Source organism: Leptonotus elevatus, chromosome 11, assembly GCF_054856555.1.
Source record: "Leptonotus elevatus isolate MCC_2025b chromosome 11, RoL_Lele_1.0, whole genome shotgun sequence".
Taxonomy (NCBI): Eukaryota; Metazoa; Chordata; class Actinopteri; order Syngnathiformes; family Syngnathidae; genus Leptonotus; species Leptonotus elevatus.
In genome coordinates this window covers 9836805-9958700 of record NC_141249.1, presented here as the reverse complement: position 1 = coordinate 9958700, position 121896 = coordinate 9836805, and the positions used below count along the sequence as shown (strand labels likewise).

At 39.0% G+C, this 121896-nt stretch overlaps 8 protein-coding genes across 13 annotated transcripts; 4 read left to right on the top strand and 4 right to left on the bottom strand.

Annotated features, from left to right (window-relative positions):
* The first annotated feature begins 358 nt into the window (after positions 1-358).
* On the top strand, positions 359-27223 carry tsc22d2 (TSC22 domain family 2). The gene is made up of 3 exons (XM_086089928.1): positions 359-2658; positions 24422-24473; positions 25247-27223. The coding sequence occupies exons 1-3, from the start codon at positions 1151-1153 to the stop codon at positions 25550-25552; spliced, it is 1866 nt and encodes a 621-aa protein (XP_085946054.1). The 5' UTR covers positions 359-1150; the 3' UTR covers positions 25553-27223.
* Positions 27224-33608: 6385 nt separating this feature from the next.
* Positions 33609-53582, top strand: rubcn (rubicon autophagy regulator). 4 transcript variants are annotated; one of them, XM_086089609.1, is made up of 23 exons: positions 33609-33765; positions 33871-34038; positions 36988-37141; positions 37923-38006; positions 38596-38755; positions 38840-38946; positions 39048-39258; positions 39445-39870; positions 41252-41299; positions 41683-41778; positions 42111-42226; positions 42335-42533; positions 43576-43683; positions 44221-44295; positions 45227-45287; positions 45441-45573; positions 45651-45796; positions 45917-45981; positions 46072-46310; positions 46529-46590; positions 46700-46853; positions 49025-49118; positions 51577-53582. In XM_086089609.1, the coding sequence occupies exons 2-23, from the start codon at positions 34001-34003 to the stop codon at positions 51711-51713; spliced, it is 2913 nt and encodes a 970-aa protein (XP_085945735.1). In that variant the 5' UTR covers positions 33609-33765; positions 33871-34000; the 3' UTR covers positions 51714-53582. The 4 variants fall into 4 exon arrangements, with proteins under 4 accessions (XP_085945735.1, XP_085945737.1, XP_085945738.1 ...); XM_086089611.1 differs by lacking the exon at positions 41252-41299; XM_086089612.1 differs by lacking the exon at positions 44221-44295.
* Positions 53583-53916: 334 nt separating this feature from the next.
* Positions 53917-57987, bottom strand: LOC147165754 (5-hydroxytryptamine receptor 3A-like). Its single transcript, XM_086089519.1, has 8 exons — positions 57933-57987; positions 57641-57810; positions 56572-56681; positions 55973-56142; positions 55751-55911; positions 55456-55666; positions 54232-54507; positions 53917-54134 (listed from the first exon to the last, which is right to left on the bottom strand). The coding sequence occupies exons 1-8, from the start codon at positions 57985-57987 to the stop codon at positions 53917-53919; spliced, it is 1371 nt and encodes a 456-aa protein (XP_085945645.1).
* Positions 57988-59250: 1263 nt separating this feature from the next.
* Positions 59251-63928, bottom strand: LOC147165753 (5-hydroxytryptamine receptor 3A-like). Its single transcript, XM_086089518.1, has 10 exons — positions 63923-63928; positions 63772-63835; positions 62704-62867; positions 62580-62624; positions 62389-62495; positions 62100-62269; positions 61758-61921; positions 60445-60655; positions 60152-60358; positions 59251-60077 (listed from the first exon to the last, which is right to left on the bottom strand). Exons 1-10 carry the CDS (start codon positions 63926-63928, stop codon positions 59794-59796), a joined length of 1422 nt encoding a protein of 473 aa, XP_085945644.1. The 3' UTR covers positions 59251-59793.
* A 792-nt stretch (positions 63929-64720) lies between these two features.
* Positions 64721-74661, bottom strand: LOC147165752 (5-hydroxytryptamine receptor 3C-like). The gene is made up of 9 exons (XM_086089095.1): positions 74513-74661; positions 74238-74401; positions 73296-73340; positions 73093-73199; positions 70525-70694; positions 68821-68975; positions 68511-68721; positions 66069-66248; positions 64721-65916 (listed from the first exon to the last, which is right to left on the bottom strand). The coding sequence occupies exons 1-9, from the start codon at positions 74607-74609 to the stop codon at positions 65627-65629; spliced, it is 1419 nt and encodes a 472-aa protein (XP_085945221.1). The 5' UTR covers positions 74610-74661; the 3' UTR covers positions 64721-65626.
* Positions 74662-75972: 1311 nt separating this feature from the next.
* On the top strand, positions 75973-78365 carry dynlt2b (dynein light chain Tctex-type 2B). The gene is made up of 5 exons (XM_086089327.1): positions 75973-76136; positions 76813-76946; positions 77051-77120; positions 77186-77249; positions 77347-78365. Exons 1-5 carry the CDS (start codon positions 76090-76092, stop codon positions 77392-77394), a joined length of 363 nt encoding a protein of 120 aa, XP_085945453.1. The 5' UTR covers positions 75973-76089; the 3' UTR covers positions 77395-78365.
* A 4630-nt stretch (positions 78366-82995) lies between these two features.
* On the bottom strand, positions 82996-96716 carry nmur1a (neuromedin U receptor 1a). Its single transcript, XM_086089331.1, has 3 exons — positions 96600-96716; positions 87043-87902; positions 82996-84666 (listed from the first exon to the last, which is right to left on the bottom strand). The coding sequence occupies exons 2-3, from the start codon at positions 87878-87880 to the stop codon at positions 84281-84283; spliced, it is 1224 nt and encodes a 407-aa protein (XP_085945457.1). The 5' UTR covers positions 87881-87902; positions 96600-96716; the 3' UTR covers positions 82996-84280.
* Positions 96717-99941: 3225 nt separating this feature from the next.
* hykk.2 (hydroxylysine kinase, tandem duplicate 2) lies at positions 99942-106446 on the top strand. 3 transcript variants are annotated; one of them, XM_086089473.1, is made up of 5 exons: positions 99942-100025; positions 103242-103549; positions 105061-105203; positions 105383-105563; positions 105673-106446. In XM_086089473.1, exons 2-5 carry the CDS (start codon positions 103246-103248, stop codon positions 106113-106115), a joined length of 1071 nt encoding a protein of 356 aa, XP_085945599.1. In that variant the 5' UTR covers positions 99942-100025; positions 103242-103245; the 3' UTR covers positions 106116-106446. The 3 variants fall into 3 exon arrangements, with proteins under 3 accessions (XP_085945599.1, XP_085945601.1, XP_085945600.1); XM_086089475.1 differs by lacking the exon at positions 99942-100025 and adding an exon at positions 100480-100661; XM_086089474.1 differs by lacking the exon at positions 99942-100025 and adding an exon at positions 100481-100669.
* Positions 106447-121896: the final 15450 nt, after the last annotated feature.

Genomic DNA, 121896 nt, shown 5'->3' with positions numbered 1-121896 from the left:
TTAAAGTGTGTCTTTGAAACTTAGAAAATTTGCCTTGGGTGCATCTGATCTTAACAAAGTAGTTTATTACTACAGAAAAACACATTTTGTGATAATTTCAAAAGGAAACCAAATGTTTTCACAAAAAGCAATTTGTTTATTTTAAGTAAACTATTAATAGTATTTTTTCCATTGGGATGGAATAAGTACCAATTGCTAAAAATTACCCTTAGACATTTTTAAAAGCACCTTCGATTTATATAGCTTTTATTACACGTAACTCTGAATTTGAAGTTCTCTGTAGAACTCGTTTAAGAAACAAACCGGAAGTGACGACACGTCTGAAATACGTTTCCGTATTTGTAATGTATTTAGTGTTTACTATTCGGATTCGGTTCGTTGTGAAAATCGCTTTGAAAGGAAAGTATTCGGAGTAAAAGAAAAATATTATCATTTAGTTGTATTATTTTAAAAAAATCTTACGCTTGGGGTAACGTGTTGACCTGTTTACCCAGGATGCACTTGGCTCTTGCCATCTTGTCTGGTGAAAGAGAGGCAGCTGAGCAGGCAGGCAGCAGCAGCTAGCAGGCGGCCAGCAACCGTGAGCTTCCAGTTGCGGTGCTCGTGGCTATCTGTCAGCTAACAGCCACAAGTAACTTACGACACTACGAGGCAAAACTTCAACGACTTCTGAGGTCTTTTCCCTCTCTCCTCCGCTGGACTATACTTTCTACTCGAAGGGACCGAGAGGAATGTTTACATTATGATTCCACACCTGTTGGTATTGGGGCAGGCGAAACTAGCTCACTTGAGCTAACTCGGCTAGTCGGCATATAGAAGAAAAGGGAGAAGTGGGCTCACAATCCCGGGCCTGCCTCAGACTGAAGTCCCGGGGACAGCTGCTGAACAACTCGGACAAGGGCCTGCTTGTTGCGGGCTCCCTGGGACCTGACACAAGGACGGCCGACCCGGTGTCAGAGAGAGGCCGGGGAGGAATGAAGTGACCGGACACCGCGCAACGTCTCAAGAGTTTGAGAGAGTCTTGGACGGTGCTTGTGACTTTTCTCCGGTTGGATTTAGCGAGAGAGCGAGAGGTAAACGGCATGGAAAAGTCCCGTGGCGGTACGTCTCGGTTTTGTGTCCTCCTCCAGTGAATTTACCAGTAGGTTTCATGTGGGAATACACTGACTCGCCAGAGGTTGCCAACATGTCGAAAATGCCAGCGAAAAAGAAGAGTTGTTTCCAGATCACGAGTGTTACTCAGGCTCAGGTGGCGGCCAACAACACCGCGGACGACACCGAGAGTCTGGACGACCCGGACGAGTCCCGAACAGAGGATGTGTCGTCGGAAATATTCGATGTCTCACGAGCTGACCTTGCTGTGTGTGATCGGAGCTCGTCCGAGGAAACCTTAAACAACGTGGGAGACACGCAGGATGTTCAGGCGGCTTTGACAGCTCCTGTCAATGGGGGTCTCGCTAATAATAAAAGTGCAAGCGGTGGTCGTGTGACCCCGCAGCATTCGGTAACAAGTGTGCCTGTGGCAGCAACAACTCAGCCAATTGTCCCGGCCCCTGCTGCCACTGTCTCAACCACTGTTGCTCCTGCGCATACCTGCAGTTCTCGATTCAGGGTCATTAAACTAGACCATGGTACCGGAGAGCCCTTTAGAAGAGGGAGATGGACTTGCACTGAGTTCCATGACAGAGACTCTGATGCAAATGGCAATCGGACTGTGGACAGTATCAAGCCAAATGTAACCATCGATAACAGTGTAGAACGGGACAGTGGAATCGGGACCACCAGTAACACCGTGGGCTCTACCAGTGCTTCCTCCTCACAGGCTTTGGAGAATCCTGTGGACAGCGGCCACTCGGCCACACATCCCACTCATTCTTTAGAGACTGCGCAGCAAGGCTTTGGCTCGGTCCCCCTGATCGGGAGTGGAGCAAGTGCCTTCCAGCCCACAGGGTACTCAACAGCGACATCATCAAAACAAGCGCAACATGCTCAGGTCAATATGCAACCTGCTGCTCCCCAAACCTTCCTCTCAAATAACCTCATGGGTGCGCACCAAGGTTCCCTACAGCAAAAGTCTCCCATCATGCCTCCTGCTACACAAGTCCAGCACTTTCCTTATTCAAACCATCTTGCCAGCCAGCCAGATTACCGGCAGCAGCACTTTGGTTCAAGCACTCTTCCTATTACTCCTCACCCTGTAGGTCCCTCGTCTCTTATCATGACAGCTGGCTCAGTAGCCCAGGGGCTAAGTGTTGAGGCAATCTCCACCCAGGGCCTCCACGTGGCACCAGGAGGTGCTCAGCAACAGTTGGTCAACCCTACACAGCCCTCTGGAGGGTTAGGCCTTGCCCCCACATCAACTGTCGCCAGCGGTGCCCTGAATGTGCCCGTCACAGTGCCCACTTCCACCAGTACCCCTACGGGTGGGGCGAGTCAGGCGCCTGCGGCCGGAAGAATCACCCCAGGCCTCCTGGCTGGATTCAGTAACAAGGCAGAAGATGGTTGGCCCAAATCTGAAGTCCTACCTCAGCCCAGTGGCAGTGTGGTGCCAGGAAAAGACAGTATGAAGCCTTTCATCACAGAGGGTCTCGGCCTTCCCAGTCCTGCTGTCAACAGCCTCTTTGGCATCCAAATAACCATGGATGGTGATGAGGACAGGTAAGAGGGTGTTTTGTAATCTGTACTATTATAAAGAAGGATTGTTTTATTATGCAGGGAGCGTGGGCTCAGTTTCCCAAACTGGGATGGTGTGAATGGTTGTCATTTCTATGTTTACCCTGTGATTGACTGTTGATCAGTCCAGTAGGGATAGTGATATCATATTGTCACGATATGAACCTCACGATATTGTGGGGAGGTTGGTGATGGAAGAAAAAAAAAGAAGCTCATCATAACACTGTATGAAACGTCACGATATTTTATTGACAGGAATTGTCAGACATTTTAATGAAAAGGTGGTTAACATCCTTTTTAAACGTTAGTTAGCCCCATCACACAAAACTGTTTTCAGCCATGGGAGAGTAGAGTTTAGGGAGGTGTTAAACAACATGCACAGCAGCAAAGATGTAAAACTGATTTTGTATTTATTTATTCTCTACTGTGACTATGAGAGACACCATTCTGGCCTTTTAGCTCTAAAATCTTGTGAATGTTGAGTCTTTACTTGCTTACAGTACCCTTTCACATTCACACAGAAGTTATTTTTAGGGGCTGTCATTGGGCTCTAATACTGCTTGAACTAAAATGTCGCCACTGTTTGTTAATCAGAAGTGAAAACGATCTGCATAAAAAGATGTTGGTACCAAAAATGACCCAGTTGGCAAATGTGTCCTGTATATACAATGTTCTGTTGTTTAGTACGTCATCAAATGGTAGAGCCAGAGGAGGGAGGGGTGGGTTTTCAGCGGTACAGGCCTGCTCTATATTGTTCACTGTCTAGATACTGCCGAAGCTTATTATTGTTTATTAAGGAACTTTATCCCTGCAGCATCACTGTAGCTGGCTTGATAATGTGCACTAATCAGGAACTGTGTGCGCGTTGCCCCAGATAATCATGAAAGGAACAGCCTTAGCCCTTTCTTAGTCGGGAAGACAGAAAAAAGAGTGATGGAAAGTGGACTGACATCACTGCACGCCTGTGTAGCTATGACGATGTTGGCAGCAGGATAGGACATTTAATGGATGTGGAGAGGAGAAGGTCACTTTTGCATTACTCACACACACATGCGCACACCTATGAGGACCGTAGTGAGCATTTAAAGTGTGCGTGTGTCCACGCATGTGTGTGCGTAGGATGACCTGGCAGGATGATGTGTGCTCTGTGGTCTGGTGCTCAAAATCAAGTCTTCCTAGTGTCTTTGTTGACACATCAGCGTAGCTAGGTGTTGACTTGTTTCTTGACTCCGATTTTTTTTTTTCTTCATTATTGTCTCGCCATTGCAATTTGTCAGGCTTGTCTAAATTTAACTATTTCGTTTGATGTCACTTTTTATGAGTTTTAGCACCTCGTCACTGGTCTTGTCAAGGATTATCAAACAGTTCAAGTATTTCTAAGGTTGTTTGAAGAAATTACCCCTCCAATTAGGTTTTGGCATTTGACAAAACATCCTGACTGACAACAGATAAGTAATTTTAATAGAGTCTACAAGTTTCCTTATGCAAATTTCCAAGTAAATGTAAGTACTAGATATGTTTTGTATTCATTTTAGATTTCTTAACAAAATATTTAATTTCATATGAAATGTGCATTATTTTAACACCTACCTTAAATGTGTTGTAATTTGTAACTAAAGTATCAGTATCTACTAAAGTGTCTTAAGTCGCTCGATGCAGGAAATCGAATTTCGAAATTGCTACTGCCACATGTGGCTCAAAAATGAAACTACACACTTCTTCTCACGTACACAATGCACAGATGGCGGGAAATTAAAATCTGAATCTAGTCTGAAAACTATTGGCTAGAGGCTTGCAGGAGTACCTATTGTGAACGGCTAATCTGCTAATTAGAAGTTGTTTTAGTCATAAATGGTCAAATAAAAAGGCTAATGTAAAGATATTTTTGAGCAAATTTTTTCATAGGGCAGCTTTAACACCGGAATTAAGTGCTTTGGTGATGGAGTACACTTCACAGAAGTCTGGCTGGAACAGCGTTAAAGCGGAGCATATCCAAATTTTAACAGCAAAATAACAGGCAAATTAGTAAGTGTCTGGACTGTGGACTCGGTAGAGAAAACCATACTTGCTAAACTGGAAACCTGAAATGAAAGAAACTATGCACGTTTTGAATTAAATAAATAAACAGTTGATTATATAAAAAAGAAAAGCAATTGTTAATTCCATATTTGTCATATTTTTATTGTTTAATATAACCCTTGCTTGAGGAGGTCTCTTGGATTAACCTGCAATAAGTTGCTCCTCAAAATTAGAAATTTGCTCCTCAAATAAAGTCATTAACAAAACTGCTCCACAAAGAAAAAAACAAATCGAGCCTTGGACTTGGTCAACATTGTCTTTGCTGGTTGCAGCCAAAAGTGCGCTCTAATATAATAATAATTTGCTTTGAGCTATCATCAAACAATCAGTTCCACACAATCGACAAAATAACAACAATTGTTACTTGCATATACAGTATAAAAACTATTTTGCATTTTGAAATCTGGTAACTGCTACAGAGAACACATTTTTATTTCTGCATGTAACAAAACTCTGAAAATGACACGTGGTTGAATCTTTTACGTTCAAATACAATAGTCAATATCTACAGTATTTGAGTCGTCCTCATATTCATGAAGTTACAGCCAAGTTATCCACCTGCTGTGAGCCAAAAATGCAAACCAAAACTGCCGTCTACTTCTGTGTCACCGACGTCATCATTTCATCACGCGTAGTGAATGTAGTCAGCTGTGAACCGACCATATAAAGGACTCTTTCACTTAATGATGTAAAAATAGCAGTCAATTAAAATGTTTATTTCACCTGGTTAATATGACTTTTTCCTGAACAAGCTTACAACATTTGCACATCAGGACTGTTAGTCGTCGCCTACGTCTTAACACGATTTTAAGCAGTTATCTGTGAGGCTTATGTAAGTTTTTAATTTAGTTCATGTAGCACATAGCATTAAATATTCTGTTTTCTTTATTCTTTACTTACCATGGGTCAAATAGCGGAATACATTGTGGCGCCATGCAATACTGTTTGTGACATATTATTAGAGAGACCCAAAAAAAAAGTTTAATTTTAAGAGCACCAACATCTTCAAATCCAGAGTGACATTTGGAAATCCGTGTGAATTACAAAATTACAGAAGGATGAACGCTAAATGCAGCTCTGGAGCCTGTGATTGCCTACCCTTGAGCTAGACACTTTAAAAGTAATTGTTCAGGTTTTTAAAGAAGTTACATCCATCCATTCATCATCCGAACCGCTTATGCTCACGGGGGTTGCGGGCATGCTGGAGCCAATCCCAGCTGTCTTCTGAATGTCCCAGCACATGTTCAACCAGCAGTTCCCTATCAAGAGCTATCAGGGGTTTGTAAAGTGTTGGCTTTTCTGTACTGGGTAGGATAGAACTTGCCACCAGTACAATTATATTTACATGATTGCGATCAGGTTAGAAGTCTGCCACTTCTTCAAGCAAACAAGGCAATGAACTTGGGCCCAGTCATTTGCGATAACTGATGTGTGTTGCCACCACAAAACCTTGCACATGCACACATACTGAATGTCAGGGGAAGTTGCCGTCTGATAAGGAGTGCTTTGAATTGTCAAGTTGCAAAATGAGTTCCATCACAATAAAAGATGTGATCTTGTCATCATTGTGAGTTGTTTGACTACAGGTTAATTGGGATGAAGGTGAGTGGGAAAAACATTGGGATCTTAAATTATCACTGTATTTAAGGCAGCATCCACCTATAATATGGACATGAGGGTCCAATGTCATTACAGTAGTTTTCATTTGTTCTGTGGTGGACTGACTCCAAGTTACTAATAAGGTAGTGTATTTTGTTTTACCTGATCAAATATTCATCATTTTATGTTAAAAGTGTATTCTCTGTAAATCCACCTCACCGTAACTGCCATTAAAAAGTTGCGCAATGTCTTTTAAAACGATTTATCGCTTTTCACCATCCTGCACTTGTTTCATAATATTCAAATTGTATGCGCTTGTAATCAGCTTGCAAAAACCCTGTTTTTATGATGGGGATATATTTTAGATGTTTAACACAGCCACAAATACAAAAGACTCCCATAAGACTTCAGCAAAAAAATATTTTGCATATTTTATCAGACAAAAGGCTTCCACAATAGTGAGATATCAGGATGTGCACGCTATGTATTTATAGTGTTGTGCGTGCCCCTCCCTCCATTCTCCCTCTTGGCAGTTTGACAATCTGAGGGGGAGGGCGCATAGATGGTGGAGAGTCGAACTGGGGAAGGGGACGTGTTACGGGTGGTAAATGGGTTGCTGCCATGGCATGGACACAAGGGAATGGCTTATTTTCCACTGATAGTGTAGCTGGGCTGCCTTAACCTCCAAGGGACAAATTCCTGGAGCCCTGAATGGCTTGGATTGTCAGCTTGAGATCACGGTTCGCTGCCAGCTTGATTTTGGCCACTGGACCACTGGCCAAATGTGGCTAATGTGAAATATTCCTCCGCCAATCCCCATTTGATGTTCTGTAAAGTATTTATTAGGGATGTTCGATAGAACCTTTTTTCCAGACCGATAACACCAGTATGAGTACTCAACTCTTGAGTACTGTACTTACTAAAATTTCTATTAAACTAGTGACAGATAATTTACAAGAAATACGTTTTGTTTATTTTTTGACAAAAAGGAGAACAATCATACACAATTGAAGTTAAATCACACACACAAATAACTCACTCTGGTTTAGGATTGAATACATTAACAAAAGTGCAAAATAAAACAAACAACTTCATGTGTTTTAGTCTTTGTTCAAAATAATACACATTCAACTGTTAAGCATGACACTATGGAGTCAAAAAATTGGGCTTAGCACTACATCTGAAAAATATATCACAATATAAATTGTTCATATCAGCTAATATCGATAAATAATAATAGTTTTTTTTCTTCCTATTAGAAAAGGGATTAAGGCTAAAATACAACCATCCAGAAGGAGCATGCCATTCATATTCCAAAATATAGGTATAGCACATACAAGTTTAAAGAAGTATGCAACGGTCGGGTATAGCACTCTGTATAATACACACTGTATACACAATACTAGACAATGTGCAATTTCTTAAGACATTGTGTGTGAAGGCTGTGAGGCTGAATGAAAAACACGTTTTCTGGAATGATATTGAATGATGTTGAAGTATAACTATTCAAATGGACAGATATACAATGACCTGGAAATAGGTGAGCATGTTAAAGTTGAAATGGTTTGAATTCATCAAGAAATGTTCAAGTAGTCGGCAGGTAAATGCTGAACAGTGGAAAATTGGAACGGTTTGAATCGGTGAATAAATGTAGAAATTGTAGTGGAAAAAGCAGAAAGGGGTAGTAGGGTGTTAAGAAGGCCACAGCCTTCACACAATAATATGGTTAATCTCCTTATTTGAAAACCCAACTGAAAAGTATAATTTAACGAGTTCTTACACAGTAGGCATTTTGCTTACTTGAGAATTGTGACTTGGTACAAACATCCAAGTAGGCTACACTTTCTCTCAAGTTTCTGAGTTTTTTTTCTTGTTTATTTGTGATTTTCTCTCACACATATTTGCCACTTTATAATCACAAAAATCTGTGAGTTCATTTGTTGTAAATTTGGGAGTGTTTTTTTCTTTCTTCTCTCAGAAAAAACCACGACACCTCCACTCTCCCCATTGAATATGCTGCAATGCTGCATGCTGTTCCAGGAATAAGAACTATGTGTATACCATCGGTGTTTATTGGCTTTTCCAAAATGCTCTGAAGCCAGAACTGGTTTGACCCCACTTTTGAATGCTTACAGTATGTTAAGTATGCACAGCTTATTTTAAAGGGAGTCCTCAAACCAAAAAGAGAACCTGTTGACAGCTGCTTGTTACCAGCCTGTACTTGCTACCTAAGTGGAGCTATGTTGAGCCATGTGTGACGTTCCAGTCTGAGTCTCACGTCTTCTCCAAGAGATGTTCACAATCAAGTCACTTGTGATACATTTTTACATTAGGGTAACTTTGATACAGTCTTACAGCAGTTTTATCATAATCGATATACAACAATACAGGGGAGAGAGAAATAATCAATTCTTAGATATGCGGATGTTTCTAGAACAATCAATGCATATTTAAATATGTCAGTCACATGGTGCAAAACCCAAAGCAGCCGAAACCCCCCAAAAAAGTATTTCACTCTGAGTAAGGTGATCACCTCATGTCAGTGATTGCTTCATTATACTTAACTGAGTGGGTGATCCCTTTGTAAGTGCGTTTGATGGATGATTCTTGGGGTCCAATAGTTGAAAATTTGATTCAAGAAAACCTGTTTTTATTTGAGAGGTAACAATTAATAATCTGATGTTTTCCACACCTAGTTTTCATCAAACTGTTGTGACCAAGTAGATCACTAAGACGACTCAATGACATGTCTTTGATGCATGTCATCCTTCAACAACATCCAAAATGTTAAAATATGCTCATTATGAAAATTCATGTACACATTTGTAACTCGCCACTATTCTCCCTTTGGTTTTCCCTTGTGTCACGGACAGATGGCTGCTTCTGTTTTGCTTGACCTACTATATGCAGCATTGTGAGCCGTGTGGAAATGGATGTTAGAAAAGTAGATGCTAGATTTTGTGTAAAAATTACGATTTCCAGTACTCTAAGTGTACACCGGAAAATATAAGGCCGACAGTTTTGTTTACTGTTTATGTTGGTTTCAAGACTTTTAAATGATGGCCACAGATCAGATCTTGGGCGCCATCGTTATGAAGAAAGCAGTTAACCAATTTCTCTTGATGTACTTGTCAAGTTGTCATAGCCATACATTCTGTGAGAGTGGGACTCAAGACTGGAACAAGGATGTTTCAGTGCTTTGGGACCCTGGAGCCAGAGATGTCTGAGTCGTTACTAATGAGGATGTGAAGAAAGCATGGCAGCCAGCTGCACTTGAGTCATCTATTCTTCTCTCTGTGCGCTCGCTTGCTTTTAAAGGGTGTCATCGACTGATCTGAGTCACTGGTGCCTATGACTGGTTGCTTATATTGTAGAATAGTGTGGGATTTGCTGCAAAGAAGTCTTTCTAATAATTCCGCTTTTCCACTAGACCGGTTCCACACCGAGTTGGCCTTTTATTGGCCTGGGATGTTCACGTTTCCATTTAACTTTTTCAGGGCCGAGCGGTTACAATGGAATCACCTTTTAGAACCATCTCTGAGGTGGTTCTGAAGTGCTCACCGTCGGAAGCCGAGCGGGCTATATGTGAATGTTTCTGTGCATTTGATGGGCTGTACTCTGCGACGTTATCTCATCATGTAACGGCAATTCATATTAATTTGAATCCCCGCAAAAACTGAGGCTAAGACTTGCCACTCTTGAAATCTTATGGTAGAACCGTACATGCTGCATGTGTGCACACTTGGATAGTTCAAATGATCTCGCCCCCATCCCGCCGTGCCGTGCGCCTGATGTAATAGAAATGCAATGGAGGCCGTCTGGTGCTGTGCGGGTCTAGTGGAAAAGTAGCTTAAGTTACACAAAGATGTTGCCTCGTCTGCAAAGGCAAGCAGTTAAGGTCTGAAAGACACAAAACCTCTATTTCCTACTTTTTTGAAAGTAAGTATGAGTGAGTAAGTGGATGTGACTCATTGGGCTGGATGAACTGCTAGCGGTTAATTTACGTTAAAAAAACAAACAAACTCAAATAGATAGTACATTTACTTCTCAACAAATTAGACTTTATTTCTAAATTGTTAGCCACCGTCATTTTCAAATTGAGATGATGCAATGTGGTTTCCACTGAAGTTAAGTTTGTGAAAATGCATGTTGTCATTTTGCCACTAATATCAGCATATTCAACTACTGATCTCTCGCATGATGAGCTAATTTCATCAAATAATCTGAAAACAGGAAATACCATCTATTGGTGGGCATTAGTAGGCTACTACACCAAGTATCAGGTTCCATTCCAATATTATCACTCTGTTTATTTCATGGCCGTGAGATACTGTCAACGACACTACATCAGCTCTGGGGGCAGAAAGGGGAAGTGTCATATAAGCATAAATCTTATTTTGAGCAAACGTAACTTTTGGTCATTAACGCAATGTCCATAGGACACACCCGGTGTACGGTATGTCAAAAGGAGTTGGCTGTGATTTGTCACAGGAATCTGCTAGTCTTCAACCTGACCTAGAAGTATGAATGCCCAGGCAACAAGCAAAACAACAGGCCGGGAGACACTGGATCAAAGGCAGATTACAAGTTTGGAGTTATGGCTCCTTAAACGTAATCACACTATTTACGCATTAATGGCAACCAAACAGAATGAAATATAAAAAGATGACAAATGACTCAAAACAAGTGTTGCCCCCTTTGGCAGGGATATTTTCTTCCATCATGATATTTACTAAGAAATACAAAACAACAAATAAAGTGGAACAATTGGATTTGGCTTGATTCAGTGGGATTGTGACTCTGTTTGATCGGTTATCGAGGGTGTGATGCAATGAGTTTCTTGTTGAAACTAGACTGTGCAATTTCTGAAGAAATTGCGTGTTAAGGCTGTTAATCTGAAGAAAAATTGAGGAATTATCTGGAATGATATTGAATGATGTTGAACGATATTGAATCTTGTTTAAGGATAATTTTATAATGCATCAATTTTATTGGTAGTTGAAAATTATTGTGGTTGTGTTGATTAGTCCACCTGTAGCATATACATGAGGTGAAATTGTGAGCGCACTATTTGGCCGCAGCTAGCTAAGGCAGACCCAAAAATTCTTATATGACAGAGTTCAGTGGGTCATGAATGAAGTTGAACCCTGCTAAGCGAAATTGAGTGACTGGATGACTTTGATGCCTCAGGCTGATGTTACCAGCTGGCATCTTTCTGAATGACCCACCCATGATGGTCATATACTGACTCATCATACTGTAAGTCACATTAACAATTATGTGTGAGCTCAGCTGCTTTTTTAAAATAAGAATGCTCAGATTCGTGTGAAATACAAACAGTAGTTTCTCTCTACTTTACTGCAAACCTGAGCTATGATCTTATTTTATTCTACTCAGTCTTGTTAGCGCTGAACTTAAAAGGCTAAACAGTTCGCAGAAGAATCTGTAGATGGCGATGTCAAATAATTCAGCACTTGCTGTTTTTTTTTTTTTTTAAAGTTGAGGTGCTAAACAAAGACACTTTATTTCTTCATGTTGTGTTGCAGTCGAATGGGGGAGATTGAGTTTTCAGTCGTATAGCAGAGACTTAATTTAATCATGTACTGGCTGTAAGCATGGACCAATGCAAAGGGTCAAGTCCCTGTTTTTTTGTTTTGTTTTATTAAGGGTTGGGGGGCGCTTTTCTCTGTCCTGTGGCATTTACGTGTATCACAACAGGATGAGAACTCCTCCAAACATTGCAACATGTTTTGAGACTATATACTTGTCTTATTAGTAATAATAGTAAGGTTAAACACAGGCTGTTTCATTATACAGAACAACCTATTTCAAATTTTAAAATAATTTATTTACATAGGAGACAATGCATGGAAATTAAAACTGTGCCAGGATTAAACTTTTGTCATAAACTCTCGAATCACAAAGAAAAATTCTCAGCTGTCATAAGTGTAAAAAGTAGTTGACCATTGCTAATTTTAAAATGAAACATTCATGTTTTAAGGACATGAATGTATTATGAAAGGAGTTTGCATCACAGATGTGCCTCATGAATATTACTTTTTAAATATGCTATGGGCAAAAACAAGTTATCTAAGGTAAGCAACAAAATCAACCAACACTTGCAATTGTCCATGCATACAATGATGCTCGAGCCTTCAAATGTGTAATTTACCGTTACTGTAACTTCTAGTGGATATAACTTTTTCATATCTTTCCTTTTAACATCCCTTGTTGAGACTAATCTTTCCTTTGAAAGAAGTGTAACTAAAAACTATATAATAAGATAAAGTCACATGCAGGGTTAATCCTTTGATTCTCATTGAACTGTGGTCTTGTGACATGTTTTTTAAAGCTATTTTAATAAATGCTAATTGTTGTTCCATCCATCCATTTTCCAAACTGCTTATCCTCACAAGTGTCACTGGCATGCTAGAGCCTATCCCAGCTGTCAATGGGCAGGAGGCGTGTACACCCTGAACTGGTTGCCAGCCAATCGCAGGGCACAAATAGACGAACAACCATTGTTGTTTAAATAACTACATTGAAAGATGGTCCATGGGGAAGAGAAGCTGAAGTAAGAAATTTCCAAGCTGCATTTACATCCCAGTTATATGATTTATCTTCCTTTTTCTGTCCAACTCGGCGTCACCTGTCTGAATTTGCTGCTGCTTACATGATAACGAGTTGCAATACTTTTGCTTAGGAATGAGTGACTAACTTCTATTCCAGTGATAACCTGCTAAGAAGTTGTGTCGTGTGTGTGTGTGTGTGTGTGTGTGTGTGTGTGTGTGTGTGTGTGTGTGTGTGTGTATATATATATATATATATATATATATATATATATACTGTTACAACACAGTGCCGTAGGCCCTGTTAGACAACTGAACCATGTTTGAAAAGGTTTATTATCCTAACAAAGCTTTTGATTGACAGAGGTTTTGCTTTCTAAACTCCTTGTCAAGCACACATAAGACCACATATCGGCCCTTCAGATGTGACAGTTTGGTGCAACTTTGCCTTTGGCATCTCACAAGGGACCCATTCTTGGCGTCCTGTTGCAACATGCTAAATGAGCTTGTATTCATTGCATATTTTGGATTTAATCGATGTATCTCACTGTAACTCCAATGCTGATTTTTTGGTTTCCACAAATATGCTTCAGTTTGCGAACAGTCATACCATCTATCCATGTTTAATGCTCAGTTGTGCTTTCTGCTTAACAACTGTGCGTGAACATCACTCACTCTGTGCGTCACATATTTAACATACAGATAACTATCTTTTGGTTTTTGCTCTAAAGTAGCCCTCAGTGTTGCTCCTAAGAAAGGGGAACATGCAAGTAATTGTGCTAGTCTTAAGAAGCCCTGTGTTAGAGTTTGGTCCACATTGCTGTCAGTAAGTCAGATTCGTTTCCAGTGAGGGTTGCACTCCGCCAAGGCTCCCAGCTACCAATTCTGTTCCTAATTTTTATGGGCAGAATTTCTTGGCACAGCCACAGTATCTCTGCTTTTTGCAGATAATGTGGTACTATTGGCTTCATCAAGCCGTGATTTCCAACTCTCACTGGAGCGGTTCGCAGCTGAGTGTGAAGCGGTTGGGATGAGAATTGGCACCTCCAAATCTGAGACCATGGTCCTCAGTTGGAAAAGGGTGGAGTGCCCTCTGCGGGTTGGGAATGAAATCCTGCCCCAAGTGAAGAAGTTCAAATATCTTAGGATATTGTTCACAAGTGAGGGCACAAAGGGGCTGGGGTGAGAGAAGTCTATGCTTCCTTGCTAAAGCTGCTGCCCCCGTGACCTGACCCTGGATTAGTGGTAGTAAATGGATGGATGGATGGATGGAATATCTATAGTATAATATATACAGTATGTCCTTGATGTACAAAGAAGCATGCTTTTAATTACCGGTATTTATTTATTTATTTTGATAAGAGGTAATGGGAACTGGATTATGGATCATTTTGATGTAATGTATAATTACTTAACAAATTCCTTCATCCTTTCTATATCGTCTTCTATTCATTCATATTTTAATAACACATTTATTATAAACAGTTGCGAAGTTACCATAATCCTACAAAAAAGGCTGTAAAACTTAAGCAGACATTTAAAGTGTGTTCAGATTGACATGCCATCGAAGATTGGCTATTAAGCGTCAAATTTAATAGTTGGATCAGGACTTCATTTAGTACTGACTGGTGTAATTTTGTGCTTTACGTGAGAAGACACACTTTAATGCTTACCTCACTTCTATCCCTGACTGCGTTTTTGAAGCCTTTTCAGTCAGCACCTCTAATATATGGACCTGTCACTTTGCCAGCTGAACTCCATTGCACTTACAAATTTCTCTCACTGTACCTATAAAACCAGGCATTTGGCTTGTTAAGAGGCCCGAGCTCACAGGTGCTGTGTTGAAGAATGTGGTTAGTGAGATCTTAAAGCTTACAGCATTGACATACCTCACCAATGCATGAGGACAATGTTCCGGTGGGCTTGTCACGGTACAATTATCCAGACAAGAGATAAAGCTTGTATTGGCTCTGATAGAGAAAGGTAGCTGTAAATCACTCAGCACTTCAGACAGTTAACTTCTCCTTATTTACTAGTATTCCTGCTTTTTGTTTTTCGTCCCTCTTTGACACTATGTGCTTTGTGACTTTGTAGACCACACTTACCCTGGTTGAACATTCACCCCATTGACATTGTCACATTTATTGTGCAAATAATGGGTGTCTGACATGGACCTGAACTCTTCAGGAATAATACCTTACTGATATACAATTTTACAAATAGCTGCTTGGTTGTGTTAATCTATATATATTTGAACATTTGTAACTGTAGTGTGTCGGAATGAATGTAAACACATTCATAATGATTAATTAGTTCAAATGGAAAATGGATTTGGTTTTATATTATTCAACTTTTTAAACAGTCTACACTTTTTTACTATTTCCTCTGACCTGTTGTGCATCGGCGTCTTCTGGCACGCTCACTCGTGCACTTTCTCGCCTTCCCGCTCAAAGAACATCTTGCTTCCTTTACTCACGTTTCTCTTCTTCTTTTTTTTTTTTCACTTTTCTAAAAAAAAAAATGCAGGAACCCATCCACTACTTTCTACCAAGTTTTCCAACCTAGCGGATTACAAGGGCCAAAGCCTGTCAACAATAGGTACGAGCTCGGGTGTGTTTACATGTTTGTTTGTGTGGCCTGGAGTGGGTGCCTCAGTACCCATTCAATGCACCCAAACAACCTACTAAAATTAGTCCACCAGTAATATTTTATTGCTTTGACATTTATGTCATCCAAAGGTGTAATTTACTAACATGTAGTTCAGTTTATTTGATGATGTGAGAACAGATTACGATATCATGACACAAAGCTTATGTAATATGTTTGTTGGCAGTTGGCCATTGTCAAATAGGGAGTGTTGCACCATTCTGACCTGTAATACAATACAATTTTAACTGCAGAATGGTACACTCATTTTATGTATAATAGATTTGCTGGAACGACCACCAAGCGTGTTAATGGGTTCACCCACAAATGTAGTTTTGATGAATAGCAAAACATAGATTTTTGTTGTTGTTGTTGTTGTTGTTGTTGTTGTTGTTGTTGTTGTTAATAAAGTACAGAGAAATATTTTTAGAATTCACATTCATTACGTTTTAGGGCTCCTCTACTTTTAGAAATTGAGCAATAGTTTACTCCATTAATAGTCTTTGAGGTCCATTGAAGGCTTGGCAAATGTCTATGTGCAAATGACTTGTGGGTATTTCAGTCACTGAATTTTTATAATGCATAGTGATAGGTCGATAGATATCACTACACACTCATACACGTCAATGCATTTGGTGACACTCCTGGCAGTTTGTAAGCCATCGGTGATAACGTTTTGTCAGTCTCAATTTCTGTGACTATGTGCCTAGAAACAGGAGGTTTTACAGTAGCACTGCAAAGAGCAGATCATATTACAATAACACGAGCAAGGCTTTGGCAGATTAAGCATTCTTCCATAAAGTCTCATTTATTTTGTCACACGATGAGAAGGTGATTATTTCTCGTTTTGCATTCTTGGCCTGTTGAGCCAGCCATCTTGTTACCTATGCTGTGGTTCTCTTATGTCATAAGTCTTCGGGGGCAGTAAGGGTTGTTGGGGGGGAGTAGCCTGCATAAGAGTTGTATGCACTGAAGTTGTTATGAATGACAGATATGTCAAATATTTGTTGTTGGGTTGATTAGAAAAAAACAACACTCCGACCAGTTGAGTTTTGGACTGCTGCCAGTCGTTGATATTTAAAGTTATGCCATATGCCATTGCTGTGATTAACTTCCTGCCATCAGAAATAGACAAGGCACATGTTGATAAAGGACAACAATGGAGAAACACCTCTGGGGAAACTTGAAACACATTGTGGCGTCCTCTGTGGAACTGGGAGTGCTGACTAGTGCCCACTTTGGCAGACACATGACCTCCTCTGTCTATCAACTAATCTACTAAATATTCATAAAGTTTGCAGTTACAAAGCCAAACTCTGTTAAGTTGCATTGTTGAACAAACCTCAGTGATACACGGTGAGTAAGGCTCTCAATAACCTTGTTTTTCTTTTTCTTTTTTTCTTTAAGGAGCTGTTTTGGTAATCATGACATGGACAAGGTTCATCCCAGGGGTGTGAAGCAAGGGTTTTATTAAACAATAAAAATATGACCATATGTGCATTTCCTTGAAACCTATAGAAACTGTAAATATCCAAAATGTCATGTATTATTAATTTTTTTAAATCGGGGTTGACAATAAGCGTGAATTTTAAACAAAGAAGGGCAAAAACATCCCTTATGAAAATTAAACTGCACTAAAAAAATAGCCACCAGAGGGTGCTAGACCTGCACAAATTAAAATCAACCTGACTTTTTTAACAGATGTGCAGTTTTTAATATCGCGATATCACGACATTGGCGTTATCGTTACATCCCTACATATTAGTGGTTCTGTTTATGTTCCCATTCAGCTCCATGTGGCCTGATGAGCTCACTGACTAACAGTTTAACTTTTTTCAAGGCTTTCACCTAATTGCAGGCAAAGGATCTTACTTCCTTAAATCTCTCTTTGTCTGTAGACCAGTAATCTGTAAGGTTGGACTTGCAAGATTAGACATGTGATAGGTGCTGTGGGATAGTTTGCGTACAAACAGGACAGTTCCTGTAAATCTGTATTTGCAAATTTTGCTCCCAGCCTGCTCTTTCTACATATTTTTTGGAGTACTTCTATCCAGCTTGTGCTTTATGACATGAAATTAATCTGACATCTCACAAATTGAATTTGAGATTTGTAAATGTTACTTAGATTAGAAGGTTGCTTAAAGTTACGTCAAGGGATTGAAAAGGGCTTGAATGTGACTTTGCAAATGTGTATAAACGTAGCACAAAGTTTTATTTAATGAGAAAGTCACAAAATGTCCCTTTATAAGTTGAGGTAACAAATGATTAAACATACCGCATTAGGTTGCTGTAAATCAGCACTATCACTGAAAATGTGACTGGAGTAAAAAACAGAAAAAAAAGAAAAAAAAAGAACATCAAATAACCATCAATTAAATATTTCAACAGTACCAACAGTTTACGTAACATCCTATGAAGCTGTTTTTGTTGTTGTTGCAAAATACTTTCATTGGCACAGACAATTGGAATCACATTTTTGTCTAAAAATGAGAAACACGTTTACTAACAGGCTTTAGGGCATACTTAAAGTACCTTACCCAACCCAATTCAAATGAATCGTTCTTCAAAGACCTTGAGTACATAATTTTGAATGGATTACTAGGGCTGAGCTACAACACTTTGTATATTGTGCCAAACTCTGATTTTAAACTTGGCAAGACTTTATAGTTGCAGGGCGGAATTGATGCGCGGATATCTCAACCATCTCCCCAAAGTGGTCTTCTTATGTAACTAACCACAGACAGGTCTTAAAAGTCGCTACTGTTTTGGAGGTAACATTTGCATCTTGTCAATGGTATCTTTGGAAACCTGGATGACATTTGACTTGTATTTTATACCACAAGCGTTTACTGAGCACACGCCTCCCTAACAGCGTCCTATTGCTTCACACTTGGTCAGTTCATGACATTCATGCTCAGGAAATACCCATTACAAGCATAGATGTTTCTATTCAGCCTTCAGCAAACTCCCTCTCTAGATATCTAGAAATTAAGAAAGATTTCCCTAAATCCATAGATTTAAGTAATCGGACATTCAGCCACAAGCCGATTTTCATTTCAAAATATGACTTATAAGAAATATCCCAAGTAACATGTTAGTATAAGCTTTTAAGGTGCCGCGTCTAATGCTATTAGGTGGACACATAACATCTTCTTCAGATAGGATAGCCAAAGAGAGCGTCCTTGATCTTGTGATGGATACACTGCTGAATACAGATGCTCTTATTACCATGAACCCTGGATTTTCCCAATATAACCTATGATTTATCAGCTAATGCATTCCAGTTGGGCCTTAATCACATTAGGACAAGTAAGTGGGGCATATCCAAATCCCGCAAATGTTCTAAAGAGCAGGGCTTGGTTTTAGTCAAAGACCATTTTGACACTGATTACTTTAGACTGAACAACCATAAACATGGACCCCTGCTGTGTTTGCAAATTGAGCTTGGTCACACAACACCTCACAAATGCCGTCAGGAGCCAAGTGGTGGAGTGCTAACTGCAAACTTTTCTGTTCCTATGCAAGGGGTTTAAAATAACAAGATCTTTCATGACCCATTCAACATGATGGCTCAAGATCAGCCACTTTCTCAAATATGTTGATTTTTTTTTTAATCTATTCATTGACTCCTTAAGGGCTTTGATTACTTCCCATGCCCTCCATCATCTGGTCTGTGTGTCCTTTGGGAGGTTCACTGGTGGGCTTTGAGACATATGTAGCACCGAGTTGTTGTTTATGTACAAGTCTGGGGATTATGTAACGAGTGGGGCCGTTCCTTCTGCATGTTTTTGAGGAAGCTTTGGGGGCTGTAGACACACCTTTCAATGACCTGATTTCATGCTAGAAAAATAAAACTTCCATCCACAGACAAGGCGTCCCTCATGTAAACCAAGTTTTGTTTAGTCTCCATTGTTTATACTCGGTCCTCAGACCTCCACATTGGTAGACAACACATCCAACAATCCTTTTGCTCATAGGCACATATTAACATACTTCCAGCAATTGTCATTGTTAACTGCAGATTACAATGAGGACAGTAGCTATTAGTCCAGGTTATTTATTTAACAAATGTTTGTAATCAGGGGATTTTAAATGTGTTTAATGATGTTGGTAAAACTTTAGTACATATTCAACATAAGGTATTTTACAGCCGATTTAAAAATAAAAAAAAAATTCTTGCTAATTTGGAGTTCAAATTGTCAGTCATGATTGTGAACCCATAAGAAGCATTTCAGTTTTTAATTGATAAAATAACAACATTATTTCATATTATTTGCAATATTAATTATGTTTCTACGCACAATTACAAAAATACTATTTCATTTATGACACATTTTTTCCCCACAGCAATTAAAATATCCAACATAAACAGCGGTTCCCAAGCCCGAGTTAGATGCTCTCCCTGTCCCTGTTGCATTTACAGTCCCTTCCAAAAGTATTGGAACGGGAAGGTAAACTGAAGAAGACATTGGGGGTTTCAGATCAGAAAATTGATATAAACAATTCAGGACAGAGTACCTTTTTGTTTGAAGCCAACCACTTTCCAAGTGAATAAAAATGTGGGAACTGACATTATTAAATTAACTGATAGTGAATAACATTTAATATTTGGTGGCATAACCCTTACTTTCAATAACTGCATCAAGCCTAGCTGCAACCCATTGACTTCCCCTCAAACTTTGCATTCTTCATTTGAATTGCTTTTACTGCAGCCTCTTTCAGTTTTTGTTTGTTTCTGGGGGTTTCTTCCTTCAGGTAAAATGCTTGCTCTATTGGGTTAAGGTCTGCTGATTGACTTGGCCAAGCTAAGACCTTCTACTTTTTTACTCTGATGAAGTCCTTTTGTTGTGTTGGCAGTGCGTTTTTGGTCATTATCTTGTTGCATGATGAAGCTTCTCCTGATTATTTTGGATACATTTTTGTATAAATTACCAGACAAAATGGTTTTGTAGACTTCAGAAAGCTGGAATTCTGAACTTTTGTCTCATATTCAATTATTCATCTTTTGATCTGAAACACAAATGTCTTCATGATACATAAAACAAAAACAACAACCTTGTCATTTCAATACTTTTGAAGGGGACTGCTCTCAAGATTCCCATCAAGCCCAAAACGGGTCACAATCCTGCCTAAGGGTCAAATTCCTTAATAAATTTGTCTTCTTAAAGTGGCTTCAGGCAAAAAAATAATAATTGTGATCCATATGGGAAGACATTACTGTACTTCGAGTTGTGCAATTGAAAACTTTGCTGACATCATCTGGTTATGTCTCCAAACTGCACCTTGAAGAGAGAGAAAAAGCAACAGTGAGCATCCACCGCTATTGTTGTAGTCCCCGCCCTCCCACTTATTGTTTTGAAATCAGCTCATTGTGGGGGATGTTATCTCGCAAAGACAGATTTCATTTATCCAGCTGCCTCCCCCTCACTGGGATTATTTGTATGCGTAGGGACAGGGACGTGTGCCGGTCCATCTGTGTCCCAGTGGAGAACTCGTTGATTTATGTGACGCCAGGGTGAGTCATGTGATGTGGTGGCATGCGCTTGTTGTCTCATGCCATCTTTATGTGAAGTCTATCTATAGTGGTGAACTTGTAGTGTGCCTGCAGGTCATGCCCGCTGAATTAACGTTCCCCAGCAACCCAAAAGCTTGTAGAAACAAATTGCCTGGACATCCTTTAGTCCTTGCTGTGTCGTGTCCCAGCATGATGCTAGCTCTGACACAGATGTCTGGCTCTGGAGGCACTGGCCCCGAGGCCGGAGGTGTTCACGGATGGAATGTGCTGAAGGTCCCGTTGGAGGATGCGTATGTGGATGCCGTTGCCGTCTGCAGGGCAGGCCCATGCGGAGGTTAACGCAGCAAGAGGTCCTTATATAAACCACCACATGTCTTCCCTCTTGAATAAAATGTACTGGGTGCTTTGTTTTTGTTGGAAACGGAATGGCAACAAATTAGATGAGGGGATTTTGTCTGCCTGCAGGCAAGAAGAATCTCAGTCACTTAACTAATTTGAATCCAACCGGCGTGTCTCTCGCTGTTGCTATAAAACAAAATGCATTTGAAGAAAAGTTGTTTATTTCTTTTTTTATATATATATATATATATATATATATTGACACCAACGTGAAAAGGCTATCTTTTTAAGGGTGGAATGTGTTCACCTTGGTTGTCAGGCCTCCAAATCATACAGCCTAAAAGTGGTCGAAAAGGGTTTGTTTTTGTTCCCAAAATCAGCTTTTACAGGCAGCGTAAAAGGAGCCCATCTCCTGCAATTATTAGAGGGCACTTAAAATTGAGTACTACTGCGACTACTACTATTACTGGAAAGTGAACCAGCTGTCACCTTTTACATTCAGTTTTTCCTGAAATGTTTTCCATGTGTGCATTTAACAAATTTAAAAAAATAAACACATTTTCACAGCAGCGTGCATAGATACAAATCGCCGACCATTGCTGCGTCTTATGGCTGCATTATGTGCTGAATTTTAGGTATTTTACATCCGGCACCTTGTTGGGCAGCTATAGGTCTCGCAACGATGGACCCGAAGTGTGTAATTGGCAGCAATTAATTGCTTTCTTTTTACATCGTAGTGGCTTTGAGTTTTGTGTTGAAGATATCAGACAAAATATCCCAGGCAGTAAAATGCAGACAGAGGCTGTATCCGAATGTCCACCATTATCCCCTGACCCCTCATTCACCGTATAACACTGCACCACATTGTTGCCTAATATATATTGCCCTCATTCTGTTTGGCGATTCGGACAGTCTGCTAACTACTCGCATACCGTGCGACCGCCGTACATGTCATGATGCACCGGTGCGTAAGATCTCCAACTATTTATTGTGAATAAAAATGTGTTTAAACTGTATTTAATTTCCTTCGTTGTACATATTTTCGATTAAAACGAATGAATTATTTCCGTAAGTCCTAAATACAGGTTTAATTTATCAAATGGGTACATCTTTTGATGTAAAAGTACACAAAGTAAACCTCACCCACAGTGTTATATAAATGTACACTGACTGCTCGAAGTGATGACCTACAACGGTATTTGTGACTCGACTGGATATAGTTCACACTGGCCCTCGGGAGTCACAGTGGACTATTTCTGTCTGGCTGCTGCATAAAAATATAACCTGTTTAAAAGAACTGCATTTCGTTGTACAAGCAGGAGTGCCGCTTGCTTAACTCCTCCCCTGTGTTTACGTCCCATGTGACCACGCGCGAGCTGCCTTTTTAAGACAGCCCTCGTCTTGTGCCCTGCTGTTGGATACACAACGACGGAACGTCGAAGTAGCAACAAGTCATAGCTGAAAAGCTACCTGGAAACTTGAGGAGTTTGTTTTTTTGTGTGTGTGTTTGGGGGAGAGCTTCCAAGATGCGCTGCACAATGACCTACAGTCTGTCTTGCTCACCGGGGTCTTCTCCCACTTATTCGGGACGTTTGATGCCCTATCGGGCGAGATGCGGCAGGTAAAAAAAAAAAAAATACATTCATACTTTTGGAACGTTTGCCTTCTTTATCTGATTGTGTGTGACTTTCCACGATTTGTGCCGCGCTTCTTATAACCGGAATCTTCATGTTTGTGTGTGTCGTACTTGTGAGAGGGTCGTCTACGTGTGTTACGTGCGGTGGTCGCGCTGCCTGCTCGATGTGAGCTCACTTTCGTGCATTGACATTTGAACTCACGCACGCGGACACACACACACGCACCACGTTATACTACAGTTTGCGTGGCTTGTCATCATGTCGCACAACTTCCCCCTAGTGGCCACTTCGTCCTATAAAATTGAGAGATGATCTCAACTTTTTTTTTGAGCCTATGCTCCTATTGCTTATTGGCAATTCTTATGGCAAACTACAAAAAAAAAGTGTCATAAATTGGGGGTACATTAATTAATTAAATTAATTAATTATACCTGTTATTATATTACTGTCATAGATAGTAAATGAATGAAGTGAAATTTGGCATACTGTATAATCTAATGTTGATGATCCTGTCTCAGTGTCAGGCACATGGTTGTTTGTCTATGTGTGCCCTGCGATTGGCTGGCGACCAGTCCAGGGTGTACCCTGTGCCTCGTTGGGACAGCTGGTATAGGTGACTGTGAACATAAAAACTTAAGTGCTCTTGAAAATGGATGGATTCAAATATTTGTCTGTATTAATTACAACCTCGATACTACTGTTTTGGCCATAACATTTTATTTTTATTTTATCCCTTCCTTTCGTTTGTGTCAATACTTGAGTGTTTTCACCCCCTGCCATTGGCTGGCAACCAGTACAAGGTGTCCCACATCTCCTGCCAAAAGTCAGCCAGGATAGTTTTGACATTTGCTGTATAAGACACAGTAGAGGGACTGACTTGGTGTTGTAGTTTCCAGCTTCCTGATGGCCACTGAATTATCTCTTTTAAAAAACTGCATGTAAAGCAACTCCAGTGAAATAATAGTGTCATTTAGTGTGTGATCCCAAGTTTGTGTTGAAACGGTGTGTGTGTACTGGCCAGAAGGAGGTACAACACATTTTTGTTTATTATTACAAATTATACAAACACAAATGAATTTTTACATATACATGTTTGTTACGAGAGAGACAGAGAGCGATTGTGCATGACATAACTAATGATGTCCTTATTCATGACTTCATCTGGAAAAATAGTTTGTTTTGTTTGTGGTCTCCTAGCAAAATCCACAATAAATTACTTTATGTCACAGTAGTCGGCAGGAGCTGGTCGACTGCTGCTCAAAGGAAGTGATGATGTGTGTGAATGTGAATTGTGTGCGGTATCAATGCGAAGCATGTGGTAACTTGTATGGTTCTCATGTCTTTGTTTTTTTTTCCCTCAACAGTGCATCCGGTGCCAGTGTCGTTGCCATTGACAACAAGATCGAACAGGCCATGGTGAGTTTTAAGTTTAACACTCATTGATCTGTGTACCCCTTGATTTTTCAAATGTTCAGATTTTTTTTTTCTGTAACAGACCCCATACATAAAGATAAAAAATCAGGCATTTAACAGCTTTGGTCGTATTGTTGTGTGGTCTGCTGCGATAATTTCAACAGAGAACACTACGCACATTAAGATTCTTCTCCCAACATTAATCTTGAAACAAAATTCTCTGAGGCAGGAATCTCACAAAAACGAAAAACAGACACTTGGTATGTTCCGATGTTTCCCGAGCGACTCCGAAAAGGGTTGGCCGGAAGCAGGAGCATTGTAAGATGGCGATTTAGGCAAGAAAAACTTGCTTTGGAAATCATATTTTAACGTCTGGAGAACCCAGTTTTATATAAAAAACATCTGGTAGGACAGTTTTTGTTTTTTTCCTCTGCTGCTTCCTTGTTCGTCAGTAAAGGCACTTCTTTGATTGGCTACATTCAATTCACGTCACAGAGTCAAATTATTTCAGTTGTCAGCTTTGTCGCACACATGAAGATTTTTGGTCATAATGTTGAAAATATTTAATATTTAAGATTGGCAGTTCGACCCATTTTTGACCCTATTATCAGGACAAATCCATTCTTAACACACCTCAGACATAATGATAATCTTCTAGGACAATCTTATAACACATAAGATCGTCGGGCATTTGACGTCCTTGGTTAAGATTGGACAAACGTTGCAAGTTGTATAAATGATGATGACGGTAATAATAATGATCTTTGATTCTTCAGGATTTGGTGAAGAGCCACCTGATGTACGCCGTCCGCGAGGAGGTGGAAGTGCTCAAGGAGCATATCAAGGAGCTGTACGAGCGCAACTCCATGCTGGAGCGCGAGAACGCCGTGCTCAAGTCGCTGGCCAACTCGGATCAGCTCAACCACCTTCCCAATCACGGCAGCACGTCGCCCCCGCAGCAGCAGCAGCAGCAGCAGCAGCAGCAGCAGCAAAACTCAGCCATAACAAACAGCGGCGCCCCCTTGACGCACCACGATGGAGGTCAGAGCGTCCCCCAGCAGTCCAACATCACCTCGGCGTGATCGTCCGCCCGCCCCGCACCCAAGCGCATCAATCGTTCACACGCTCAATTCCACACCTCTCTTGAGCAGAGACAAAAGCATACCGTCCCTGCAAGCGCTGCGTTAAATATGCTCCATCTAAGGAAAGTAGTGACATCATCTTGAAAGAGCCGTCGTCACCCCTTGAGAAGTCTTCTTGTGGCTACAAGATGAAGTGGACGGCGGGCCAAGGGAGCAGGAGCACCAGGGGAGAAACAAGTGGTCCAAAAGTGCAGTGCAAGACATGTGGGGAAAAGCCCCAGTGGCAAATGACGCTCCCGCAATGTCAGCATCCACACGCCACATCATTCACGGGGGCCGGAAGCGACCAAGGGGATGAGTCATCATCATCAGCAGAGGCGTCCGGCGGAGCGAGTCGAGTGCCTCCTTCATGATATGCTGCGACAAAAAGCTTACCTTAGTTGTTGTCGTTTCCTCGGAGCCGCCATCTTTCGACATGTAACATTTTCATTATACGTTCACGTTTAGTATTTTCATTTATTTATTTCAGGGCTGCTATTTTCTTAATGTCATGAACAATGTCACAAAATCTTTTTACAATCTGTCAGGTCTTGGCTAGTCTCTCACAAACAAGCAAGTGTCAGTAAGTAGAGCAGACGGTAGAGAGGAAACACTAAAGCAGAACTTAGTGAGTTGAAATTCAGGTTGAATGTATATTTTGTAAAGTATTCAGAGCGAACAAGGTATGTACAGTACAGGAGAGAACCTGCTAAGAAGTGAAATATGTGCTGGGATGTTTTGATAAAGCAAACTATTCTCTAGAGGTTCTTTGTCTAAATGGGTAAAAAAATAAAATAATGGGGGCTTGGTTGGGGGATGAAAAGCTGTGAAATTGTTGGACCTACTTTATAACCAAAGACGCAAAGCTGTAAGTCGTTATCTGTTCTCACCCCTTTATTTTTTTTAAAATGCACACCTTCTTTCATTTTTTTTGGCTTTTTTGCATGACCTGCATGCCGTGTACGCAAACCACTTCTTAGTCATGTTTTTAACACAGCACTCTGTTTGTGTTTTCTGTCAATGTGTCTGTCGGTGGCTAAAAGTTGTGATGAAAGGGAACAAATTCAGCAGGGTTGCCGGAGAAGTGAGCGAGAAAAAGAGCCATTTTTGTTACATTACACATTTTAATGTATTTAACAAACTCAGCATTTACATTTTGATTGTAGCGTTCCAACATACCCTTAAAAAGACACAATTTTCAAGATACAAACTACAAGGAGACTAGTATGTAATATTTCTCAACTTGAAGCTGGAACCCAGTCACTCATGAGAGACTCTACGTATTGAGATGTTCGCGTTCAGTCTCATCTGTTGTGCCTCCTTTTGCGCCACCTGCTGTCATCAGGTGATTCCCATGTGGGCTATGTGGCTTAGAACCAAACCAAAATACTTGGTGATTGTACAAGTTACAGGATGGACTCTTGACCTTTTTTTTTTTTTTTACAAATGGGTTCATTTTCCTCTCTTTGTTTTCCTTTGTGTTTGATTTGAAGGAGATGCCGTGTACATGCCAAGTGTACTGTATGGAAGTGATCACTGAGCCTTGGAGAGAAATCTTAACGATGCCCTTGTAATGTGCTGTTCAGACAATTTTAGTTTTCAGACAATAATAAATGACTGTTTTATTAAGAACATGTGCATGTGTTTATTGCCCAAGCCACACATTACACTTTATTAGATCAGCATAATAACACTTAAGCAACTTAAGAGGGGTATGCACATAGCAACTTATAACTTAACATCTTCAATATGTGAGAAATGCCATGTGACATTACTATTTTCCTAATGGGTTCACAATTTTTAGCAAATGCACGGGTGATTAGTTGATTTTTATTCAATTAGCTTTAATCAAAAACAGTCATTGAATTGTACAGGAAAAAGCCAACTGAAAAGTCTTGGGGTGAAGCTGTCAAGTCGTGAAAACTGGTATTGTATTTTATAATTGAAGGTAAAAATACATTTATATTTAAAAAAGACAGGACAAAAATGCTCAGATTCGACCTGATATCTCTCTTGTGTGTATTTAGCTACATAACCTTTTGGTAAAATGTAATAATAAAAATAAAAACGTTTTTTTTCCCCCCACCTACAAATAGGTCTGACCTAATACCGGATCGCCACTCTGACTAAATGCTGTCTTTATTTTTGACAATGTTTTGTTGCCAATAAGTGACCAGAGATTTGGTTTAAAAAAAAAAGTGCTTGAAGTGTAGTTTTACCATGTTAGCCCTATAGTCTTTCATTTACAGTTTATGTTTAGGGTCATAGGTGAGGCTACACCCTTGACTGATTACTGCCAATCGCAGTGCACATATATGTCCAACATTCACATTTGCAGCTTTACATAACTCAGAACTGAAGTTCTCCATTATAGTCTCAAATTTCATTGGAGGTTATTTGAGGTGCAAATAAGCACAAAAGTGTTGCATCTATGATAACGATGCCCGTATGGAATGACTTTATGCATTTGATTGAAATAAATGTCACATCTGTCTTTTGTTCTAAAAACAGATTTAGATTATTACATTTAATTTGCCATGTTAAATTCTATAACCACAAAAAAAAAATCCGTTATGTATTTCAAAGGCAAGTAGACGCCGAACAAATTTGTTCAAAAACATTCTGTCCCCTTTCACAATTTCTATGACATACTTTACTACAAAATACTACGTGTACTGTAGATCATCATTAAAATACTAGGAATTGTTTGTTCCCTTACCGAAAATTGGATAAAAGGCTTATTTATCTAAGATTTATGTTGAGCACTGTGTGTGCCTGCCACTGGTGAATTTCAGACGGATCAGGAATATTATTTATAACCACCCTTATTCATCTGTCATCACATAGTTCTCAGTTGAGAGTTTGACACGTAATTTAGAGGGGCGGTGAAGTACGCGGGAGGTTTCAGTCTAAAACAGGCAGAAAGGAAAGACAGCTGTGGCAGAGGCATGTGTAAAATCCCGAATGAAGTCATGCTCATCTACCTACCTGCCAGATAGCTGTCATTTACATCATCTCTGATCTGTATTTTATTTTATTTTTTTAAGAAAAACAAAATGCAGTATCATCATATTTATCACTATTGTGCTTGACTGCTGATTATTTGACTGACACATTGTGGGTGGGAAGTTAACCCGTCAAAGCCTTCTCCAAAATTCTAGTCAATGATTAAAAAACCAAGTTCGAACCTGTTTGAAAAACTTCCTCCTCGGGTTTGTTGGAGCATTCTTCTACCTGATTCAAACGTTCAAAACAGGTCAAGGGAACATCGAAGTAGGATGTCCCAAATAAACAGCAGTTTCTAAGAATCCGGGTTTATTGGCGCCTCCATGTGAATCCACTTTACCTTTTTAATATCTTGCAGAATCAAGTTAATGTAATCTGATTTACACTCAGTTAGTCCCAAAGGAATCTCTAATGGGATTTGGATGACCAGTTATTTCTATTTAATCTAATTGATGTGGTCAAGTTGCCTTATAAATTTTGTTTTTCTTCAGCAGACCATAACAGTGTTGCATAATACAGTATAAAATACTCTGACACTCTGCTGATGCTTTGAAGAAGGCTTTATTTTTTATTTTTTATGCCATGATGATTAGGGTCGGTAGTTGAGCTTTGCGACTAGTGAGCCTTCACAGGCTTCCTCTCACCAACAAGTGTATGCATAAAAGTAGACTGGTTCTCGCCTCCAAGTTTCTCTGTGGCCAGGATCTCACTGGCAAGTGTGCACATTCTGACTGGTTTCTGGCCATCTCTTATTCTAGCATCGTTCGGCAGGCTGGCTTTGGTCATCTCGCCAGTAAGTGTATGCGTTTTGGTTGGCTGCTTGCTTGCTTCCACTTGCGAAAGCAGACAAAGTTGGGGGAAAAAACACGGCGCCACAAACTTTGGTTATCATAATGACTGGGGACGGAACCTGAGCTTTGAGGCTAACAAGCCTTCATAGTTCTTCTCTCACCAGCAAGTGTGTGCATACCAACAAGCTGGTTCTCACCTGCAAGTATCATCTGTGGTACTGTGGCCAGGATCTCACTGGCAAGTGAGCACATTCTGGCTTGTTTCTGGCAATCTCTTATTCCGGCATTGCTTGGCAGCCTGGCTTTGGTCATCTCGCCGGCAAGTGTGCGCATTTTGGTTGGCTCCCTGCTTGCTTCCACTTGGGGGGGGGGGGGGGGGGGGGGACACAACAACACAATTTGTGTATGCCCCGCATGGACTCCCAAGTGCCGCCTATCAGATGCTAACACTGTTAGCTAATGCTATCTATGCCCCCAAGAAAACGTCATGCAGCTCTGCTTACCTTTGGGCTTTCACATCATAACAGTATCACAAGTTTCTGCATTATAGTGTCTCTATATTTCATTCCAGGATTCCAGTTTTCCTGCGATTGGCTGACAACCAGTTCAGGGTGTAAGCTGCCTACTGCTCGAAGCCAGCTGGGATCGGCTCCAGCACCCCCCGCGACCCTTGAAGATAAGCGGTTAAGAAATGGATGGATGGATGGATTCCAGTTTTCGACCAGTCCAGGTTGAGGTCGGGCAGAGAAGCTCGATGTGGGAGGCCTTTTCAGTGTAAATTAGCCACACTCATACATAAGAGTGGGTGCGTTGAGAAGGACTGACTCAGAGACGCATTTTCAGAAATAAGCAGCCAACAAAAGATTGAATTGGTTGTTTAATTAATGACTTTGCATGATAATACAAACTAAACTACAGTCATAAAGCAGAAACATATTTTCCTCATTTTAATTTTTTTTAGCACAAATGCATAAAAAAAGACACTTTAACTGTGTCCTTGACTAACCTGTTTACTATTGAGACTTCAAAAGGCAAATTTTGCATTACCGTGACAGATCTCCTACTTTCATGCGTTCAGACACGGCTCCGCCATTTACAGTGGTGACTCACACCAACCTTGGTGCAACATTTGCCCCCCCAACAACTTTGTCATCAACTTGCTCAAACGTGTTCTGACTCCTTCAGACTTTCCACACTTCTTGTAAGGGAAAAAGCAGGCATGTAGCTTGAGGCTAGCAGATCATTCGCTATGTGGACAAAAGTACTGTAACCCCACAGGGGCTGAACTCCCCATCCATCCATCCATCCATTATCTATAACAATTGTAGGGTTGCAGGTGAGCTGGAGCCTTTCCCAGCTGACTTGGGGCGAGAAGTGGAGTATAACCTGCTCTGGTCGCCAGCCAATTGCAGAGCAGACATTTCCACCTGCTTATTGCACCACTTAACGGTGGCAAAGTGGGCGAATTTGGCATGGTAGAACAACTTCAAACATCTTCCCATTGGCGTAATAGTTTTTGTTTAAGAAGTTGTAAGGAATTTTTCAGAAACTAGCCAAACAATATTTCAGTGTCACAAATCTGGGTTGCAAACTCTGTTGGAGCATCTCGGTATGGAATGTTCCATTTTCTTGCATGTGTTTTTTCTTGGTAATGATGCCGGTACGTGCTGATGAGCTGATCATTTGATTTAGGTGTGTTGGATGAGGGAAACATGGAAAACATGCAGGGGCTCTCGAGGACAGGACTTGGTGACCCCTGCTGTAAAAGTATGTCTTTGCAGGGGGGCGTCTTTTGAATGAAAACAAAAGCAATTTGATTTTTAATCCCTTTTCTTATGCACTGCTATGAACACAAGTATGATGCTAAATCAGAAAAAAAAATCTGGCTTTTTCAAGTACTGTACATCACTCGGTTATAATTAGACTGTTTGTGTACCATTTGAAACGCAGAATTCGGCCATCTTATGTCATAGAGCCTGTCTGAAAGCAAATCCATTTGGGGTAATTTTGAGCCGGTAAGCGAATATAATCGAATTTCCGCCTGCTTCCGTCCGCTCCACATAACAGTGGCAGAAAAATCACAAGCATCATATTAAAGTGACACAGAATGCATTTAGTATCTCAACGTCACACGGCACCGCACACAGGAAATGTTGTGCAATCCATTTCCCCGCCCCTTCAATTCTATTTGAATGACTACCCGCATGTTATGAAATGATTACTCACCGTTCAGTCATCTGAAACCACACCTCATAATTACTGCGAAGAAGACTCACTGTCACAGTGCGTGCGGTGTACTCGACTGCAGCCACGTACTTGGGAATTTACATCTGTAAACTTGATGACTTGATGAAACAGATCTGTCACCAGCCTGTAGGAACATCTTGCGTAGAGAAAGTTTTGTCTAATATGCAAATAATGCGATTCCTGTAATTGTATGTATGGATCAACAGTTTCATAATCATGAGAAGGAGGAGGTACAAGCCAAACTAGTAACGAAAACATTTGCTGGCTATTTCTATTAATAAGGGGATATATCAATGTTATATTAGATTGAGTAAACGATGATTACAAAATGGCTGAAATTCACCAGTGAGCTGGAATGTATCGCAGCTGACTAACTAAAGCAAAAAAAAAAAAAAAAAGGAGAAAAAACCACGGTCTTACATTTAACTGGAGGGGAAATAAGCTTTTTTTTTCTTTTTTCTTTGCTTTTTTTTTTTAAAAAATTAACCTAACATCCTTGTTTTTGGTATGTGACAGGATGCCAGAGTGCCTGGACAAAACTCATACAAGCACGATGGCCAGTGGCATGCGCAAAACACCAGAGAGGGGCTAACGAATAGCTTCTATGTGTTTTTAAAACCCTTTAAGCGAAGGACATTTGAACACGAACAGTAGAGCAACACATGCATCGATACAATTTAATAATACGCAAAGGTAGCCTATGTAATTTTATCTTCTGTCCTGTCTGTGTTATACAGCTCAATGTGAGTCTGGAATAAATGAATTAATGGCATTTCCAATCATTTCAGTGGGGAAATATGAATTGAGATCCAGCTGTTTTCAGTTAAGAGTGTGCTCATGGACCAAATCAAACTTTTAAGTCGAGGCACCATGAAATCTTATTGTATTATTATTAGGCAAGGCAAGGCAGCTTTATAGTACATTTCATACATAAGGTCAAAATGTGCTTCTTAAAACAAAATAATTAATTAATAAGGGTAGCTTACTTAAAATGACTAAAAGAGATTAAAGTGCAGGAAAAAGATTTTGGAAAATTTATTTTAAAAAAAGTGCTTTGGAAGACTGCAGTAATAATAGCCTATGCATGGGGGTGGGGGGAGTATTGATTGGAGAACGGTCTTGCTTTCCATTTTTAACATGAATTTAAAGTATTAGTAGTATTATTTGATATATGTCTTATTCTAAGTGCCATCCATCCATCCATTTTATATAGCACTTGTCGTCATGAGAATCACGGGTGAGCTGGAGCAGCCTAACCAGCTGGTTAAGTGAGCGGGTTGGTACACCCTGGACTGGTCGCTCGCCAATCATAGATAGGGCACAAACAGAAACAACCATTCACACTCACATTTACACTGTACAATTTAGTCTTCAATTAGCCAAACACGTATGTTAGAATGTTAAACAAACTGAAAAACAAAACCTGTCAAACACGGGAGAACACGCAAACTCCACAGAGCACCTAGATTCGAACCCTAAACCTCCGAAATGTGAGGCATATGTTTTAATCTCTAATCTAACCTAATGCCAAGAATGGTAATCATTCTATGGTACTCATTATAGTATAGTGTATCTTAACATTTTACAATGTATTTAATATTAGATATTTATTTTATTAACCCACAGACTACGATTTTAAAATTACAATTGTCTACAAATGTAATGCATTATTAGAAGACAGCTAGGACAGGCTACAGCGTGCCCACGTCCCTCGTGAGGATTAGCCGTTCAAATAATGGGTGGATTGATGGATAGAAACATAATTCTGTATTGCGGTATGAGAGACTGGGATTTTTTTTAATAAGGGGGTAAACGTGTCCTTAGTAACACAATAGTGTGTAGATGGCGCCATCATGTGGTTAACGAATGCAGGTTGTCATTCTTTTTGGTAACCGGGAGTTATTATCAAGTTATAAGGTTACATTACTGCGCATGCGTATTTAGCCGCCATTTTGGACCAATATTTACCATCGGAGACGAACAACAGGGGGCACTGTTGGCCGCTGCAAATCAAGCAACTAATGTTGAAATATTTTCGCTGCTAGTTTATTCTAGATGCCACGGGACAGCGATAGCACATCTTAGCTGGTACAATAGTCGCAAAGAGTGATAATATAAATGTCCACGCAGGTAAATCCAAGATTAGGGTCAAAGGGTGCAGCGTTTTAAAGGCACAACACCTCCGCCCACTGGTTGATGCTAACAGGTCGTGTGGCCTCCTCTGTTTGAATTCAGGACTCAGGCAGGCGGGGTCGAGATGGCGGACAATTCCAAACCTGTGTATATTCCTCGAGAAGCAAACATGCTGCGGATGTGATATCCAGCAATTTCCAGTGATTTTTGTGCACTCGATTTCAACCAGGACATGGAGATAACGTCTGACGGAGAGGCGGCGGAACGCAGGTGAGTGACAGCCGGGAATGTGTCGGGCTCTCTGGACGTGTTGTCGGTTGACGTTTTCAACGCGTAACTAATAAATGTTGTCCACCATGGACATGGACATGGACGACGCGTCAACGCTCCCCAAGAGTGTGCATTTACATAGGCGCTTGTCAGTCGGCTAAACTGTTAAAGCTAACGCCCAACTGAGCTGCTAGGCTAACTAGCTGTCAGAATTTTTTGACAGTTCTCAAATTGACATACAGAAACGACATTTATTTTTAATCACACACAAGCCTTGTTCGTTCGAATGTGCATTTGTGGTGGGACAGTGTAGGTAGGCACTGGAAGCGAGAACATTTACATTGTGTCTTATCGGAAAATGTTTTGCATATTCGAACAGTCTTTGAATTGAACGAGTCAGTCAGGCCTGCTTGGTGATGAGTGCTCACACAAACACACAGGTCAGTCGAGCGATTTTCTGGTGCTGTTGCTTTGGTCTGAAACTCTTTTACGTTCGTACCTAGCGAAATGAGCAACGCATCTGCGCATGCGTGAGTCAATTACGTTTTTAAATTTTTTTTTTTTAAGGCTACCAAACAAACGAGCGGCCACAAATTTTGTATGCTAGTACTAAAGTCTATGTCTAACTGTAAACCAGTGGTGGGCAAACTGCAGATTTTGGATGTTTCCCTGCTCCAACACACCTGTTCCAATAAACAGGATCGTTATCAGGCTTATGAGATTTTGCTGATGAGCTTCAGGTGTGTTGGACAAGGGAAACATCCAAAACATGCAGGGCTGCGGCCCTCGAGGACTGAGCTTGCCTGCCTCTTCTGTAAACCTTAAAGCTTGTAGACATTGTTTAAAAGGCATGAATCCTTAAGTAGCAAAATGACAGGTGCGCTTTGTTTAACTGCTCTAATGGAAATTCTAGACTTGAACGTTGGTCTAAAAAAAAATACCATTGCAAAGGTCTATTAAGTAACTGCAGCTGTAAACCTCTGTTCATTCTTTACAATTTCTTGACAGAAAAGAAACATCCAAACGGATGAAAAATATGGACTAAAATTGTAAATTTCTTTAACACATATATTTTGTTACTTGGAACCGAGGGAACAGACAGAGGCTAAGTATGGAAAGCTATCTAGCAAACAGCAAAACTAATGGAGAGACAGAACATGGGATCAGCTCAGCAGAAATGGTCTGGTAGTCACTATCGCTTTTTAAATTGAGAAATGCTTCCACATTGTGTTGCTGTTAAATATTATCACAGTGTCAAAATGGCGAGTGTTACAGTGCCTACTCGGGTTATGTGGTCAAAACAACACAACATATGGAATGATACTACGTGAGTCGTGACATGCAAGTGTCACACAAGCAGATGCAGCAAAAAAAACAAAAACAAAAAAAACCTCATACTTTTCGTTCCCACAGACCGCAATTACATTGTTCCATGTAGTTTTTGTTTCATCAATCATCACACAGTCTGCTTGTGCGGTGCTTGCGTCATCTAAAAAGTACGTTCTCGACGCCGACGAAGGACTGACCGGAACCACGTGGGCCGGCCTGAAATACTGACGGCAGCTGACTGAGAATTCACGATGCTCACCTCAGGAATTCTTGAATGTCAAATTGCGAACATGCAGGGATTCACTGTTATAGTATAATGCCATTTTTTATGTGGCACTGATTAGGATGCAGGTGGACTATACGCAGTGTTGGATGCACTTCAACAGATTATAAACAATGAACACACACATGCACTTGCATAATACAGATGTTCAATTCTAAGCATAAATCATTAATCAGTAATTGCGACATATACCCACTTATACACTGTAATCTATATGTAGAGATGTACAATGCCCCCCTTGTTAAATAGATGCAACGTGTGATCTGAGAAGTTGTTTCTCAGATACAAACCGTGTTCTTTTTTAGGAACCATAGCCTTTTACAACCCTCCTTCCGTGAGTTGGCAGCATCTGAAAGTGCGATATAAAGAAAGATGACTTGACTTTGAGCTGTGGTTAAATTTATTGTCATTGTGCAGAGTGCCTGTCACACAGCCAACGAGTTCTTGTTAGTCCCTTTTTAATCCTTCCCTCCCTGTAGCATATTTCATGACTGGCGGTTGACGAACACATCACATGTCAGCTGCAAACGCATGACCAGCGTTTATTACCTGACCCTCAAGGAATTTCTTATCAGTTGCTCGTCCGTTAATTGGTGCTATGATTTAGTTGCAGCTTTTCAGCAGCCTTGCCGTCTGCTGACTTGAGGCAAAAGGGAGGAAATCCAATGTAAATGTGAGCCAGCGCTGAATGGCTTCAAGAAAGTCAAGTATCATGTACATTTTTGGTGCATCAGCGTTCCACAGCTGGGAGCTGCGGGAAGTCAGTTAGTCAGTGTTTGGAATACCGCACATCAGCCCGAAGACAATGCACCCATTAATTTTTGAGTGTTTCTCTCATGGACAATGAACAGATGATGTCTGACATAACAACATGAGGTCATGCATTGTGCTTGTGTTTTGCTAAAAGCACAGTGGAACCTACAACACTACAACGTTTTAAGTAATATTTCCACATTTAGGTAACAGCTTAAAAAAATGAAAACAAAATTACTGCATTATGCTTTCAGCAATATTTTATTTATGTTTGGTAAAAATTAGTGTATGCCACTTATATGAATCAAACTGCTTATATTAGCCACGTTGTACAACTTTTGTGGCATTTGAATGTAAAAACTATTGAAGATCTTTTGTTTAAAGAGATTTATCTACTATGGCAAGAGAAACAAGATGCTTTGTCTGTTTTTTTTTTATTAGCTGTCAGCACTTACTGGAACTGAGCAGTTAATCCCTGGAAATGTATTTCAGTTGACTTGAGTAATGAATTCAGCCACAACGCAGCACTTCTTCTCCGTCCTTCCTCTTTCCTAAACTTCCTGCCCTCATGATCTTCCTCCCAGGCGCGAGCTCTGGAAGTTGTTGTCCAGCCTGAAGACTACAGTGGAGGGCCTCCTGTCCACAAACAACCCCAATGTTTGGTCCCGCTACGGCGGCCTGCAGCGTCTGCACAAGGACATGAACAACATTCTCAGTCACGGACTGAAGAATGAGCAGGTCAGACATTCAGACTCAGGCCAGGCCAATATCACACACTTTTTAGGAACAACTCCACAACAGATTTATTTTAGCGTGAAGTAACATTTTAGTATGTTTACTTAATCATCATTTAAGTACAAATAATGTTACTCACTGTTGGATGTCGCATCATATAGGTGAAGTGAATTCGCAAGGTGAGGCGAGTGGATCGTCTTTCTGTCATATGAGTGTAGGAATAAGTTAACTGTTACCTAATACAACTGAACAAACTCCCATCAACTTGATGAGTGATGATGTGGCAAATGTGCATCAGAGGGAGAATTTTCCTAGCAAGTGAGACTTCATATGAAGATAGTCACAGTCAACTTTGCGGTGCACATTCCGTTCTTCTATTATTATGGTCGCTATAGCCACGTTGAACTGAGAATCCAGGAAACAGATGCATGTTTCTGTTATGTACATCAAAGCTGGCTTGCCATCACTGTCACTTTTCTGTGACTACAAAAAAAGAAAGAAAAAGCATGTTACATGATTTAACTAGTACTCCCACTAATCCAAACTGTAATGATGATATCTATTTGCCATTGAAACCAGTTTAACCTGTGATGTTGCAACACTGCATCAGGCTTGAAAGAAACATGAATCTTTTAAGTGCCAGAATTTATATGAACACTGACCAAAAAGTTAATTCCTGTTTTGAGTACACCTTGTCATTTAAAAAATGTCTAAGGTGAGTACATTGTCAGTTACATTTATGCAAACATTATTTCCTCAATTTTTTTTCCCATCTGTATTGCAGGTGTATTACAAACAGAGAGACTTCTGGCCATTTGTGTGGTGTGTTCGACACATCAGCCCTCACCTTGCTGCACATGTTGAACAGGTACATTATGATACATACTAGGGGTGTGAATTGCCTAGAACCCTGGCGATCCGATTCGTATCTCGATTCATAGGTCACGATTCAATTCGATACCGATTAATCCCGATACAAATCTATAAATTTATTATTGCTATTTATTTTTTATTTTAACTCAAATATAGAAAATACTAATCAGTAAACTTGTACACGTACACTGTAAGATTTATATGAAAATGTATTTATTTATTTGAATATATACACATTGGACACATTATCTAATGCAAGTTAGTTAAGGAATAGAAGCATTATGCACTTTTCATATCGCGTATATATGCATGCTGTTATAATTTTGAATGTCCGTTAAAATTATTTTCATTAAAAAAAAAAAAAATTGTCCTATGGCAGTAGGTAGATCACGTGTTTTAGTTGAGTGCTTTGCTCCCTCATGTAGCTAAATAAGAGCCAAGATATGAACAGCAGACTATGAACAGAATTGTGCATTCTTGATGTTTGGTTGATTACCATGATATAAAGAATATCTCAGTTATTCCCCGCCGCTCCCTTTATTTGACTAGTCGTCTTTCTGTCTGTTCTTCCTTTCTGTCCATAGTTCAGTCAGCTGGAGCCGGTACTGAGCAGCCGGGTGCAGAGTGCTGGCGAAAGCTACAAGGCTGAGCGCTGGTTGCTTTACAGCTTGCAGGTTCACATGCTGTCGGCTCAGCTCAAACCTCTGCTCGGGTGTCACGGACATACAAGAAAATACTACAATCGTAAGACATTCATTGTCTTATTCTTTTGTCATTTATTTCTAGTCACCTCTCTCACTCTGTTTTTTTTGTTTTATTTTATTTTAGAAGATGCCTTTGTGCTCAGTGAGCCACATGTCACCGCCATGTTCCAGTGTCTTGAAGCTGTGGAACAAAATAACCCCAAACTGTTGGCCCAAATAGACACAGTTGGGGTGGGTCTGTTTTTGTTTTTGATGGGTTAGGAGTGGTGATTTCACATATACCTTTCATTGATTACAGATCCGAGCTCTAACTTCATATTTTCATCCTGCAGCTGTCCCCTCTCAAGAACCCGCCGTGCCTCGGCCTGTTGAAGACCCAGAGCCTGTGTGTGTTGCCCGGGGCTGGCGGGCCCTGGAGAAGTGCTGACTCGACACCGGCTAGAGAGTCTTTAAATCGGAGGCTCACCACATCTAATTGCTCCCTCAGAGATGTGGCTGTCACAAACACCAGAAGCAACATGATAGGAGTGAGCAACAGTACAAGTGAGGAAATATTGCAAATTCCCAAGAAGCATTGCAATCCGGTGGTCAGCATAAATTAGTTTTATTTAAAAAAACTTTTCAGACTCAAGATTTTTTTTTTAATGCGTATTATACTTAAAAAAATAAAATAAAAATTAAGAAGTCTCATGAAATGAGTTCATCTCTGCATCTGCTGTTCTATTGTAGATACTACCTCACGAATCAGCAGCCTAGGTCCTCCCTGGGTGTGTTTGACCAGCCCGGAAGAGAGCGAGCTGGGTGTGACCCCACCTCCTGGACATGCGTCCATACCTTCCATATCTCTTTCAGAGTCTCCCTCGCCCTCCTCCCCACAGCCTGACACGGGAGACTCTGGTGACGGCGAATATGATGACGGTCCAGAGTACTTGGCCATTGGCAACCTGGGTCAACGCATTCGCCGCAGCACCCAAAGCTCCACGCACAGCAGCGAGCCCAGCGAGAGCAAGGACCAGTCCATGCAGCCAAATTCTCTGGTTCTACCACCACTCAGGCGCTCGTCTTTTTCAGAGGGCCAGAGAGAGCTAGGCAGAGGGCCCCGAGGACATACCCGCTCGTTTTCGGACACAGGGGTTGCCCAAAAACTCAGGAAAGGTAAGTACATCTGAATTGGTGTTAAATCACCAATATCAATATGAAACAAAAAGGGGGGGGGGTCCCTGTCCCTGAGCCGTCACCTTATCGTTTGTGTTCCAATGATTATAGGACAGTGGTTCTTAATCTTGTTGGAGGAACTGAATCCCTCCAGTTTCCTATTTGCATTTACAGAACCCTTCTTTATTGAAAAATAAAATGATTTTTGTCAAATTCAAGACATAGGTAATAGGTCGAACAAAATGAGCAGGTTGAGTACCCTTTTCATCAAATCTGTCTCTCTTCACCTTGAATTCAGAAAGCTATGTGTTCTTGTGTTCCCCATCTCCATTCAGCTTCAGGAAGTGTTCTTTAGTTTTGCTAGACAGCTAGTTGTGCTAGTTTAGAATTGTTAACTTGGCGTTGCAAATTATGTCTGTAGCACACTGAATCCCATCACTCAACTCTACTCTATATTTATTGAGCACCTTAAAACAATCATTGCTGTTTTCTTAAAATGTAACCCAGGGGTATCAGATACAATGGAAAAAAGCAGAGGGCCCAGAATGGAACCCTGTGGAACTCCATATGTTCCGTTATACTTGTGAATTCATATAGCACATATTCACCTGATCACTTTCTTTTGTTTGCTCGACATAGTTAGTATTAAGGGGTTAAAATAATAATAATAATAAATATCATCCCAACAGTCACAATTAAACTATTGTGTGCACCAAATTCCCTGCAGCCACAGATAGGCCAAGCTATGTAGCGTGATCACCTGCAGCCAATAATGATATAATATACATATTACATAATCATGAGTCGGGTGTATGTCTTGACTTTCGTCGAACCTCTGAGACTGACTGATCGAACCCAGTATAAGTACCACTGATCTAGGAGCAAAGTTATCTGCGGTATAATGCCCCTGGCAGGTTCACCCATGGCAAACAGGTCCGAGGTGATTGACCAGTCAAAACACGACTCGGAAACTTCCCATCATGCACAACTTTGAACTTCGAGGGTGGGGGAAGATGCTAGTCCGACGAAGCAGACCCAAATCTATTGAGGGTCAACTCGGAATATCTAGCCCTATTAGAAGGATTTTCAATTAACTTCCACCCCCAGCAGAACTTAACCCACGTCCCGGGAGAGACTGGGGACGTTGAGTCAGAGTGGACCATGTTGAGGGTGGCTGACTGGAGCTTCGGCCAAAAGGTGTTTGGTGCCTGTTGTGGCGAAAATCCCAGAACCTGCACATGTGTTTAAGGAATGACTAATCGACTAACCTTTTCTCTAAGATAAAACTACAATATTCTCTTTGCTCCCACTGGTTTCCCTTTTTAGTTGAGGTAACATGCTCTCTTTCTGCTCTACTTCTTTTTCTACTGTTTGCGGGAAGGAGGGGCCCACCGGAAAATCACCATAATAATAGAGGATCCGGTAGCAGGTTGTCAGTGCAGTTTCACTGTACTCCATCACTTGAACCCTTCCACCCATCTTTCTTTTTCACTGCATGTGGATGAACATTCCTTATCATTTATATGAAGTTCCATTTTCAGTTTTTCAAAATTGTTCAAAACCATCATGTGCACCTTCTTTGCTATTGTTGTTGTTCCTGCCGTGATCGTGACATGTTCATAGTCACATTTTCAGACTGACGTGTGATCAAAGCTCAGCAGCCATAATTTTGTCTCTGCATGCAAACAAAAAAACGGTCATTTTGTGGAAGAAAAATATTAAAAGCCATTTTATTTTCACATTTTCATAAATGTGGCTTAAATGACATTAGTGAACGTGTGTAGCGCTAAATATGCATGCTTTATTCCTCAGAAACGGGGAGCGAAGACTGCTGCGTTAAGGAGTACAATCCTTTCACACCTCAGCGCAGTGACACAAGCATGCCCACTTCCCTTTACATGGAGTCTCGTGAGTATAGACATCCTGACACAGCATATCTTGCTCAGTTTGTATAAAAGAAATAGAATGTTACGAAAAAAAAAGTTTAATGCCAGACTTCCCTGACAGGTAACAGAACAACAATTCCGGAATTAGTGTTCCCCGCTATATAACAGTTGTATCGTTCTTGTCTGCATTTTTTTCAATATTGTTTTTTTTCCCCCTTTTCAGTACTTACTAATGCCTCTTGTGTGTCGGAAGAGATAGCCACAGTTGCCAATGCACTTTCTAACTGTTAGGTGAACTCTCATAAACCCAATGGCATTCTCTTTTTGAGTATGTATTTGTTCTGGTTGCTGCAGATGGATCCCAATATAGCGGGACATCAGATGGTTTGTTCAGGAAGCCATCAGAAGGCCAGAGCCTCATCAGCTACCTGTCAGAGCAGGACTTTGGCAGCTGTGCTGACCTTGAAAAGGTTAATAACACTTGCTGCTGAACTCATAATGTTGGAGTTGACACATAAACCAGATGAAAAAATGGTCACCTCTTACAACAAGCTCCTGGTTCTTTTCACATTATGCAGGAGAACGCTCACTTCAGCATCTCGGAGTCTCTTATCGCAGCTATCGAGCTGATGAGGTACAATCTGCGGCGTCAGCAAGAGGAGGGTGAAGAGGAAGGAGATAGTGACTCTGAGATTCAGCAGCTCAAGCAGAAGATCCGCTTGCGAAGGCAGCAGATCCGTCGCAGCCGCCTCCCGCCCTGCATGGCCTCCCAGCACCGTAAGCTGCAGTTAAACTGCCCAGAAAACTGTACAAAACCAATATGGGCAAATATATTCAATTGCTATTAATCGTACAGTGACTGAGAATGGGGAAGTGGATTTGTCTTCTTTTTGCAGCCATAACAGCTTCTACTTTTCTGGGAAGACTTTGTAATAGATGTTGGAGTGGTTTTGGTCATTTTTGCTCATCCAGTCAGAACATGCTCTGTCTAGCATAGTTCATCCAAAAGGTTTTACAAATAAGAAGTCCAGTCAAAACCCTAATTGATTAATTAAGCAATATTTATGGATATGGGGCATTTGGGGTGTTCGTCTTTTCAATTGTTAGATGTAGTAAAAGGCAGCAACTCTGCCAGTTAAGCGTAATACAGTGGACCCCTACTATTTGCAGGAATAGGGACGGGGCTGGCCTGCGAAAAGTAAACTTGTCATCGCTGAATAATTTATGATAATTATAATTGCATTGGTAATGTACTTATTTATTTATCTTCTAAAGGGAAAGTCGTCCTTAAACAATTCTTAAATATGTTATATTTGACCTCACAATGTAAGCATGACATTCGGATTAATATTATATTTGTGGAATAGGAGTTATGCCGGAAAATCCACCTCAGGGGGCGGTCATTTTGCCACTTGCTGTCGACTGAAAAGGACGTCACAGTTGCTCAGGGCTCAAGCGACGACCAATCACAGCTCAGCTGTTTCCTGAAGCTGAGCAGCCTGAGCTGTGATTGGTTGTTACCTGAGACCTGAGCAACTGTAATGTCATTTTCACTTGACAGCAAGTGACAAAATGGCCGCCCCTGGAGATGGATAAAAACAGGTGGATTTTGCTGTTAACTCATATTCCACGAACGCAATATTAACCAGAATGCCATATTTAGATTAGTGGTGCTGCATAGACCATATTATTGTCAACATTTTTGGGGGGAGTTAATTTCCCCTTCAAACCCAAAATATACCGCTCAGCGAGTGTGAGCTGCCATTTTGCGGGAGTCCATTGTCTATATGTATATCAATTGACTTGTGTTGGTTTGTAGTGTTCCATTCAACTGATAGCAACAGTTCGAGGAGGAGCTCCCAGGACTCCAATCACGGCTTATCCGATTCCGACTCTGCAGAGGAGGTGGAGGAGTGTGAGCTACGAGGTATGAAGATGGATGGAATTCAATTGAATCAATAAAGAGGAAGCTATGGCTCCACATTCATAATAACCCCATCATCACATTGTCTTCATACTGCTAACTAAACATGTCATTGTTGATTTAATCATTTACCACACATAAATAAGGTTGCAGAATAGCTGGGTTGAAGTGTTTGTTTCTTTGTAGTGTTTTACCAGTCCCTATTTTTGAATTATTAGGGCATAACAATCATGCATAAAAGGTTTTTTATTTGCTCTAAGAACGAACCCCATTTTGGATCCTGATTTGGTTTAGTGTTCATAGTTTCAAACATGTCATGGATACTGGTACATATGTATGGACTTACTTTGTTTTGATTGTATACACTACTCACGGGTGACTTCTTGTGTACATGTCTGAGGTGTGTTTCATGTATTGTGCGTCTTGGGGCCTGGGTGACAAGGTGTGTGTTTGCATGCAACGTGAGCAATACTTGTTTGTGTCAAAAATGTTGGCGCTGTGTGGTGATGGCTGTGCTGAGTGTTAGTTTTTGTCTCTCAGATGGCTGTGAGGGTCAGTCCCTGCTGGCGGTGTCTCAGAACGGCCTCTCCTTGTCACTTGCCTCCCTCTTCTCAGGTATCTGCTGGCTGTTGAGAGGGGCGGGGTTTCTTGGGAAGGCAACACACTTCTTGACTCCAAATTGAGAAATTCGGTCTCATAAGCAGTCCTAATAGACTGATTCAAACAGATTGCTTCATAGATAATAACAATTAGCTTGGGAGAAAAAAACCCAAGTCAAATAGTTTTGTTTTGTACCTCAGAAGAATATGAGATGTTTATTTTCAATTTGGAGTCAACTCGGAAAGGTTTGTGCAGGTGCTTGTTGCTTAGTACTCTGGTGTGTTTGGGTGCTGATGCCTGTGGTGGACTGCTTAGTTAGACCATCTGTAGAGCTGCCATTCATCCTCGTCTGTGTCCTCGTTCCTTAGTCAGGCTTTCTACTGGGGGCCTAGTTGCTGTCATACTTAGTCATTCCCATTATCATTCCTTCCTTTAATCAAGCTCAATTCCAACTGCTTTTTGTTTTGTATTATGACAGTGAAATGGCCAGTCATCCTTTTAATATCAAAACAAACCAGTGCAATGGCGTTCCGTTGATATGGCGCAAAGTTTGAATGCAAATCAGAATGTGCCATGGTCTATTGGTAAACTACAGTTGTACGGTTATAATTACAGTAAATATTTGTATGAAACACTGGCCATAAATATGCAAAACATTAAGTACAGCTGAAACTGAGCGTTCCTTCTTGTTTCTTCCTTCTTTCAAATATTACATCATTTATAATATTACAATTAATGTTGCTGACATTCTGTTTTTCAAAACATGTTTCTCATTTTTTATTTCAATAGTTTTAACTGTTTAGCTTTTAGTAAGTAGTGTTATGTGATCTGTGGTGAAGTATCATCCACTGAGTACTTGGATACGTTGCTAGTATAGCGAGTGTTGTCCTCCTGACATCACGGGACCTGATTCAGTTCTCATTTTCAATGTTGTCGTATGTTTCAGAAGCAGACATAAAGCGCAGCGTAAGCTCCAGCAACAGATCTTTTCTGAGCTCCGAGTCCATGCAAGTGAAAAATATTTTACTGTTTGCATGATGTCAGGCTGGTGATGTAGTATTGCAAAATTCTTATGCGGTTGTTATTAATGTTAGTGCTCCCCTGGTGTATAGTATAATTGATGTTTTTGCTCCTGCATTATTTCTGTAATTCTTCTTCAGGTCCACCTCTTTCCTACAATCCAACTCTGCGGAGTCGGTGGCCATGGGTTTGCTCAGACAGTTTGAGGGCATGCAGCTTCCTGCTGCTTCTGAGCTTGACTGGCTGGTTCCAGAACATGACGCTCCACAGAAAGTACGTCTTCGGCGCTTGCTACATCGTTGGTGACACTACAACAAAAGTCATAACACCGTTTGCCGGCCGTTTCTCAGCTGCTGCCCATCCCAGACTCTCTTCCCATCTCTCCTGATGATGGAGAGCATGCAGACATCTATAAGCTAAGGATCCGGGTACGCGGGAACCTGGAGTGGGCGCCGCCTCGACCACAAATCATATTCAACATTCACCCTCCACCCAAGTACGTGTTTTCTGTTGTTTTTTTTTGTCTTCATTTTGTGTTGTTTGAAACTGCTTTCGTGCTAAAGAAAACACATTTTCATCTAAAAAAAACAAAACGTTTTTAATATTCTTCTATCAGGAGGAAGATAGTTGTGGCAAAACAGAATTACCGCTGTGCTGGCTGTGGTACTCGCATCGATCCAGGTACAATTCTCCACTACAGCTGTTTCATCGCTGGTCCCATAGCCATTGTTACACATTTGAATAGCAACCCTTTTATCCTTTGTGGGACAGATTATATTAAGAGACTCCGTTACTGCGAGTACCTTGGGCGTTACTTCTGCCAGTGTTGCCATGAGAATGCGCAAGTGGTGGTTCCCGGTCGAATTCTGATGAAGTGGGACTTCGGCAAATACTACGTGAGCAACTTTGCCTGTGACTTGCTGAGCAAGATTGCCGGAGACCCGCTCTTCAACCCAAATGACATCAATAGCGGCCTTTACAAGAAAGTTAAAGCTCTGGAGTCTGTCAGGGTGAGCCATTATCATCTAATGGACTGTTACATTTAAACGGTTTACAATGAGTTGAATGTAGTCTATGGCTGCGGACAAAATATGACTGGTGAGTGTGAAAGATCCTAATTGGGTAACGGAAGCTGCATGGCTAGTGATGGCTAGATTGGGAAAGCAGAATGAATGAAATCCCTGCTGTGTTATTTATTTTTTTAAATCCTCATATTTGTGCTTTTTAGGTTTTGAGAATGCAACTGTTTCATATGAAAAATCTCTTCAAGACGTGTCGATTTTCAAAGGAGTAAGCCTTATGTTTTCACATTCATGTCACATTATTTGGGCCAATATGTACAAAATTTCACCTCCTGTATCACACCAATAATAATGTCAGTATGCTTGTTATCTCTCAGGGTTCTTGAGCAGTTTGACACTCTTCCATGTCACCTGACCGAGGATCTGCACCTCTTTTCCTTGACTGACTTTTTGTCTGTGCGCAATGGAGAATTGGCCCCCCGAATGAAGGAGTTGCTTAAACTCGGCACTGTGCACGTAGCTGGCTGCGTGGTAAGAGAACCTTGGGTTTTATTCAGTACATGGACTGTTTATTTATTGGTTTATGTTTGTGATTACCATAACTAAATTTAAGGATTTTATTTACATTGTCCTGTTCAGCCTCTTTGTCTTCTAATTCTAAATACCAAAACAAGTATTCAATTACCAAAATAATTTTATTTAGCTGATGTCTTAGCTTTGTGCTTGTTCTCTCTTCAACGGACAATCTTCATTTAATATTTGCAAATCTTTCATTGATTTGAATGCAACCTTTGAGTTTGAATTTGCAGGATGCAAGTTGACCTTATTTATTGGAGTTAGAAGTAAGTTCTTCCATAAGAAATAATGTGTTCCTGTCACCACCGTCAAAACCTTTAACTGTACAGTAACATTTACGTATATCCTAATTGTCACACAAATGTAAATTTTTTTTTTATTAGTAATACAATAAATGACAAATGTGTGTTGTTAACATCCAGAGTTCCCATGGGCTTCTCATAACTCTTGTTGAAGCTGATATTTGCTTCAGAATAAGCGCTGCAAATAAGTCACACCAAGCCAAAGATCAAACACTATCTTAGACAGTGTTTTTCCTGCCCAACAGTGTGATATGCTTATGCTTATGCTTGTGTCATGTATGACATCATCAAAGTCAGAAGTTTTAAGGTTTTTGGTGACATATTTTTCCTTAAATTATTATTAAATTTCCATTCAACACAAGTTGGCACAGGTGCTCCAACATAAAAAGTAGATGTTTGTTGACCAATCACAACTTTTACCCAGAATTCAAACTGATGGGTGATTTATAATCCAAGATCAAAATTTTCTCTCAGTTCTTTGTTGAGATTAGACGCTGTTCTTGTTATAACGTCAAAACAAATTACAAGGGTTCCTTGGTGTACAGCGGTGATCTAAGCCACATTTATACGAGAGTCAGAATGTGTTGTTTACCTAAGCCTGCGGTGTTTCCTAATGTTTACAGAGTAAAGCCTCACATTTACTTATTTGAAAATGTACCTATCAAATCGGAGGGTTAGTATACTGGCGCATTGAGGCAACCGCTTATATCTGCGAATACTTCTCCTTTTTAGTTTAAAATTGCTTACTTTGTCAACCAGAATCCTTTGCTGTACCCTGACCAATGATAGAACCCAGTTTGGGGTTTTGTGCATTTTGGTCCTGCAAATCCATCCTTGTCTCGTAACAGTGTCATTCTAGCTATTGCTAAATGAAGTTAACACCATCTTTAATCAAGGACTATATTATATATATATAATATTATGGAGCACCAAAACTCAAAACAAATAAATGACTAAATAAATAAATAAATGACTAAAAGTGAAAATAAAAATGGATATAAAAAATATTATTTAAAAATTGAATTAAAAAAATATGGAAATGGAAATAAACGACCTAAAAAAAAAAATAATTACACACACATATATATATATATATATAATTTTAGAATTATATTATTTTTTATGTCAATTTTTATTTTTAGTCATTTATTTATTTAAATTTTTTATTTTTGTCCGTTGCTGGAGTTCTCCAATGCAAGCCGGTGAGACTTCCTTGTTCGCCGATCCCACTCACTCGACCATTGAAAGGCCGTTTGTAACAACTCAAGACACGCTTAGGATCGCCTCCTCATTTGAACATTTTGTCCCGGCAGTATGGACCAAAACTGCCAAAATTATAAATAAATAACTAAATAAATAAATGACTGAAAGTGAAAATAAAAACAAATATAATTTTAAAAATTTATACAAATGTATTATATATATATATATATATATATATATATATATATAATTTAGTTGTTTTTATTTCCATTTATATATTTTTTTATATCCGTTTTTATTTTCACTTTTAACTGCCAAAATTCAAAAAAAAAAAAAAAAGACTAAATAAATTGACTAAAAGTGAAACTAAAAACAAATATAATAAAAACATTGAATACAAATGTATTATCTATATATATATATATATATATATATATATATATTTTTTTTTCACTTTTAGTCAATTTATTTAGTCGTTTTTTTTAATTTAGAATTTTGGCAGTTTTGGTCCTCCATACCTTTATAGATTAATCTTGTCACAAAGCTATAGTAAGTGCTTCATTTTGGTCAACCATGTCCAGTATTAACGCTCTTGCTCATCTGTGTATTGATCTTCTCCAGTTGTGCCAGGCAAAGGGCTTCGTGTGTGAGTTCTGTGGCAACGACAAAGACATCATCTTCCCCTTTCAACTGAGCAAGTGCCAGCGCTGCGAAGGTGAGCCCTCTCTGCTGGTAGCAGGCCTGGGTGGCCTACGAGTGCCCCCTCGCCGGAGCTCAGCTCCCAGTGTCTGGATAGACTGGAAGATCTCCAAACCTCGTAGGCTGGAAAGGGCTCTCTCCAAGGACCGGAGGGAGGGGGAGGGTGGGGAGCAGGATTTCGAGTCAGCTGAGAGGGCGGAGGGCGGGGACCAAGAGGAGTCGACACATAATACAGACGCGACAATGGGAAAAGTGGGATTATTTGGGCGTTTCTCTCCTGGGAGATTGGTGAAAGCTCTTACATTGCACCTCGGAACTGAAGACGATCAGGAGGTGACAGGCGGGAGCGAGTCTCAGAAGGAAGGCGAGGAAGAGGGTGATAAAGGAAACGAGGAGAGAGGCGAGGTTTTCAGTAAAGACGGGTGTAAGAGTGAAGAAGGTGAAGATGGTCATGCAAAAAAAATCAGTTTGCTTAAAATTCTCCACTTGGAGCGACTGAAGCAGAGCTTCTCTAAGAGTGACAGGAAGAACAGCGACAGCGAGACGTGTAGCAGCCAGGAAAGTTTAGAGGAACTGGGGACAAGTCAAGGCAGGAAGGACAGATGGTTTGGTCGTCTAGGCAGGACCTTCTCTAAAGGAGACACCGACGATATCAAAACGGAAGAAAAACATGAAGAGTCTGAGAGAATATTGTCTGAGTCTGGAGGTGGCGCTGTGGAGGTGGGTGAGGGGAAAGTTGTAAACGAGACTGAGGTGAGCGTGAGAGACGAGGACAGCCGCGACACGGACGACGGACAAGTGGATTTGGCTCCGGTCCACACCAACTGGCGAGCTCGAAAGACTCGCAGAGCCCGCAGAGTCACTCGAGGCAGACAGACATGTGAGGAGAGGGAGAATGATGGGGCCAATGAAGAAGACGTTCATGGATGAGAAATAGACTCTGCTGTGTACAGCAGCACAAAATGATTCATACTGTGGCACATTTTTAGTGATTGGTTTTTATTTGGTGAATGAGTATTTTGTAGAGCTTTTTAAAATATTTCCTGAAAGAGAAATTGAGATGACTTTATTATTGTATTGGGCTTTCTTTCTTTTTTTTAATACGAAATTGGATTTTCAGCAAAGCCACAATTTGACACATTCATGAAAATGGTTTGAAATCTTAATTTTGTTGAGTTGCAGGTCTGTCACTTTCTTTCGGTGGTAGTAACTGAGCACTTTGGTGGTTTGGGGGAATTTCTAAATTTTGGTCACTTGGCTTGTGAATGCACAGATGGTGGACTGTTAAAACTTTTTTTTTTGGGGGGGGGGGGCACGTTTGGTGGTGGGTGACTTGAGGTAAAGATGTTGGGCTTCTTTCTTGCTTTGCTCTATCCGCCTTCAGCTTGTTCCTTTTCAGGGTAGATGCATGTTTAAGGATGCCAAGACTTAAAAACACATTTAAAACCACTCTTTCATTTGTTGAATGTGTCAAAGAGGAGTCAACATATCAATCTTTGCGAAATAAATTGTTCATTACGTTTTTGATATTCCATGAAACATTTCTATAATGATTGCAGCTTAATATATAAACAATATATGCAATTGACAGAATGAAACCGGTTATTATATATTTACTTGAGAAGATTAAAGTAAAAGCCATTTTAAAGTCAAATTAAGGACTTCATTTTGACTATTTCAGGCTCTGTGAACGTCCTGAAGTGCTAATTTACACAATTGTTTGAACACGCAAGCACAAAATCCCCCAGTCAGATAACGACTTTGGCGATGTATGGTGTGACATGCAATATTTGTCGGACTGCGGCAATTACTTTCAACGCAACAGGGCAGAAGTGAGTCAGGTGTTTAATTTATTAAAATCCCGTAAATGGTCATCTAGAGCTGAAAGAGCAGAACAACAACAGAAGAGTGGCACAAAAAAGAGGTGGAAAAATGGCGGCTTGTTCAGGCAGTGTGAAAGGGCTTAATGTTTACACTTCTGCATTTCATTGGAACATTTCTCAGCATGTTGCACTTTGATTCCATTTGATTGTCAGGTCGTCATGTAAAGGTATTGATGCCATTTTAAGTTTATTTTAGTTTGAGTGTGTGTTTTTTGTTTTTCTTCATTTTGACATCCCCATGCTGTTACTTGAGTTTCATTCCACATGAACATGAAATAAACACATTTTGGAATGTTTTACTCATCATTTCGTGTCAGTCCCTCATAGTTGGTCATATGTGTGAAAGTCGTGTAGATAAGCGCAGTCGGCAGTGTCACTTTCCTGCTTGCTATTCCCTCCTGCCTCGCTGCTCCTCACCTTTGCACCTTTTATAGTCTGCCTCGCATTCTGATTGGCTGGCACCGTTCCCTTAAGGCACAACCGGTTGGACTGGTTATTTTCTTGAAACATGTTTGCAATCTGACGCCCGTGTTATGTTCTTTTGACAGCATTACAACTAACTTGTTTTTTGTATGATGTTTCTCCACCCAGACTGCCATGCTTGTTACCACCGCGTCTGCTTCAGAGCAACCAAGGACTGCCCCCGTTGTCAGAGGCTGGCCGAGCGCCGAAAGAGGATGGCGCGCAGGAACATGGAGCAGCAAGAGGACGAGGGCGGCGGAACTTAGTGGGAAAACGTCGAGACAAGACGTAGCGGAAGAGCACAATGTGATTGTAATGCCTCCGTTCTGGCCGGCCATGTGCTTTGTCAAACTAACTGTTATTTTCTGCAAGCACCTTTTACTCTAGCACTTAATACTGGAGAACGCGTCCAATAAGAAAAAGGAGTTTTGTGCAGCTTTTGTGAGAAGTGTTTGCTGCCATGCCAGGTGAGATGTTGCAATTTCTCTATTAGAAAGGCAAGCTATGGTGCAGCGCCATGCCACAGAGCCAAAACTTGTTCAATATCATTGGCACTTAATGTTTTCCTCTGCAGTAAAACATGCACATAACTAATAATCCAGGGTTATTTGTTTTGTTTTTTGTTAGCTTCTGGCAACAAGTGGCATTTACACGCTTCAGACATATTTAGGACTTGTAGTTTTGATTTAAAACGGATGAATTATTTAAAAAAAATAGATTCCAAGTACAAAAAAAACCTTTGCAAATGGTTTTCAATGTACATTCCTCCCGTGTGTTTTAATTGATTTTTTTTGTTTTTGTTTTTAGTGATTTATTTTTAGACACCTGTGCCTCAAGACCAAAAAGATTGGCAGGGCTAGCTAGCCAAGCTAATTATAGAGCTTAATAGCCACAAAAGATGATGAAGAGCCATCTTAAAAGGTATAACCACAGCATAACTCACAGATAAAATAACATTTTGGCCAGAACTTTGCGGCATTCTAAACAGAAAACATCTGAATACTTCAGTCAGCCTTTTTGTTTCGGATGGTTGGCTATGTTCAAATATTAGTTAGGCTTGTTGGTATGCTGATAAGGAACATAGCAATGCTGCACCATAAGCTAAATCTATGCATTTTCAAACTAATGCTAGCTGTGTGGCCAAAGCTAGGGAAGACTTATGACTGAGCTCGAGCTAGCTAGCAGCACATCGACTAGATTTAGCCGTTGAGCTAAAACCAGGACAAAATGACCGAGGTAAAGCCAGCAGCACACCTTTAGTTAGGAGTGGGTTAGCAGCAGTTGAGCTAAAAGCGAGGGCAGCGGTAAAAGCTAACTGCCTTGTGTTGGTCCAGTAAGATTTCAGTGATGAAAACATTCTTAATGCTCATTGCTTTGTTACACTTTGAATTGTGTGTTGTGTTATTAGACTGACTTCATTTAGCCGGTATGTCAACCTGCTGTACTTTATGCACGAAGGTTTACACAAGCGTAATCAGCACTTAACTTTTCTCCAAATGTCACTGAATTGGCATTCCTGGAGAAATTTCAATTTATTGCACTGACATTTTATTTTTTATTTTTAGGGAGGGGGATGGAAATGTTAAATGTTGGATTATTTTCTGATGTTTATCAGAACATTATTATTCACTTGACCAGAACTGGTGCACACATTCGCGTATATGCGCTCCATGCCAAATGCACACTTAATTGAAAACAAAAACTAAGCCTAAATGGCCTTTTTTGTTTGATTGCTTTTGCCTCAAAATATTACCTCCATAAATCAAAACTGTAACAAAAGAAAATATTGGAAAATCACAAAAAGAAAGTTGTTATCCATCCTTTTCCTTACCTTTTCAAATGGCGTCATGCCAACTTGTTTGGTCCTATTTATGGGTCCACCCGAAGGAGACCAAAGTACTATCGTCCTTATAGAAATCTGTCCACGAGCATTACAGAGACCAACTTAACATGAATTGACAGCCTAGCCTCTTCTGCTGATACTGAAGGTTCTGAACCCACAAATCCTATGTTTGATTGAAAGTGTATTACAGATGAAATTATTTTCTAATATTGAAATTAAAATGTTTATAATGATTGTGTTTTATTTAATCATTATGGAATTTTATTGACAATAAAAGAATGGCAAGACTGTTGATGCGGGTTGTTGCTTGTTTGCTGCACTCGTCCACACTTTTAATGTTCCGTCAGATGTATTTTTATTTATTGTAATTACCACAAAGTGCAATGAAAATTAAATATTGACTTAGAAGAAGAGCCTAGAAGAAAAAGAAGGGACAATATCAGCACTCCTACCTAAGGTATGGATGAATCATTTATTGCTATTTGATTTTGTGTAATGTGTTGTGACAGGCTCACAAAAATCAAAAATGGCCCTGAACTCCAGCCTAAGCTTTACTCGCCGTATTCTGGAACTACTGCTTTCTGCCAAATAAGATGTTGATGGATGTTTTGCACTTTTTGTCTCAGCTAAGCTGGGCTGATCCAGATGCACCACATAGTGATTATGACCAGGGCGTAGCAAGAGATAAGCAGGAGATAGATGCGGAAGAGCAGGAAGTCGAGGACATATCCAACATGGCACCATTGATCTTGCAGCTCGTTTTCCTTCTGCATGGAACTCAGGTGAGCACGGAGCTCGCTCAGGTGATGACATATCTGCTGTAGTTCGGCCATCGCGGCAGTGCCTGGTAAGTAGATGATTGGGTCACTTTACAGTCGGAAATATGATGTTTCACCAATTTGGCAAACATTTTTTTAAATAAAAGCATTAAATGTATTCACCTTCATTGCTGATTGGATTTTCGGCTGATGTCCTGCTTTCTGATTGGATGAGCGGACCAGGCACTTGCGAAGGTTTTTCCGGAGTCACAGATGGAGGCTGTGACTCTTCTTGCCAGCGGTAACAGATCAGGTTGGCGATGTGTTTAAGGACCACCAACCTCACCCAGCGTGGGACTTCTTGGTATTTCATGGAGTTGTTGTGGAGAACGTTCGTAATGATGACAGTCTCCAGTAGACTGATCACCATTAGGGCAAGACACACTGAGAAGTAGATACCTGCATTGGGGAATACACATTGATTAGCGAGAACGTGAGGGAGCAGTAGCACTACAGAGGAATGTGACTTTCTGTGTCTAATATAATAAATATGATAGTATTTTTTAAAGGTATAATTATATATATTTATGGATGTATTCATAAAAATAATGTATTTTTCATTCTAATAATAAAAAATATATTTTGTGTATTAAGAATGTGTAGTATGCACCCACACTAGTTTAAACATGTCATACAATTTAATATTCCATTTATGGAATATGAATTAATCAGCAAAATCCACCAATTTATCCATCTCAGCTGGCAGCCATTTTGCCACTTGCTGTTGACTGAAAATGACATCACAAATGATCAGGGCTCAGGCAACGGCCAATCACAGCTCAGCTTGCAAACATCACATGACCAAACCCTGCAAGCAGGTTAATTGCGATTGGTTGTTACCTGAGCCCTGATCAATTTTGATGTCATTTTCAGTTGACAGTAGGCCTAAGTAGCAAAATGGCCGCCCCCTGTGATGAATAAAAACTGGTGGATTTTGCTGCTCAATTCATATTTTACAACCACAATATTAATCAGAATGCCATGTTAAGACTGGTGGTGCTGCAGAGAACATTAAGAAAAATTTGCGGTAGACATCCTTTTTAACACAGTTAGTCTACAAATGAGAGTTAAAATTAACATGCTAAGTGAAAGCCATTTAGCAACCCACTTCTCTAGGCCTGAGCTCATCTGAAATAGACTTACACAGTGAAAAAGTGTGCTGTGGTCTGACGAGTCCACATTTAAGTTTTTTGTGGGAGAAGTCATGGACTTCGAGTCCTCCTTATTTCAATGTTAATCATGATGGCGGTACTTGTATAATTTAGTATTTTTTTAATAGGTTGTATCAGTGTAAAGTGAAACCAATTTGATAAGCACTGCACTGGTGCACATGTCCTAACCTCTGACCTATGATGGGTGTTCCATTGGCGGTGCTGGGCAGCAGGTCATTCATGATGAGCAGGAAGACGGTGTAGCCCAGGATGAGTGTCATCTTAAAGGAGGCCCGATCCACGCTGTGGGGCGGCAGGTAGAATGACAGGATATCAATGATCATGAGGAAGGAGCTGGGGATGAGCAGGTTGACCACATAGAGCACTGGCCGTCGTTTTATCACCACCTGGACAAGGAAAAGGAAGTTTTCAATGGGAGCGTGATCCCTAAAATGTTTCCCTCGTGAGATGGGAGTATGAGTTTCACTCACCCAAAAAGTAATGATATCCCATTCGTCAATCCCAAACTGCAGGATTGAGGTCTCTCCCAGTATGTCAACCAGTTCCCACTCTCCACTGGCTTCCAGGTAACGCTTGGAGTTCCCGGACATCTCTTTGAAGGTCAATGCTGGGCTTACCCTCACGTCACGTACTAGAGAACAAACAATTACGAATGGTTTGCTGGCGTACAACCGCGTTGTGTGTTTTCTTACTGGTGTGCATGTAGGAGCCGAAGGTAAAAGTGCAATTCTGCACATCGAAAGGAAAACTGAAGATCTCCAGGTTGCAGGCCGAGACGAGACGCAGCATCCTGTCCCAGCGAATGTGACCCGTGTGGTTGACGTAGACGTATGGACAAGCTTGGGAGACGTCATCGTCCACACTGGATGGCGAGGTGGGTGGTTTAGGCAGACAAACGCATTTAGTTTGATCCAGCGATCCATGCGGGAATTATCAGGTATGTCGGCACAATCTAATGAAATCCAATAACTTTTTAACTTGTTTTTATTTGTCTAATACAGTATGTGATGATATGATAATAAATGATAAATTCACAATGAGAAGTAAAAAAAGTTTTTTTTTTTTGGTATAGTAATGCACAAAAACAGCAGCAGCAACCACCACCAAAAAACAACCTTCAAAAGTAATACAATCAGATTTTTAACACATCTCTTGGATTATACATTATTATTATTTATATAAGGTGTGTTTTCTTAGTTTATAAGCAGTTTTATGGAATGTAATTAAATTAAGATTTAATCACTTAAACATGTTATCAGAATAGGACCTCATGCAAAAAAAAAAGACGTACAACTCATAGATGATGATATCTGGAGACCAGAGTTTCTTCACGGGGAGCGAAATCCTGGAGACTCCGTCACACTTGTCAGGATCCCAAACTAGAAACTCATGATGCCAAAACTGCAAAAAAGTAATCAGTGTGTCATGATTTCCATTGTGTTTCTGGAATGAGATATTTACTGTGAAATAACAAGGCAAGCGTTGGCTGCCCTATAGAATCAGAGTAAAATATTAAATACTCTATAGCCTACAGTTTTACATAATTTAATATTATATACCTTCTGTATTTAAAAGAGCAAATTTGTCATTACAGTTGAGGTTCCTTTTAAGGTAGTTTTTTTATTTGGGGTTATCATATCATATATTGTTACTTAAATATTAATAAATAAACACATAAACTAAATAAGACAAACATTTGGGGCTCTGTTTTTGTGCCATTTCTTGGTAGAAGGTTGTGCACCATTGTGGAATGGAACGCAGTCAACTCCTCGGCCAATCGAAGCGGCTCCCTCCATTCCCATTAAGATCAGGCCAGTGGAAGTGCACATTGCCGAAGTAGAAATTGACTCGCTGTGGCCCGTGCATGACATTGGCGTGTGCAAAGTGCGTTCATACAGGTAGACTGCCAAATTTCCCTTTACGGATGATGTCGTCAGCCATATCATGTGACATGAGCAATTGGAGACCGCCTTGCACCCTGATCGTGCAGTTCTGTCCGTGAAGCGCAACACGGTCCCAAACATGGTTGACAAGACGAAAATGACAATACGTCCGTTTTTGTTGTGCACAGGCACCAGTCTACAAAAATGTTAAAGATTTAAAACTAAAATACAATAATATGGAGGCTACATACCAGTCTCAGCCACAAGAATGTTGTAAGAATCTGGGTCTTCTCATTCTTAAAAACAGCAACACACAAATAAATGCAAATATCCCGTGGTTGTGTTGGAGGCAGATTCAAATTGTAATATGGAAAACAGTGATGATGATGATTACAATCTAACAGAACAACATATGTTAGCCAGTTACGGTCTTCCTGACAGATTCGCTCAATGAATAACCACAATGTGTGAACTCACCACCCCGAGCACCGCGTACAGTGTGAAGGAGATGTTGGTCACCGTGGGATTGCTGAGGTTGACCACCGGTCGGAAAGCTTGTGTGTCAAAAACGGCTTGCATGGATTCATGCGACGGACCGCTCTCGCCTTCTTTACATGACAGTTTGCTGCGACACTCTGACGCTAAGACTGCAAAGGGGAGAGAACATATTAGTTAACGGCAAGTTCTATCATTCACGTAAAAGACAAACAGAGCACATAATACAAACGCTTCAGGTAAAACGAGCAAAGGAGAGAATACAAATGATTACCTGCAATTAACAGTAGAGATGGAATAAGGTTGATTGTCCGACGCAACCAACGCATGTTGGAAGTTTCTTCTTGCTCAAATATAATTAGAATATAATATAATTGAAAGAAAGCTCCAAGCATGAAGTTGAGTTAACTGTTTGATGCAACACTGATTGCCAGCGAGTAGGCGCACACACTTTTATAATTGCACTCGCATCACATTGGCTGATATTGCATGAAAATCCCTGGAGATTACTACAACTCATTGGCAACAATTTAATGCCCGAATACCAAATCTTAATTTGTCATAATCCTTACTGGAAGGCAAGTTTTAACCAGAAAATATAATTTGCCTTTTAATAGCACAAAATGCGGAAAGTGTTAGCAACGTAATAGAATTGTGCTCACATGGAATAATAAACGTCAATGCTTTAAGTTATTAACACGAAAGACATAACCATAAAAGTAATAATGTTACTAAACTGTTAAATACTATAGAGTTACTTTAATTGTTTTAAAAACATATTTTGGCATTTAGAAGACGGTAGTTATGGAGATGTTGTTCAACACCTTCAGTAATCATTCAACCATTTCATTTTTTTAACACCTCCACCTGAGGGACTTGCAGGATAGTGAATTTGACACTCTTGCATGTTAGTATGTTGTTGAATCCTGGTCGAAAAATTATGCAACAATCTTTCTGTAATAAACACATTTTTTTCCCAGTACTTAACCAAATCTTTTTGCCAAAACATTTAGAAAGATCATATTGTCACCCTCTTAAGTTATTATTATTATTATTATTATTATTATTTTGCCTCAATCATCTACTCATGATGCAAATGGTTCAATTTTTTGTGTTCCCTGAAAAATCTGAAAAAAAATGATTTAGGTGATTATTTTAAGGAGGCGTTGATATGTTAGCTGAATTCAAGACAATTGCAAAATGAGTGTTGATGAACATATACAGTACATGAAAAACAAAAAAAATGAATAATAGCAATTATGTTGTTGATGAGGTTGTTCCATCAAGCTATACTCATTCGGGTCACATGTGAGCTGCCCTTACACCCTGCCAGCCAATCACATGGAATTATGAGCATTTTGCACAAAACTTTCAGGTTTCTGCTAGAAAGCAAAATGGATGGAAAATGGAAATAAAAGTCAAGAAAGCCTACTAGAACATCTGAACTTTATTCAGGATGAATCAGAGGCACTTAAAATGATGGAAGGTGGATGCTAACTCCTAGTTAACATGCTTGAATCATATGACCATATACCAATTATGAGAGGGTGTGCACACTTATGCAACTTATCATTCATGATTACTGATTGGAACGGTGATTTAAAATAAAACATACAAAATATTTGAACACAAAGCAAAAACGGTTAATTTCTCAATTTAGTTAATAGAATACACAGAATACATGTTATAAAACAATACATGACAAACAATAATTTAAAGGGGAAGTCAACCTGAAACGTTTCTTGACAATAATATGTTATATGTGACTTCACTAGTCTGCCATGACATTCTGATTAATATTACATTTGTGGAGTATGAGTTATGCAACAAAATCCAGCTCTTTTTATCCGTCTTAGGGGGCGGCCATTTTGCTGCCGACTGGATGACATCACAGTTGCTCAGGCAACAACCAATCACAGCTCAGCTTCAGAAAATAGGTGAGCTGTGATTTAGCCGTTTCCAGAATACCATATTTAGCCGAGTGGAGCTGCAAAGAACATATTATTGTCAAGTATTTTGACGGGAGGTTGACTTCCCTTTTTAAAAGGGGAGAAATGACGCTGCTGCTACATTGTCAAACAAGCAGGAAAGTAAATCCGAACAGAATTAAGGCACATGCCAGTTTCTATGTGCTATCATGAGGCGTTGTGTGAGTAGACCCACACGCCGATGATGGTGACGAAGCTGACGGATAAGAAGAGGGCGTAGATGGCGAACAGTAGGCGGTCTACGATGAAACCCACTTGGATCCACTCCTCTGCGCTCGGGCTGACGTTCCTCTCCTGTTCCACTTTCATCCGGATGACTCGGACGTCTCTTCCCAGGCTCCTCAGCTCCTCCACGGCTTTGTCTTCATCCAGCGGCCCCTCTGGTCCGTGGGCTTCCCCCTCACCTGCTCTCGGAGCGGAAGCGTCCATTTCTGTTGCGGAGGAGAAGCTAACGGTAGCTAACAATGCATCTTTGTTATTTGACTTCCTCGTGTCTTCATGTTACCTCGTGTGGCAGGATTTCGGATCATCAGCGCCACTGGTGTTTGCTTGGGAGGAAGCAGAACCAGGCGGCCAATTATGTGGATGACAAACAGCCGGATCCAAGGAGGGACCTCTGAGTAGTGAGCAGAACTGTGCAGCAGGTTGGTGATGAGAATGCTCTCCAGAAGACTCACGACCATCAGAGCCAGGCAAAGGGACAGGAACACATCTGACATGAAAAACACATGACATGTTATGTTAGGCAATTCTTGGACAATGATTTGTAATTTGATGCTGCACATTCCGCAAACCTACTTATGAGCGGTATGGTGTTTCCAGTGATGGGCAGCAGGTCGTTCATGAGGAGCAGGAAGACTGTGTAGCCCAAGACGAGGGTCATCTTGAACAAGGAGCGGTCCACCTTCTGAGGAGGCAGCAGGAAACTGAAGAGGTCCACTGTGATGAGGAAGCAGGACGGGATCAGCAGGTTGACCACGTACAACATGGACCTGCGCCGCACTGAGATCTGTTGGTGGGAAAATTATGAAAATGCGGATATTTTTCTGGAGGCAAAATATTACAGGCAACTTCTTCTTCTGAATTATACTGTATAAGAAGCGTCCTTTCTTCAATCCAGCCCACTAGATAGTTTAGATGTAACCCTATAAAGCCTGAACCATGAAATATATATTAGAGAAAATTAGATGACTTTTGATTTTGTGTCATATTTGATGCATCCTGTCAATAATAAACAGACGTATCAAACATATTAGTACAGTATTTCCAAGAATCAGAAAGAACATTTCCCACTGGTGATACTGCCCTCTAATGGATTATCCATGCAATGCATGTGTCAGATTATATAAATCAGGGTTTAATCGGGAAAAAAATATTATACTCATTAAAAAGAGGCCTCAAAATGTCTTGTATTCAATATGATACGTTTGGCTTTATAGGGTTAATGTAAAAATGTAAAATAATCAAATATGTAATTGGATAAAAATAGATGAATTAATTTTAATTTAATTATTTTATTTTATTTTAAATAATTAAAAATTAAAACAAGTACAAAAATTTGTTTAAAAAAAATCAGTATTTTATGTTTTTTTTTAAATAAATCATTTGAGTAATTATAAATCATATGAATGTGCGAGACCACTATTTTTCAGATCAATACCAGTTTGAGTACTGAAGAAATATATTCACCTGTATGATATTAAGTACCGATACCACTTGTACTTTTGATGCATAAAATTACTCCCCCAAAACAATGACAGATCATTTTAAAGAATGGCCTATATATCACAATATAGCATTCTTTCTTAAAATTGCGTGAAATTAATTGGCAATTTTCTATTATTCAGATTTTTTATTTTTAGTTCCTGATAGGTTGTATCGGCCCGATACCGTCCCTAACAAATAGCCTGTACATATGAGCAATATTATTTTATCATTATCAACTCTTGTTAAACGTTTTATTTTTATCTTATTTCTACCTGATCAGCAAATGATCTATCAGGCCACTTTGAAAATCAGATGTGTTTCTTGAGCACAAAAGTTTGTCCACCGCTGATGTAAAGTAAGTTTACAACCTTTAAGACACAAACAATCCCGAAGTTGACCCTTACAAAGAAGCGAAGCTCTTCATAAGTCTTGTTACTCGAAGTTGGCAACTGCTGATGTAATGCTTTGATTCCAATGAGCTCCCATTCTCCCATCGTCGTCATCATTTCTTTGGAATATTTGAGTATTTCTTCTGATGATGCCAGGTGGCCAATTGTGATCGCAGGTACTGAACGAAAAATCATTTTTGATGACTTTCATTTGAAATACAGTATGAAAAGAAGAATTATATTGAGGAGTTTTAATTCATCGCAACATATGAGACACACAATCAAACAACAGAAGTGCTACAAACTTGTCGGTATGTGAAAAAAAAAAAAAAGGAGCATGGATCAGTTAGTACTTACAGTGCTGCAGGTAGGCGTTAAAGGTCAAAGTGCAGTTCTGGATGTCAAATGGAAACGTGTAGATGTTGAGCCTGCAGGAGCTCACCACCCTTACGGGCTGTAAATCGAACACGGAGCCGTTGTGATGCACGTACGTGTACGGCGTAAATTGAGCCGAGTTCCTCTCCATACTGCAGGAAGCGGACATTTACGTGAATTAAATTGCAACGTGCTGATTTGTACTTTGGTTGAGCTTGAATATTTTCAGGCCGCTAATTATTGCTCCTCCTTCAGGTGTTAATTGACTTACAACTCATTGATGACCATATCGGGGACCCACAGTTCTTTTCTCGGGACTGTAATCCCATAGGCGCCGCACTCGTTTGGGTCCCATCTTACAAACTCATTTTTCCACTTCTGCAACACAGAAGCACTGATAGAGTCAAATAGAAAGAAAAAAAATCACGCGAACCAACAGTCCACCGTGCTGTCATTACTCACCAACATCTGGATGATAAATGTTGTGAGGATCTGAGCCTTTTCATCCTGAAAGAAGAAATCAACATGCGCTTTAAACTGAGAGAACCCGTGACCTTATTTCCGATGAATGGCAAATGTCCCTCACCACCCCGAGAATGCCAACAAGGATGAAGGCAATATTGACATGCGTGGTGGTTGAAAAGTTCACGACGGGTCGAATGGAGCTGAGGTCAAAGACGGGCCTGAGAGCATCCAGCAGGGCGGGGCCGTCGGGCCGAGAGCAGTTGGGCATGATGAAGCTGCACGATGCTAAACAAAGAGCAAGGACAGTCGGCAACGAGGTGAGCCGGCAAAAGGAACATGCTGTGCAATGTTGGGTCCGCTTTTAAAAACATTGACTTAAAATCAGCTCTATAGAACCGTGTTATCTTATTTTGAATTATATTATATCTAAATATGATGGACCACCAAAAAAAAAAACTGTTCAAATAAACAATTTATTTGCCTTAATCTCTCTGCATTTTATTCTATTTACAAGTCACCTACAAAAATTCTACATAATCTCAAAATAATGAAATTGTACATTTTAGCACTGTACTGCAGGGCTGGACTAGCTATCTGGCGTACAGGGCAGATGCTCGGCGGGCCGATGTGGTGCTATTCAATAATTATTTTTGCTCCATTTTACCCCAAGAGGCCGGTCCACAATTTAGAGGGAGCTGCCCATTTATCCATTTACAATATAAGGAGCAAACTGAACCAATAAACATCATAGGTAGAGCTACGTGGTAGCCAAGTGTGGTCAGGAATTGGGCTGGGCTCAGCTGACTGGTCGACTCCAGTACTGCTGTACTGTATTACGTACAAACTGGATTGTACTGCATCAAAAAATGTCCTAGCATGGCAGACAGCTGGAAATATTTTGTCACAAAATGCTTTATTTTAACATGATTTTAGAGAGTTCAATTTTGAAAATATATTATTTTCATAGTTTTCATAAAAATGCAGAAATAAAAGTAATGCAAAAATCGTTTTTTTTTACAAATTACAATATCTAACATAAAATAAGGCATCTCACTGAATGGCCCTTATTTGATGGCCCTTTCAGACTGCTGATGACATTTAGCCAGGAGGCTATTAGCATTGGCTCAAAAAGTCAATAACAAACAATTAGAGGAGGTTCGCAAAATAGATGCGGTCTGCATGTTCTTACCATGTGTGAAGAGAGAGATGAAGATGAAGAGAACCACACAAGGCTTGACTTTCTGCGGGCAGCGCTAAAAACATTAACAGCGGGTCAAAAGTGCTTGTTAGGGTGAGTTAATGGTGGGATTGTGTAAAGTGCTCCCATTTCAGTCAATTACTTTCATACTTGCCCTCTTTAATTTCTTTCTTTCTTTCTTTCTTTCTTTGTGAATGTGCTGCAAAAGTGCTGGGGCCTCTACTTCCTGGCCACCAATATAAATGCTCTAATAACATCTCTATATGTGATCTACTACTTTCACTTTGAGAGAAGCTATTACATTCAACCCCAAATTTTCCCATTACACACCATAATTGGGAGTCACTTATGTACCTATTTTACCCCAAAACACAATCAAAATGACCCTCCTAATATAATTTCACGCAGCAATCTAGAGTCAATTGACTGGGTCTCTTTGTTATTTTTATTTTTTTCAGTTTTCAATGCAATGAGTGGTTTCTGGCACCTGTTGAAAAAAGAAGAAGAGATATTTCGCCTTTAACATTTGTTTTTATTTGTTTGCTTAACCTTAAATTATACAGGTAAGGCAATCGAGAACAGATTCTCATTTGCAAACATGAACTGGTAGCAGACATCACAGTAAAACAAAGCAAATAAACCTTTTTTTTAAGCTGTTTTCCTGAAGGGAACCTTCAACTTGGAAAATTATTGCTGCGGTTAGCTGCTCTGGCTAACTCCTGCTAGCCCGGTCACTCGCCTTGGCTGCTCTCTCTCTCTCCGAATAGTAATTGGGTATAGGCTAGGAAAATATGGTCTCTCTGAGCCACCGTAGTGTGCATGCGTGCTTCAAAATCATTGCATTTTATTAGTTCACCACTAGATGTCACTACAAAATACCAACGTCGGAACAACTAAGAGAAATTGAAATGAAGAATGAGGATAAGCCCAAACTATCAAGTATTTGTCCATATCATTTTATTTTTAGTATTCTATACTTTCACATAACATCTAATCAGCACTAATTGTATATGAGGGATAATTTAACAACCACTCTTCAAAGCAGAGATGGCAAATCCAGATCCAGAAAGTAAAAACAGCAAGGGAGCTCTTTAGCTAGCTCCCCGGGTGCTCAGTTACCTGCTAGGGAGCTCGCTAGTGTTAGATTATTAACATTGTTTTTCTGTTTCAATTTATATTTTAATCGTTTTTGATATTAGTTAGAGCTGTGTAATAATAAGACAACAGTTAATTCATATGTTAGTCAATCTATAGTCCTTTGTTCTCTTCTCTGGGAAATAAATGTCTAGTAAGGTTTCTGAGTTATCTAAATGAGGGGATGTTTGAAAGTGCAATCAGAGGTCTGTCCATAAATTTCCTGGTGCAAGGAGGTGCCGGGGACCAATTGTTTACCCACATCTGGAGTGGACTGAGATAGGAACGGAGTAGGATTATCAAGTTGTGTATTTCACTCTGCTGACAGGACAAGATGACAGGGGGGGAGTATTTTTTCTAAACACTGTTTTTGTATAAGTGTGCAAGAGCAGAGAGCGAGAGGCACACTTTGCGGTCACTGCTGATTGAACAAGGATCCAAAGTGGCTTCGGAAATTTCTGAATAATAAAAGCTTGCAAGAAACTTCTTCACGAGATCTCAACTTTGAGTTTTATTTTGAACACGCAGGAAATCAAAGAAATGATTTCTAACACTAGCTAGCACAAGGGGGTTGTGCTAGCTAGCGAGCTCCCTAGCTAGCTCCCCGGGTGCTCGGTTACCTGCTGTTGAGCTAGCTAAAGGCAAACTGTGGCAGGGTTTGCCACCTCTGCTTCAAAGTAACATAATAAATTAAGCATGTCAAAGTTGTAATCTACTGGTTATAGGATTTGACCCAGATGATCTTGATGGTGATGAAGCTGACACATATGAAGAGTAGGTAGATGCCAAACAGCAGACGGTCCATGATGTAACCCACCTGGATCCATTCCTTTGAGCTCTGGTTGCTCCCAAACTCCTCCTCCACCTGTAGGCGGAGAACCTTCAGGTCTCCACCAAGGCTCCTCAGCTCCTGCAGGGCCCTCCCCTCCACTGCCGATCCCTTCTCCTCGTGAGGGTCGACATCACAGCCGTGCTGTGCGGACACATTTCTGCCTCTTGTGTCTGTTAAGACAGATTCAATGTATGGGGTTTATCAGAAAAGTTCCAGGGCTGGTGTCACAAAAGATATCGTAACCTAAACTATGAGATCCTATGATATTTACTTTGTACAATGTGTGAGAAGAGGTGATTAACCAGCACTGATATCTGTATACCTGCATCTTTGACTTCTTCCCAAGGCATTCCAACAAGACGACCCAGGATGCGCAGAACAAGCACACGTATCCAGTATGGAACAGGAGAGACGTTTTTGGAGCTGAGCAGCAATTTGGTGATGACAATCGTCTCCAGGAGACTGGCCACCATCAGGGCCAGGCATAAAGAGAAGAACACATCTGGCATAAAAGACAGGGGTAAGTCACGCACACATTCAGTGGTCAAGAATTAAATAAACAATTGTAACCCGAGCAAAGAAATCTATACAAGTTCCTTCTTGTTTGCTTGAGATTTGAATTGCCACGACATGGAAATCCGTACGTGTTTGCCCACACTGTTTATGGATCATGCAAATGATCAATGCTGCCAATGTCACACTTCACCACACAGGAATTTGTTTATAAAATTGTTGGGCGCGTGTGCTATTATTGATGCAGTCTCACAGACTGCTTTGCGGGGAGACCTCTGAACATGAACACGCATTAATTATTTTCCTTTCGACTTTTCCCTTCAGGAATTTCAAATTGTAAACCCATGACAGACGTCCATCTATCCAACCATTTTCTATCCCGTAGTGTTCATTTTGTTAATGAAAACTAAACACAAATATTTTGGTCAACACACATTTCACTGGACGAAAACTAGACTAAAACCCTCATCCCTAAACAATAACTGGGACTAAATCAGTATGCATTTTCGCAGACAAGACAAAAATGCACTCCACTTAATAAAAACTGGACTAAAATTTATGAACATTTTAGTTCATAAACAAAAATGAGATTAAAATTATATGATTTTGTAAAATCCTGTTTCTGCTAATCTGTCACTGTGCCATTGTCATGTAACACATAGTGGACACCCCCTTCCCCCCCTCTTTCAAATCTGCAACTTGCAGTGAAAAAAGCACAAACACGTGGGACAGACGTCACAGACAGGAGAAAAAAAAAGTAGGGGAGACCGAGGCTGGTAAATTGTCACAATTTTTTCTCCACCAGAGGGCGCAACGAAAAAGTGCAATACTAGTTTTCTTCGTATAAATGGGGTTGTGTACTGTCTGAGAAGAGAATAGCATATTGTGAACTGAGATGAGTGCCAGTTATCGGTTTTGCACAACCCAAAGTAAACATTTTTAACTTCATATATTTTGAAACAGGTGTCGTACATAGACAAATTCTAACAGCAAATCATGTGGACTCGTTAGAGGAGAGATTCAGGTATCGTGTCATGCCTCAGTCACTGCTCTGTTTTAATCTAACTAGAGCAAGTATTAGCCAAACATGGCCTACATGACAGCAGCTCCTAAGGACTTTATTCTATTTCATAATATTTTATGTTATTGTTTGCTCAATGACTATGGTAAATTTTCAAGATCAATGATAAACAATTTCTCTGGCTGTAAAAAACAAACAAAAAACCCCAGGAGAACAAGGATAATTTTGTCCTTGTTTTATTAGTTGCAAAATCCAGTGTGACATCTTACCCCATATAGTGTGAAAACTTACCCATTGGTGGGGCAACATGTCACATGTTCACTCCCTCTATTTGATGGCTTTTTAACTCTGCACTGACTCAAGGTATGAAAATGACATAAATACAAAAAATATACCTAAGACTTTGGTCTTTCATCTGGTATACATTGTGTTTATATATGATGTATTGATTCCCAAAAATATATATATAAATTTAAAAAAATGATACAACTAGCCCCGGTCTCCCCTAAATTAAAGTTTGAATGTAACAATCCAACGGCTAAAATGTTCCAACAATAATGTTAATCCGACCGCTAACTAATGCTGGCTAATTTACTAGCTTCTAGCACAGAGCCATAGTAGCCACTTGTTGATATGCTGTAATTGTGTGTGAAGTTGTTTTTCAGCAAAAAGATGAGAACATTATAAATGAAATAGTTTTAGATCTGAAATGTTCAACATTATCTGCTAACAAAAAAACACACAATTTTATACATATATAATTTCTTGGACTAAAATGCTAGATTTAAAGTCGACTAAAAATGAACTCAATAAAAATGGGATGAGGTTGACTAATATGATAAAATGGTAAAAATCTAGCGTGATTGAAAGTGTACTAAAACTGAGACAAAATTTAAAAATGTCTGATAAAATTAACACGACTATCCCGCTTGTCCACATTACAGTTTCATGTGAGCTGGATCTCAGATGATATAGAGCGAGAGAATTACTACTTCTCTCTTGGTATCGAATGTGCCACAGATTCTGTTCCCGTGCCTTTTTAATTGTTAGCTCCAATCAATAGTGCAGTTGGAGCAGGAACTTACAGATTCCTATTTTGTGGCTCTATTTTCATGACTTTTGCAAATCTGGTGCAACGTGTCATAAAACTGCACAGAGGCGCGTTAGACCTGGTGTTGGTTATTTCGCAGCCCGCATAAAAAAAAACGTGATCGTGAGTGTGGCACTTACTGATGATGGGGATGGTGTTTCCTGTAATAGGCAGCAGGTCATTCATGAGGAGCAGGAAGACGGTGTAGCCCAGGATGAGGGTCATCTTGAAGGAGGAACGGTCCACACTTTGCGGAGGTAGCAGGAAGCTAAAAAGGTCCACTGTGATGAGGAAAATGCTGGGGAGCAGCAGGTTGACCACGTACAGCGTGGACCTGCGTCGCAGTCGGATCTAGCCAAAGAATTGAAAACATTTTGCTTCCTTTGGACTTTGATGAAGTATTCTTATATTCAGATTCGGTTCATTTGCATGCAATGCAACCAGACATACGTGAAATTGAAGCTCGTCCGCGTGGGTAGGGTGATGATTCAGCTTTAAGGCAGTGATGCTCAGCAGCTCCCACTCCCCTAAAGTGGTCATCACCTTCTTGGATTTGGCTGTGATTAATTCGTCAGATATCGACTGGGACACCGTCATGTCACTTGCTAAACAAAAGAAAACATGTTTAGCTGTAAAGGCCAGAATGTATGGATTTTGTATTATGAAGAAAAAGGTAACATTTGAGTAATTTTGTTTGTCATGTTAGTGACTGTAACATACTTTATATTCATGACTCCAACATTTATGTATGCTATGAACTTGTTCCTCTATGATTAGTCAATTTGAAGTCAATCTCGTTAATTCATTCAAACCCAAACACATATAAATGTGTTTTTTAATACTTTGTCCTTAACTCCCCAAAACGTAAGTATACGTTTTTTAAATGTTTTTTTTTAGTGCTAGAACATACAGATGTAGCTTCAGACATGAAGAGGTAGCTTAAAGCAATGGTAGTTATTACAAAAAAAAAGAGATTAGCCAGGGCCACGTTGCAACAAGCTCTTGTCCCCAGTGTTTTCAACAGGTTTCTTAGCTATATTCTAATGCTAATTGCTACATAACAGAAACTGATACAAATATAAAAAAAATTCATGATGAAAGAAGAGGCTCAAATTTTTAATTTTTTTTGTAGGTTCCATGTTTTTATAGTAATAGAACACAATATTCTGTGGACCTAAATCAAAATCAGTCAAAATCCGGTAAAACGGCGAAGGGGGTTGCTTCAGTGAAAATGGCTGGAAGTTAATGACATCAACCATCTAATGTGAATCTATCCTTTCTTTAACGGGGGAAATCCTCTGGATTTGAATTAATGCCTATTACCAGCAGCCAGACGCGTATTTAGGCCATTTTTGGGGGTGCTTCAGCAATATATATTTTTACTGTGTGTTCTTTTTAACAAGCTAGGAACTTATAGCAATAATATATATATATATATATATATATATATATATATATATATATATATATATATATATATATATATATATATATATTAACAAAGCATTCCACAGTAGCATAGGGGACATTTTCAAATTACAGAATTTAGGAAATTAAATTAGCTTTTAGCATTCTTCCTAAAAAACGGGACAAATTGTGTCCAGGGAGAGATTTTTTTTTCCCAGAAGAGCTGGTAAAAAAATTCTGGGAAAAATGGGACGGGTGGCAACTTTACCAGGATACATGAAAAGTTTATTATTATTTTGTAGAGATCCAACGTCCGTTGTTAATTCTCACTGTAAACTGTGGGGAGCTGTTTTACTGCAAAAACATGCATAGTGTCAATGCGTACGTTGAGGATCTGTTGTATCAAAAAGAGTATCCTTCTCAAGAAATTAGAGTTGGGATATGTTTATATTTTAAGTCATTTTCTCCTTTGCATAACTTTTATTAGATTCGGTTTACTCACTGACATCCCGTGCGATATTTGGAGCGGGAAGTAACCCCAAACCACGACAAATTCCCTATCACATACCCCCCGTTGTAGTACCCAAGCACCCCTAAATGTCTTTATAGCACCCCTAAACCTCTGATCCTAGCATCGCCTCTGCCAGCAGGCATCTCGTAAGTCCCATGCATCATCTATATAATTGACTTCCTTATTTTCACATTTTCCTGAACTCGGATCAAAAGTAAAAGTGCAAAATCCGCTACCCAAGTTAACGAGGGAGCCGAAGGTTAGAGTGCAGTCCTGTTTGTCAAAGGGGAAGGTGTAGATGTCCAGGTTACACGAGCTGACAACTCTGCTTGGTTTTGCGTCGTGCATTTGTCCATCGCTGTGCAGATTCACATATGGAACAAGTGGAGCTTTGTCTTGATCCATGCTGCAACACACAGATAAGCACTTAGATGTACAAATTGACGTTTTTATTTCTCCTGAAAACAAGGGAGATGATTATATATTACAGAACGATGCAATAGTATTTTTTATTTGTTTAAAATAACTGTTCACAGTAGTCATTTGGTCACAATAAAATGAGTAAATAATAGGAAATATATACGATCCGCTGGTTTATGCAAGTTCACTTCCCTGTTCGAGTTGCTTTTTTTGTTCAATTTTAGTTTTTTAAGGCGTATTTGTAGCCCACTGAAAAGAAAAATAATATAATTATAGAATAGAACCCAATCATACATTTATAGATGAAAACAAACCAGTGTGAGTGTCTACGGATGTACAGAGATGGATACTTCGCGACAGCATCAAGCGTACAATGGTGAACGCGATTTCCACAATAATAAATAAAACGCAGAGTACAATGGTAAACACTGCCCAATTTCTTCAGGTGTTGTGCTTATGCATTCATAAAAATCATTAACTCATTCACTGCCATTGACGGCTATAGACGTAAAAAATTCATGGGACTATTTCTATTTGTTTAATTTTTTTTCCCACTTTCTGTTAACAAGAGTATGAAAACCTAGATTTTTTTTTATTGTGTTAGAACAGATATAAAATTTGTGATTAATCGTGAGTTAACTTGTGAAGTCATGCGATTAATTACGATAAAAAAATGTAATCGCCTGGCGCGCATAATTTTTAAAAATTAAACAACAAATGTTTGTTTTAAAAAAAGAAAATAAAAGATTATTAAAAATTAGTGGCATCAGGCGATTAAAATCGTAATGAATCGCATGACTTCACTAGTTAACTCACGATTAATTACAAATTTTATATCTGTTCTAAATGTACCAAAAACAATTCTAGGTTTTCATACTCTTGCTAACAAAAACGGGAAAAAAATGTTAAACTAATAGAAATAGTTCAAATTTATTTTTTAAAGTCTATAGCTGTCAATGGCAGTGAATGAGTTAATTTCTATTCGTCTGGATTTAAAACTATCTTTAATTGTGTTAACGGAGATTGCACAACATCAAAGCCAGACTGTAAAGATGTAAACGCTTGTTTAATTACTCTGGAAGAACAATAAATAACCGTTTCATCTGCATACGAATGGAAACAAGCAGATCATTAATATAAATAGAGAACAACAGTGGACCTAGAACAGATCCCCGAGGGACGCCTTTAGAAACATGCAAGTAGGGGGACGGCATTCCCGCAAAGTGTACACGTTGCATTCTTTCAGACAAATGATTTGAGAACCAACCAACAGCTGCATCAGAAAGACCAACGTCACTGAGTCTCCTAAGCAAGACGCTGTAATCAACCGTATCAAAGGCCTACGACAGGTCAATAAAAAGTGCAGTACAATATTTTTTTTTACAGTCCAAAGCTTCAATAATGTCGTTAACTACCTTCATAGCAGCAGTTATGTTCCTGAGAGAACTACACATGCTTTTATTTATTCTTTATCTTTTAGGTTTTTATCTCTCGAAAAGCACAATTATATTGTTTTCTGAACTCATTCACTGCCATTGACGCCTATAAACGTCAAAAATTCATTTGAACTATTTCTAGTAGTCTAACATTTTCAACAAGTGTATGAAAACCTAGATTTTTTTTTTTAAAACAACAAAGATTATAAAAAATTAGGGGCGTCAGGTGATTACAATTTTTTATTGTAATTAATTGCATGACTTCAATAGTTAATTCACGATTAATCACAAATTTGTGTGACAACCTATAATTTTTTAGAACGGATATACAATTTGTGATTAATCGTGAGTTAACTATTGAAGTCATGCGATTAATTACAATTAAAAAATGTAATCGTCTGACGCCCCTAATTTTTAATAATCTTTCCTTTTCTTTCTTTTTTTTATTGGGGCATCAGGCGATTATTTTTTTAAAAATTGTAATTAATCACATGACTTCACTAGTTAACTCAAGATTAATCACAAATTTTATATCTGTTCTAAATGTACATTAATTTTTTTCTAGGTTTTCATACTTTTGTTAACAAAAGTGGAAAAAAATGTTAAACTAATAAAAATACTTCAAATGAATTTTTGATGTCCATGTCAAATGTCAATGGCAATGAATGAGTTAATATAATTAAAACTATTTTTAATTCTTGGACTTACTTACTTAACGTTTTAAGTTTTGTTTAACCAAGCTTATACACTTTTTCCGCAAAACTCTTTTTTTTTTTTTTATGTACTTTTAGTTTTCTAGTTAAGACAGTGAGAAAAAAAATATTTAGGAATGTAAGCATTTTAAAACAATACATCAAATGACAGTCCAACATGGTTGAATAGTGTTGTATGTTTACTGATGTACAGATGCAAATCTAAGAAACACACCGATTATATTTCGAAACTCACAATTCACGGATGAAAAGATCTGGAACCCAGAATTTCTCTCTGGGAAGAGTAATCTTGTCGGTGCCACACTGGACCGGGTCCCAAGTGACAAACTCATTCTGCCACCACTGACGCAATGTGGATATGAATGCAAACGGAAAAGTGATAACATTGCACGTCATTGCAGTTTCATCATACAACAACAAAAAGGATGCATTACTTACAAAATTCTGCCAAAGATAAGTCGTCAGGAGTTGAGCTTTCTCGTTCTGATAAACACACGCTTCAATTAGGTCAGAGTTACATTACTGTAAAGGCAAATGCCCATTGTTTTTTTTACACTAGCTGACATAACTATTCATTTGATAAATTAACTCATTCACTGCCTTTGACGTCAAAAATTCATTTGAACTATTTCTATTAGTTTCACATTTTCCCTCACTTTTGTTAACAAGAGTGTGACAACCTAGAATTTGTTTTATTGTACATTTAGAACGGATATAATATTTGTGATTAATCGTGAGTTAACTATTGAAGTCATGCGATTAATTACAATTTTAAAAAATTATCGTTTGACGCCCGTAATTTTTTATAATCTTTCCTTTTCTTTTTCCTTTTTATTAGGGGCGATTAATTTTTTAAAATTGTAATTAATCACATGACTTCACTAGTTAACTCAAGATTAATCACAAATGTTTTATCTGTTGTAAATGTACAACACATTTTTTTCTAGATTTTCATACTCTTGTTAACAAAAGTAGGAAGAAAAATGTGAAACTACTAGAAATAGTTCAAATGAATTTTTGACGTCTATAGCCGTCAATGGCAGTGAATGAGTTAAGATTAGATATTATAGAAATGTTTTGTGTAAGACATCATCTTTTTAAAATTGTCACTATTATGTGTCCATATTGTAACTACATTTCATATTTAAAACTGTCCATAATGGAGCAGTATTTGTTTATGAAATTTATTAATAAAAATGCACAATTTTGTTTTAAGTCATCTAAAATAATTTGTATCATTTACTACTACTAATATCACATTTCACCACAATCAAATTATTTCAAAAACAGGCTTCAAAGTACAGTATTTATAGACCAGCTGTTATACAGTACATATCGCATATAAACATCATTTATGGATTTATACTGGTCTGAACATACCACTCCTAATATTCCAAAGAGCAGGAAGTGTAAGCGGACGTTGGTGGGGGTTGTCATGTTTATGACTGGCCGGATGGCGGCCATCTTAAAGATGGGCTTCAGGGCCTCCAGCAGCGCCAGTTGGTTCGGTTCAGAGCAGTTTACCTTGATGGTGCTGCACGGAGCTGATAGGTCACAAACAAATAGTTTTTACTTAAAATAAATAATTTACTTGTACTCATTAAAAAAAAAAACTCAAGGGAAACTCAGCACTCAAAAAGCAACAAAAAACATACCTGGAATAAAGACCAGCAGCATAATCAACATGGGCGTCATTGAGAGCAGATTCATGATGTCAAATCTTTTTTTTTGCGCCTGTAGAGAACTTATCATATTATTAAAATATAGCTGCCAATTTCTGACAGCATAAAAAATAACTTGCCTATCAGCCAATAGAAGACTTGAGTTCTCCTTATCAGCCTGCTTGTACATACTGAAGGTATATATAGTGGCACTGCACCTGAAGCATGACGGTGAAAATTAAAAACATGCAAAGCATGTGGTTAAAGGCAAGCAAAATTCTGCAAGGCAAGGCAGCCGCTTCAATCATATTGGAATGTATCCCAAAAACAAAAAAATAAACCGCAGCCCCAGCGCATGCACGCGTGTGCGTGTGTGTGAGACATGGATTGTCACGCCTGCTGATCGCAAACAAATAAAGTGTTTATGCCCTGCGAAGAAGAGGCTTGCTCGCGTATGGAAACACATCACCACCATTTTTGTTTAAAATAAACAGATTGTGTAACAAATACACTACGTAGACCAGATCATTAAACAAATAATAATCAAACACAAAACCTTTTTAATTGAAATGTTAAAACAGTTAATAGTAAACAATAAATGCACTGCTGGAATAAATTCAGATTTCTGAATATGTTGAAAGTTTTTACGATATAGGTAATAATACTTTTTGCTTTTGGCCTTTAATTGATAGGACAGAGTGATAGAGTGCCTACAGTGCTGAATATTGTTATATGTTGCAGAACATATAAATAGCTACAGTATATCTCAGATAATAGACTTAATTTGTTTAAAAATAATAATAATAATTATATACTAGTACAGAATTGTTTCTGTAAATTAATTAAGCCTTATATTTATTGAGCTATTTCCACACAAAACATTTAAAATGAACTATTGTGGAAAACCCCCAAATAAAACTTTAAAGTTGTACTCTAATTAAAAAAAAAAACTTATACAATACTGTGTGCGATGCATCATCCAGCTTTTGCATGAATGACGGAATCGCATTACTGTACCTTAATGTCTTTTTAGCTATCTGCAAAAGGCTCTCAAGGTTGAAGCTGCACAGTTCCGAGACTCCAATTTGTGACCCATAATGCATTTGGTAAAAAGAACAGATTGAAAACAGTGTAAAAGGGTGACCTTTTACAAAGAAGGCACCCTGGCGGAAATGGTGATCATATTATCTTCCTTGTCAGCACATTGGAAATGATGCATTGACCTTCCTGACTAACAGTACGTGAAGAGATCAGGAAAGAGTGTTAAGAGATCTCTGAGCAATTGTGGCTTTCATTGGATTTATTCCACTGTGTATTTTGTTGGACAAAAACTTTCTTTTCATCAGTCGCTCTCATTTGAGCTTCAATGCTATTACGTCACCATCGTAGCAACGGAACTCTGTCGTAAAGCGAGGACCTGTCAGTCACTTCCGGTGAATGCATTGGGGGGGGGGGGGAGTATCAACTTCCGGGGATGTCATTGCTCAAACTTTCCAGAGCGAGTGAAAGACTGCTCGCTTTACTTTTCTGCGCCACAACTCATTGTTAAGCTAATATATCACTGACATGCCATGGAAGGCTCAGATTCTTACCTCATACGACCCAACTATCAGTACAAGTGAGTTGTTTGAAGCTAAGTCCGTATCGTGTGACGTTAGCTTAGCTTGTAGCCGTAGCCTCGCCGACGCTCGCGTTGCCTAGTTACCGTAAACCGACATTTTCCAATTCCCTCCACCAAGATTTATTGTGCTCATGGGTTGTCATCATTGTGAAATATTTAAAACCCACTCCATAAAAGCCTTCAAACTATGCTAATCAAGTTGACCGTCGTTTGGTATGTATTAATCTCTTGCTCTAAATCGGGTCATAAACATGACCTTCTTAAAATACGATCATGCTGGCCGCAGCTGCATCCTTAGTGAAACAGATCAGAATTCTACCGCAGGAATGAAATTATTAATTATGATATCATCAGTATTAGTGTCAGATTTCAGACGCCATTATTTTGGGTAGATGACGTCACGAGAAACGCTTCTCAGAATGACACAATTAACTTTTTCCGCCACTACAACCTACATCTGCAACAACAACATAGAACCATTTAAATATTAAATTAGTCTCACAGCATAAAACGTTTGCTTCTTGATCAGTACATCTGCACAGTTCTGAGGCTCGGGGTTTAAAACAAAAGATAACTAATTTCAAGTACTCTTTTATGTTAGGTAATGTTTAAGGATTGCATGTTGGACTGAGGTGTATTTTGTATTCTTTCTGGCCTTTTTGTAACATTTTAGATTCAAGTCTGCTGTTGTAAAGGAGTGCATTCGTGAAACAGTAAAGGCACGCCTGTTAGAAGTACAATATGACCCAGATGAGGTCCCAGAGCTTACCCGCACACTGGCTGACTCTGTAAAGAATAAAGTGAAGAGTGAGTCCTTCATCAGACATTAAAACAATGAAATGTATATCCAATTCAACGTTTGCGTTATTAGTAATCACTGTGTTGTTTATTTTTTTCCCCTTCCAACGCAGAATTAGGGTTTGACAGGTACAAGTTTGTTGTGCAAGTGACCATTGGAGAACAACGCGGACAAGGAGTCAAGTCAGTGACATATTGATTTAAATGATTATTTTAAAGCGTTGAATACAATTTGTTGGATTTGACAGGATGTCGTCAAGGTGTTTATGGGATGCTGATACAGACAACTATGCAGAAGATGTTTTCATGAATGCAAGTACTTTTATTCTTTTTGGTGTGCTGTGTGATTTTTAGAGTGGCTTCATGTTGGTGTGTGTTTATTTCCAAATATTTTATTTCACTTTCACAGGAAAGCTTGTTCTGTGCTGTGGCCGTGTTTGGAAGCTATTTCTATTAATTAGGAGTGTGGATGGAGGAGTATGGCAGGTACGGAGGCGAAAACTGCGGCAGAAATCCTTTGGTGACACGCCCATCATTCCAATTTTTGTTTCATTGACTTCTTGTTAACTGCGGGTAGCCCTTTATGATTTAAATATATAATTAGACAAGGTGTTAAAATTTAATTAAAGACAAATACGTAGACGATGCTGATAGAGAAATATTATATTGATTAGAATAAAATAATGTACATTCCTGTATAACTTATTTCCTACAGGACCACATGAGTAGCCAAGTGGGCCTGTTCTAAGAATTGCTCATTATTGAGATGCATCTACCTTTTTTGTTGCTTTTCTTTTTAAATCAAACTTGCATTCGTGTAAACTTTGAAATTAGATTACAATACCCAATCATCAAAAACAACAACAAAAAAACTAGGTACAGTTCAAAGATCAGTACGAAAGCAAATTGCCAATCTGTAGTGTTTGTGGAGAGACACAACAGCGGTATAGCCCCCAATTTACCTATAAGTAATTTGAGCAAATTTGTTATCCCTTTGTACCAGTTAATATTAAGTACCCAAAAAATTGTGCTTGGTTTGAAAAAGGTGAGTGACCCCTGCATAAATAGCTATGTTAGTGAATTAATACGTCTCGAAAAGTGTCAATCAAAATAAATATTATTTTCTTTGCTACAGGTCTTCATTGAATCATTACTTTGTGCTGTTCGAATGAAGTGTCAGTTGAGCACTCACAAGGTTGTAGATGCTGTGTCTTGCATGAAAATGAAGTCAGAAGTCATTTCAAATGTGAAATAAGTAATTTATTTTCCGAGTGTCTCTCTGTTTGAAGAGGTCCTCTTAAAGTGGTCACAAATTTGTTGTCCGGAAGCTGACATATTTTCTTGTTTAAAGCTAGGCCTCGCGGATACTGAACTCATCTCATTTTCAGCATCTAGCATACAACTAAATAAATCAGCTTTATTTATGTATATTTCTCCATGTCTTTGTATGCATTCAGATAGACACATGATATAGTGATGTTGCACCATAAAACATACTGAAACTTATTTTGAATGTTATCCAATAGGTATCAGTGGTTGTTGTCACATAGTTAGCAATACAACATTTAAAAGCATTTACAAGCAAAATAACTAAAGTCATTCTAAAACAAAGTAAAGAAATAAAAAGTAGTTTCTTAAAATTACTATAAGAACTTACAGTGCAAGACAAATATTTTCTAAAATGTTATCTAAAAAAAAAATGCTTTAATAGATTTAATCAGAGGCATGGGAAAAATGCATAGTTTTTCATCTGGATTTTAAATTACTTGCGCTGGGCTTATTTCACTTCTGTTTAGCTGTTTTCAGGCATTGCCAATAACGTGGTATCCATGTCAAAAAAAATGGAGTGCTTTCCACATTGTAATTTGTATTAGGTTTTTCAAATAAATTTTTAAATTCTCTGAAGTAAACCTAGCCTGTCTTTGCAGATGCGCCTAACAAAAAAAAAGAAGAAGAAAGTGCTTGCTTTGCTCTGTTGTGCTTGTGCATGCACTGATAACAGTATTACTTACTTGTATGGAAGCGGTGACTTTGTCGAAAGAATTATAATTGCATGCCTGCACAAAGTTTCTTACATTGGTTAGTGTTTCTTGCTGTCTAGTTATCGAAGACGCTGCTGTGTTAAGTTTGTGTTATGACATGGTGACTGATACAAAATGGCAGCGCTGCGATGTTCTGTGATTCATGGTGAGTAGAGAAATATGTTTTTTTTTAAATATATATACATTTTAGCATTTAAGATTACATATTATATTGGAATGAAAGTTCACCATTTTCACAAGCCCTAGGTACCAGTAAATGTTCATAAAACAATGACTTGTACACATCTATATTATGGTGCCCTTATTTGTGATTTTTTTATTTTTAGTAAAGAAATGTGTATTGTCAACAAATGACAGTAATTTTGTAGTTTGGATTTCTAAATGCTCAACCACAACAGCCATCTATTATTAACTTGCGAACGTAAATAAATAATCAATGATTTACATGCATCCTTGCTTATCACAGTCGGTACCACGCATTCCACCTCAGATAGGAATACTTAATACTATTAATATGTTTATAGTTGATTACAGTGACATAATATGAAGCCAAACCGCAATATCATATTTCGGTATGCAGTTGCATTTACATCCGATCATTAAATTAAAGGTTGCGCAGTCTTAGGCCCCGTCCAGACGGAAGCAAAGCCGACTTCGTTCCTCAAACAAATCCCGTACACACAGAAGCATTTCAAGACTTGCGTGTGTCCAAAAGAAGACGCTGAGGACGTTTAACGGCTGTAATGTATATGCCAAGCCTGGAGTGGCGCTGTAGCGGCGCTGTAGCGCAGCCACAGGGAGTTAACGGAAAGCGTAGAAGAAGAATCAGCGAGGAAGACGAACACTTTTTTTTCTAACTTTATTGCAATCTACAGAACAAACATGGCTTTGCATGTATCGAAACAAGATTAAAAAGACAAACACAGGAGAAGTGACAATGGCGGGTGATTCAAGTACAACACCGCTTGTAAAAGCATAAGCAAGTTAAGGAGACTGCGCAAAACGACTACGACACGACTATCCGCCATTGTTGTTGACAAACTGACGGTTCGCGCGCAGTCACGCGAGAATTGCCGCATACGTCATCAATCTGCGACAATGCGTCGTCATCGAGCTGCGACCATTACGTCATTGCTGGAGGAGTATCCTGCATATGCGTACGGGGCGCGTTTTGAAATCTTTCCACTCTGGAACCCGGTTTCAAAATTGATTGGTTTCACGAACGAACGGCTTAAACGGTAAGAAACTTGTGAGGATACATTGAAACTGTCTTTTGTGTGGACGGGGCCTGAAAAATTGATCCTGAGCCTTTATCTTGAAAAATGAAGAGGATTCAAAATGGATGATTAGATAAGAATTTGTCAAGAATAACTTGTCTGTGGAAAACGTGACCAATGTCTTTTTTCTGGTGCTTTCGGAATTACTTGGACTCGTCGTTTGCCAGTTTCACCAGTTGGAAAACGTTAGGCTTTCCAGTCCCGCTCAGGCCACATTAGACTAATTAGACTAATGAGCCATCCTTCCAGCCATCCATTTACGATACCGCTAATCCTGCACCCAGGACTTGTTGCCAGTCAATGACAGCGCACACATAGAAGCAGACAATTCACACTCCCGTCTGTCACTGAGCGGGGAACTGACCCCATGCTGCCTGCAGGTGCAAGTCAGGCAAGTGAACCTCTCCGCCATTGATGACGTCTAACAAGGCAGAAGCAATTGACTGAATATGCTCAGGTATCAATTACGGAAATGACTCATACCGATTACGTAAACATGGCAGTGGAGTCTTTCTCCTGCTGTTTTCCCTGTACTTCAGGTGTTTCAATGGAATCTCTTGAAACGGAAAGTCCAAATGCACAACAACAATTTATGCAAAGCAGTCATTGCTAAATTTGCTCACACTTGTAATCAAGCAGGAATCCCTGTCAGGTGCTGCCATGACATTGCCAAACCTGTTGCCGTATATGAATTGAATGTTTGCATACACAGTACATAAATACTGTATATATTCTATAGAAATTTGATTGGTCTCATCGTCACGTACGTATATAGAAGCATGTAGACGAAGGGCTCGAATTTTGTGCCCAGTGGATGTCTAGCGTAAGGCACGGTCTAATTCGACACAGGGGTGGGCTAGACTGGACTTTGGTATTTTTGCAGATGCAAGCAGCTTGACGCACTTGTATGCAGAGGTGGGCACTTCCGTTTCTCCGTCTGCCCATCATTGACGGATACCCCCTTGGATATGCGGAAAAAGATGGCTGGCTGGATGATTAGACATAAAACAATCCGTTTTTAAAGCTTTTCGGAGGTTCAGAGCTTCGTGTGTTCTTCCAGAAGGGTCTAACAGAAGGCTGTCCTCTCATGGACAAGGTTGTGCCTGTGCACTAATGCGGAGAGATTTTCCAGTCCTTATGTCGGAGCAATTTGGTGATAACTAGCTGTTGTTTCCAAGCGAGGTAGTCACTTCATATATGTCAAGTTGCCTCTAGACTTTGCACATTGCTTCATCTTTTTTTTTTTTTTTGTGCAAATCGGTTGAAGGGCTTTAAGCATCTGTCAGTATGTAAGCCTTGACTTCAATTCAGAACACTTGTAAGGACCTTGAGAGATGAGATCAGCTGTCAGAAATGATGAGCTGAATCCTATTCAGCTGACTTTTAGCGAGAGGTGAGCTGCTGGCCTGGGACATCACTTGGCACATGCAATTGCAGCTCAATGAACTACAATATCATGAAAAACGTATTTCGGTAGTTCAAATCAAAACGTACATTATTTAAGGTAATGATTTTCCCGAGACGTGAATTCCATCAAGCTCCGTCAATCAGTTTGTGATGACATTTAGACTTTCATTTAATAGCGTGCTGTTAAGCCGGTAGCTGGTAAACAGTCTGCCATTTTTGGTATGCCCCTTCCCTCCTCTCATATGTCCCTTATCTCTGAGAAGTCCCCCCCCCCCCTCCCCAGAGATGTCATTCTGACTGTCCACAGCTGCTCTATGACTTTCAAACCTCATCACCCAACTTTTATCTGCTCACATATTCCAATTCCATTATCCCCCCCCCCCCTCAGTCATTATCAGTAAGTAGTGGGTTTATATGCATCATTTATGAGCAGTTATCTGCCCCCCCCTATGCTAGATTGGGTTCCATTCGTTTGTATCTGAAATTGAAGATGCAATTGTGCTCTATTTCACACACTCAAAATGACACTGAGTGTAATTTGCATATCAAATATGTTGGAATTAAATTGAAATTAAAACAAACATGTTGCACACTTGCACTCTTATATAAAAACCCTCGTGCAACTTTGGTTGTAGGACTCATGAAAGGTAGAGTTAGCAGCCTTGAAGCGGCTCGCACAGTGCTAAAGGTGGGCTTGAGTAATACATATCTAGGGTTGATCTGGTTTTATTTTGATAACAAGCGTATGACTAAGGAAGTACAAAATGGTGCAAGACCCCCCAAACCTTCTCTGCTTGGCTACAGGACTCTATAGGACTGAAGATTGAATATCTAATGATACTTCTTCATGAATATGCAAAAGTTTCCACTTACACCCCAGGATCTCCCCCGATCACTTTACTCTTTGTAGTTCACCAAACCAAGAAACCAGAGATTTTAGTTATCTGTGCATCACTAGGTCACTAACCTATAAACTATAAATGCTTACCATTGCTTGACTTTTATGAGCTAAAATCTTAAGAATCTTGGTGCCCGTATTATTTGGCACAAGTCTGCTGGAAGGCCAGTTATTTAAAGAATCTTTACAATGATCAGTTAGAGCTTTGAGTTTAGTCAGAGGGTGGCTCGTACAATATTATATCAGTACATCGCTAATGTGTACATTTCAAATTGACAATATTGTTTTGGATCACAACATAATAATGTGAGAAAAGTCAAATGAAATGAATGACATTTTGCCCAAAACAAAATGTTGTATTGTTTGGAATGTACAATGAATTAAAACATTAGAGAGGCAATCTGGCAATTGTAATGACAACTCGTACACAGAGGTGAGGACAGTAATTTAATAGATGTTAATTTGACAAATGGCTTTCCTTTTGCCAGTTTGAAACAACACAATTTCAAATGTATTTCTGAACTGTCCATGATTGTATGACATTATTAATAGTTACATCCACAATAGCACAACAACAAAACATTTAGCTATAGTTTCAATGAGTTCACATTAAAGCCATTGTAAGCGATACACTGTACACAGGTCAATGCAAAACCTTGTAAAAAATATTGTGAAGCATTTGTGTCATTTAAAGGGTACACCAAAAAATGGGAGATACGTGAGTTTTAAGGTCACAGTTTGGTTCACATTCAGTACAGCAGGGGAACTGATTAATAGACATAACTGCTTATATTTTTGTTCAACACAAACAGATAATATTTACATTCAAACCTAAAAACTGCAGTAAACTATCTGATGAATGAAATATTCTCAAATATTTTTTTAAAGACATGATCAATACAAGTGCAGCACTAGCGGTGATTGTAAGAATTCGAATGCTGGAGCCAAGAAAAAACATTGGAAACATATTTTAGAACCTTATTGTTGTATCAACAAGAAAGACCCAAAACTATATTTTGAAACAGGATTAATGTCGGCTCTTCTGATTTGGAAAAATGGTTACTGCGTTTTAGCTGACAACATGACCAATGTTGATCACTTTGGATTTTGAGCGTAGTTTTTTTGACAGCTAAACACAATCTGGTTGAAGTGTCCAGGCCAAGATGGGTGACTTCATTTGTCATATAATTATCGTCGCTGCTATGTGAAAAACACTTACGCCCATTTATTTTTTATTTTTTTACATTTATGGGATGAAACTGAATTCAATGAAAAACACTTATGCCAATTAAAAAAAATATATATTGTTATTTTTAAGTTTTTGGGATACAACTGAATGCAGACATCCCAAAAACGTAAAAAAAAAAAAACGAAGACAAAAAAATGGAAATAAGTTTTTTTCGCATAGCAGCGACGTTATGCTGATTTCAATGTGAAATTATGTAATGCCTAGAGGATTTTGAATTTAGTAATCTGGTGTGCCCTTTCCCCCCCTCGCAAATATCAGGGGTCCACTGTACTGTGCTTGTGAATGTCTGGCAAATAAATTGAGGACAAATACAAATGCTTCTTAAAATAGACAACCCCAAACAATAACCACGACATTATACTAGGACAAGCATAACCACAGTAAATAAAATCCAACCTTCCTTCCAATTCTGTTTTCATTTTTGACATGAAGCTGAATCAGTCTCATTGTGAAGGACAGCACACAGATGCCTAACATGTGAAAGTGGCCTCTCCTTTCACCGCCTGCTCTCCATCCTCTGCCTCCCCTTCCGTAGCAATTGCGCCGCTGCTGAGTGGTGCTTCATTTAGGGTACTGCGTAGCGTCACTCGAGTGACACTTAAAGAATAATTTCTGGGGATGGCGTTGTGCGGCCGATGGCACATGACATCCTTGAACATTTCTCGAAAACGTGTGGACATGAGGTTGTACAGGATTGGGTTGACTGCCGAGCTGAGATAGAAGAACACTCCAGAGATGATGTGCACATACTCAAAGACTTGCCGACGGCTGTCGGTCCACTCGGTGATGAAACTCCATACTAGGCGGTCGGTGTGGAATGGGGCCCAGCAGATCCCAAAAACCACCACCAAAATAACTGCAAAAAAAAAAAGAAAAGATGATGCATTAGCATTTTCAATATGTAATATTAAGACTATTGATTATTTCCTTCGAAATTGCATAAAATATATTTTTTAATGGCTTTTTTTATTTTATTATTATTATTATTTTTTCCATGTATGTGATTCAGTTACTAAGATCCCAAATAGCAGGTCACAAACAGATTACATACGGTACTGGCGTCTCTATGAGGAATGCCATGCACTCGGCACCACGCGTAAAAGTGGTTACCATGCCTTACCGAAGTGCCACGTCTCTTCTGACGTCGGCGGTCATGTTGCGCCATCGTTCCCTGTCTTCTGTCAATCGTATCAACTCGTTTACTGTCTGCACTCCCCTCACACCCGCCAGCAGGCTGTCCATGTATTTTGTCCTTTGTCTACCTCTCGCTCTACTTCACTCCACTCTCCCCATTATCAGTCTTTTCAAGATCGTCTTCTCTAATGATATGTCCGAGGAATCGTCATTAGCTCCCTCCGTCTACCAATCCCCCAGGATATTCTCATCATTCTTCTATAAAACCACATTTCTGCGGCCTCAATCCTCCGTCTCGAATCAGCTAAGATGGTCCAGCTTTCGGATCCATACAATAGAATCGACCACACATAACATTTGAACTCATTCACTGCCATTGACGGCTATAGACGTCAAAAATTCATTTAAACAATTTCTATTAGTTTCACTTTTTTTTCACTTTTGTTAACAAGGGCATGAAAACCTAGATTTTTTTAAATTGTACATTTAGAACAGATATAAAATTTATAAATAATAATAAATAAAAATAATCTTCTCTTTTTTTTTGCGTGTCAGGCGATTAAATTTTTTGATGGTAATTAACTGCATTAATTCAGTAGTTAACTCATGATTAATCACAAATTTTATATCTGTTGTAAATGTACATTAAACATTTTTTTCTAGGTTTTCATACTCAAAAGTGGAAAAAAAACTAATAGAAATAGTTCAAATGATTTTTTTTTACGTATATAGCCGTCAATGGCAGTGAATTAATGAGTTAATAGCCTTACCCTCAATTTTATATTCATATTCATATTAGAAAGTAACGGCCTCATCCTAAGATATGCGGTCTTTGCCATTCCGATCCTCCTCCTCGTCTCCTTCTCGCTCCTGCCATCTTCTGCTACTACACCTCCTAGATATGTAAACGTTTCTGACTGTTTAATCCTTCTGTTTTTCCATCGGATGTTTGCTTCCAAACGATTTGATCAGATCACTCTCGTTAGGGGTTCCCCCTATCCGCCATCCGGGGGGGGGACGCGCCTGGTAGGAGTTGTCTCTCCCCCAAGGTAAAAGTGGTTAAGAACGCTCTATTTAAAAGTGGGAGAGCACCCCTGGTGCAAAAAAAGTTTAAAGTGATGCAATTGAAAGTGTTAGTGGATACTCATTTACATAAACCGTGCCTATATTTCCCCAAAAACTTTCTCGATCTTTTTCTTATTTTCAAATGATTCATGTAATCAGAAAGCTTGCTGAACAAAGAACCTAGCAACATATAACATGATGTCAGTTACTTACTTAATTAACTCCGTTTTATGGTGGAGAATGCTGTCCACAAAACATGTATAGAAAAAAATATATATACAGTATTTATAGATTAATAACCAAACAATATTTGCACACATTATTGTTCATCAAGATACGCTGGTTGGAGTTACGTCACAAGCAAGACAGTGACGACGTGTGCCTTTGACGTTTTGGATGCTGATTTGTAAATTGTAAATCTCTGGAAATGTTTTAGGACAGTCAACTCATAAGCAAATTCTCAATTTAAGTTATTACCATTAAAAAATTGTTGGTGTTTATATAAATGAGTTAAAACATTTGTGCTGGACATTTTCTCAAAAGCTAATCATTATTTTGCCAGTCATGTGCTTTAACCACTATTGTGGATATGGAAGTGTCTGTGACATTGTACGTAATTGTATTAAAAAATCAAGTGTAGTACAGCTGAAAATAAGGATTATCAATGACATTTAATCAAATGGATGTTAACTCGTTGGATAAAGACTATTTCTGAAATCGGGAAAAAAAAGTGTTCTAACCAGGGTTTGAACCCACACACTGGCATACCTGCACAATGCCAGGCAAGTGCACTATCCAGTGATGTATTTATATTAAAAATTGTCATTTAATGAAAGGCAAAGGTAATTCCCGGGATGGCATGAATTTTGGAAGCAAATTGAAATTTGAACGGTGTAAATCGGAAGTATTATGTGGATATTTTTTGCATGCCGAAAAAGCGCGGACAATAATACGCACCTATAATAGATTAGAAACAACATTCACACAATTAATGACACAACAACAACAAAGAAGAAAATCAAGGGAAACATACACAACATTTTGGTGACCTGCCGTCGTCTGGCTTTTTGTTGCTTAGTGCGGACACTACAGAAGCAGTCCTGACCGGCGCCCGACTTTGCTTCCATTGCTTGGCGCATCCTCTCCTGTTTGAGCTGCAGCCCAATAAGCGTGTATAAAACACTAATGGTGAGCATGGGCAGGAAGAAAAATAGCAAGGTGGTCACTTGGATGATCAGGTTGTATATCCACTGCGGCTTCACCAGCGTGCACATGGCCGAGTCAGGGATGTCCACAATGTGCGGCCCGTCAGTGCTGGTGGAGTTACTGGTCAGGTAGGAAATCCCGTGCAGACTCGTGTTGGGAAGAGCGCACAACACTGACATGCCCCACACCGTCAGGATGACCCTCCTGGCGTGGGTGCGCGTCACGACGTATTTTGCACGCAGCGGGTGCACCACGGCGATGTAGCGCTCCACGCTCAATGCTGTTACATTGAGGATGGAGGCCAAGCAGACCGTCTCGAATAGGAAAACCTTAAAGTAGCAACCTCCCTTCCCAAACAGAAACGGGTAGTTCTGCCACAGGTCGTACAGCTCCAGCGGCATGCCCAGCAGCAGCACCAGCAGGTCCGACACGGCCAGGCTGAACAAGTAGTAGTTTGTCGGCGTCCACATGACTTTGTTGCGTGCGATGACGGTGCAAGTCAGCACGTTGCCAAACACGCCCACCAAAAAGATGACCATGTAATTGATGAAGATGGGAAGCAACACGGGTGAGCGTCGGGGTCCCAGGTATTTCTGCAGAAACTCGTCCAATGTCTCACTCGCGTTCTCCACATGCGCGTGACTGCCGTTGGTGTCAGGAGTCATCTTGTTCGAGTGGTGAGAATACCTGCGAAGAATGACATTGAAACATCGTTCTGCGTTACATTAATATCGACGGATACACAGTCGATTAGTACAGACAAAAGTTTGAATATTCATTGCATTACCCAAGTCGATTTTTCCGGTTATTAGTACTTGAGTATTTGTTTTTACTTTAACTTCCTATATTCGAAAACCTGTACCCGAGCTGGGCATTATGGCCTGAAATATCACAGAATAAAATCAATCCCTTCATGGTAACATGTTTAGCACAATATAAACATAAGTTTAAAATAGTGCTTTAAATCTTTAACTCTTTAGTTAAAACTTTGACTCTGCAGTTAACTCTGTAAAGTTTAAAGAGTTAAAGCTTTAATTCAGGAGTTAAAGATTTATATACTAAACAAAAATATCAACGCAACGCTTTTGTTTATGATCCCATTTTTTTTTACAAGATATACTCAAAGATCTAAAACTTTTACAACATACACAACAGTGACTGTTTTCCCCCACAGTGACCCCCCCCCCCTCCCCACCAATAAAACAAAACCGCACCTTTCAGAGTGGCTTTTTACTGTCAGCAATCTAAGGCAAACCTGTGCACTAATCATGGTGTCAAATCAGCATCTTGATATGGCACACCTGTGAGGTGGGATGGGTTATCTTGGCAAAGGAGAAGTGCTCACTATCAGATTTAGACTGGTTTGTGAACAATATTTGAGAGAAATGGTGATATTGTGTATGTGGAAAAAGTTTTAGATCTTTGAGTTTATCTCGTAAAAAATTGGGAGCAAAACAAGAAGTGTTTGTGTTGATATCTTTGTTGAGTCTTTAACTTTGACAGCACTAGTTAAATAATGGCGGTATTGCTGAATGAGTTATACTGTATAGTCCCTTAGCAAAAATAAATTGGTTAAAAATAAATACATAAAAAACCTACAATTAAAAAAAAAACGTAAAGTAGTTTGGAGAACATTTAGATCCTTAAAGCAGTTTTATCTGAGTAGGCTTTCACCTCATTTCAAATTCAAACTCAAGAATCAAATTGGAATTTAGGAGTTTTTCTCAGTTCAGTTCAGAATTTTGCTTAACCCTGGTAGGAAATTAATTTTTGTTTTTGGAGCTGCTGCCTTGTTTTCACTCTAGATATGTGTTAATAAACCAGCTAATTTGCTGTAGTTTGTTACTTAAAAACGTGGGTAAAGCGCTGACCTACTTTTTTCTTTAAAAAATATATACTTAATTTTTATTGTATTACAATAATAACACATATCGGTATAAAATTATTTTTTTCCCTACACCCATGCGATCAACTTGGGAGCAGTCCACGGTCTACCAGTTGCAGTAACACGGTGCAGATTTTCATGAATTTATAAAAAACACCGGATGCACCGACAGGATGTTAAAAAGTGGACTAGTTCAGGCAAAAGAGGACGTGTGGTCACCCTAGTTTACCATTACTCTGGTAGTTCCCATGCAACGGGAAAAACAGCGCTATGGCTAGCTGTTTGACGCGGACGCAACATTTTTCTTTAAACAGCTCAGATCTAAATAAGTTATAACACCATTTGCCAAGCAATCTCCAAAACTCCAAATTTTCCATTTCTCTTGTTAAAATATTTTCTCAAGTGTGACAGTGAGGAGCAGACCGAATGAATGAGATCAAATTATGATCTGCGATTGAATAAGAGCTCCACATCATGTGACCTGATGATCTTAAATCTTTACTCAACAGACAACTTTTCTTTGTTGATGACGGAGACCACTTCTTTGTATGTAGGGCTAAAAATGTTGAAATGCTTTCAAAGATTTTTCTCCCGATTGCCTATAATATGCTGACTTTATTTTGTAGTAAGACAAAACAGCAATATCATGTCTTTGCATATCTAATGATTTGTCAGTTTTGGAGCTTGCATTTGTGATGTTGAATCATGCATCCTGTTCCATTTGGGAAATTCAATCAGCCAATTCAGTGTCCTGAACATATAAATCTCGAGTTAACGTTAAAGTGGTCCATGATTGGCAATTTAAATGCACTGTATCTTAGGCCCCTGAGCACGCCACTCCAGGCAATATAATATTTTTTCGCAAAGTGTGTGTGTTTTTTTTTATTTATGTACTATTGTGCTTTTCCATGTATTGGGTTATTTTTAATCAACTGCAGCTCCGCCGTGCTTTGCTCAAGGATAACAGTGACTCTAATGATACCTCATGCTCATTTATTTTTGACTTGTACCAGCGACCCCTTTATCCTGAAGGTATACGACAAATCTGCAGCACAGTGTCCTTCAGCAATGGAGAAGAAAGCGATGCATCTTTCAGAAGTTCTTGTTAAGGGGGAAGCAATTTGGTCATTGGGATTATAGTGGTCATTGGGCCTCCACTAGATGAAAGTCACATTGATAATTCCATCGTGAACTGAGTTCAAACTTGTGATTATAAAATAACTTATATGCATTTGGGGTATTAAGTGAAATTACCATTCAATGAACATACCTTATGTTTTTTTTTTTTTTGAATGAGAGCATACTGGTGAGGTATTTTGGAAAAACTATAAACGATTTTCTGTCATTTTTTGTATTATTGATTGCTGATCATATTTATTATATATATATACATAGTTATTTAGTTAACCCCAAAAACCGTGTCAAATGAATAACCCACAAAACAACACACACAAAAAAATGGGTTATAGTCATTTGATCCAACTTTTTGCACCAAAACTAACCCCATTTTAGTCTCTAAAACTACTAAATTGATCTGACCCACTACTTGGGTCAATTTGACCCAATTTTCTATGCTGTTTTACTCAAAGGAAACCATTTTTTTGTACAAAACAATAATTTAGAAAAAGGCTGTTTTGATTTTTTTTTTTTTAAAGCCCAGAAAAGTTAGGTCAAATTGACCCAGTAGTTTTAAGAGTGTGGGTTATTTATTTAACCCCCAAAAAGTGGGTTGATCCCCCTTTGACTGAATTTAGGTTATTTTAGAAGAGGGGAGAGAGAGAGAGAGAGAGAGAGAGAGATTGATTCATATTCATATCTGCTTTTGTAAGTAATGCCGTTTTACAGTGAGCCATAATGATCCTCGGCATTCTTACATTCTTCAGCCACTTAACAGTGACTTATAAATGTGCAGTCAGGTGTCTCAAACTAGATTATTCCAGATGATTTGTGTTAATGCATGGGATGAACACAGCAACCCCGTGCATGAGGTGTTGAGCGATTTGTCTATTCTTACAATGAAGTGTGCGTTCAGGGAGATCACCATTTTTAGTGTGGTTGCCAGGTTGGTGAAGGACAAATGTGATCTGTCACAGATCATCTGCTGTCGGTTTAATCTGGACCAGGATCAATTCTCCAGATTTGATTTACCAAGCAAGAGCAGCAGTGAAATTTTTTGAAAATGTTCAATTTGCCTTAAATGATGAATTCCTTTTTAAATTATTGTTTTTTTGTTTTTATATATATATATTTGTTTTTTTTTGTATATATATATTTGTTTTTTTTGCATGTGGGTGAGAATGTGTATGTGCGTGCGTGCGTGTATTTGTTAGCTCACCAAAAACCTATTAGAAAAAATCCCATACCGTTCACCTAAACCGAACACCGCCGTCAGGAGACCCGAGGGGACCAAAGAAAACCAAGGAAGGACAGGGGACCGCAGCACTGCTCTATACCGCGGTCCCCAACCGATGGCACCCCCACAAGCCCCCCCCCCCCAGTTGTGTGGTGCATTAAAATTGGAGGGGAGTTGTAGGGTGAAGACGGTGTTTCCACCCTACCCCACCCCCCCCAAAGTGTGTTATGTGCCCTATATGTCTATAAAAGTGTATTGTGCAAACCTAGTGTAGTGAGTTAAGAGGAGCGACCAGCGGGGCCCTCCCCAACCGGGCGGGGGCAGGAGGCGCACCCGCCCACCAAGCCCCCACCCACCCCACCGGGACCCCGGCAGGCATATGGGACCAGCCCGGCGGGGCGAGAGGGCTCGCCCCCCGGATACTGGGGCCCGCCCGAGGTGCCAGGACGCCCACCGGAGCGGGGCGGGCACAACATCAAACCCCAGCCACCCCCGCCGGGCCCCCGGAGCACCGAGACCCGGGCCATGGATGGAGCCCCCGGCCCAAGGGGAGGGGAAGGAAGGCGTACCGGGGAGGGGGAAGGGAGGGGGGAAGGAGACGACAAGAAGGGCAGGGGGCAGCGGCAGGGCCGCAGAGAGAGGGGGAGAGGAGGAGCAAGGGTGACGAGGGAGAAGGGACAGGGAGGCGGAGGATGGCGAGGAGGGAGAGGCAGCAAGTGGGACACAGGCCCTGAACCGCGTCGCCGGGCCCAGAGCGACGGACCGCGCCGGAACGGCGCCGCCCCAGACACCAGGGAAAGCCCCGCAACGCAGCACCCCCCAAGAGACCCAGGGAACGGCCAAGACGCAGCCGCCACCCAGCAGCCAACAGAGGGGCAGACCCGCCCACGCCCAGCCAGGGGGGACAGCACCCACAGAATTAACCCACTGGCATGCCGTGAATCCGAATATCAACCCCTGGTGCCCATCAGAGGCGAATCCGCTCGATCCCGCTGGCAGCAGCCGGGTTCCTGACTATAGAAACACAACCATTAGTTACAAATTGCCAGATACAGAAACATCAATGCAAGTGAGAATACCTGCGAAGAATGACATTGAAACATTGTTCTGCGTTACATTAATATAGACGGATACACAGTCGATTAGTACAGACAAAAGTTAGAATATTCATTGCATTACCCAAGTCGATTTTTCCGGTTATTAGTACTTGAGTATTTGTTTTTACTTTAACTTCCTATATTCGAAAACCTGTACCCGAGCTGGGCATTATGGCCTGAAATATCACATAATAAAATCAATCCCTTCATGGTAACATGTTTAGCGCAATATAAACATAAGTTTAAAATCTTTAACTCTTTAGTTAAAACTTTAACTCTGCAGTTAACTCTGTAAAGTGTAAAGAGTCTTTAAAGAGTTAAAGCTTTAATTCAGGAGTTAAAGATTTATATACTTTGTTTTTGCTCCCATTTTTTTATAAGATAAACTCAAAGATCTAAAACTTTTACAACGTACACAACAGTGACTGTTTTTCCCCACAGTGACACCCCCACCATTAGTTACAAATTGCCAGATACAGAAACATCAATGCAAGTTATCACGCTGCTGTGGCTCTCGCTAACAGGCAGAATTAAGTAACCAGGTTTAAGTTAAAAAATTCTATATACGTAGACCATGTTTCTTTAAATTTTGACATTTGGTTTTTATTTGAGGCAGATATTTTTTCCATTAAAATGTGATTTATGAGGAGGTTAGACCATTGGTCGATATTCAGAGTTTGTTTATTTTTCCAGTTAACAAGAATTGTTTTTTTTGCGATAGTAAGGGCTACAAGTATAGATTGAAATTGTTTATGTGGTAAGTCAGTTGTTGTTAAGTCACCTAGCAAACACAAGTTTGGAGAGAACGGTATCCTACAGTCCAAGACAGCGGAAAGTTTTTCTAAGACTTTAGTCCAGAAACACATAACCGGAGTACATAACCATAAAGCATGAAAGTAAGTGTCTGTAGTGTTTTGTAAACACTGGAGACAAATGTCGGAGTCTGAGAGTCCCATTTTCTTCATCATATATTGAGTAATGTATGTTCTGTGAATAATTTTATATTGGATAAGTTGTAAATTTGTGTGTTTTGTCATTTTAAAAACATTTTCACAAACTTGAATCCAAAAGTCAGATTCCGGAGCTATAGACAAGTCTGTTTCCCATTTCGAGATGGGTAAAGACGTTTTATCAGTATATGAAAGTAACTTATATCTTTTTGAGAGTTTTGTTGTTGTTGTCGGAGAAAGCTTGGTAATATCTTTAGCTAAAACAGGCGGTTGGAGCGTACCCTGGAGTGTTGGAATTTGTTTCTTTATCATACTTTTAACTTGCAAATAATGTAAAAAGTTTCCGTTTTTTATTTTATATTTTTGGAGCAAGGATGTATATGATATAAACATATTATCTGAGAAGAGATGGTGGAGATGTGTAATTCCTTTCTGCTCCCACACATTCAAATAAAACGATTGGTTGTTAATTTGAAAGTCGGGGTTATGCCATAGGGGAGAAAGCCCGCTGGGCTCCACTTTGGCTTTTGTCATTTCTAGTGCCTTCCACCAGGCAGTCAGGGTGGCGGAAATCATTGGATTTTTAAAGCAGTTATGGCGCTTAATCGATGTTGTAATAAAGAGTAAATCTAGGAGTCTGAGGTTATTACAATCCTTCTGTTCTAGTTCCAGCCAACAGTTAGTATCTCTATTGGGTTGTGCCCATAAAATAATATATTGTAGCTGGTTGGCTATATAATAGTGCATAAAATTTGGTGCCTCTAGACCTCCTTTGGATTTATTTTTCTGAAGAGTAGATAGACTAATCTTTGCTTTTTTTTTATTCCAGTAAAATTTTGTAACGGCTGAGTCCAACAACTGGAACCAGTTAGCCATAGGTTTAAATGGAATAATTGAGAAAAAATAGAATATATATAAATGATTGATTTTTGATGCCACTGATGTGTTTTTGTTTGTTGCTGGCCTACAATTTGTGGAGTATGCTTCCCTGTTGTCTTTTTTTTTTTACCATTAATTTCATAATGCTGAATCATAAAGTCAAATTGTATTTAATTTGTATTTTGGGCTGGGAAATTGTTGCATGCTATTTGATCAGTCTGATGGATTAATGTACTGTAGTGCCGAGCTTTGCAAACGTTGAACAAAGAGCAAAACCCTCTGTGATTGCGCGTCGCTTCAGCTATGACTCATTAAAATCTTCTATGCATGACTTGCGTGCCATTTTACCCTTCATTGATTTTTATTTGCGCTCGTAGATCCTACACCTTACTCAATGTGACATCTTTGGTGAGATTTTATTAGACGCCCCACTTCATCTGTGATGTAAGGTGCGTATGCTAACAATGGAAATCAAAAGGCATTGTTTTTTTAAGGGTGTCATTGAATTACAGGGTGACATTGAAAAGATTGCAGCCATTTGATTGCTGCCGATATAATGCTACTTACCTCAATTTTTCTGATTATTTGAAAGAAAGATAACAAAAGGAACCTTTTCTGAAAATGCCTTGAACGTCTGACTTTGTGCGCAGGTTATTTAAATCTGTGCAGCGCACACACTCTTGAATATTCATTAAGTATTTTCATTTGTTCAAATTAGCGGTTCCAAGTTAATAGTAGTTTTAATATAACCACAGTGTATTTTCCTTCAATTTTTGGCGCACCATGAAGCCATGGGATATTATTATTATTTTTAATTATATTTGCATATGTGATATTGGATCAAATGTTTAATATAGACAAGGATTTATAAGTATTATGCTTTGGTTACATATTTTATTTTTGCCTTCCTGGCACCCTGACAAATTAAAAATGTAAATAGGTATAGTGCAAGGGATGGCTTTACATTTATAATTGATAGTTTTTTTTATATTTTCTTATGCACAGTTTGAACTCTAATTCATTTTCAGGCTGTTTTTTTTTGGGGGGGGGGTAGATTATCTGTTCCCCCTAAAATCAAATTTAGAAAACCTGGTACTGCTTGCATATAAATTCAGACCTTTGTGTAGATGAAGGTCACTGGCATGCAAAGATAAAATTGAAATTGCATACAAAAAAAAGGTTATAGGCAAAGTAGTGGGCAGAACCTGAAAATGTAAAAAAAAAAAAAAAAAAAAGATAGGACTGGAGGTGCAAAGTGGAAATGCTCCCGTTCCGAACCCTGCAATACTTTCCCCCCATCCTCATAAAGCTGTGCAGTAAAAAAAAAAAAACAGCTAGCAATCATGTGAGGGAGAACAAATTACGCAAAGGCAAGTCATTTTTTTCCTCAGGGGTGCTGGGCTGACTATAGGTTTGATAGAGTGGGGAAAAAGTCGGCGCACGAAAACAAATGTGTTTTTTATGAATTTAGTGAGGCATAACTTTCTATTCTTAAGCTGCGGATTCACGAGCAACACTGTTCAATAAAAATACATTCCAGTTGTTCACCTTTTTTTTTCCAGACCAATACCAGTAGTCACCATTACTGATACCAAGTACTGATACCACCTGTATATTTGATACAAAAAAAAGACAGCAAATTTAAAATTAGGACCTCTATGTCCCAATATAATTGTTTTCCTTAAAATTGCATAAAATGTATGGCAATTTTCTACTTTTCTAATTCTTGATTGTAAAATGGCCACAACAGACCCACACTGATACTGGTATCGGCCACCTTTGCGAGTACCGATACCTTGGGAAAAAAAAGACCCCTGATACCGGTACTTGCCCATCCTTAGTTTTTTTTCATACATCACAGAAAAAAAAACAACAACCAAATATTGGCAAACAGGGAAAAATGTGATAATAACCATAGAATTGCAAATGTAGCTGTATGGGCTGTTCAATATCGCATCATTTCTTCTTCTTCTTACATTTGTACACTTGAATGTTAAAAGGGTTGAAATGTTACAGAAACATTTTCTAATCAGTTGACGTTTCTGATTGATTTTCTGTTTGCTTGTGAGCATATTTTAAAATAGCTCAATTTATTTCCTGTTCCTATATGTTGATAATAAATCATATTTTTTTTTACTTTTGCCCCAATAGAGATCAGATGATTATTTATTAAACTGTACACTACCAATAAGCAGAAAAAAGTTGCAAGACATGTCTTACCTTGTCCCTCGCGTGTTGGAGATGTGTGTCTTGAATGGAGCGTGAACAAAATGCTGCTCGCTCGTCTCTGGCTTCTGCTTCTGATCAGTAGCTCTCTCCTCCAGCCTCCCTCGCCATCGCCACATGCCACCCTTTGTCGTCAACATCCACCCTCCACGTATTATATGCGCACACGCCGCCCGGGCATTCAAATTCATAATTACGTCCAGTGTAATTACATAATTGACGTGATGCTAATTGTGGGAGCCGTGCGTGCCTGACACTCGCATTGGTAACCGTGTGCTCATGTTTTGCATTCACTATTGTGGAATTATGATTTCATAAAGTGGAGACACATTCCTGCAAACGTATGGTAATTACAGCTCGGATGTAGGCTATTTGTCTTCATGTTTCAAAGGAGCCTACCTGTCTTAAGTTATCTTGGAACTTCTTTTTTTTTGCTGTTGCATTCATATGCAAATCTCTGCGTTTCTAGCACACGCATCCTTCTCATAACTTTGGGAGGGGGGGATTAATTAAGTGTTAAATGTGGCTGCAGGGAATTGCGGGAAAACCTCATTGATCAGATTAAGATGGGCGTTCGGAAAACACATCTGCCCGCTGAGGATTGCCTGCAAAGTGAAAATTGGAGCAATCTGACCACAGATGACTTTGATTGATTATCATCAGCAGGTGCTTTTCAGGCCCAATGGCTCACTCTTTGTTTTGGGAGGGTAGATGGATCAATTACAGCAGGTAAAAGATTTTCTCAAAGTTCCAAACAATTTTCAAGACCATGTTTTGAATTAATGAGAGTCAGTTGGCTTTTATTTGTTGCAGCGAGTGAGGTACAGTCAAATATGCCATCATAGAGCTTTTAAACTCAGCAGGTACAACAGGTGTCTTTTTTTTTAAATTAATGTGTATGAATAAACGTGTCATAATCCTTATTGTTCTCTTTTTGAAGTGATTCAAATGTGGGTCATCATCAGCAGTCCCTAATTTGCCTTGGGAAAAATTTGACCGAAAAAGACAATAGGTGGGTTTCCATCCACTTATTTTTATTTGAATTTTCAAGAATTGCGAAAAAGAAACTGAATGGAAACGGCAGAAATTCGAAAAAAGGCCCAAAATTCGCAAGAAAAATTTAAAAGTAAAAATGCGCATTTTGGCGATGGAAACAGGTTTTACGAATAAACGACTACAAGACCGGATATACGTCGCATGTTTTCACCGATACTACGTCACACGCACGTTTGTAGTCACAATAAATGGCGGATGATAAAGTAAGATATGTTTGGGGAGACGAAGAAACACGATTCTTTTTATAATTAATTAAAAAACATTGATACAATTTTAGATGGCTTTATTAACATCAGCTTTCAATGTAACGACACACTTCACTTACATGCGGGAGGGAAGACAAACAAGACAAACTACTTCCGTTTAGCCCGTAGAAACCAACATTCCCACCTGGAACTCCCCATTGTCCCAAAGTTCCGTCACTACAACGTCATCTCGCGACGCATATTCGCAAAAGAAGAGCGGATGGAAACGGGCATAAGTCACATGTCCGTTTTGCGCATTTTCACAAAATTTGCATAAAACAATTCGAAACATTTGGATGGAAACCTGACTAGTGAAAGCAATTAAGCCTGTCAAGCTTTCTGTGTCAGCAAGATAATTACAGTAATTTCTGGACTACGAGGCACACCTGACTATAAACCGTGCTAGCTGAATTTGGGGAATACTCGAGATTTGCATCCACAGATGCTATGATTGTGACAAGAAAACATTATACATTTACAAAAATTTGCAAAGTTTGAGAATTATGTAGTACTGGTCACATGGAGAGTTTGTAGGAAATGTTTTTTTAATTTTTGTAACCGAAGTTCCAACTCATATCCCTAGCAGCCATGCAACATGATCCTCGGAGCTGGAAAATATTCATGCAAACTGAACCAAGATCGTTTTCATTGACATCTGTTTCACAGCTGCCACGTTAAATGAAAACTGCTTCAGTTAAGGGGAGATGAGGGAAACAAGTGAACTGACTAAATGTCATGACATCAAAACAAAAAGAACAGATGGAGGCTCAAGACAATTTATTATAGCATGATGAAATTGTTCCCGTTTTTCAATTTGCACCCAATTCGAGCCACTCAGCACGAGCGTCGACATAATATAATGAAGGACAGCAGGTGACGCCTTTGTGGAATTGGTTCTCCTCTGGACATTTTCCAGTCCGTCAAGGCCTCCAGGAAAGTGGTCTTTCTCGTGTATTGTCCGGGTCGATTGATGCAGAATTCTCCAAAGCAACAGTCTCACTTCACCCATTGCCACCTAGCCAGAGAAAGGGTGGAGATGAGCAAAGAGAAGCGGCAGCCAGACAGGCCAAAATTCAGATATCGGGGTGAAGCAGAGTGTAAGACTAGTTGCATAACCTAATCATACCAAAATCAGAGTGTAAAAAGTAGTGCATTTCTACAGAGGTGGCCAATCCATTCCAAAGTAATGGGGCCTAAATTGAGAAAAAAATCTGCAAACATTTCTGAGTTACACTACTCATTTTCTTAAATACTTCAAGTATTTTACATCCTGAAAACATCGAGGGTACCACCCATCAAATGGGAAAATTAAATCCAACCCTTAATGAGCTGCATATTTCCTGAAAGACAGTCTGCGAACAAGCCATTTAAATTGTGTGTATGTGCAGTATGATGTAATTTACACATAGATGATTATTTTGTGAACCAATACAATAAATGTGAGTAGGCCTATTTGAATGTCCTAATTACGTCTCTGAGAATGGACATTATATCAACTCTATGGTGACACCCTGTGGCCAATCATGATAACTCCCATAATTTGATTTCTCCTTACTCAAATTTGTTGTTACAAAAGTATGAAAACACGTTATCAGCATTACAACAAAAACATTTTTTTAATGCTCCAATGAGAAGGTTTGACAACATAATTTCGTGGCTACTATTGGAATTATTAATTGTATACATAGCGACATTTTCCTTGTTGCAAGGGTTTTTCTGTGAAACTGTAGACCTTGGGTTACAGAAGTGACAGACTACTGTTAAAATGAGAGCCTGGTGTGTGGAATTTGAACAAACTTATATTACGGCCACGCAGCTGAATTCCTCCCACATTGCAAACATATCATGCATAGATTTTTGAAGGCTCAAAACTGTCCATTGAGTGTGAAAACTTCTTTGTATGCGTGGCCGTATGATATTTGAGATATAATTATCATTTAATCATTTAATATTAAAACCAGTAAATAACAGCCACGCCGTCGTATTATTTTGAAAAGATTTCCCGGATGTGGATTTTTTTATTTATAAACACGATCATTTCAGGACATGAAGTAAACTGGTTAGCATTCAGCAATCCGAAGGTCATAATAAACACGGCCTCATCGCCACGCATTACGAGGTAAGTTTAAAAGTGTTACACACTTTTTCTTATGATGTTTGCCTTAATTCTTGTCGTGGGTGTTCTATGCAGGTAAATATAGTGCAGAAGTAACTTGTAAAATTGTTTTGAACCTGTAGAAAAAAGTATAAATGTGTATCTGTAAAAGTCGTGATTTGTATCTGTAAAAAAATTTTGTATCTGTAAAAAAATGTTTTATCTGTAAAAGTCATGATTTGTACCTGTACAAATATTTTTTTGTAATTGTAATTTGTACCTGTAGAAATTACAACTTGTAGTCAAAGAAGTCGCCACTCGGAGTCACAAGTGGGTTTTCTGCTGCTGTCTAGTCACGTGACTTTTGTAACGGGCTCTGGAGGATTTGGTCGGGCTAAAGCTCAACCTCATTGGTTGAGCGAACGACAGTGGGTTGAACTCAAATGACGCCACGTTTTTATCATTAATATAAACCAGTCCGAAATTCCAAACAAACAGAGTAGCCAGTTGCCACACCAGTTTACACGTTAATTTTGGAAGAAGAGGACGTCCCAGGCGTGAACATTTCAACATGGTTCAATTTACAAACACCGTGTGGAACAGCTTAAACGTTGGTTGAGACATGCAGAGCACTTAAAGTGGGCAGAAAGAAATAAGAAGGTATGAAGGTAAGATTTATTGTACGACCATAGCTCGTAATACCGGTGCGAGCTAGCTCATCTCGTGTTGTTAATTGTCTCGAAAACTGAACACATTGAAGTCACGATTTTTATTTCAAGATTTGAAGCCTACCAGTGTAAACATACGATCAATAGCTTGTACCTGTAAAAAAATATATATCTAAAAATACCTCATAAACTGCTGCTTAGTGCTTATATGTGAAAATGACTATAGAGCTACAGAACCCTATTGAATGTTTTACAAGATAACCAAAAGTGGACAGTACTCAGCTACTTGTGTTTGAGTAACATTATATCCAAGTATCTGTACTCTTACTATCATAATAAAATGAAAACAAAACGTTTTTACTGCGGGTGAATCTTTAAGGTATTTTAACCTCAACACTTTATCCTTTGTATTTAATCATTTTATTTTAAATATTACAATTTCTTGATAAATGTCAGTATTTTTGCAATGTATGCTTTGCAAACAGTTAAAAAAGAAGAAGAGGCTCTTACACTCTTAGTTTAATCATCACTCACAGTACTCAGATATTTGTGCAAGTATTGCTACATTCACATCAGAAGAAGATCTGCGAAATAATTTTCCTTAATCCGGCTTGATGGAATACCCCCCAGGTGTCATCTCCTGTCTCTTGGCTGCTTGCTGATGGAGTGGGTCATCCTTTTCACTGATGCTCCAGCAGTTGTCTCCACCTTTTTTTAGCAAGATTTTCACACTTATGAGATTCTCATTTAATTAAAAATAAATAAACTAACATTTGACCTAGTTACTTTTGTTAAAGTAGCTAGGTGACAGTGACACTGCTCACATCTTAGTGATACAGGTAGACTAGCTTTTCAAAAGCAGAATAGCCAATATTTAAATAAGAGTAATGTTACATTGGAAAATTTAACTCCAATAGAAATTAAAAGTGCAGAAAAATATTCTTCTACGAGTACAAATCACGGTGCTCTACAAGTACAAATCAGTTTTGCGCCATTTGTAGCGAGAGATTTGTTGCAAAAGTCACGTGACTGGACAGCAGCAGAAAAAACACTTGTGACTCCTAGTGACGACTTCTTTGACTACAAGTTGTCATTTCTACAGGTACAAATCACAACTTTTACAGATACAAATGTACACTTTTTTTCTACAGGTACAAAAAAAAGTGTACAGGTACAAATTCGTTTTTACAGATAATTTTTTTTTACAGGTACAATTTTTTTTACAGCTAAAAAAATTTTTTTTTACAGATACAAATTAATATTTTTTTCTACAGGTACAACCATTTTTACAAGTTACTTTTGCACCATATTTACCTCCATAGTGTTCCGTTAGCAGAAGGGAAGTTCTCGCGCAAAGAGAAAGGAACCGCAAACAAAAATGGAAATTGCACCAGACCACAATTTGAACCCCATTTTCAAAACAGTTTCTCAAGTAGATACGTTATTTAATAGTCACGCTCGCGGTTTTGTAAAGCTTTTCTGGTATTTTCCCCCCATTGAAGCAATCCCGTTATTGTTACCCAAAACTGCTGCTTGCGACTACACTATGTCGGAGCTGTTACAGTTGAGTAATTGTGTCATCAATGCTGAATACGTTAGAAAGGACCTGATTTAAATTAATGGGCATTTATCGCTTTTTTATTTTTTATTTGTTTTTCATTTTTTTAAGACCGAGTACAGTCTAAATAAATATTTAGTGCTCCAAATACCACCATCAATACTATCATTAAAATGAATATTAAACTAACAATAAAAACTGACGTTAAACTAGAATGTTATTTATGCAGTCACTGTTTAGAACTATTGTATTATTATTTGTCATTTTATATATGGTTATAGTATTTATATCTACATATTTTGGAAGTATTGTATAATTGCAGCATAAGTACAGTTTTTTGCTTTTGTTTTTATGAATATTGACATGTTAATAATAATAATAATAATACAAATTATTATTATATAAAATATGTAGGATCTTATGGAAGGCGTAAATGAATATCTTTATTGACAGACTCAAGTCCATTTAAAATAATTTTTTTTTGATTATTGTTATTTTCGCTTTGTTTTGATTTTTGTAAAAAAAAAAAATAAATCAATTAAATACAGTAGCGTGGAGGACCTATAGTATTAGTCAAAAACAAGAGTAGTTTCCCACCCTAATATGCATATTTAATATTATTGCAGTCAGGCAACTGTAACATTATACAGAGTTGGAATATTAACATTTGACTAATATATGAAATTGCATGTAAACGTTAAGCAAAAAAGAAAAAAGAATGAATATATATATTCTCTGTGCTACTCACTTTGCGAATCACTAGACTAGGAAGCTTAATACATTTAGATTCTACTGTACTATGTTCCCACACCCACAACACTCATACAGAAGAGTCGTCGTCTTCATTGTTTGTAGGTGTGTGTGTGAATGGTTGTCTAAACACTGACCGGCGACCACTCCAGGATAGGCTCCACTCACTTGTGACCCTGATCCGGACAACCGCTGTTGGATGGGTGGATAAACCATAGCACTGCTGTACCGTACATAACCGAAACATATTTGTGTTGTGTACAGGAAGATGGCGGACAACCACGCCAAACCCAACCTCAGCCAGTCTCAGGCCGCAGAAATTGTCAAGAAATACTACAAGCTGACTCCCTCTCAACTCCGCAGTTTGCCCAGCTACGATGACCAGAACTTCTGCATCGCGACTGCCGAAGGTGGCGCGTATGTGCTGAAGATTATGAACTCGGTGCACACTCGGGACCCCGCACTGATAGAACTTCAGACGTATGCAATGAACTTTCTGCACGATAATGGACTTCCGACCCAAACAGCCCAGAAAACAACCGCGGGGCAGCCCATGTTCCTCGAAGGCATTGGTAGGATCCGCTATTGACTGAGAGTTAAATGGATGAATAGATACTGTAAGGTAGGCAGGTATATAGATAGACAGCGTTGCGGTTGCTACATGGCGAGCAAACGCTGACCACTCAAGTCCCAAATTAATTTTAAATGGATTATTTTCCACTTGAACAGCTTCACTATCTTCATACTAAGATATTCAGTTTAAAAACTGATACAAATGACCAATTATAGTTTACATGCGGAAACAATGGCCGTCATGTGCCATCGTTACATCCGAGGATCATGTGGACACAACTTATTAGTGGTTCACGTCACAAAATAAATGAAGCAAGAAAGTAGTTAAGGTGTATACTGTGAAGCTATAAAACCTCTCCAGCCCAGTTAATGTTCGACCCTTCTTGCTGATAGTCAGCCCTCACATTCTGCTTGCACGTGTTGCATCACATCACACCTGCACTAAACACACCTTCAGAGGTATTTGTTATTATAGTCTAGACCTCTTCTTTACTTTCTTTGGCAATTAGATTAGACTGATAGATTGCGCAATTAAATTATGACAAAACAAGCTGATCTCAGAGGAAAGTGGCCACTGAGCACTCGGCAGCAGGCAACAAAGACACAGAGAGAATTTCAACATTTCAGCTCCTTGTAGAAAAAGTAGGGAAATGTTGAACATTTAGGGTCATATTCTCCCACTGGCGCACCTTGAAGCTCTCAAATGTGACGTTTCCCTTCAAACGGCGGCCGTTGCTGCTTTTCCTCTTAGTGAAGGTGAAACACGTATTACATATATTACAAAAAAAAAAAAAATATATATATATATATATATATATATATTAGAGGTGTGAATTGCCTCGTACCTTGCGACTCGATCTGTATCACGATTCATAGGTCACGATTTGATTCAATACCGATTAATCTTGATACGAATCGGTAAGTCAATTATTGTGATTTTTTTTAAACTAAAATTTAGAAAATACTTATCAGTAATTTTGTACATGTGCACTGTAAGATTTGTATGAAAATGTACTTCAGGCTTATAACTGTGAGCCACTGCATTTAACAAACAGGTTGGAATCTGTTTAATGTTTGAACAGCACTGAAATCAAATATTAACATTCTTCTATGCTTAAAGTGTGAAACCTAACCCTAAGTAAGACTTTTTTTTTTAATATTTCCATCAAAAATTGATCTTTTAAAATCGATTTGGCTGCATATGAATCGATACGAGAATTATATTGCCGAATCGATTTTTTTTAAACATCCCTAATCCCTAATATATATATAATTATCAAAATGTTTACAGATTCCATTTATTGGCCTTGCTCATGCCACATACAGTATTACATTCTAATGTAATACTGTATGTGGCATGAGCAAGTGGAAAGTGGCCACTGAGTATGGGCCATTTCGATCCATATGTCAAGTTTATCCTTTTATTTATTTTTGTCGTCCCTCACCCAATATTATCAGAAATAGAAGACAAAAGCTATCATACTAATTGTGGAATTGTTTCATTTGGCAGATTGCGGCTCCGGTTTACAGAAGTACCTGGTGCGCCTGTTGACGTATTTGCCAGGAATCCCGATTTCCGAGGTGCCTTTCTCACCGCAGCTACTTTATGAAGTCGGCCGGACAGCGGCCAGAATGGACATCGCCCTCAATGAGGTTCAAACAATTCTATTGATATGCATTTGGTTTCCTTTGGTTGGTTGCAGTAGTTAAAACAACAAAAATATACTGCTTTGCTCTAATTTAGGAGCTTTTTTGGAAGGAATCTTTTAGTGGTATTATTGTGTATTTCCTATTTCTATTGACTCCCCCCCCCCCCCCCCCCCCCCCCCCAGATGAAACATCCTCAACTTAATGTACTGCAGAGGGAGGGCTTCATATGGAGTTTGTCAAGCATTCCCCTTCTGGAGAAATATATGAAAGTACTCGAAGGACACCCTCTTCTGGAGGTTGTGAAGTCCGTCCTTCATCAGTACAAAACCACCGTGGCACCCCAAAACTCCAGTTTCCGCAAGTGTAAGTGTTGTGCTGGCTCATGTGTTTAATTGTGAACAATTAGCAATATATAAATGAATCATTATATATATATATATATATATATATATATGGTTTTGTCTTTCCTCAGGCCTCATTCACGGAGACTTTAACGATCTCAACGTGCTGGTGCAAGCTGATGAAAGCAACGGCCACAAGATTTCTGGCATCATCGATTTTGGGGATATGAACTTTGGTTGCTACGTCTACGAGCTCGCCATCACCATCACGTACATGATGCTGGAACACCACAACTTCATTGAGGTGGGTGGAGCCATCCTGGCAGGCTGGGAAAGCGTCTTCCCACTCAACGCGGCAGAGAGAGACTGCCTTTTTTGGCTGGTCCTGTCGCGCCTCTGCCAGTCATTAGTGATTGCTCGTTTTTCCGTGACTTTGCAACCTGAAAATGAAGAGTATCTGATGATTTCATCCAAGAAAGGCATTCCCATTTTACGCATGCTCTTTGAGGTAGGGAAGGAGCAAGTGGAGAAAGTGTGGTTCCAAAGTGCCGCTCAGTTCAATGACAGAAAGTAAGCGAGGCAAGATTTTCTTAGATTCATTCGCGACAAACAATATGTAGATGAAATAACATGATTCTTGGATGATTTGTCAGCATATCTGATCGACTTTGATGGACCTTCCTGAGTTTGAGTGGAGACTGTCAATTAAAAAGATTGTTTGATATTTTACGCTAAAACCTTTCCACTTGAGCTAAGATTATTTTCGAAGTATAACTTAGTTTATAAGCATACAAAAAGATAAAAAAAAGTTTTAGACAAAAAAAAAGTGACTAAAAAAAAAATTCTGTAACTTTGATACTTTTGTACTGATTTCTGTTTGTTTTCAAATAAACATGGAAAAAATACCCAACTTTGAATATTTGTATATTTCATAAATTTGGAAACTAGGTGTCCATGAAAGCTTGACTGTACAGTATGTGTGATGTATTCAATGGGAATGCATTGCTGTCATCGATAAATAGAATTACAGTGATTGTCTAACTTTGTGTCTAGAAGATACAGTTCTGATTGAAATATTACTACTTTCCTAAACAAAGCACGTGGGAATTCTATAATGCAGTAGTCGTGCAAAGACTGCCTTGATTTTGATTTTTACAATGCAGCCATGAGCTGGGTTGAACACTAGATGGCGACATCGTTCCATGTACCCTCCCCGTCCTACTTTGCGAGGCAATGGTGTCCTTTGATTTTTTTTTTTCAAAATGTCTTATTCGACTTGTATACTTTTGAATGATGACTGTGTACAGTAGTAGAATACAGTATATTCATTTAACGGAGAACAATATGTAAAAGGCTTTGGGAAACCAAAATGTGGACCTTTAAGAACAAAGTGAACATACAATATTGTGACTGACATATTTGATTTTGCTATGAGATCGATAGCGCGCAATATCTAGGTCAGGAAGAAATGCAGATTCTTAATATTTTAAGATTAATTGTAAAAAAAAAAAAAAATCTTTACATGTCTTTTTTTTTTAGTACAGAAATAACACAACACAACACAACTTCAGTGTAGCCTGAAGCCTTAATGAAAAGTAACAACTTTCTTTGTTCATGGTGTACTATTTATAATTCACTGTATAGTTCCCTGGAATCCAAACACAGTGAGTCTGCTCTGCAAGGGCGTTTATCTGACTCTTGATGTTGCCCTGATGCTGCTGAAGGCATATCTCCTCTTCACTGCCTTATCTGCCTCTCACGTGCCTTCAATCACCCCCCCCCCCCCCCCCTCTCTTCGCCTTTGTAATCCACAATCCATAAATGATGGCTGGAATACAAATGGCAACTCTGAGGACTTAGTTGAATACACCAACCCCACTCAAAAGTGCCATTAATCCTCTTGGCATTTGAAAATAGCGAGCGCTCTTTTTCATACGGCACCTATTTTAAATACAGCAGACTGAGCAGAGGACTCTAATTTATACCTAAAAAGGCAGAAGAAGAAAAAGCTTTCAGCTATAATTAGGTTATTTAGAATGCATTTAAATTTTCTTTGTATTGTGCACAGTTTGTATATTTCCAGTTGTTTACTTCTTCAACAAAATGCAACAATGAAGAGGAAAAGGAATGAAATCGATAACAACAGAAAAACTCTTTCCTGCACGTTAAGAAAAACGTAATGCGCAGCCAGCTGCATTTTGATTTGTTTATTGTGCCAAATGTTGATTTTCGATGTCACTTAACAAACACCTGAAAGGAGCCGACTCAACCCAGCTTGCGGCCACTGGCATGTGAAAACAAAAAAGTCACGCGCCACTCTAGCAAGCTGGTTCTTCCAGTCGGACTTTGTTTTCAGAGCCTAACTGAATGTTGACCTCAGTCATGGACTTTCGACCTTTTGACCTACAAAACTCCCAAAGAAGTACATCCTTAAAGGGAGTGTCGCACATTGCCACTTCTTTTTACTATAGAAGGGATGTGTATAGATAAAATAAATTATAAAACAATTACAATACTACAGTATTGACAATAGAATGTGAAATGAGTTTCATGCAATATACAAAAAAAGTTTTTTTTTTTTAAATACTATATTATTTTTCACTGTCAACGGATAATATATCAGCCGACAGCTAATTAATTGCCAATTGCATCGAGTAGAGTGCACTGCAATTTTGATGTACTTCTCCAGACTTTTCCTCACACAGTCTCCGCTCTATTTTTTGACTGCACAGTGATGATCCCAATCCACCCCCCCCCCCCCCAAAAAAAAGATAGTTTGAACTCTTAGTATAAAATTGATATCTGACACTTGACAGTAAAGTCTCACACACCCCCTCATACCCGGCAGCCACAAGTAGATACTGTCCATCTATCGATTTTCTAGGAACTTTTATTTGTAGTTAATGTTTCGACAAAAATAGTGTAAAACATTTTGTTTAGAAATGAAATCCTTTTTTTTTCATATACTCATACAGGCTAATGTCACAAGAGCTCAAACAATTTTATGCACTCACTCTCATACCCTGCAGATGATATGAAACTTCTGTAATTGTGTACCTTTTAGTTTATTTCTCTTTACTGACAGAGGCTCAACTATTTATATAAAAGATGCCCATGATTAAAAATTAGGGGTGGCAGGCGATTAAAAATTGTAATTGTATAATTAATCGCATGACTTCAATAGTTAACTTGCGATTAATCGCAAATTTTATATCTGCACTAAATGGTACAATGTAATGTAAAATAAAATACTTGTCCCTAAGTTTTGATACTCTTGTTAACAAAAGTGGGGGGAAATGTTAAACTAATAGAAATATGGCTGCATCTTTTAGTCATTGATACAGTAATTTTATAATAATTCATAAAATTTAGTTAAAATTAAAAAGATGTACTGTACTGTGAAAAACGAGTGTGATACTGATTTGTGTTGAGGTCATTTTTTTTTGCCACTAGATGGCATAATTGCATTTGTAAGCCGTTGGTGATAGCTCAGTGCATTTTTCTTTTCATATTAAGAGATATCTAATCTTTAACATGAAGTAACTTGTGAAATTATGCACATTTTTTAAATTGTAAAATACAACCTCACCCAAGTCTCCACAAATATATGCATTATTATTAAAAACTCATTCACTGAAGCAACCCCCTTCGCTCCCGGCTGGTTTACTGGATTGTGTCTGATTTTGCAAGGCCCACAGAATATTGGGTTCTATTGCTATAAAAACATGGAACCTACCCAAAGAATGATGAGAGTCTCTTCTTTCAACAGGAAAAAAAGTATCTATCTGTTTCCGTGTTGTAGCAATCAGAATTAGAATATAGCTAAGTTTCATCATTATTCACAAATCTAGTTAGAAATGTGAGTAAAAGAGATTTTTTTTCAACATGGCATGGTTGATCTCTTTTGCTCAGCTGCCACCTGCGGGCCGTATGTGTAATAACTACCATATCTTCAACCGTTCTTTGCAGTTGAGAGGCTGCATTAAAGCCTTCTGCATGCTCGAGCATAAAAACAAAACGTAAAAATTTATAAATACGTCTTTGGGACAATTAAAACATTTAAAATAGAACGCATTTATATGTTTTGGGGAGCAAATGAGTTAAATTTATTAATGCAAAATTTTGACATGGACGTGTCTGCTGCGTTGCGACTAGAATTCCTTCAGTACACACTTTCTAAGTAAAGGGCGACCATGAATCACGAGTTAAAAAAATTAGTGGTGTTAAAGGAACTTCAAATTTACGGAAGAGGATAAGGGCCAGTGAAGAGAGAAAAAAAAAGTTTTGCAGGATTCTGATTTTATTCTCAGAATTCTGACTTTAAATTCTATCTCAGAATTCTTACTTTAAAATCACAATTCTGACTTTATTCTCAGAATTCTGCCAAATGACTATTCTATTATTATTATTCTGAGTTTAAAGTCAGAATTCTGACTTTATTTTCAGAATTCTGAGAAGTTAGAATTATTACTTTAAAGTCAGAATTGTGACAATTCTGACTTTAAAGTCAGAATTCTGAAAATAAAGTCAGAATTCTGACTTTATTAGTGCTACTATTATTATGACTATAAAGTCAGAATTTTTAGATTAAAGTGAGAATCCTGCCAAACTTTTTTTTCTCTCTTCATTTTCCCCTAATCCTCTTCCGTATACATTAACTCAAAATTAACACACTCATTTTGACACTCCTAATTAAAATACTTGTATTACACTTAACACGTTTTCATCGTTGAGTTTTTTTGTTGTTGCTTGAATCGGAAGAGCAGAGTCCGGGCTTCTTTTAAATTTTGGAAGGTGATGAACTGTATTATGTGTAGACAATAGTATCCAGCTTGGCTGCAGTATTTTCCAAGCGTCACTAATTTGTCCAACTGATGTTGATGTCATGGACAGCACAGGTCAGGTTGAGAACTGCTCCACTGTGACAGTCCCAAAACAACAATCCAAAACGTGATATCAGTGCAGACACGCAATGTACAGCGCACGACAGAATAAAGACGTCTGATCATCGGGAGTTTTTATTCCAGAGAAGTCGACTTCCTCTCTGACATTCTGTTGGCCTTTCATAAAGGAAATTAACAGCAGATCCATTTGATTGTCACTGTGTTTGATTAGTGAATACCGTTCTCAAGGTTATGGCACAGAACCTTTAAGTGTTTGACAATGTGCTTCATGTTAATAACACACTACATGTAACAAGAGGATGGAGGACTGTTGTTTTTACTTGGGTAGATTAATTTAACTTGGCAAAGTCTACATTAGGAGCAATGTTGAAACAGCTGCTTTGCCTTTGCCTCGACAAGCACATTTTATTTTCCCGTTACCTCTTGCTATTGGCTATTTTTTTGTATTACTAAACACAGTGGTCTGCATCTGGCCTGTGTCACGCGTGTCAGGGGCCTGTGCACATAATAAAAGCCACAACACTTAATCTAAATTAAAGAAAAGAGTTGACAAAGAACCAAGAGTCCTTATAATAACATAAAGGGTGTTATTCCTTTGGCATTTGATTTACATGCCGGCTAATTAAAGTGTTTCTGGATTGCATATTATGTATCTATAATGAAAACGATATTGTCAGCCTAACAACATAATTACCAGTCATTTTTAACTTTCTGTTATCAAATTAAATAAATACCAATAAACTTGTGGTTTTATCTTGGTTTCCCGATGATTAAATATGACTTAAGCAACTATGCTATTAGGCTAACCTTGCCAAATACGCTGCATCCTATATTTGCCCATCGCCATCGCAACAAAGTTGTGAAATAATGGACATGTTAAAAGAAATGTAGAGCAAGCAGATAGGTTCCTCTATAAAAAATAAAAATAAAAAAAAGTAAACCTCAGTTTGCATTGAGACAATTCCCGCAAGCTAACTTGCTAGCTAGCTTGTCTAACTGTACTTCTTTAAACCGGTTGGTTCAATGTCTGATGTACAGCTGTGGAAAAAATGAAGAGGCCACCATGTTTTCTTCAATTGCTTGTTTATTTTAACGTCTGGTGCCACCTAAAAGTGACTGACAGGGACACAAAAAGAAAACATGGAATGCCTAAAAGCACTGTTTTGGCAGTACATGTCCTAGCTATATATTTATGAACTAGGGATGTTTAATACTACAGTTTTTTTTTTTTATTCAGAATGATCAATACGAGTAGCCTACTAAACTCTTGATTGTTCACAGATACCGATAGCAAGTAAAACATACTATACTTTTGATATATAGCAATGTTTTAGTTCTTGATCATACAATGACCACAAGAGGGCAGTATATAAGTACAGATACCTTGAAATAAGGCCTGTTATCGACCTGATACTGATACTTGGTACTCATCCCTAAGATCTTAGGAAGTGATTTTGGTCAGTATATCAAGAAAAGCTTTGGAAAATTCTTCTATCAGCTTTTAAATTCAACTCTTATGAGCTGTTTTTGTTTTCATTGATATACTGGTCAAAACAAATGTACTTTTACTTGCACTATAGGCATTTAAAAAGGAACAGGAAATTAAAGCAACAAGGTGGTCTCTTAATTTTTTCGGTGCAATTGCCAACTCTACAATATGTCATTAATAGCAACATAAAGATACACTGAAACTCCCCCGGTATCACAGTGTCCTAAATTACACTTCAAATCGACTTCATCCTCTCTCTTTCCCAGCATATGTCACTGTTCGATGAAAACCATGCATGCTGCTTTTATCAAGAGCTATAGAACAACAAAGTATTATGACAAATTTATTAGACACATTTATGAAGAGAAACATACTTCTGCTGTATGCTTGCACAGCCATTGCCTTATGTAAAAAATGAGGGGGAAAGGAATACATTTAATGTAGCCCTATTGCTATTTTATTCCAAACATGGCATAATAAAACATGTTTTTTTTTTAAATAGTTTTGTTTTGTTTTACAAATTGGCCGTATAGGACAGAAACCCAAAAGTTGGCCTGGGAGGAGGACAAAGGAGAATTAAATCCCTGCGGAAGAGTTTGTAATCTCTTTTTTTCCCTTTTTTTTTTTAGCAAATTGTATCCTTTGAAAAGAAAGTCAAGGAATTAAGGCGAACTCTGGTAAAGTTGTTTCACTAAAACAAGAAGTCATATAACATTGTGCGGGGTGGCAGCCCAAGTTAAGTCAACAAAGGAGCTGTTTTCCAACAGTAATCTTGTGTCTCTCACAGGCCCGCTGTTTTTCGATAAAACAGACGCCAGTATGTCATTTCCAGTAATTCAGCCAAATCATCTTTCTCTCTGAAGAGAGAAATTGGGGTGACTTTGGGTTGCCGTTTGTTTGCTTGCTGTTGGCAAGATAAAAAAAAAAGAAGAAGAGAATTAAGATGCTTGTTTAATTCTGGCCATTGTTGCTCATGACTCTTCTGCACAGCAGAGTAATCACCATAATATTTGCGTCGCTCTCTGAGATCTAAGGAATTAGAGGACATGTGTTTCTGATAAGAGTGCTAAGGTGTTTATATATGCGCAATTGTGCACACGTATGTGGTTACGAGACTGCAAGTGGGAAGAAAAGAGCCCATCACAAATGGGGAAAAGATGAGGAGGAAAAAAAGAGGTGAGTGGGTGGGCGATGCTGATGTCTCCTTTGTGAAACATTGGAAGGGTTTGCGGGTGTTGGCGTGACCCTCCCACGTCTTATAACATCTTAACCTCATCGGCCAAAATCCCTATGAGATGCATCATTGGCCTCATTCATTTTCTTTTTGGCCAGCAACACAAGATATTGCAATAGGCTCTGTCGCAAACTGTATCCAAATCAGTCAACCTTTTTTTTTTTTTTTTACTTTCTGTCCAAAGCTTTACTATTGCTTGGGTACTTTGAGATTTCCCTATTTGAAAAAACATGTGGAGGAAGTATAGACAGAGTAGAAGAAAATATAGAGGAACCTTTAAATATTAGAGGTCGACCAATGTCATGGAAGAAAGCGAGTTAGACTTTCTAGTGTTTTACAGTATCCACAAAACAGCTTGACAAGATTCTTGTAAGTAAACAAATGTCGAGCTGTGTAAACTTGTTCATCTGTAAATACAAATTAAAACAAACAAAAGCATCATACCCTGCTGACGTTTGTGAATAGCGGCCAGTAACATTTTACTGTGTTCCCATTGCGTCCATTAGGTGGCAGCAATGTCAAACAAGACACGATATGTCACTAACAGTGAAATAAAATGATAATAAAAAAAATACAGAGGTGGCAAATCCAGGTCCAGAAAGTAAAATCCCTGCCACAGTTTGTCTTTAGCCCCTGATTCTAGCTAGCTAGCTAGCTCCCTAACAGAAAAATTTTCCAACAGGAGCTAGCTAGAGAGCTAGATAGCACCTGAAAGTAAAAACCCTGCCACAGTTTGTCTTTACCCCAGTTGCTAGCTAGCTCCCATGGTGCTTGTTTACCTGCTAAGGGAGCTAGCTAGCTAGGTAGCATCAGGGTTTAAAGCGAAACTGTGGCAGGGTTTTTACTTTCAGGTGCTAGCTAGCTAGCTTCCTAGGTAGCTCCCATGGTGCTTGTTTAACTGCTAGCGTGCTAGCTAGCATCAGAGGCGAAAGCCAAACTGTGGCAGGGATTTTACTTTCTGGACCTGGATTTGCCACCTCTGAAAAAATATTTATTTGCCATACAAACATAAAATGTTGGGTTGAATCGTCAACATATAAATAAATAAATACATAATCTAACCCTCACACTGGGGGGACTACAAAGGATTTTGACCTAGCAAACTGCTGGTAAAAGAGGTCAGAGGCCCTTTTTTTGCTCCATGCTGAGCTCATGAATCAGAGGCTGCAGTTGAGAAAAAGACACAGAGGCGTCGGCCAGCCTGTGGGATCAGAAGCAGGCAAACACTCATGAGAACTATTGAATTATATGAGTATGTTTAAAGATGTTTGTACGTTTACGTAACTGTGCTAAATCTTCCCTCTGGGAAAATGAAATCTCAGCTTGGTTTATCTTTTAAATGTGTAATGAGCGTGTGTTTTTGTTGTGCATGTCTGCAGACGAGTCTATGTTTTATGGGTCTGTTTGTATGGCCACATCTGTTTGGTTCATGTCGATTTGGATTTCTGACTCGGATGAAATTATACAAATCTATTTAAGATACTACAAGAAGTGCGTTGCTGAGATTTATAAGCAGATTTAAACCAGTAGTGTTTTACTGGACAAACAACAAACAGAATGATGTAATACCGCATCGTGGTGGCCAAGTTGTTTTGAGGAAAGAACATGAAAAATGTGAGAAATGTTTGTTCATCTAAGCCCGGTCGTTAGCTCAGCTGACTCACAACAAGAATTGTGTCTTATGCCATTCTCTGTGTGTTTACATGTTGATTGCATGTTTTTGAGAGTACCCCCCCTCCCCCCACACACATTACAAAAATATGTACTAGTATGTTTCTAGTACTTGAACACCTGCTGTGTCATAAATCACTGCTAGTTGCTTATTAGCCGAGCATATTCGTTATTGTAACATTTGGCGATACCAAGCTAGCAATAACAGCAATAAACCTGTCTGCTTGCTAACATTAGCTTACCCTGTTACTGTACCTAGCGTTCCTTGAATGAAATGCATCTCATAACAGTTGCCAACAGCCACATGCAGAGAACTACATATGATAGTCTACCCTCTTTCATTGCTGTTGTTTGTTATTGTGTGTCTCTTTCTCACTGATTCGTTCATTGCGCTCTGGTTTTTACAGTTTTCCGGCGGTGGTTTATTTTACTTGAGCGGGGACCAGAATCAATGAACCATACTGTACTTTATCCTTATTGAGGTTTACAGGAGCTTGCCAGTTAAAATACTGATTCATTGTGTTAAGGCGGAACAAAAACAAAAACATTTTCTTTTCATTTATTTTGCAGACAGTAGGCCTACTTGTCCTTGGTGGGTAAGTGGAAAGAAGGCAGGTGAAAAGCCATTTTAGCTTCTGTTTTGAGGTAATCTTCCCTTGCTTTACACTTTACATTTGTTGTGACGAAAATGAAACAAAAACAAACAAATCACATGCAGGGATACCAATGCTTCTCTTTCATTGATTTCTCAAGATTGTGTGGGATAAAAAGTAATTTTCGCATAATTTTAAAAGACACTTCAAATGTAAATTATTATTTCAGTTTATTTGCATGTTGCCTAATTTTTGTTGGACGTTAACAATAAGTTGTTGAAACAGTTTTAGTCACTCAGGATAGAAGCCCGTGCAGGCAGTTGAGGGCAGCCCTAGTCAGAAAATGCCTTTGGTGAAAATGCGTGTGAAAATGGTGCATGGTTACGTTGTGTCTCGTGTTTTACAGGTGAGCGATAATTATTTACAAAAAGGTTTTGTGGAAATTCATTTTTTTGTACTTTGTAGTTCCTTGTTGTTTAAACTAGTCAGTTGCAATAAAGGGAACTAAAAATCACTCTCTCAAATGTACAGGTCATTAGTGATGGCAAAATGAAGCTTCATGAAGCACTTGTAATATTTTTTGACTCCCCTAGATGGTGCTCTTGATTTAAATATAAAGGCTCGTGCAAAGGAAATTGATTACATTTCCACTGCATCTTTCAACCAAGAGTGGCATCTAGAGGAGTCAAAAAATATTACAAGTGCTTCATGAAGCTTCATTTTGCCACCATTACAGGTAATACACTAACTTAATTGTACTACGGGCATGACCCTGGGCCACACATTTGATCTTTCAGCTCCTTTACCATGTGCTTTCAATTATGGAGAAAATAATTAAGCTGTAGAAATGTCACTATGACCACAGTCGTAGCCATGCCCGAGAAGAGTATGAGCAAAAGACGTGATCTCAGTACAAGGGCTTTGTTGACCTCCTTTATTAGGAAAATTTAGTTGTAATTGTTACCTGATAACTAATAACATTGGCTTCCAACCAAGTTAACAGCTGAATAAAAATATTTAGTTTAAGAGCCAGCGAGAAGGGAGTATGACTTTCGTCTAACCTCCATCCATCACCATTTGCGACATGTTGGAGACTCTTTTTGAAATAGGACACTCAATTGTGCAAATAACCCAGATGATTATTTTGCATTAATGATCACTGTTGTTTCCAAAACCACTCTGCATCCCACGCCACGCATAACAAGACTGTGATCACAAAAAAATATCGCAGTCGGCCACTGTGATTAATTTGTGAATAGATATGTGGAGCAAAAAATGATCTGTGGTACCTCCGTTTTCTGAGGCCATGTACACACATAGCAGGGTATTTAAAAAAAAGAAGATATTTCCCTCTTCTGGGTATAGAAAAAAATAGTGTCCACACCACCACGTTTGTAGAAAAGAAAACATCCATTATTGCGTTTTTAAGTACAATTCCAGACCTTAAGGTGGCAACAGTTCCCCAAATCCTATCCAATCAGAGTATGCCTCCGTCTGGGTGACGCCACTTCCACAAATTGGGCCTACAACGAGATGCATGCCAATCCTCTAGATGGCAGTAGTTAGCCAACTACTGCTCATCTTTTGACGTCATTTCACCTTACGTCACACAAACACGGACTGTCAGCCGCTGATCTGTATATAAATGCGGATCAGTGCTGTCAGCACACGCGTGATTTTTTTATTATTATTAAAGTTTTCATTTTTGTTAGTAGGGAAAAAAAAGTTTCTTTTATTGCCTGTGTGTTTTGTTGTTTTAAATTCAAATGCCCTAAATATACTTTTCTTGGATATGAGGCATACCAGGGAAAAATGGATTCAGTTTCATGTTCCCCCTCAGCGCGCAGCAATTTCTTTAGCTAATTGTTAAAAGCTAATTGTTTAATTCAATCAACCCTCTTGCCGCTAGCAGTTGGAGGGTGAAAAAAGCAACATTAGCTCTTATGGTTGATAGCCTGTTATTAACTTTACTGTGATTATTAACTGTGTACATATAGAAGTGTTTTTGTGTGCGTATGAAAGTGATTAATGGATCAAACTTGCTTGCTTGTCATTCACTTTAAGCGCTCATTGGCATTCCACTTGAATTATTTTTTTATCTAAAAAAAGCATGAAATAGCTTTTTCTTGCTTATGTTCCAATTATGTGTAAAGTGTTATATAAACATTAAATTGATCCGTCCTTCTACAGTGCCGTGAAAAGGTATTTGTCTTCGTCAAATTCTTTTTTTGTGTGCATCATTTTAATATTTAAGATCACCAAACAAATGTAAATACCGGAAAAAGATAACATGTAAACATCAAATGCAGTTCAAAATAAATAAATACATCTAAAACTAAAATAGCTGTTCTTTTTTTTTGACAGAGTTTTGCATTTGAATTTGAAGGTTTTGCAACTAATGTATTCATAATTCATAATTCACTTCACCTTGACTTTGGCCTATGTTCCACCTGAAAAAAACAAACAAACAAAACCCAAATAGTACGTATGATGCTGCAATTTGAGTCGTACTTCACTGTCATTGTCAGTAGGTGAATTTCCATTACCCTCAATTTTGTGCAAAAGCAAGCTGGTAATGGAAATACGTGATTTTCGAAAAAACTCTGAAATATCGCAAACAAGTTTTTACGCTCTCATGAGATGGTTTTTAAGACGCGTCGAAGTGTTTCGCAAAAGTGTAATGGAAACACTTTTTGCGCATGACCTTGTAGTCATGTGACCCCCGCCCAGCACGGAGGAAAGGAAGTAGGAAGTACGGGGTCACTCGCTTTCGTGTCGGATCTGCCTTCGGAGGGGACAACAAGTCTTTTTAAGCACAAAGCGATTCAGCTATGAAGCCAATATGCCGCCGTTCAAAGGACGTTACCCCGGGCAACGAGCAAACGAGCGACATACAGCGCACGTCGTCGTTGAAATCCATCCGTTCGCACCATAACACGAGTAATAAGCGTGCGCACACACACAACACCAAATGCCCGAACCCGCCCGATGAGGGGAGGGAGATGGTTTTAAAGTAATATTAAGAACTTCGGCCGTCCGTCTGCCGTAAACATCATGACCACCTCCTAGATGGGACATTACGAGAATTGCGCCTCAGAAGCGAAACGCTTTTCAATGGAAACACCGGCAAGTCAAAATAGTACTTTATCGAAATAGTACAATATTGCTTTTATTTTTGCGAAAAACTGTAATGGGAACGCACCTATTATGGCGTTCTTTTGGAAATATGGCCACAAAGTTCAACTTGGATTTGATCGGCCCATTACACACCTCTACACAAGTTTTTTTTTTCCTTTTAAAGATAAGGCTTCCATGTTGGCACTCTAAACCATATCCTAGAAATATGAAGAAGATAGGAGATTGTTGTCACATGTAATAAACAGCCAGTACTTGCCAGAAATTCCAGCAGGTCCTTCAGTGTTTCTACTGGCCTTTTCTCAGTCTCCCTGACTCTGTTTTCTAGTCAGTTCTTTCTCCACTTGATGATGACTGAGTTCCACTGCCTTTGGATTATTTTTATTTTTTTGTAACCTCTTCCTGACGGATACATTTGAAAAATTAAATTCACGGATATGAATCAATCCAACTTGAATCCTGCAGCTACCTTTTTTTTCTCAACAATTTGGCTATAAAGTCTTACTCTCGCTGTCAACGTTGACCAGAAAAGCAACCTCTAAGTAGTAACAAGTGCGAGGATTTATTTGAATTTCAAACATCTAGGGGAAAAGGCGATGAAACTGTTATGAGCGACATAACCCCACTAAAACTGATCGCCTGAGTGATAACCAGGCAAGGAACACCCCATGGATAGAAAACTTGAAACTCAAGCCACCCTCTAAAAGCCTTTCTATCCATCTTGCTTCTTTTCCCCCCCCCCTTATAAATCTCACCACTATGACTGCCAACATTGTTGCTCACTCAATAAGAAACAATTTCTAACCTTATTTTCCAGTTGACTAATTAGTGTCAAGGTTTGTTAGCATTTCTTGTGGGATGGGGGAGTTTCCTGTGACATTACAATCAAAAGCATTTGTCAAAAGAAGAGTTTTTGTAAGATGTTGGGGTAGGTTGAGGCAGGGTGTGTGTGTGTGTGTGTTGGATTGACATGGTTTGCTTAGTGAAATGGTGGGTGGGCAATTGAATGGGAGTGACCATGTAATGTCTCAGGAAAGGCACTGGTAGTTCCAGTTTCCAGACTCCCACGAGCAGAATCGGGAAGCTGAAAGGCAGGAAGCGTTGGACAAGCTTGCGTGGAGCTAACTGAAGTATGTAAATGTGAGCTTGCTGTCCAAATGGAATCTCTCTCCCACGTATGACATACAGTTAAGTCCAGAAGTACGGAAGGGCGGAACTGTAACTGGTAAATACGTTTAAAACGTACTTGGAAATAGCCAAGAGTTTTTTTTTTAAGCAGCTGATATTGATTTTGAGGAGCTTAGTTTTAGTTGTGAAATTGACGTAACAAGAATTATATATAATCAAATAAACATAATCATATAAATTAGCGGTGTCATTTAAAGTTCCTTCAACGCCACAGATTTTTAAACGCGCGATTAATGACCGCCCCTTACTTGGAAAGCCTGTACCCGGGGAATGCCAGTTGCAACGCAGCATAAACGTCCACGTGAAAATTTAGCAGTGATAAATGTAATAATAATGCGTATATTTGTGGAGACTGGGATCAAGTTGTATTTTACAATTTAAAAAATGTGCAGAATTTCACAAGTTACTTAAAGCTACTGAACGTAGAATATTCCATTTCGAATCGCTACTGCCACTGCTGACGAAAAATGAAACTGCACATACCGTTCATCACATCCGCAGACACGGCGCGGGAAATTCTAACCCGAATCCAGTCTGAAAACGATTGGCCAGAGGATTGCAGGACTAGTACCTATTGTGAACAGCTAAGGTGTTAATCTAATAATTAGAAGGCATTTCAGTCATAAATGGTCAAATAAAAAGCTCATTGTAAAGTTATGTTCGGGAAAAAAGTTCCATATTTAGCAGCTTTAATGTTGAATATTATATAGCTCTTAATATGAGAAGAAAAATGCACTGAGCTGTCACCAATGTCTTACAAATGCAATTATGTCATCTAGTGGCAGAGGAATGACCAACGCAAATCAGTACAGCACATCTTTTTAAACTCAATTTTATGAATTGTTATGAAATCAATGACTACAAGATGCAGCCATATTTCTATTAGTTAAACATTTTCCCTCCACTTTTATGTTAACAAGAGCATAAAACTTAGAAAAAAATATTTTATTGTACATTTAGAATAGAGCTGTCAAACGATGACATTTTTAAATCAGATTAATCACATCTTCGAATTTTGATTAATCATGATTAATCGCTTAACCAAATCAATATTTTTCCCGCCAAATTTGAAGAGCACCAGGTTGTGTTAATCATTTTGACATTTAATGTTATGAGGGCATCTTAATTTTTTTTTGATCCACTGCACTCGCTCATCCTCCTTTTTTTCTAATCAGTTAATTACTTGCATAATTTAAAATGAAAAAAAAAATTACCCCAATATTTTGACACAAACAAATATTCCAAATGTGATATGCAAACATTTATAAAATGCTTTACTTTAATGCATGTAATTATGTTTATTGCTCAAACACAACCTGCGCTACCTCAAACCTAGCCGTCCACTGTCACGCTAAAGGATAGTGGTCAAAATTAATACTGGGATTAATCTGCGTTAATTCATGATTAATGCAATATTTTTTTGTGATGAATTAATCAATTAACGTTTTAACTTTGACAGCACTAATTTAGAACAAATATAAAATTTGCAATTAATTGTGAGTTAACTATTAAAGTCATGAGATTAATTACCATTACAAATTTTAATCGCCTGACACCCCTAATATAAATATACTCATTTTCAAGACTTGAAGAAACATTTGTTTGGAGTCTGGAACAAGTGGAAGACACCAAATGTGGGTGTACATTTACACACGAACAACTGAATAATTTTTTTGTTTTTGTTTCTTTGCGTAATTGGTGCTACAAAGAGCTGCATAAATGCCCGAAGACACGATCATTTTCATAATGTGTTTACCCTAGTCTTATCCAAAAGTGTATTTTTAAGACTCTTGGTTGTTTTTTACAGTTACGGTGGTCACAGTAAGTGTCAACTTTGTTTGTGGAACATTATGAGGCTGATTGTCACACACGCGGCGACAGCCCCATTTTCTGCCATTCATGGATGCATTGCAAGCACTCTAGAAATTCAAAACAGTAACACATTTTACTCTCACGACACTACACTGTTTTCAAGAATTGTCTCGTGTAAGCAAAGCCTTAAGTTCATCTTTGGAAATGCTTGCCAGATCTTCACTGTTGGCTCTGTCAGTTTCTGCTTGTTTGTGAATCTTACTGCTTTAAATTTGGCCTTTAGTGGCTTGAGATTAGATTGAAAAATGTTTGTCTTTAAAAAAAAAAAA

Coding starts and splice junctions, on each gene's coding strand:
- nmur1a (XM_086089331.1), bottom strand. CDS start 87,880: ATGACTCCTGACACCAACGGCAGTCACGCGCATGTGGAGAACGCGAGT. Junction 84,667..87,042: donor GCAGGTCACCAAAATGTTGT/GTATGTTTCCCT, acceptor TTTTTTTTGCAG/TTATTTTGGTGGTGGTTTTT.
- rubcn (XM_086089609.1), top strand. CDS start 34,001: ATGGAGATAACGTCTGACGGAGAGGCGGCGGAACGCAG. Junction 42,227..42,334: donor GCTGTGCTGACCTTGAAAAG/GTTAATAACACT, acceptor CACATTATGCAG/GAGAACGCTCACTTCAGCAT. Junction 45,797..45,916: donor AACATTCACCCTCCACCCAA/GTACGTGTTTTC, acceptor TTCTTCTATCAG/GAGGAAGATAGTTGTGGCAA.
- LOC147165754 (XM_086089519.1), bottom strand. CDS start 57,987: ATGCGTTGGTTGCGTCGGACAATCAACCTTATTCCATCTCTACTGTTA. Junction 56,143..56,571: donor GATATCATCATCTATGAGTT/GTACGTCTTTTT, acceptor CTCGCCATCCAG/TGTGGACGATGACGTCTCCC. Junction 55,912..55,972: donor CGGCTCCTACATGCACACCA/GTAAGAAAACAC, acceptor TTTGTTCTCTAG/TACGTGACGTGAGGGTAAGC.
- LOC147165752 (XM_086089095.1), bottom strand. CDS start 74,609: ATGATAAGTTCTCTACAGGCGCAAAAAAAAAGATTTGACATCATGAAT. Junction 73,341..74,237: donor TCTTTGGAATATTAGGAGTG/GTATGTTCAGAC, acceptor TGTGTTTATCAG/AACGAGAAAGCTCAACTCCT. Junction 73,200..73,295: donor CTTATCTTTGGCAGAATTTT/GTAAGTAATGCA, acceptor ACATTGCGTCAG/TGGTGGCAGAATGAGTTTGT.
- dynlt2b (XM_086089327.1), top strand. CDS start 76,090: ATGGAAGGCTCAGATTCTTACCTCATACGACCCAACTATCAGTACAA. Junction 76,137..76,812: donor CGACCCAACTATCAGTACAA/GTGAGTTGTTTG, acceptor GTAACATTTTAG/ATTCAAGTCTGCTGTTGTAA. Junction 77,250..77,346: donor CAGAAGATGTTTTCATGAAT/GCAAGTACTTTT, acceptor TCACTTTCACAG/GAAAGCTTGTTCTGTGCTGT.
- LOC147165753 (XM_086089518.1), bottom strand. Junction 62,868..63,771: donor CATCTCTCTCTTCACACATG/GTAAGAACATGC, acceptor CTCTTTGTTTAG/CATCGTGCAGCTTCATCATG. Junction 60,656..61,757: donor ATGAAGAGCTTCGCTTCTTT/GTAAGGGTCAAC, acceptor TCCCACCAACAG/ATCTCAGTGCGGCGCAGGTC.
- tsc22d2 (XM_086089928.1), top strand. CDS start 1,151: ATGTGGGAATACACTGACTCGCCAGAGGTTGCCAACATGTCGAAAATG. Junction 2,659..24,421: donor ATGGATGGTGATGAGGACAG/GTAAGAGGGTGT, acceptor TTCCCTCAACAG/TGCATCCGGTGCCAGTGTCG. Junction 24,474..25,246: donor ACAAGATCGAACAGGCCATG/GTGAGTTTTAAG, acceptor TTGATTCTTCAG/GATTTGGTGAAGAGCCACCT.
- hykk.2 (XM_086089473.1), top strand. CDS start 103,246: ATGGCGGACAACCACGCCAAACCCAACCTCAGCCAGTCTCAGGCCGCA. Junction 103,550..105,060: donor CATGTTCCTCGAAGGCATTG/GTAGGATCCGCT, acceptor TTCATTTGGCAG/ATTGCGGCTCCGGTTTACAG. Junction 105,564..105,672: donor AAACTCCAGTTTCCGCAAGT/GTAAGTGTTGTG, acceptor GTCTTTCCTCAG/GCCTCATTCACGGAGACTTT.